Genomic DNA, 111070 nt, shown 5'->3' with positions numbered 1-111070 from the left:
TACTTCTTCATTATTGTTTGATATAGTTTCCAGTTGTAAGTTTTATGCAAGACTAGAATGATAGCTGCTCACTGCAAACTTACATCAAGACAAAGACACAGCTTCTCAGAAGATGGAAAGATGAATACTTCCAAACAGCAAGTTTCAGTTCAGTCATCTGAAAATCGATCTCTTGACTAGTAACACTTGGAAAGATTGCATAATTTTGGAATTATAAATTTGAAGTTATAAGTTGGAGACTTGGAGAAGGGGATTTTCTCCTATTCACAGGGGTCTAAAACAGCAAACTGAATAACCATGGACCTCTAAATTTCACTTTTGTGCGGCCCCAGAAAGTTATCTCCACTTAGAGAAGCAGTGCAAGATCTCCGGATAGGAGCTATAAGATGGTCATAGCATGGTTTTCCTAAGAAAAGATCATGTCAGACTAATATGGTTAGGTTAGTTACTATGAAGTTGTAAAATAATTAGATACACTGAATAATTTTAGCATTATTTACTTATCTTTCATTAAACTCTTGGTCTAGTCCCATGTGAACCACTTTTATATAAAAATTTTAAAATTGTGGCATTAGGGGCAAATTACCACTATGGATAAAGAAATTATTAAGTGGTATAAATGGTCTCTATACTTCTGAACTAAATATTAGAAACAGTATGGGGCCCAGCACTAAACCTTAATGGGATCCAAATGGGATTCCAAAAGGTTCAGTGCTTTCCATTTTTAATATTTATTAATGATATTGATGAGGCATTTCAAGTTTAATGCTTAGTTTTTTGATGATAGAAAGTATGGTTAATTGTAATATTAGGGTATTTTAAAACTTATAAAAAATAGGGGCTGATAAAATAATATAACAATCAGAAAATGCAAGGCCTTGCGTATGGGTAGCAGGGATCCTAGAGTACCATACTTGGGAATTATCAAGCTCAAGATAGCTGATAATGAAAAGGACTTGGAATTAACTGTGGAGTCAATATGAAGTTTTCTGAACAGTGTAGAGAGACTGTAGGACAGCTCATGGGAGTTCTTACAGTGATATCAGAATATTTGCCAGTAGAGACGGTGGTGATTATGCCTTATCACACCTGTCAGCTTTTAGAGATGGGAATAATTTTAATGCAGTTCAGCTTTCACAGCTAGAAGAGACCAAAAAAAAAAAAAAGTGCAAGTTTCTTTAAGCACATTTTAACAAGAATTGTAATATGTGTTCTGGAATAAGTTAGGCTTGTTATCAGATTAAGTTAATTATGTCAATAGAAAAATATAGATAAAAAAGTTGCCACTTGTTTATAATTTTAAGGTTTGATAAAATTAAACCCATGATCAATTTATGAAGAAATTGATTCAAATTATTATAGCTTATCCACACAATAATGGTGGGCACATGCACTGCTTAAAGCACATCTGAAATGTGACTCTTAATTGAAAAATTTTTGAATTTTAAAGAAACGACTTTGTGAGATTAACAATGGATTATATAATTCTCTCTCTTCAGGAAAGAATAAGTATGACATTTTGTATACAAATAGGGTGTCCATATTAGAAGAACACAAAACCAGGACAATTAACTTGTGGCATTTTTATCTTGAGGAAACTCTTGTAAGAGATAAAAGAGAAATCTCTTATCTCTTAGGGAAAAAATGTGCATAATTTTTTTTTTAATAAAAAAAAAATACTTTTTTTTTTTTTTTTTTTCAAAATGTAGAATTAACAAAAACAGAACACAATTCTTAAATTTGAACAACAAAATTTATGCAATAAATATGAAAACTACTTTTTATTAATATATTTAGCAGAACTCTTCATGGCCCTTAACAGATCTTTGTTATTTTTAATTTTATTCTTAAAATCTGTGCAGTTTAGGTCCCTCAAATTAAAAATAAGTATTAATTGCATTAACTGTACTTATCTGTAACCTGTTACACTCCTCAGTCCATTGTATTTCCATTAAAGAAAATTCGCTCGCAGCCGGCATTGTGGTCTGGAATTGCAAATAAATACGAACATAATCTATCAAACTTGCTGTTTTGTTCAAGGAATTTGATTTTTTTAAGTAATCTTGTCCATTTTTCAACACAACTCAGTGTATTCCATTCTTAATTATTTCAATTTAGTTTATGGCAGTTTTTTTTTTTAACTCTAAACTGATATAATAAATTTTCATCAAACTTAATTTAAATTTTTTTCAAATGATTCCAGAGAATTTGCTATATCCTTCCATTTTGGAATGTTTTTATTAGTATCCAGTTTAAGAACTGAAATTGTTCTAGGGGTTTTGTTTAGTTTTCTAAATTTTTAGCCGTTGAATAAAAATCTATAATTTCATTTTTAAACTTATGAACTTTTCAGTTTTCTATATCACACTGAATAATTTTTCTAGCCTCAAATGGCAAAAATTGATCAGTTATTCTATTGTCTTGATTCTTCCTTCAATTATTTTAACCTCTAAAATAGTTAATTGTTTTTTTCAATTTTTAGTATCTTCTTATTGAAGAAACTGAGGAAGCTGTGGGCAATCCACAAATATGCTTCTCCTAATGGATGATTAAAAAATTTCTCAATAAAAATGGAGGCTTTTCTTCGGATAAAAAAAAAAAAAAAATTTTTTTTAACTTTTAAAAATTTTTGAAATGTGTTCAAAGGCAGGAAATAATGACAGCCAGCAAGTTTTAGAGTGAGAGAATAATTTTTTTGACTCTATTATCAACAGTAGCACAAAATTTCTTTAAATGTTCTGTTTGAACAGTAACTACCAATTCCACATCAACTCTTGTCTTCCTGCTCCTATTTGAGCAGAATTTTGAGATATGTGCATTAGATATTGGAATTAACCAAATTCTAGAGTTTTAAAAAATATGTTGCATTGGTCTCTTCTGTTGATTCCTCCAAAATTAACATTTGCATTGTCGGCTCTGAACTTTTCTTTGGGGATATAATTTTTCTTCTGAGAAATAAGAATGTAGTTGCCAATAGTTTCTAATGTCTCATTGGGCATACAATTCATCCTAAGAAGTTTAATTTGCATACCATTTTTCTCGTTGAAATACTGCAATAACAATGGAAATACTTCCTCCGATTTATGGTTGTTTGCATTGGAGGAAATTCCAAAGAATTTAGTACTATTGACATCTTAAAACTTCATTAAGTGAATAAGGAGCCAGTACATGCTTCATTAGTGCAATTGTTTTTTTTTTTCATTTGTGAAATTGCGCAAAAAATTTCTATTGAAAATTTTTGTGCAATTTTTGAGTCATCAAAACATTGACCGAAAAGGCTTGAGGAGCAGTCAGCACTTCTAAACGACTGATGATGTTTAATTAAATGATAAAATGATACATACGCCATCGTAAGTTCAGCAATGGCTACCTTGTCATGTTCATTTGAATTTTCTTTGACAAAGAAGTGTTCCAATTTGGATGATGCAGTTGCATGAAACTTGATTGTGCGATTTTTAGAATTAACGTGATCTTTGATATCGCATCCCCCACTGTGACTTATGTTGATAAAACACAAGCACATTTAGCCTCATTTTTGTGTCTTCCCCTTTTTTTTTTTTTATAAAACTCCATTCTTTCTGGAAGTTCTCTTTGAAAACACACTTACATTTAGGCATCTTTTTTATCATGCAGCTTAAACTAGTTAAAAAACTGTTATAAAAACAGTTTTTTTAACTAGTTTCACTTATCTTTATCTGTAAACTGATCGAACCACATGCACTGAAAAGAAAGATTACAGAGAAGTATAGCAACATTAATATAGAGCAGAAAGGGATATTCTTATTGTGGGGGGATGCTTATTATGTTAGATATAGAGTTTGGAATAGGGGTCTTGACAGGGTGACCTGACCAGGCTGTTTAAAAAGAATGAGTAAACAATGAGAGCGTCTCTACATTTAGTCCCATGACATACACAAGGGAGCATAAATTTAAATTGAGAGGAATAGTTGTAGAAATTTTCCTTTAATCAGTGTGATTGACTTTAAATAAATTCTCACTTGCTCTTGTGGAAGTTGGAAGTTTAAATTTAAGGAGGGATTGGACAAATACTTAAATAAAATTAGGGAAGGGCTTATTGTTTCCCCCTCCCTCACACACATGCACAGGCATGCTAATATCAGCTTGCTTCTTTGCATCATTTTGCCAGTACTAATATCAATTTTGTTAACATTTATAAAATTTTGGTTATCACCTTCAAGTATTGCCATGTATTGTAGTTTTCGTTTAGATGTAGCACTATGGACTTTCAAGAGTTGATGGGAGGGAAGGGCTTATTGTTGCACAACAAATTTTTGAGAATTCCACACAGCCCTTAGGCTCCATGCTTGGTTGATACACCTGTTATAGAATGTTCAGTATTGTTTGAAATGCCAACTGGCTTGAGAAAGCATTTGACAGTCAGCTGAAGAATTTTCATGAGATTGTGAAAATTTACTAAACAATTTTACTAAAGTTTTACTTAGTAAAATTGCTTAGCAAAAGAATGCAGTTTTACTAAAGTTTTCTTAAATAGGTGAATGTTCAGATAAGTTATTAGCATCTGCCACATTTAAATTTAACAGGCCACTTAACAAAAACTCATGGGGAAAGAGTCCTTTGTCCTTATGAATTTTTGTCACACTGACTATTGAGACCATGTAGCGCACTAATTATTATGGCACTCTGGTTCACACAATTTTGTTGTGTATTGTTATACAAGTGTTTATTCATGGGCCAGTTTGTGTCCTTACAGCTAGCATAGTGATTATGATCTCTGTTTTACACTGTGGAAAAGATCAGAGTTCAAATCCTGTTAAGACGAGGAATTTTTATGAATTTTTTCACACTGGCAGAGTTACTTGTCCTTGGGAATGGGTGACACGTTTATCTCCTAGTAACTTGTGTTTTTCCATCTAGCACACAGGAAAATGAGTGAAGAATACATGTAATTACAGGTACATTATACTTATGCTGCATGGCACTTATGTGCATGCACACACAAAAGGGATGAAACTGAGAATCAGTAGCTTAAGAAACATTTTACATTCTGATAAGTATCATTAATAAAATTTAAAGGTATTTTCAAACTCAAGAGTATGATAACTAGGTAGTATGATAACTAAGCTTATCATAAAAGTTAACAACTTTCTATGTAACAGTGTAAAGGCAGAAATATTTCTGCATTTTTTAATGGAATTTGACAGAAGTCATTTTTTAAATGGTTGTGTTACTCTTTTAAATTTGTAAATGAAATTAAATCCTCCCATATACTTTTGTTCACCAGTATTCTCTGATTGGTTATGCAGTATTTTCTGCTTTCATTTTTATACTGTGAATTAAAGAGGCATTAAATTTTTGTTTGGCATTTAACAGACCCCCCCCCTCAAAGTGAGCAGAAGTCTGTCTTTCTTCTAACTCCCATTTACATACAGCATTTGTGAGATGCCAGCAACAGGTGTCCAATCTTTCCATAGAGTTCTTGTTTCATTGCCTAAACATGAACAGCTGACAAAAATACAGACTTTCTAGTTGCATCTGCCAGGTGCCACACAGGTGTTTGTGTTTCATTCTGGAGCATGAGCGACCTTGAATTTAAAAAAAAAAAAATTATAAAATATTTTTTTATTATTGGTTTCTCTTATTTATTTTCATTGTATTTTCCAATTGTGTTTAGCAGATCATAATTAATATTATGATCTGTTTTCAATTCAGTAAAAAGGGTGAATAAAAAATGACATTTTTATAGCTAAAATGAAAAGGGATGTCTCACAGACTCCACACGAGTGTCTTTCTTAAATTAAGGGCATGAGTGATGGAAGATTAAATAAATTCAAATTTTGACTATAAAACACTTTGGTGGCTAGATTAGCAAAACAGCTTGTGTGTGTCAGAGGGAAACTGTAGATATATGCTGCAATTTGTCTACAGATGCAATACTAGTACTGATATGTATACATGATTCTGTTTGAACATCACAAAATCATAATACTTAAACCAAGGTTTTTTAATAATAAATGTGAGTATACTGCATGTACATGGAAAATTTTATAATCACTTTTCTTCTATGGTACAGTAAAATCTCACTTTAATGGACTGTATGGGATAAGGCCTGCCTGTTAAATCTGATTATCCGTTAAACTCAAGAGAAGGAATACATGTACAGTAGACTCTCGATTTTCTGGGATAGATGGTAAAAAAACAAATACCGGATAATCTATTTCCCGGTTAATCCAAAAATACAGAAGTCCCAGACATACGTAGAGAGATATATGTTCCAGGACTTCTTACTTCGTTGAGTTTTATGTAACTTGGGAATGGCTAGTAGCATATTGCTACTGTATTGTTATTGACAAATCTGAATTCAGTGCGATACTTGTTAATGTTTGACTATTTTCATACATTCTTAATAGTTTAATTTTCTGATCCAAATCGATCACTTTCCTTTTCTTGGTAGATTTACTAGTACTGCTGTCACTTATTCTCTTAGTTGGCACCATGATAACGGTCAAAATGAAATTTTCTGTAAAGAACTTCATGGGGTTAAGGCAAAAACTCACTATTATCACTCCATGCGAGCTCATATTTTACTAAAGTACATTTCTGGAGGTCACCAAAAAACAATAAAAACAATTTGCACTTTCCGATTTATTGGGATTTTCTGTTAGTGCAACCTATTATAAACGGTAGTAAACTCAATCTTATTGCATTTGCAATGATACTGATAGCTGGAATTCTGTGTGTTTTTACATGAAATCACTGAAATCTTCAGTCACATAAAAAAAAAAGAAAACATAAATAATTGTAAGAATCTTCTCTTCTTTCCAATTTTTTGCTTGTTACTCCAATCTCACTTGTGCAATTTGTGCGTGCCATGATCATTGTTATTGATTGCTTATTATTTTTTACAATCCTAAAAAAATGAAAAAAATGGAGTGAAAACAAATTTATGTAAATCTGTAATTGTGTAAGTCGGGGACTTACTGTATCGAAAAATGTTCAGCAACCTACGTAAGAAATATGACAATGGATAAAAGACTTACCACGTACTACTCGTGTGTCCAATACGATGCTTCCCTTTATTTTTTACAATGTTGCGTATGGTTTGGTCACCAACATCATAATGGTTCTTTAGAGATTTAATGGATGCACCATTTTCAAACTTTTGAATAATTTCAAGTCTTTGTTTAACCGAAAGCTCAACTCTTTTGCGTTTACCCATCATTTTCGCGATTTCTAAACAAATTTCGACATCCCTGACATAAATAATGAAACAAAATTTGTATTTTTGCTGTGCGACAGAACACAACAATCGACGCAACACTAAAGCAACCTAAACATCTGGTCTCTTTTTTTTTTTTTTTTTTGAGCGGCGGCTGTGAAGACACCCAGGGATGGCGGGGGATGCAAGATAATAGGCACATTAATTTCCCAATGATGACTTATAATGCTGCTGCTTGTCGCTTATGACTTGCAAAATATCTTTTTATACCTATTCTAGTTATTACTTAAATTTTATGATTTCTTGGGGTTTTTTTTTTTTTCGTAATCTTGAAGTGTCCCGGTTAATCCAATCCCTGTAAATCGAGAGTCTGCTGTAGTTTGAATTTGCTAGTATGCAATGAAAAAGTGCAATGTTTTAATACTGTATTTTACAACACGTAGAAGATCTTGGAATTTTGCTACCATATAATGGCAGTAGAAACTCGTAATTAAGCTTATTCAGGGTGTGATTAATCCTTGAGTGTACTCACTGGTGGTTCAGATTACCTCTCTGCTGACATGCTTGACAAGATGATGGCACAGAAAATCCTGGCTCCCTGTTACTCTACTTTATTGTTAAAATGTTTTAACTGATGGTAAATACCATCAGACTGAGGCAGTTATGCTGCTCTGTTGCGTGCAGACAAAAAGCCTGTTTCATTAGATTATGTCCTTTATTTCCGAGGTTTATTAAAGCAAGGGTTTACTGTATCAGTTGATAGTTACACAATTTGAACATTGACTATGAAATCATGTGTTCTCATGATTGATTGATTTAACAATTCTTGGCGCAAGAGCTACTGCAGCTAAAATGTGCCTGGAAATGTTCTCGTGTTTTACTTTAGAAGCATAGTCCGCTTAAATTGCTAATGATTATATTTTAGATTAGTAAAGGTGGAAGGCCTTTGCTTAATGTCTCCAGTTATATTCCCTTTGACAATGGCTCTATAATATATAAGCCAACTCTATCATATCATAACCTTCTGTGATTACCCAATCCATGCTGATTATTGAATGTTATAGTTATACAAAGCAGCAAATCCAGATAATTGAATCAAGAGTCTAACTTTATCAATAATATAATCACAAACTGTTTTTTATATTATCAGAGTTGCAGTGCCTGATATGTAAATTGTAAAAATATTGTTTAATATGAAAATTTATGTTCTCCATTTGACACCTGTACAATAATGGGTATACTTCTTTTTTTAAAATATTTCATATGGTGTTCATTATTGGTGAATTTCATTCAAGTACTGGATGAGTTATTTCTTATCCTTTTACCTGATAACAGTATGTAAAACAGGTAGAAAATCAGTTTCCATTTTAATTAAAATATGGTAGCACTAGGTTTTCTTTTCAGAAACCCTTAAAAAGAGTAAGCATATCCCAAATTATTAGTCTGTTGAATTGCTAGCTCATAACAGATCTATGCGAATTAGGGAACTCTAAACTAGTTAAAACATAGTTTAAAGTATATAACTCTACAGTGCCGTTTTTTTTTTTTTTTTTTTTTTTCATGTTTAAATGTGTTTGTCTGTGACTTCAAGACTTGTGCTGTAGTGAGGATTTTTTTATTTTGTTATACAAATTTAAAATTTAAGCTATTTGTCCCAGTGTAAAAAAAAAGGAGGGAGGAAAAAGGTTTCCCCTTCAAAAAAAGCTTTTAAAATATGCCATTGTTTTGTTGCCTAGAGTAGTCTGTAAATGTTGGCAATTGGAGTAGGATATTTATATAGCCGATATTTTGTGTTTAATTTTTAATGTGCATATTGCATCTTCTAATGTTCTTCACAGTGTGAATGTTACAGATTATTCTGTAATATTTAGACTGTAAAATCAAGCTGTAGCTTGAAGACGACCATTCTAGTCTCTTGCTTTTGAGTTCAATAAAAACACTGTTTTACATCATGCTTTAATCTTAAGTTTACTGTAAACTGTTTAGTAGTATATTGCTCAAAAAAACTGATAAGTGAAGTAATCGCATCCTTGAAGTAAAAATTATGATATAAAAATGTATAGTGGCAAAGTAAACTATAATGTTAATTTGCTTAATTAAATTCATCTGTTTAATTAAATTGCTTAAATAACCATGAATAAATTAATGTATAACACAAATGGCTTTTGTCAGCGTTCATCTATATTAAAAATGTGAAAAAAACTCAGGAAATTACAGGGATGTACACTTTATTTGAAATTAAAAAAAAAACTTTTACAACTATCTTGAATTTTGTATGTCATTATTATTGATAGTATATATATTTTTATACATTTTTTGTTTTTGCAACTTCATTTATGGTTTTGATTATGAATTAAGAAGGAATACCTTTGTATATGGCATGCTAATTATACTTGTATACTACAAAAAAACCTGGTTATACATAACCAGATTTTTTAAAAACAGGTTTCAGATTCAGTCAACAGACATCATTCTAAGACCAATTTAACAAAAGGTTACATAGCATTTTTAAACAACCACATTCCTTAATACAGAGAGAGAGATATTAAAACACATCAAATTAGTATGGCTGTATATACTTTTATTGTCCACAATATATCATTGTGCAGAAACAGGCTATATAACCTGTTTCTGCACAACCAGAGATGGTAATACTTTTGATCTGGTTATCAGCGGTGATCATTCGTGTATTAAGAATTTGCAGATAAAGGAACCACTAGGTGGCAGCGATCACAGTGTACTGATGTGGGATTTACTTAAAGATATAATTACCATCAGGGATAAAGGAAAGGGTTTTTGCTTCCGTAAAGGTGACTATAGTGGATTCAGACAGTTTTTAAATTCTGTACAGTGGGACCAACTGATGATGTTACCAACAGCAAATTCAAAATGGGAAGTGTTCAAAGGAAGCTACTAGTCTTTTCATACCAACTAAGAAATATTGTTCAAGATTTAGGCCTAATGGATGTCAGATGAACTAATTAGCCATATGGCAGAGAAGAAAAATGCATGGGATACATATAAATTAACAGGTGACACAGAAGCCTATGATAGATATAAGCTGGTCTGTAACTAAGTCACAAAGGAGGTTAGGCAGGCAAAGGCAGATTACGAGAAATCTTTGGCAAAGGAATCAAAGAAAAACAGCAAAGAGTCCTTTACTTATGAAAACACTAGAAGGAAGGGGATGAATCAGATTGGTCCACTTGATATCGATGGTTCAACTGTTGATGATCCTGCTCAGGTAGCTAACAAACTAAATGAATATTTTGCATCTTCATTCACACATGAGGAGTTATTAAGGTTTGAAAATGCCAGAAGGTTATCAAATTGTAGCAGGGTGCTTAATGATTTTGTAATAATTGAGAGCAAAGTGGAGGAGAAATTGTTGAAGTTAAACATAAAGGCACCTGGGGTGGATGGGATCTATCCAGTTATATTAAAGGAGGTGGTAAAGGAACTAAGCAAACCCTTAGCCATAATTATGAGAACATCCTTGGACTCAGAGGAGGTCCCCACGGACTGGAGATGTGCAAATGTATCCCCAATTCATAAAGGGATGGGATCCCTTTATGAATTGGGGATACATTCATGAAGGGTGACAAGTAATTACAGACCAGTTAGTTTAACTTCTGTTCTTGGTAAAATAATGGAGTCACTGGTTAAAGATGCATTACAGGATCATCTAGACAAGACTATGGCAATAATTCAGACACATCATGGGTTTGTTAAGGGAAAGTCTTGTCTGACAAATTTGATTGGATATTATGATGTGGTTACAAAGGAAATGATACCAAAAATAATTTTGATATCATATACTTGGATTTCAGGAAAGCTTTTGACACTGTTGCACATGGAAGACTACTGTACGAAGTGGAGCAGAATGGTATTAAGGGTAAGTTGCTACAATGGATAAAAGTATGGTTGAGTGGGAGGAGACAGAGGGTGGTAATCAATGGACACTGCTCTTCGTGGACTAATGTTATTAATGGAGTTCCACAGGGTTCGGTGTTGGGTCCACTGTTGTTTTGTATATTTATCAATGATATTGATGAAGGTATATCAGGCTTAGTGTCGAAGTTTGCAGATGATACAAAGGTTGGCAGGGTTGTTAATGACAGTAATGGCAGTGTGCTTCTGCAACAGGATCTAGAAAATATGGGAAGATGGGCCGAGAAGTGGCAACTGAAATTTAACATTAACAAATGCAAAGTACTGCATATGGGTAGAAGTAACCTCAGAGAAACATACCAACTGTGTGGTACTACACTTAGGATGGTAGAAAATGAAAAAGACCTGGGAGTAATTGTGCAGTCAGATATGAAGTTTTCTGAACAATGCAGGCAGGCTGCAAGAGCAGGTCATGGGGTTTTGTCAATGATATACAGGAATTTTGCTATTGTTTGTTATTTGGTTTTTAGGAGCATTAGCAACTAAGGCCATATTGCTCCGGGATATGCGGTGGTCATTCCCTGACCTTTCCACATCCTCCGTATTTGGTGGTGACGGGCTTGAACCCCGGTCTAAACAAGAAGCGTGCGCTACGCACTGCTGCTCCTTCCCACCTGGCTACGGAGGCGCCTATGGAATTTTGCTAGTAGGGAAAAGGAAGTGATTGTCCCTCTGTATAAGGCAATGGTCAGGCCACGCCTTGAGTACTGCGTACAGGTCTGGAGGCCTCGTTTTAGGAAGGATGTAGATTTGCTTGAGTGTGTACAGAGAAGGGCAACAAGATTGGTGAGGGGAATGAAGGGATCCTCTTACCAAGAGAGGCTTAAGTTCTGCAAATTACAGCGGCTGGAGACTAGGCACCTGCGAGATGATCTGATTGAGGTGTATAAGGCCTTGAATGGGTTGAGCACGCTGAATTCCGATGAGATTCTTCCACTTGTTCAGATTACGAACCTAAGGGCATAAATTCAAATTGAGCAAAGATAGCTGTAGAATAGATGTGCGGAAATTTGCCTTTAGCCAGCCGGTGGTTAATTGCTGGAACCAATTTCCATCTGTCATTGTGGAAGTTGATAGCTTAAATAAATTTAAGGAGGAACTGGACAAACATTTAGAGGGAATGGTTGTGTGAATTTTTTTTTTTTTTTTTGGCTGATGCTACATAAGCTCATACGCTTGCTTTCTTGCATCACATGTCACTATTACTAGAACAAACTGTATGACCAAAAGTAGATGGACTGCCCTCTACAAATATTGTGTACTTTATTAGAAGCCCTCAAAGCTTGCATATCAGCTCACACATACTAGTATAAATGTCATGGGAGTTTCTGTGCAGCAGCAGGTGTAAAAAGGTACTCTTACCAAGAAGATTTGAATTGTAGCATCTATAAAATAGGAACCTGTGAGCTGACCTAATTGAAGTGTTTAAGGATTTAAATGGATTGAGTAAACTAAATGCTGTTGGCATTCTTTTTTCAGATGATGCACACAAAGGGAAATAAATTTAAATTGGAAAAGGATAGTTGCAGGATAAATAAGTTAAAATTTGCATTCAGCCAGAGTAATTAATTATTATTGGAACAAACTTCTATCTGATGTTGTGGAAGTGGGTAATTTGAATAAATCTAAGAAGAATTATGCAAATTATTAGATCAATGGACAAATAATCAGTTTTTTTTTTTTTTTTTTGGCTGATGCTCTGAGTTGGCATCATTTGCCACTAATAATGCCAAAAATAGACTTTCAACATGTGTTGATGGTTAGATACCACATCAGTAACCTTTCTGTGTGTGAAACTTCAACTTTTATGAACCTCCTGAAATCCACTGATGAATGTTGTTGAAAGATATAAGTTAAAACTTCCATGAAAAAGATGGAAGTTTTAACTTATATTTAACTTATATTTTAACTTAGATGGACTTTCAGAATGTATTCAGCAAACCATAAAGAGGGTGTTTGTGACTCATGAATGCTGTCTACAGAAAGCATTGCAAAGTAGTCCATTCAAGGAGCTACAGCAATATTCATCAATGTTTCAACCATCCATAGGAAACAGCACTGCCTTATTACATGGTAAGGCAACTTTGCATAAGCCTAATATCACTGTCATGAAAATGCATTTGGAGTGTTGTCATTTCTGATATTCATGGAATCTAGCATAGAGTAGCAGAAGGGTGTTGTGGAACTACAAATCTTGCTATGTGTTTAGCTTCATTGAATGTTCTTGAGTGTGGAAATTGCTCAGGGTGCATCCAGTCAGAATGCATTACCTTAACTGCGAAGTTTGGTGAAAGCAGTTCGATGGTATGAGGCTATTTCAAGGTCTGTTGATGGTAGTGTCTGAAACCATGAAGCCAATGATATAAAAAATTGCACATATGTGGATGCTTTAGACCACTGGTTCCCAAAGTGGCCAATACTGCCCCCCTGGGGACCAGTGGAACAATCAAGAGGGGGGGTGATAGTAGCCTTGGTTGCATTTGGGGGCATTTAATAAAAATAAGGGGGCGGTGAAAGCATAAAGAAGGAAGAGAAGATAAGAAAATTTAGAAAATCTATTCGTACATGTTTCACCTGTTGTGTAACATAGTGTAACATTATTTTTCAGGTAAACACACAAAATGCAAGTTATAACCGATCGGCGGTCAAGTCCGCCGACAGGTCTTAACAAGCAAGTACAGGTAGGCGAGCGTGTCGGGCATTGTCGGTGAGTCCAGCTTACATCAGCAAGAATATGTGTGTGTAATGACTTGTTGAGAATACGATACTATAAATAGGCGTCATGTATGAAATCTAGTTTAGATTGTTTTTGAATTGTGTGACAAGCAGTTAACAATAGTGCAAGTGTAATAGTATTCAATTCAAAAATTTTAATTCATATTTGATATTTACGGATTACGGATCACATACAAATCAAATTGTATTATTGTTGTTTCAATAAAACAGCAATTTACATGTGAGTATTTTTACACATTTTCTTACATATCTACTATACGTTTCTATGGCTTCTAGTGTTTACTAATAATAAAATATTTTTATTGCATTATTAATGAAATCAGAGGAGTGAAATCATAAAAAAAACTGTTAACCGTTAATATTTATTTCCATCTATTGAATCATTCGTGTTAATTGGTAAATAAGGCGCATGTTAATAAGGAACAATTATATAAATAATGGAAAATTGAATAAAAACTATTAACCAATTCTTAATTGCATATTAATGTATTTTTTTAAATTAATTATTTCTTGATAAATTTAGTTTGATATTTGACAATTTAATATCAAATAAATATATCTAATGCTGAGCAAAAAACAAAACCCGGTTTATTAGTTTCATTAGTATTTTAGTTTGTTTGTCTTTTGCCGTCTTACACAAAAACCACTGATGTCGTGGATGCTATTCTAATGAGTATAACACAACTATTGCAAAGAATTTTGGTTCCGACTAGAGAAATATTAATTATATAATTTTTTTCTACTGATAATATGGCCGAATCTAAGAAAAAATGTAGACAATATAGTATTGAATATTTGAACTATGGCTTTATTCAATCGCCTACAAACAATATATTACCAATGTGTTTGATTTGCAAAAGAGTTTTATCAAATGAAACTATGAAACCTTCAAGGCTATGAGAACATTTGACAAAAGTTCATGCTGATAAAAAAGATAAGGATTTATTTTATTTTCAAGCACTTAAAGAAAAACGTTTGAAACAACCGACATTGGTAAAACTCTTTTCAACAGCATCCAAACAAGATGACGATGAGTTGCGTGCTTCTTACAACATTTCGTTACTGATTGCTAAAATGGGAAAACTGCATACTATTGGTGAAGAACTAATTGTACCATCTTAAGTGAGGTAATACGCACTATGCTGCACATGTCAGCGTCTGATATTATCAATAAAATTTCTTTGAGCAATAATACAGTGCAAAGAAGAATTGGCTCAAGATGTTGAAGACTCATTACGTGAGTATTTAAAAACATCCCAGTTCTCTATACAGCTTGATGAGTCAACTTTGCCAGGAAATGAAGCCTTACTTTTAGCATATGTGCGATTCATAAAAGAACAAATTTGCGAAGAATTATTATTTGCTAAAAATTTGAAAACTGATACTAAAGGAGAATCGATATTTCACGCATTGGAAGAGTTTTTAAAGAAAAAGAAATACCCCTGGGTAATATCTTGTCAGTTGCTACTGATGGTGCTCCAGCGATGATAGGGCACTATAGGGGGTTTCTTGCATATTTAAAAAAGGTGGTGCCGAATGCATTCGCTGTACACTGTGTCATCCATCGTCAACATTTAGTTGCCAAAAATCTGAGTGAACGCCTACATAGGTCATTAGATTATGTCATTAAAGCAATCAACAAAATCAGAATCAATTCATTGAATGGTAGATTGTTTAGACAACTTTGTATTGAAAACGAAGAATTCAATCGCTTACTGCTTCATACAGAAGTTCGTTGGCTATCAAAAGGTACCTGTTTGAATCGGTTTTATAATCTCTTTAACTCCATGCTAGAGTTTCTAGAAAACAAAGATGACGCTTAACGAGCCAACTTGATTGATTCCAAAAATGACAAAGCTTATTTGACAGACTTGTTTAACAAATTTAATGAAACAAATCTACAACTTCAAGGCAATGAGCTGAATTTAATAATAACAAAAGCTGTTATTTCTGCGTTTGTGCCAAAACTTCTGTACAAACAAAATTTAGGATGAGGGGAATGCTAGAGTTTCTAGAAAACAAAGATGACGCTTAACGAGCCAACTTGATTGATTCCAAAAATGACAAAGCTTATTTGACAGACTTGTTTAACAAATTTAATGAAACAAATCTACAACTTCAAGGCAATGAGCTGAATTTAATAATAACAAAAGCTGTTATTTCTGCGTTTGTGCCAAAACTTCTGTACAAACAAAATTTAGGATGAGGGGAATTCAGCCAGTTTCCAAATTTATCAACAGTAGAAAAATATGATGAAGACTTATTTACCTATTGTCAGCACTTGGATGCTCTCCATTCTGACTTCAATCAACGATTTGAAGATATTTTAAAAATGAACATACTCGATTGGGTTCTGAATCCTTTTTCAAGTACAAACACAGAAGAATCTTCAAAATTACAAGAACTGATAGATGTAACAACAAATGAAAAATTGAAATTTAAATTCAAAGACGGCTACCAACAATTCTGGCTGAAAAGCAGATACCTACAGTTTATCCTGGAATATGTATGGGCTATAATACAAAAGTTTTTAATTGCATTTCCTTCATCATATTTAGTGGACTGTGGGTTTAGTGTGGTCACAAAAAAAAAAAAAAAAAGAAACCGACTGCAAATAGCGAATCACGGTGATTTAAGAATACTGCTGACAAAAATAGAGCCGAGAATTAATACATTGATAGCAGCGCACCAGGTTCATCCTTCTCATTAGTATCATTTTTTATGTTATTCGTAATTTTTATTTTCATATTATCCTTCGTTATCTTAATTTTCTGTGTGTAATGCAAATGTTACTATGGTTGAGTTTAATAAATAATTTCAAGCTTCAAGGTGTCTTATTTACAACATTTTTATTTACTATGTTTTAAGACGTAGGTAGATATATAGATACATAAAAAATGCAAATTTTTTACTATATCTTTCTGTTTGTTCGCTTAAAGAAAGTAGATTTCCAGGGGGACGCTGAGTAATTTTTTTTCTGAAAAGGGGGCGGTAGGACAAATAAGTTTGGGAACCTATGCTTTAGACTATTATGAATTACCTACATTGGAAATTCTACAGAAACTGGCACTATCAGTATGACAATGTTCTAAGTCACAGCAAAAGTCATACAGGACTTGAAAAGTTGGGCTGGCTCCTCAAAACATGAATCTCAATGAATATGTTGGATGAATGGGAGTACCAGATTACTCTGCAGCCAATAAATTACAGCACCACTTTATGATATGTTACAGATTAAATTTCACCAAAACGTTATGGTGACATGGCATAAATTTGGTCTGACAAATCTAGAAGACTAGAAAATTTTCAGATTTTTGTATTTTATATAAAATTATCAGTGCATATTACAGTAATTGTAATAAAATTACAGTAAAATTGTAATTTTATTACAATTTTATTTGTCCTCAAAGGGTAAATAGGATAACATAACAGGATTATTTAAAATGAGTAATGTTAAATCCAACAATGAATAAAGTTAAATACACTCAGTTTTAATAGAACTATGAGATTATTCAATCAGTTAGATCTGAATTTATTTGATAGACTTGCAACTGTCGGCACATTCTTGGACATACACTTTCTCTCTTCAATTTAAGGTAGAAACACACTATTATCATGTCACATGAATTTGCGTGATTTCACTGTTTGGTGAAAATTGTGAAATTGGTCATTTTCAAAATGAATTTTCACAGTTCATCCTCTTCTTCAGATTTTGAAGAAGATTTAGAAAGTGCATGTGTTTTTCTTATAGCCGAGAAAACAAAAATAAGCAATGGATACACAACAAACTTGAACAGAACAGAAAAGGGTGAATTCCATCATTTACTAAAGGACTTAGAAGACGATGAAAATCGTTTTCAGAATAAAGAAGAATTTAATTTCCTATATGATCTTACTTATTAAGGTGACATACAAAGGCAAAATAGTGCCAAGGAAAAATTAGTTGTATGTTTAAGGTAAGTTTTAATACTGTAAGTTTAATTTTGAATAAGGTTTTATTCTGTCAAAATATAAAACAGGTATTTTTAATTTAATAACAAAAAAATATATATATTCAATTTATTATGAAATTATTATGAGTTGTACAAATTGAAATGATCAACTTGTTCCATCCTCTAAATTTGTTAATTGTAATAATGTTGGTCTATTTCCCTCTTGGCGGATTTGCGGTGAGTAGCTGAGCAGCTGGTTGAAGTCGAGGGTTTTTCAGAATAGGCAGAGGAACATTCTTGATGCTGTTGACTGTACTGTTGGTTTTCGGATATTCTTATTTGGGCACTCAAAACAGCATTACTTAATTGTAGTTTAATTTTTGCTTGTTCAATAAATGGTAACTTTTTTGTCATTTTCGACATGCTCCAAAAAAACATGTCAGTTTCATCCATTTCTGTTGTGTTTATATGTTTCTCTTCAAATTTTCTTTTTCTTAGCATGGCACTTTTCTTTAGTGTATTTGCCATACCTTGAATAGAGTTATGACGTCCTTCCCATTTTCTTCTCTTGATAATTTGTACACGTGATGATGAAATTTCTTCATTATTATCTGATGTACTCTCGTTTTGTGTATTAGATATTTCAGAGTTTGCACTGATGCTTCTGTTGAGTTCTTGTTCCTCTGAATTATCCTCTTGTGAATTTTTATCTACTTGTAAATTTTTATCTGTTTCATCATCATTCTGAGTGTCTTGTATATCATCTTCATTGTCAGTTATGTTGATTTGAGTTTTCCTACTGTCTAAGAATGGTAAAAGAAATGACATTTGCGATTCGAATTTCCATAGAGGTATATTCTTAGCTGCATCTCCACTTTTCTTAGTACGACGCCTGTTGACTGCATTCCAGAAGCACCTTCGTAATTTATCCCACCTGCTTTTCACAGCTTCAGCTTTAACAGAAAAAAGAATATATTTCTACCAGGAAATAATATTGAAGTCTTTTTCTACACTTTGAGCTTATTTTGATAACGTGATAAAATTAATATTCAAATTCTTAAAGGTCTGCATAAAATAACAAAGAAAGAGGCCCCAAAAAACTATATGTATAATGATTATGAAATTAGTATTTTACAACAATAAAACAAAGTTTATTGAGATAGTGTTTTCTTTTCAGGTTTTTGGCAACCCGTAATTCTTTTCAAAGCTTAGGTTTTAGTTTCCGGTTAGATTTCAGTGCAGTTCAAAAAGTAGTGATCAATGTGGGTGACACCATTCTGCATAAGTTGGAACCCACTGCAGTACCAGAACCAAGTGAAGAGCTTTGGAAAAAGTCAGCAGCTAAATACAAGGCACTATGGAATTTCACAAACTGCATTGCAGCCATAGACAGAAAACAAATATTCAGTGCCCAATTAATGCAGGCTCAACCTTTTACAGTTATAGGGGGGGGGGCTCATTTTATTGTGCCGTTAGCACTTGTATTTTTTTTTGATTTGGTAGTTGTTGGCGCATCGGCTTCTGTGGCCATATTGCACCTCCGAAGGTTTTTGCAGTACTTTGATCCAAGCCAGAGGCGGGAATCGAACCCACGACCTTTGGGTTGCCGGGCAGGTACTTTACCCACTCGGCTAGCACTTGTAGATCCTGAATATAAGTTTATTGCAATTGATGTAGATTCATATGGAAGAAATAGTGATGGAACTGTTTTTTCAAAATCAAACTTTGGTAAAAAAAACTCAAGTCCAATTAACTCAGCGTTCCTGCTGTCACTCCCTTATTTGAAAATGGTGAGCCACAGCCACATGTTATTATGGGGGGGTGAAGCATTTCCATTAAAAACATACTTGCTTCGGCCCTATAGCCGACATCATTCAGGAGGAGATGAGGCTAAGAAAATTATCGATTGTCCAGAGCTAGACAAGTAATATAAAATGCTTTTGGCATTCTAACTGCTCGAAGGAGAGTCCTTTAGAGATACAGCCCCAAACAGTTCAAAAAGTGATGCATGCTACCTTCACAATATGTTATACAAGGAAAGTGAAATACCTGCCGAAATAGAACCTTTACCACCTAATGCTGCCTTACAGAATTTAGGTTTCCTTTGAAGAAATGCTATGTGTGAAACTTTCCATGTTCTAGAAGGGGATGAATCAGATTCGTCCACTGGATGTCAATGGTTAGACTGTTGATCCTGCTCAGATAGTTGGCAAACTGAATAAGTTTGCATTTACATTCACACGAGGAGCTATTTAGGGAGGGGTATTCCAGAAGGTTATCAAACTCTAACATGGAACTAAAGAATTTTGCAATAACTAAGAACAAAGTGGAGGAGAAATTGTTGAAGTTAAACATAAGAAAGGCATCTGGGGATGGAATGGAATCTATCCAGTTACATTAAAGGAGGCAGCAAAGGAAGTAAGCAAACCCTTAGCCATTATTATGAGAGCATCTCTGGATTTGGAGGCAGGGTTCCCATGGACTGGAGATGTGAAAATGTATCCTCCATTCACAAAGATTGACACAAGTAATTACAGAACTGTTAGTCTAACTTTTGTTCTGGGGAAAATAATGGAGTCACTAGTTAAAGAAGCAATGTAGGATCATCTAGACCAGACAGCAGTTACAGTTTAGATACAGCATGGGTTTCTTAAGGGGAAGTCTTGTCTGACAAATTTGACCGAATACTATGATGTGGTCACTTAGGAACTGGATGTAAAAATGAATTTTGATATCATATACTTGGATTTCAGGAAAGCTTTCATACTCTTGCACATAAAAGACTGCTGTACAAATTGGAGTATGGCATTAAGGGAAAGTTGCTGCTATGGATAAAGGGATGGCTGAGTAGGAGAAGACAGAGTGGTAATCAATGGATACTGCTCTTCATGGACTAATGTTATTAGTGGAGTTCCCCAGGGTTTGCCATTCGACCCATTGTTTTTTTTTTATTTTATTTATCAATGATATTGATGAAGGTATATCAGGCTTAATGTCCAAGTTTGTGGACAATATGGAAGTTGGCAGGGTTGTTAATGACAGTATGCTACTGCAACAGTATCTATAAAAGTTGAGCATATGGGCTGAGAGGTAGCAACTAAAGTTTAACGTTGATCCAAAGTACTGCATATGGGTAGCAGTAACCCCATGTACTAACTGTGCTGTACTACACTCGGGTAGTTCAGAATGAAAAAGACATGGGTATTATTGTGCAACTAGATATGAAGTTTTTTGAGCAGTGCAGGCAGGCTGCCAGAACAGCTAATGGGGTCTTGCTAATGATATACAGGAATTTTGCTAGCAGGGATAAGGAAATTTGGTTGTTTGGGTTTTAATGGTATATCATTATTTTCTGAACCGTCACTGCTCCAGGCAGGGATAAGGAGGTGATTATCCCTTTGTATAAGGTGATGGTTAAGCCACACCTTGAGTACTACATACAGGTATGGAGGCCTCATTTTAGGAAGGATGTAGAGCTGCTGGAATGAGTACAGGGATGGGCAGTGAGATTTGTGAGAGGAACAAAGGGTTGCTCTTATGAAGAAAGGCTTAAGTTTCGCAAATTGCGGCACCTGTGAGGAGATCTGATTGAGATGTATAATGCCTTGAATGGTTTGAGTAATCTCAATGCTGATGATATTCTTCCTCTTGATCAGAGTATACACCTGAGGGGGCATAAATTCAAACCGAGAAAGACAGTTGCAGAATAGATGTGCAGAAATATGCCTTTAGCCAGCGGGTAGTTGATTGCTGGAATAAACTTCTATCCATCTGTTGTTATGGAAGTTGATAGCTTAAATAAATTCAAGGAAGAAACTAGACAAACTTTTGGAGTGAATGTATGTACTATAATGGGTGGAATGGGAAGGTTTTTTTTTTTTTTTGGGCTATGGCTATATAAGCATGCTTTCTTGCATCATATGCCTCTACTAATGCTAATGAGACACATTTAAAATATCTCCTGCAGGTTCAGTACCATGACAGCAAGCAACAGTTTATCTTGGAAGAATACAAAATTAAAAACAAAAACTAGGTACCTAGATATTTTTTACATTTACCTTTTACATTTAAACAACAAAATTCACAATAATTTCCTATTATAGTACAAGAAAATATGCATATGTATGTCATTCACAGCAACTTGAAGTTTATTAATTATAATCATACAGATGTATATAGCTAATATAATAATAACCCCTTAAAATTTACCTGTCGTTTTGAAATCTCTTCCTATTTCTTGCCAAGCTTCTTGCCGCATATTTTTATCTCTGTAATTTGGTGATTTAACATCATATAGCACCTCGTGCAATCTCACTTTTTCTATTAGCATTTCTTCCATTTTTCTCTGCTCACGCTATTATTACACGTCATAAAATTTTTGTTGTAACAGAAAATGTGAATACTGAAAACATGAGTCTGCCTATATGTTACAGCGAAGGACAAGTGCCTCCTACCAATATAACTAAATGGGAAACATGGCTCTCGCAAATTTGACGTTTTCATGTGAGATGGATTATCACGTCACGTGGATTCACGTGACGTGATAATCACAGTGCCTTTCTACCAATAGACGCTCAAAACCGGCCAACGGAGGAAAATATACCAACATTACAAATAACAAATTTAGAGATGTAATAAGTCGATCATTTCAATTTGTACAACTCGTAACAATATTTCGTTAGCGTTTACAAGCGGGTACTACTGCCGTTGATTTTTCCGAATCCGTGGCGTGACGCAGTGTTCGACAAGCGTTGCTCCTATAAATGATCACGTGATATACGTACTGAGAGAACCGACGAAACTGCTCCTTGCATTCGTAAGCTGGTCACGTGACATCAATGGCGCTATGCCAGTGCTTCCCTCGGATCTCGGCAACCAGCAGTCTGAGAAAATACTTGTACAGCAATGGCGCTATGCCAGTGGCATTACGGTAATCCTGCACTTTAGTGTCGTGAGTCACGATCAGCCATCCAGTCACCACAGCTCGGAACTGTCGTGAATCGTATTATGACGGGCAGTTCTGACTTGACTGAGCGTGCGCAACACTCACTCTATCTGTCGATTGCTGCTGTGTCAGCCAATCTACGTGCTGGGAATTGTTTGTTTTATTTAGTTGTTGGCGAATCGGCTTCTGTGGCCATAATGCACCCCCCAAGGTTTTTGCAGTACTGTGATCCAAGCCCGAGGCGGAATTCGAACCCGCGACCTTTGGGTTGCCAGGCAGACACACCCGGCTAGCCCGGTCGGCTCTGGGAATTGTCATGCAGCATGCGCGACACTCCGTATCTGCCAGTCCATATATTCTGACGAAGTTCAGACTTCACTGAGCATGCGCGACACCAACTATATCTGCTGGTCTGTGCTGCGAATAGTCACGGAGCATGCGCACCACTCACTATACCCTGGCAATGTACTACGTACTCGCAGTATTTTCGTTTTTCAGAAAGAATAAAAAACAATTTTCTCCCTACATAAAAGAATTTGATTTTAAAAATGAAAGTAGAAAGCTATAAAACTATAAAGGAAATAAATAATTATTGTTAATTTTTAATTATTATTTTCAGAGCCCCCAGTAGAACAACATCTTGTCCGCCACGCCGCTGGGAGATGAGTCAAGCTGTCCACGGTACTCTGGCTGCTGTCCGTCAGGGATCGCCTGAGCTTCCTGATGGAGAACAAAACAAACAAACAAACAAAAAAAAAAAAACAGATAGCATTAGTGAGGGAGTTAGCTGAAAGATGGGGGTAGAAAGGAAGGAGGAGGAAGAGAAAAAAGGCGTCAAGTGCTAACACTGTATTTTCTTCGCTTTAAACGTTTGAATTACCGCAATGCTTATGTGGCACCAGCCAAAAGAAAATTTTCTGAATTACCCTGAGAGAGAGAAGAAAATCATCAATAAAGCAAAAAAAAGAAAAGAATGATGATATCCAGTTCAGGACCCTGGGTTTGCCAAGCCCATACTCACCAAATGTGAGCCCTGGGGTCTTCTTTGGCTTCCACTAAACTTGTGTGTCGTGTTTTGTAAAAGAAATGACGGCGAGACGAAAAGTGTTCCGTGACTAAAAAAGTTTGGGAAACGTCCTAATCAGTTCCATAAGCTCTGGATCAACAGAATTATTTTGAAGGATTTGGCATAGTTCCTCGTGGGGAGCCTTTTCTAAATTGGTTAAAGCAAAGAAGGTATCGTTATTCTTTGCTTTTCTTTTCTCCGCTAGCCTAGGGAAGAACAGCATTGAGTTAATTCAAACGTTTAAAGCGAAGAAAATACAGTGTTCGCAGTTGACGCCTTTTTACCCACATCTTTCAGCTTTCTCCCTAAATAAATAATGCTCTTTTTTTTTTTTTTTTTCGTTCTCCGTCAGGAAGCTCAAGCGATCCCTGACGGAGAGTAGCCAGAGTACCGTGGACAGCCTGGCTCAGCTCCCAGTGGTGGTGGTGGTGGCGGACAACGTGGAGTTCCACTAGGGGCTCTGCGGCCAAGAAGCCAGATCAGAACCCGACACATACAACACACAACACTTTTCTGGCTTTTACAGAAGTTCTGTATTCATCACAAGAGTACTGATGGCGCAGATGTGGGAGACCACAGATGGCGCCTGATCCAAACACTATGCCACAACACACAGAACTGACTATGCTGAATTGGCTCAGCATATCCCTTTGGACTTAAATTTAATCCGCCTGTATACCCATTAAATTTAAGTACAAAGTACAAATTTAAATATAAAGTTATTATAAGTGTTTTTTTTCCTCAGAAGGACCTTATGACAGAGAGGTAAGTGTCGCCCACGGGACCTTACGATTGAAAGGAAAGTGTCTTTTACGTTAATTGGTAACTCTGCAATGTGCGATGTGTACAAATTATTACAAATAATCACAAAATATACTCATATTATTATTTTCAGGCAAAACAAAACATATTACCTGAAAATAATAATATGAGTATATTTTGTGATTATTTGTAATAATTTGTACACATCGCACATTGCAGAGTTACCAATTAACGTAAAAGACACTTTCCTTTCAATCGTAAGGTCCCGTGGGCGACACTTACCTCTCTGTCATAAGGTCCTTCTGAGGAAAAAAAACACTTATAATAACTTTATATTTAAATTTGTACTTTGTACTTAAATTTAATGGGTATACAGGCGGATTAAATTTAAGTCCAAAGGGATATGCTGAGCCAATTCAGCATAGTCAGTTCTGTGTGTTGTGGCATAGTGTTTGGATCAGGCGCCATCTGTGGTCTCCCACATCTGCGCCATCAGTACTCTTGTGATGAATACAGAACTTCTGTAAAAGCCAGAAAAGTGTTGTGTGTTGTATGTGTCGGGTTCTGATCTGGCTTCTTGGCCGCAGAGCCCCTAGTGGAACTCCACGTTGTCCGCCACCACCACCACTGGGAGCTGAGCCAGGCTGTCCACGGTACTCTGGCTGCTCTCCGTCAGGGATCGCTTGAGCTTCCTGAGGGAGAACGCAAAAAAAAAAAAAAAAAAAGAGCATTATTTATTTAGGGAGAAAGCTGAAAGATGTGGGTAAAAAGGCGTCAACTGCGAACACTGTATTTTCTTCGCTTTAAACGTTTGAATTAACCCAATGCTGTTCTTCCCTAGGCTAGCGGAGAAAAGAAAAGCAAAGAATAACGATACCTTCTTTGCTTTAACCAATTTAGAAAAGGCTCCCCAGGAAAGGAACTATGCCAAGTCCTTCAAAATAATTCAGTTGATCCAGAGCTTATGGAACTGATTAGGACGTTTCCCAAACTTTTTTCGTCACGGAACACTTTTCGTCTCGCCGTCATTTCTTTTACAAAACACGACACACAAGTTTAGTGGAAGCCAAAGAAGACCCCAGGGCTCACATTTGGTGAGTATGGGCTTGGCAAACCCAGGGTCCTGAACTGGATATCATCATTCTTTTCTTTTTTTTGCTTTATTGGTGATTTTCTTCTCTCTCTCAGGGTAATTCAGAAAATTTTCTTTTGGCTGGTGCTACATACGCATTGCGGTAATTCAAACGTTGAAAGCGAAGAAAATACAGTGTTAGCACTTGACGCCTTTTTTCTCTTCCTCCTCCTTCCTTTCTACCCCCATCTTTCAGCTAACTCCCTCACTAATGCTATCTGTTTTTTTTTTTGTTTGTTTGTTTGTTTTGTTCTCCATCAGGAAGCTCAGGCGATCCCTGACGGACAGCAGCCAGAGTACCGTGGACAGCTTGGCTCATCTCCCAGCGGCGTGGCGGACAAGATGTTGTTCTACTGGGGGCTCTGAAAATAATAATTAAAAATTAACAATAATTATTTATTTCCTTTATAGATTTATAGCTGTCTACTTTTATTTTTAAAATCAAATTCTTTTATGTAGTCAGAAAATTGTTTTTAATTCTTTTTGAAAACGAAAAAAAATTAAATAATAAAATACTGCGCGTACGTAGTACATTGCCAGTGTATAGTGAGTGGTGCGCATGCTCCGTGACAATTCGCAGCAGATATAGAGTGTCGCGTATGCTCAGTGAAGTCGGAACTTCTCCGAAAGATACGGAGTGTCGCGCATGCTCCGTGACAATTCCCAGCACAGACTGGGAGATAGAGTGCTGCGCATGCTCCGTGACAATTCCCAGCACAGACTGGGAGATAGAGTGCTGCGCATGCTCCGTGACAATTCCCAGCACAGACTGGGAGATAGAGTGCTGCGCATGCTCCGTGACAATTCCCAGCACAGACTGGGAGATAGAGTGCTGCGCATGCTCCGTGACAATTCTCAGCACAGACTGGGAGATAGAGTGCTGCGCATGCTCCGTGACAATTCTCAGCTCAGACTGGGAGATAGAGTGCTGCGCATGCTCAGTCAAGTCGGAGCTGCCTGTCATAATACGATTCACGACAGTTCCGAACTGCAGTGACTGGATGGCTGACCGTGACTCACGACACTAAAGTGCAGGATTAACGGCATTACAATGAATGCCGTCTTTCCACCGGCCGCGTGCCACAGGTATGTCGAGAAAACTGACTAAAGTTTCGCAAGGTTGTCAGGTACACTTATGCCAAGAGAACTGCGCCTTGCGTAATTACCAGTCGTTTGTGTTAGAGTGAATGCTGTCTTTTTACCAGCAAGTTTTCCTTATATAGGGAAAAATTTCATTTCATATATCTATAAACAATTTTCATAGTCTTCTAACTCCTGTAGTAAATGAGAATTCGCCCTTTTCTGTTCTGTTCAAGTTTATGTTTTCTATCCATTGCTTACTGTCTTGTTTTCTTGGCTATAAGAAAAACACGTACACTTTCTAAACTTTTTTCAAACGTGACGTGATAGTAATGTATCTCCAATCTTACTACTCTGTCTCCTACGACTGATTTCAGTTTTCACTAAGCAATGAAATCACGTGACGTGATAATAGTGTGTTTATATTACTAACTGCCGATAAATTTGATAGCTAGTGCAGTAGCTGTGATTCGCGCAGAAAGATTACCCATTTGATAGTCTATGCGTACCCACAAAAAAAAAAAAAAAAAAAAAAAAAATTGAGTGAGAACTAACTGTAGAAGAAATACACTTGTAATGAACCTAACTTAAAAATATCTCATAGAACTACTTAAGCACCTGTTCAGTTGAATTTTCACGTTGCATAATAGTGTTATTTTAATTATATATATTTCTGGAAATTAGGAATCTGTATAAGAAGTTTCTAAATATTATTATTATTATTATTAGTCGTATGGTGCAAGGAAGCCCGAGGCTTATGCAGCACCAGCCAAAAAATTTTTCTGAGTTGTGTGTGTGAAAGAGAGAGAAGTAGAAGGAAATCACCAAGAAAGAGAAGAATGATGATATCCAGCTGAGGACCCTGGGTGTGCCAAGCCCATACACACCAGATGTGAGCCCCTGGGGTTGATATTTCTTAAATCTATTCAAGTAAATAATTATCACAAAAAAGTCCTTATAGTAATCTTTTCCTAATAAGTAAGGGTTAAATGAATTTTTTTTTTTCACTTTCAAAGTAATTGAAAACGTGTATATTAAAAAATAATAATAATAAGGATTCACTATATGTTCCCCCTACTCTGAATAATTTCCAGATTAGAGATTTTGAAGGGGTGGAAACCCTGTTGGCCACAAAGTTCCTTTGAATGGAATACTTTGTTCCCAAACAGCATTAAAAATAAGATATTTTATTAATAAGTGTTCTGTTTGATCATATTTTCTATTAGTGTTCAGCGTGGAGGTGCAGTGGCACATCCATTTGAGTTGACAGTGGTTCAACCTTGTGAGACTGCTAAATATGATCATTATATTTATGCCAAAATGATTAGTTATGAACCTCTATGGCTTGTATATTTGTGCAAAAATGATTAGTTATAAACTCCTCTGACTTCTGCATTCATGCTGAAATATAAACAGAACTTTTTTTTTCTTTTTTGCTGATAGGGGTTGAATATGGCAGACATGAGTGCTTATGATACTGACATGAAGGTTGTTGTGCAAAGTGTGTAGATGGTCATGAAGGTATAGTGAGTTTACCATACATCTAGGAATAAGGAGGTTATAGTTTGTTACACAAATCACTAGTGAAACTGCATATGCAATATTGTGTTGAGGTCTGAAAGCTTCATTGAAGGAAATGTATTGGGCCTCTTGAAAGAGTCCAAAGACAGGTGACTAGTGAGAATTGCAAAGTGACATCTGTATGAAGAGAGAGATTGAAAACATGGATTAGAGAGCTTGGAAACTTAGCATTTCTGAGGGGATCTGACTAAGGTATGTTAGGGATGAGGAGAAAAAATTGAATGAAAGTAGAATTTTCGCATTGAAATGGAACACAAAAATTGGAAAGCATATATCATAGGTGAAAACTGACCGGAAATGAAACTGTGAATTCTGTTCTCCCCTACAAGATTCTTGATTATGCATTAGCATTAGTAGAGACATATGATGCAAGAAAGCAAGCTTATACAGCATTAGCAAAAAAAAAAAAAAAAAAAAAAAAAAAACCCATTTCACACATCCATTCCCCCCAAAAGTTCTTCTAGTTCTGCCTCAAATTTAGCATTAGCATTAGTAGAGGCATTTGATGCAAGAAAGCAAGCTTATGCAGCATCAGCCAAAAAAAAAAAAAAAAAAACCCACTTCCACTTCACCCCTCTGTTCGTTCAAAATACCTGTCCAGCTGAGCCTTAAACTTATTTAGGCTATCAACCTCCACTCCACCACAAGGGATTGAAGTCTGTTCCACCAACCAACCACCCGCTGGCTAAAGGCAAATTTCCGCACGTCTATCCTACATCTGTCTTTCCTCAATTTGAATTTATGCCCTCTCAGGTGATTTTTCTGAGCTAGAGGAAGAATCCCATCAGCATTGAGCATGCTTAAACCATTCAAGGCTTTATACACCTCTATCAGATCACCTCGCTGGTGCCTAGTCTCCAGACACTGTAATTTGCAAAACTTAGCCTTTCTTTGTAAGAGCACCCCTTTGTTCCTTTCACTAATCTTGTTGCCCTTCTCTGTACTCGTTCCAGCAGCTCTACATCCTTCTTGAAATGAGGCCTCCAGACCTGTATACAGTACTCTAGGTGTGGCCTGACCATTGCCTTATACAATGGAATAATCACCTCCTTATCCCTGCTGGAAAAATTCCTGTATATCATTGACAATACTCCATGAGCTACTCTTGCAGCCCGTCTGCACTGCTCAGAGAACTTCATATCTGCCTGCACAACCACCCCCAAGTCCCTTTCATTTTCTACCACTGTCAGTGTAGTACCACAGAGTTGATACGTTGCTCTGGGGTTGCTGTTTCCCATGTGTAGTACTTTACATTTGTCAATGTTAAACTTCATTTGCCACCTCTCAGCCCATCTGCTCAACCTTTCCAGATCCTGTTGCAGCAGCATAGTGTCAGTAGTGTCCTTGACAACCCTGCCAACCTTTGTATCGTCTGCAAACTTGGACATTAAGCTTGATATACCATCATCAATATCATTTATAAATACAGAATTTATTTCAGCTGTCAACTTCCACTACGACAGATGGAACTTTGTTCCAGCAATCAACCACCTGCTGGCTAAAGGCAAATTTCCACATCAATTTTCTTTTCTCAGTTTGACTTTATGCCCCCTCAGGTTCGTAATCTGAGCAAAAAGAAGAATCTCATCAGGATTGAGCTTGCTCAAACCATTCAATGCCTTATACACCCCATTCAGATCACCTCACAGGTGTCTAGTCTTCAGATGCTGCAATTTGTAGAACTTAAGCCTTTCTTGGTAAGAGAACCCCTTCATTTCACTCACCAATCTTGTTGCCCTTCTCTGTACTTGTTCTAGCAGCTCTACATCCTTCCTAAAATGATGCCTCCAGACCTGTATGCAATATGAACAGTATGAACTAGCTATTGCCTGATACAATTGGATAATCCCCCCTTATCCCTGCTATCAAAATTCCTGTTTATCATTGACAAGACCCCATGAGCTGTTCTTGCAGCCTCTCTGCACTACTCAGAAAACTTTATATCTCACTGCACAATTACCCCCACGTCTTTTTCATTCTCCACTACCCTGAGTGTGCGCAGTGGTATGTTACTGTGGGGTTAAAAATGCAAAGTACTGCTACCCATGTGCAGTACTTTGCATTTGTCAATGTAACCTTTAGTTTCCCTCTTTGTGCTCTTTCCACACAGTATGGAGTAATAGTGATTATAACCATTGTGCTGCTTGTGAAAGGATGTACCATCTGCATGATGAAATGCATCAACTGCATTTCAGTATCATACTGTTTGATTGTGCTGTGCATTATTATTATGAATGTAGATTAGAAGTTGGTATACAACAGCTTTTCTTGATGTCTTTAGCATTTTATGCACTTTTTTTTTTTTAATTGTAATTTGGATATGAGATTCCATTATAACAAATTTTTTTTGATTTTTTTCACTTCTTATCATTGAACTTTCACCGTATTGAATATTCAATCATAATTAAAGTGACCAGATGTCCCGGATTTCAGTAGTTTGCCCCTCATTGCAAACTGTCCTGGATTGGACATGTAGTCTCCATACTTTGGCAAACATAATGCAAATTATTTGCATTATGTTTGCCAGGAACCAATGTTACAACAGAAAGAGTTTTTTTTTTCAATAGTAAATAAGCTGTGGGCGTCAACAAAAGCACAGCTGACCGTAGAAACACTGAAAGCAGTACTACAAGTTAAGTGCAATTTTGCTAATTCTTGTGAAGAATTTTATGAAGAAATAGCAAATAATGAAGAATTATTAAGACAAAATTACCCCAGGGGCTCACATCTGGTGAGTATGGGCTTGGTACACCCAGGGTCCTGAGCTGGATATCATTCTTCTAATTCTTAGTGATTCCCTTCTACTTTTGTCTCTCTCTCTCTCAGGGTAACTTGAGTTTTTTTTTTTTTCTTTTGGCTGGTGCAGCATAAGCCTCAGGCTTCCTTGCACCATATAGCTAATAATAATAAAAAAAAATTCACTCAGCAGAAAAATCTGTTTAATTTTTGTTGTTTTTATTGTTAAAAGAAGTATGTATGTATTATTATTATTGCTCTTTTATATTATTTCTCCCTGATTGGGGGTTCCACCTCATGACGGTTATTGCTACCAAGTACACAGGGTGGTTGTTGTTGTCTGGTGTTACTGTTAGTCCAGAAATTTTCTGACTATCCTACAGATGTTCAGAATTGCGACTTTCTGGAGCTCTTTGTAGGTGTTCGCTGGGAGATATACTGCTGCTAGGCTGTTATGTAGAGTCTTTGCCACCATACTGGTGGTCAACATGATGGTTGTTACTTGTTGCATATGCCACATTTCTTTGATCTCCTGTCTTTAGGTTCAGTGGCGGATTTAGCACTTGAGAGGCCCCAGGCACAATTTAATTTTGAGGCCCCCCTCTAAATATTTTCGGTACCACTACAGTGTGCATTCTACGTGCACGTTTTTACTATAGCATGCGCTCTAGATTTGGTGTTGCGGTTTTAATCATTTTGGTTGTGCAATTCTTTCATACATATTTTATTAATTGGGAATTAAAAAAATTAATTCCCAATTATCACTTGCTATATAAATGTCACGCCTCGTCAAACAATTCAGTTTTGATAAATACAAACAATACGTAAGATATTACAGATACTTACTTGATAACAAAACAAAAAAATACTCCTACACTAAAACACCAACCACACCAAACTCTAGTAATTTGTAACAGATTTGTGAGTGATATGTTAGTTCCGAAAGCTATTAAAAGAGACAATGCTCCGTTACATGTGAGCCAGTGCAGTAGTGATTTCAGAGGCTTTAAAAGACTACTGTGCTTGCTTATTGGTTCCCAATTAGTTGTGAACAGTTTCGAACTGCCTCCGTGAACAAATCTAATATCGTTTCTTGAGCAATATCGTCACTTGAGCAATAGGGTTCTTCACTCGTGGAATTACCTCCACTAGGAAAAAACTGAAAGTGTTTAATTTAAGCATTAATGATAATATGTATTCTACTTCAGATTCACTTAGTTCGCATAGATATTTCATATAATATGTAGGGATATTTGCATAAGAGTTTACTAACTTCTCATCTTAAATTATAGTTTTATTCAGTAACGGTAATAAAGATGAGTGTAAAAATTTAAAATGAAACAATTTTTTTTTTTTTTTTTTTGAGACCTGAAATTTGAAGCCCCCTCGATGTAAGAGGCCCCAGGTGCACACCTCGTGCACCTGTGCGGAAATCTGCCACTGCTTAGGTTTGTGTATTTCCTGATTTGTTTCCCGTGGGTTTTCTGCAGTTGCCAGTGTTGGGTACTGCTATGTCAATCAGATAGGTGGCCTTTTCCTTCTTGCCCGGTTTGCTGTGCGGAATTGTCCTATCCATTATTATGGTGTGGTCCCAGTACAGCTTGTGGGTTGGGGTTCGTACTTGTAGTACGCTACACTTTCTTTGATCAACTGGTAATTTCTTGCTAGCTTCTGATGTATTATCCTGGCTACCTGGTCGGGTCTACGAGTGTACTCGGTCTGGTGATCACCTTGCATCCCTTACATTGGATCATTTCTGAAGCCAGGTGGCATCGTCGACATGTGTCATCTGACACTCCAGGCTCCTTGGCAATGTATTTTCTATAGTTTCTGGTGTTGATTACCTGGTCTTGAATGGCCAGCATAAATCCTTCAGTCTCGGGAAATAACATCCCGCTCATGAGCCATACATTGGAAGCAATTTTATCAATGTGATCTTGATGGAGGTCATTATAGTGTCTGCTATGGAGTGTCTTCTCTGCCATCTTTCTAGCTTTGTTTGTGTTGTCTGGGTGGAAAGGGACTCCTCGCTTCGGTTGAGTGAGATATACCACTTGTCTATCTTCCTTATGACCTGGTGGAGTGCTGTTGTGTGTTTCTGGAAGTAATCCTTCAGGTTAGCAATCACTGTTTTCTGTTACTCGATGAGCTCTATCAGGCCCCTTCCTTCCAAGCAATTGTCGGTCTCTCCACAGCAGACTTCGGGTGGTGTTGGCGGCTATTGGTCATCATTTTCCTTGTCTTTCTCATGATATCCTCCAGCTCGGTGTTAGTCCAACCTATGACCCTGAAGGAGTATGTTAGCACTGGGACTGCATAGGTGGTTTTTATGGCTTTGACTGTCCCCTCTGTTCAGCCTTGCTTTCAACAGGCTTCTGAGTCTCAGATGGTATTTTTCCATCAGGCAGGCCTTAATTTCCTTATGCTGTAACTGCTGAGCCTACATCATCCCCAGGTATTTGTAGGCCTCTTCCTCTGTCACGGCTTCGATCTCTTTACCAGTCTGCAGCTGGTAGTTTCGGTTGACTAATTTTCCCTGGTGCAATCCTTGAGTCTTGCATTTGTCTAGACCAAATTCCATCCTAATGTCATTGCTGAATTCTTCGATGACCTGCAGTAGTTGCTGGAGTTGCTTCTCGGGTGGCGCATAGAGCTTGATGTCATCCATGTACATCAGGTGGGTGAGGGTGTACAGGTTCTTCCTTCCTTCTTTGAGGTTATTATGGCTGCCATTATTATTATTATAATTGCACAGAAAAATCCTAACTTGTTTTCACTAAACAAAAATGAAAATTGATTAAAAACATGATCCCTCTAATAAGTGTTTTTTTTTTTCCCTTCTAATTACAATTATTTTTCTCAGTTCACATCCTTCACACAACCCTCTGTTCATTACATAGCATAACACGAAGGGCACCATATACTGAATTTCAGCCTTTCTGTGAAAAAAAAAAAACACACACACACACACTGAGTATCACTGAATTATGACGACCCCTATGAAGACTAAAAGCGACCCATTGACCACGTGAGGTACGAGAGTGCGCAGTTAGTTGACCTATGTAGCCTAGATAAGGTGTCAGTGGTTCAGTAGGTAGTAAGATTCTGAGCGTGATGGGTAAAAGGAAGGATTTATCACACTTTGATAAAGGACAGATTGTGGGTGCTCGACAAGCTGGTGCCTCGATTTCCTAAATGCCTGAATTGGTAGGGTGTTCCAGAGCCGCCATAGTTAAAGTGTACCAGGACTGCCATCAAAATGGTCAAACAACAACCTGACAGCAAAACTGCAAAGATCAGTGAAAGGTTTATGTTAGAGGTAAGCACTGGGTCTGACGACTCCTACAGACGCAGCACTGTTGAAGGGTTGACTACTCAATACAACATGGGCCGACCCGGAACAGTATCTGGCATGACCATGCATTGCATGCTCACATGTATGGGCTATACCAGCAGACGACTCCTACAGCATCCTCTCCTAACCAAGGTTCATCGGCGTAAAAGACTCGCCTAGTGCAAAGAGCATGCAAGTTAGAAGACTGAAGAAGGTGTGCTGGTTAGATGAGTTACGTTATATACTCCACACCATGGATGGTCGTGTATGGATTTGGCATCAACAACATGAGGCTCTTGATCCCTCATGCATGGTATCAAAAGTGCAGGCCGGTGGAGGTGGTTGTATAGTGTGGGGCATGTTTCCCTGGCAGGAACTTGGACCCTCTGGTGCATGTGGAACAACATATCACTGGTCTCCACTATCGTCAACTGCTAACTGACTGTGTACACCCTGCTATGTTACACTTTTTCCTGAATTGTGATGGTGTTTTCCAAGATGACAATGCGCCGAGCCATCGGGCACTTGTTGTGCAGGAATGGTTTGAGGAACACGGTTCTGACTTCCAGCATATCGATTGGCCTCCAAACTCCGCCAGTATCAATCCCATAGAGCACTTGTTGAACACTATGGAAAGGTGTATCATGCATCTCAATACACTAATCACCTCCATACCTTAATTTCTTGCCGCATTACACACAGCTTGGTTAGGCATACCTCCCAAATGCTTCTGACATCTTGTTGAATCAGTGCCACGTTGGATAGTTGCTGTACTGAGGGTAAAAGTAGTACTTACGAAGTATTAGGTAGGTGGTCATAATTTAGTGATCACTCGGTGTATATACACGCTATATTTGTTTTGTTTTGTTATTTTAAGAGGTTTGATATTTTATTTTATAAGTTTAGTTCAAAGAAGTCAATGTATTTAATTTATATTTTGTATGTGAATATTTTTATACATATAAAAAAAAATGTGAATATTGTTATTGTTTCTGAGGTGGGGGGTTAAAAAATCCCTCCTAGATGTCCCACATTGAAATGCTGAGGATCTGGTCACTTTAGGATTCATAATAGAAATTTTGCTTGTTTAATTGTAATAAGCATATTATTTTAATATATATTACTGTATTACCGTACATACACGTGTGTGTATTTATTTATTTATTTATTTATGTATTTATTTTAGTTTATTTTATTTTTTCCAAAAATAACAGTCATGGAAGTTTGTGTGGATTCCATAGCATCAGCCATCAATGCAGAAAAGGGTGGTAGGTTTGTTTTGTATGGTAGATAATATGGAATTTTATTTTTTAAAGACAATTGAATTATATATTTAAAAATGAATTTGTAAATGATAAACAGGAAAGAGTTTACTCAATTTCTTTCTTGAATGTAAAATTATGAGTCATAAACTATTGGGAAAATTGAATGGACTGGATCAGAGACAAATCTATAAATGCCAGTAGTCTGTTATTTGGGAAATACAAAAAACATTATATATATATTTTAGAATATACAAAGAAGCTTCAGAAACTGAGATTGTTTTTGATTCTTTGTGAAGAATGTTTTGATGTTTTCTTCCATATAATAACGTTCCAACAAAGATGAGCTTCCTAAAATATTTCAATAAACATATATCCTGCTTTTATACCACTACTTGTTTTCCGGGGCTTGTGCCGCTACAGAGCCTTTAGTCTTTTTATCTTATTGGAAATAGAACAGGCATTCACACAACCAGTGATGAAAGTATTGAGATGAAAAGAACATCCTAAGCAATAGGTAGCATGCTATTTTAGAATTAAGGTATATTTATAGATTATTTTTGTTTCTAGGTAAGGAGTAGACTGCTGGAAATGGTTCAGAGAATAGCGACAAGATTAGTTTCCTTATCGAGGAAGGCTGTAAATCACAACATCTGGAAACTATGCAATATGTGGTGATCTGGCCTTGGGGCATGTGGATGGAAATTTGTGTGTTACTAGATTGCATCCTGTACACAGCCACAAAACGTTCATGATCTCTTGTTAGTTGTTGTACTGCCAGCCGTCAACTGCCCAGAGTGTAAACAGAAATTTATTTTATTTAATTGCCAATGGCACCTTTACTCTTTCTGAGCTGATACACACAAGGAAAGATAAATTGAAAGAGAATAGTTGCAGCTGAGGTAAAAATTTGCCTTCAGCCAAATTGTAATGAACAGGCACCTCAAGGTTATTCACTTGACCTTTTCTTCCGTAGTATTAGTATGAAGCTGAAAGCCTGGATTCTTCCGCATACTCAAGATTCCACACCCGAGGGGGCTCAAATTCAAATTGAGAAAGACAGTTGTAAAATTGATGTACAGAAATTTGTCTTTATCCAGCGGGTGGGTGATTGCTAAAACAAACTTCCATCTGACGTTTGTTCAAGGCTGAACTAGACAAACTTTTGGAGTGAATGGTTGGATGAAACAGGAAGGGTTTTTTTTGGCTGATGCTATAAAAAGCTTGCTTTCTTTGCATCATATGCCTCTACTAATGCTAATGCCTTTCCCCCAACACTTTCCTGCTTTAGTGTTGGGCAGGTGGTTAGATTGAATAATTTTTTTCTATTTTATAAAAACGCCAAACAAAAGGTGGAAGCCATAGTACTTCGTATCTTGCATGGGCTGAGAAGACAAAAGATACTTGTTGACAATAGACTTGAATTTCTGCAGATTGTATTTTTTTTGGAAAATACATGTGAAGGAAGGTTGTTCTGGAGCAGAACTAGAAGAGATAAATGAGGAAGAGGAGAAGTTCATCTGTGAGTTTGGAGTTGAACAGTGAATGGATGATGAATTGTTGTGGTATGTGTTTGGAATGGTTTGGAAGAGAGTAGGAGAATTACAGATGCCATCCTACTTGACACTGAGTGGAAAGACTGTGAATGAAGTGTTATTAATGGAGTCAAGGAGCTTGAACAAGCTTTTGTGGACACCATCCCAGAGGTGGCTGCAGTATTCCATGGTAGGATAGATTGATAGCTATTTAGCAGAAAGCTGTTGTGAGAGAAAAAAAGAAAATACATTTTTTTTTTATACAAAGGAGGCAGTATATGTTATGTGCTTATGCCAAGAGAGATTAGAAGTCAGGATAATCTCTAATAGAAACATGTGATCTTAAACTCTGGGAGCAGATAGATGAAAAAAGACAGAACTCAGTGTTAGAAGATGCTAATGCTAAAAGGCAGCATATTGTTTGTTTAAAAGTGAAAATATAAAAATTATTTTTGCTTTTATTGCATACATTACTACACAGGGGAACTTCATTTTTAAATTAAACTATTTACATTTTAAATACAGAGGAGAACGATACCGCAACAATTTTAATTGTTATTAAATTAACCTATATATATTTTTTAAATCTCCGAACGGTACCACAAATTTTTTGTGATCGCTATATAGTTTCTAAATGAAGAACACTTGGCGGATGGATACAACGCCATAACTTTCGGTTAAGGTTACAAGTTAGACGAGATGGACTCATTTTGCTTGCGAGGGCCACCAGAATGGAGTTCTGATTTGTCACATTTATCGATAATATCCAGGGGCGATCCCAGTTAGGGGCTAAAACCCTCTTATAATCAAAATAATGAGGAATTTTTTTTTTTTACTACATGATGATTAAAGCTTAATGGTTCCTTGGAACATTACTTTAACCCCCCCTTGAAAATCTTAAGACCGCCCCTGGTAAATATCATGTACATACTTGATTATTAAAAATAAAATATTTTACTGACGAGCATTAGCATACGGCACACCCGGGGTCCTGAGCTGGATATCATCATTCTGCTTTTCTCTCTCTCTCTCTCGGGGTAATTCGGAATTTTTTTTTTTTTTGGCCGGTGCAGCATAAGCCTCAGGCTTCCTTGTACCATATGGCTAATGATAATAATAATAATAATAAAGATTTGAAATTAAGTTATACATTAACACACAAAGGGGGGGGAGAGAGAGAGAGAGACTATTTAGAGTGGTAATACATACTTCTATGTCAGCTTTATTATTGAAATTAACTGCTCTTGTGATAAAAGTGATGTTTCAGCATGCTCTACATAAAATAAATGCAGTAGAACAAACTCTCATTATATCAATACAACTGTTTATTTGCGAATGTTCAAGAAATTATATTAAGCAATACTGTAAAAAAATAACAAAAAAAAAAAAAAAAAAATTTGGGCCTAGATCACTAAGAAAATGGTTTCTAAAGATGCATTTCAAATTTCTAATCTTGAATTTGAAAAACCCAAAAAATATATATAGTACTCCATGTTTGTAAAATTATACTCGAAGTTTACCTCAATATAGTATGTAGAACACTTCCGTATGATACTCTCCAGAAATTAAAACGAAAAATTCGAAAAACTTACATTAGAGTAACAAATAATTAAAAAATAATTAAAAATCGATTTAACCCAATAAAACTCAATTTAACACAATTAACACTGAAGCTGACAATATGGTCGAAAAGCATTGCCGGCTTCAGGAAGGAAAACGTTTTGCAGTTTTTTCATTAAAATTCTTTTAATTAATTTTCTTATTTTTAATTGTGTTAAATTGAGTTTTTATATCTAGAAAATAAACTCATACACTGTTAGTAGGGGATGTATTCGGTGGCTACCGGGACGAACGACTCCCTACGCTCAGACACCCCTCTACTATATCTATCCAGGATCCTCTGGGGGTATCTGCACTTTCTAAGTTCTGCCGTGACACGATTAATTTCTTTCTCTTTATCCTCAGAAGTGGTACAGTGTGATCTTACTCTGTCAAAACTTACTCTGATCTTACTATCCGGGCCTTACTGAGCATCTGGTAAGAATTTTACGGGGTTATAAGACACGCTGTGTACAGCTTCCTGGGCAGAGGCTGTGCACAGCTGTGTCTCAGGTCAAAGACCGTATACCAAAAGATCTCAGTAGCGGAGTTATTTATAGAATAGAATGCCCGGATTGTGGGGGAAACAAAACGACGGCTTAGGGATCGTCTGGGGGGAACATTTAAATGCCATAAGAACCGCTGATTACAGTAAGTCTGCCGTGGCTGAACATTTTTGGGAGAAGCAGCATCAAATCTCCCCGGAGGACGCTATTATTTTGGATCGTGCACACGGATGCTGGGAGCGTAAATGGCTTGAGGGTTTACGGATTGGTTCATCCAGTAAGAATACCATGAATAGAGATAGAGGCATGCGTATTCATCCTATTTTTGAAACAATTGTATTAAGTTTGGATGAACGATTTTATTTGCCATGTACCCGAGACATTTCTGCTTCCGGTTCTGACCATGTGCCGGTTGAACCACGTGGAGAAATACCACGTGTGGAAGTACTGTGAACCTGCTATTTAAGGAGATGTTGCAGAAAGTCATATTACTGTTGAAGAAGAGAGCTGACGCTCTCGAAAGCTCGAGGATTTTAGCGCTCTTAATTTTATATTTTAGCTTATTTTATGGTAAACGATCTTTTATTACAGTTTTTAGTATTCCGCAATATACAATTATTAGTTTATTGTAAATAATTTGTTTTTATACTATTTGTAAAAATTTTAGTTACAGTAAATTTTGTTCAATGGTCGGTGTATGAGTTTATTTTCTAGATATGAGTTTTCCCGACCTCAGAGGCCTCTTTCAGGATAAATTGAGTTTTATTGGGTTAAATTGATTTTTAATTATTTTTTAATTATTTGTTACTCTAATGTAAGTTTTTCGAATTTTTCGTTTTAATTTCTGGAGAGTATCGTATGGAAGTGTTCTACGTACTATATTGATGTAAACTTCTCTTATTATTTTACAAATATTGATATCAACGTAGAACATATTGAGCATTACAGCTCTGGTTCATACTATCTAGTACTCCATGTTATAATATATTAGTTTATACTCTGGAAACTTTATGAATAAATATCCTTTCTTAATTAAATTTGAAGCTTCTTTACAGGAAACTTATTAATTTCTTCATGTAACTTTGTCTTAAATTGAGCTCCAAGTTTGCCTGTTATAGGTGCAGCCAGGCTAGAACTCTGCACAGGTCTACAGGAAGGAGGATTGACCCCAAGTTTAGGTAAAATTTAAATCTATTTATACACTTATATTAACCATCACTGCAGCTACTGCTTTTTATAAATTTTAATAAAAGTACATTACTTTTATTGCAATAACATTGTAATAAGGTGTAAATCTCATCATCAGCCATTATCAGTCCACTACAGGATGAAGGCCTCTCCAGCAACTTTCGAGTTCCTTCTGTGTTGTGCAATGGCCATCCATTTACTACCCACAAACTCATGAATTTCATCTGTCCATCTCCGTCATTGTCTTCCAGGTTTTCTTCTAGCTCCTCTTGGGTGCCATTCTATTATTCTCTTAGTCCATCTGTCATCATGTCTTTGAGCTATGTGCCCTGCCCAAGACCATTTTAGTTCTTTAGTTTTGATAAGAATGTCCTTTACTTGAGTTTGCTGCCTAATCCATGAGTTTCCCTTCTTATCTAACAGTCTGATTCCCAATATAATTTGTTCATTCTTTGCTGTGTCGTCTCAGCTTCTTTTCCATTCTTTTGGTGAGTGCCCAAGTTTTACTTCCATAAGTCATGGTGGGAAGTATACATTGGTTCATTTTTTTGTGTTTCAAACATATTGGGATATTGGTCCTCAGTATGTGGCTATATTTACTGAATGCTATCCATCCAAAATTTATTCTTCTCTTGACTTCCATCCATTTATTATTATTACAGCTAATAACTTGTCCCAGATAAGTTATATGACTCCACCTTTTTAATTACTGCTACTTTAATCATTATATCCCTCTCTGTGGCATACTTGTTCATCATTACTTTTGTTTTAGCCATATTCATTTTTAGTCCAAAATCCTTACTAACTCTGCATAACTGATTAAGATTTTTCTCTAATTCTTTGGGATCATGACTTATGACCACAATGTCATCTGCAAATCGTAAATGGTTAGGTACTGTCCATTCACATTGACTCCTTTCTGCGACCAGTCTAATGTTCTGCAAGCTTCCTCAAGGGCAGCAGTAAACAACTTCGGAGATATTGTCTCCTTGTCAAACTCCTTTCTCAATTTTAAATTTGCTACTGTCTTTGTCTAGTCCAATAAAGGAGGTAGCGTTCTCATATATTTTCTTCAAAATCATAACATATGGGGTATCTATGCCTTGTCTTTCCAGTGCCCGAAACATTGCCTTATGCTGTATGGAGTCAAATGCCTTTTCATAATCCACAAATGCCAGGCTTAATGGTGTTTTTGCTTTCTCCATTAGCTGTGATATTATGTGAAGGTTATCCATAGTTGAGAATCCTGTCCTAAAGCCAGCTTGCTCTTTCGGTTGATTCTCATCAAGTATTCTTTCTAATCTGTTAGTAATGACCTTTGTGAACAACTTGTAGATGTGGGATAACAAGCTAATTGGTCTATAATTTCCAATTTCTGATTTATCTCCTTTCTTATGCAGCAAAGCTATGATTGCATTATTCCATTCCTTAGGCATCACACCTTTTCTAATGAATTTTGTGAAGAGTCTTGCCAGTTTTTGTGCCATGTCTCTTCCTCCCAATTTTAACAGCTCTACAGTAACTTCATCTTTCCCCAGGGCTTTCTGATTCTTCGTTTTCTTCAACGCATGTTCTACCTCATCAGGAAGGATATCAGGTATGTCGTATGTGTTACTAATTTGCGATCCATCTTCCCCACTGCTCGCATCATTCCCTCACTCCTTGTATAATTCTCTATATTAGTCTTCTGCTATTTATAAGTACACCATCGCTATTCTTCAGTTTCAGTATCATTTGTCTTTCTGTATTGCTGCTCGTGGCTGCTGATTTAAGTCCTTTGATCCCCCTTAATGCTTGTTCTACTTTCCTCATGTTAAATCTTATGTCCTCTCTGAGTCTCTTTCTAATGGCTTTGCATAACTCAGTATACTCAATTTTCTCCTTGTCAGTGTTTATCTTGCTCTTCATTTGTCATCTTCAGTTCATCATGATAAGTGTTTCTTGACTGATTTTTTTTTTCTTCTTTGGATTTCTTTTTACTTATAGGTTTCTTGGGCTTTATCACTTTCAGAAAGTTGTAATATTCCTCGTTGATATCTTTGTCCTGAGCCGTCTGCAGAAGCTCAAACTTGTTCTTAAGTTTCAGTACATACTGCCTTTTCTCCTCTTCTGTTATCTCAAAGACCTTAGTATTATTTACTTGAGTTAGTTTTTTCCTTTCTTTTCTTACATCTATATCAAGTGTGCATCTTACCATTCTGTGATCACTTCCAACATTTACCTTGTTTAGGACGGTAACATCATTCACAATATCTAGGTTTAAATCTACTTCTTTGTAACTTTTATTAATGATGTTAGCTGCTATTGTGATAAAAGTAACTTTTAAGCACATCCTACATGAAATAAATACAAGTGAACAAACTCTTAGTTAGTATATCAGTCCAACAGTTTATTTTTGAATGTTCAAGAAACTTATGTAACAGGCTTGAATTCTTTTCATTGAATTCATTTCAGATGGTAAACAGTCAAAACTTCCTATCAAGAACTAACAATAGCCAAACTGCCATCACCATAAGCATCTCATAAAGGATGTTGGCAGAATGGCCACCCCAAATGCATTGGGTCCAATGCATTTCTATATTGTTATTTGACATGGACAAGGAGTTTTTTCTATCAGTGGATAGATATGTCCTTTAACCAGCAGGACAAGCTGCATATGATAGTTCTCTCTAATTCTTCCCTAAGAAATAATTCAAAGAAGAATGATTTCATGATCAAAAAGAGCAGGTTATAAAGGTCATAAATAGTCTTCTTAACAAAACTGTAGTAGGATCTGATGGCTTCCCACCATTTACAGTGAAAATCTGTTCTATAGATATATATATATATATCAAACATTTGAAAAGATGATTTGCTGAGCAATAGTTGAACCTTTAAAAAGTTGATTCGTCAGCAGTAGTTGAACATTTTAAAAGTTGATTCACCCAGCAATAGCTAATCATCCACCACCCTCACTACCTACGTGCAGTTCTATCTACAGCTGAGAGCCCTCGTGGGTAGCAGTTGGTAGGATTGCTGTCCTCCCTACCCCAAGTGGAAAAGACCTGAGTTCGAATCACGTTGATGATGGAAGGAATTTTTTGGGCCTTTTTCACAATGTGGCTGAGTTAGTCAGTCTCAAATGAGGATAGCATTGTTTTTTTCTCCCGGGAACTTGGGTTTTTCATCCAGCAAACAGAAAATCAACCTCAGAACACACGCAGTTTACAGACAGTATACATGGTGCAACATGGTCTTAGTTGCTGGTGCTCCTAAAACCCAACAACCACCCAGTCTATAACTGAGATCCATGACTTCGTGAAATGTCAAATCAACATACGACAGTGTGTCAATTCTGGCTCTTATCCCCATCTTAAAATAATATTTCAGAGTACACTGTTCCTTAATCCACATACTGGAAATTGTATTTCATTCAGGACATCTAATAAACTCACACAAACCCTGCAAGACAGGGTCTGTGCAAGTATTCTAATATGCAAGTATATCTAACATTCCAATGAATATTAAAAATTAAAACATTGTTTATTATAGTATGAAATCAAACAGTAATTCCCAATATCCAATATATTTTACTGAAAAGATAATTATTCACCAGCACACCCCAGTGATTAAAAGTAAACTCAATAAAGAATATCAGTATATAACTAACACTTTGGAATGTTATGTCATTTAAATTGAACATTTAAATGTTAAATTCATTCAACATATTCTTTGTTAAAGCTTAGTTCATTTTTTAACACAATAGCTTCCATATTCAAAGAAGTTATTGGGGATAGAAAAACAGAGTACATTCAAAGATCTGACTCAACAAGCATATGTAGGATTATACTAGTTCTTTCATTAGTTGATAAACACCTTGGAAGTGAGAGATTTAACTAAAATTAGCCAATTGCTTTCCCAGAACTATCTGAAGAAGTTTTAGTTGATATAATTTGTGAACTGCATACAAAACATTAATTTTTTTTTTTTTTCCAGGATTATTAAGAAGAGCGAAGGAAATTGTATCAATACCAGTGATGGTGCTTATTCGGCCTAGAGGTGGTGATTTTTGTTATACCAAAGAGGAATTAAAAGTAATGAAAGAGGATGTCAGATTATCCTTAGAAAATGGTGCTAATGGTGTAGTTGTGGGTGCTCTTACAAGGTACTGCCTTATTGTGCATCTATTTGTGGTAATCTTGTGTACATTTGATGATTTGAATACATTGTTTTGCCACACTGCAAACCATTTAATTCAAAATGATATGCAGTATTACAGAAAAATAATTACTACTTTCATGAATTAAGTTTCTCTAAAATATTTATTTGATTTTCTTGTAAACAGTTTTTTTAAATTTATAATTTATCAAATATCAATTTCAAGCAAGTTGACTAAATATGTCATTAAATAAGAATTGCATATGGATTTTTTAAAAAAGAATAACTAAACTTATAACTGTAGTACTAATTCCTAACGTTTACTGCACACATTCTCAAATATCTTTCAGTAAAGCCAACTTTTCAAAAATATTTTATTACCAAATTGAAGATACGAATTATTGTTAGTCAATAAAAGAAAACAATTATTTAAAAATAAGAATTAGCAATAGCATTATGTGCAGTGCTTCAGTTTTAGTTTAGTGGCATTTTTCACTAGAATGCATTACTTATAAAATTTCTCTTGATAAGCAATATTTTTGGTGTAGACTTTCCAGCTAAGATAAAGAAAGCCAACACGAGAACTACCACAAACTTCGGGATACTCATCCGGAGAAACTGCTTTACCACTAAATTAAGAAAAGACATGTAGAATAGATGTGCGGAAATTTGCTTTTAGCCAGCAGGTGGTTAATTGCGGGAACAAACTTCCATCTGTCATTGTGGAAGTTGATAGGTTAAATAAATTTAAGGAGGAACTGGACAGGCAATTTGGAGGGAATGGTGTGATATTTTTTTTTTGGCTGATGCTGCATAAGCTTGCTTTCTTGCATCACATGCCACTACTGCTGCAGTTTCTCCCTGCAGTCTCAATAAACAGATGTGTGTTATCGGTGGTGGCAGTAGAAGTCGATAACAATGTATTGATTAGTTTTTTTTCTCATTATTAAAAGCAGATTATTGGAGTTCATGAGTGTTTTTGCGGCTGAAATTTACTTATGGGTACACTCTCCAGACTGCCCCAATATTTGGGTGTTTATCCTCCCACCTTCCCACTATTTTAAAATAGAAAAAATTGCACCTTTACTGTCACTACTGATAACATGGACTGTCTGTTTACTGAGAATGCAGGGAGAAACTGCAGTAGCAACAAACCAGTTTTTCCTTGTAAGTTTCCTGAAGTTTGCAGTAGTTCTCATGTTGGCTTTCTTTACCTTTGCTGACTTTCCTTGATGGAGGTTTGAGGGTGCCTTGTAATCAAGGCACCTTTAATGTTGTAAATTAACTGTTAGTATTCTTTAATTGAGCAATAATATTTACATCTTTAATGTGGTAATAAAGGCCTCCTAAGGTAAGGATTTTAGGCCTTGTAGTGAATAAGGCATAGAATTTCTATTTATTATCAATAAATGTTTTTGAAAAGTTGACTGTATAGTTCAATATGGAAGGTCATCCTAGGGCAGCTTGGCTCAAAGGGAAAGATGTGAGTAAATTTTATATAATTTATTTGGAATAATTATATAGATAACTTATTTTATAAATATTCATGGTTTTTTTAGAGCATTACTTGAAGGGTTTTTTAATCCCATAGGAGCGGAGAAGTCGATATCCCTGTTTGCTCTGAAGTTTTAAGTAAGTATTAGGTTCTCTCCTCATTTTATCTTTCGTAACTAAAAGAATATTATTTGAGGATAGACCTGTCAAATTTGAACCCAGCAGTGGCTTACCCCCATTTATTAAAAAAATGGTGGCAAGGCACCTGACAGGTGCCCATTTTCTTTTTAATATTTGGAAAAATTTTTTTTTTTTTTTTTTTGTAATTTGGTTTGAACAATGCCAATATTTCATCTGTTCTTAATGGACTGCAGTGCTTATTGCACATGTAACTTCGTTTAAAAAATATATATATATATTGAAATTTTTAAAACGAGTTGTGTAAACATATTATACCCTTTTTTTTAAATATTAATTTTTTTAAAAATTACATATAAACGTATTAAATGTAAAATAGAAGTATTAGTACCTCTTAATCTCCTCCATTTTCGTATTTAAAAGAGGGTTAAGCACATGAAATTCCAAACTTCATATATTTTTGCTTGTTATGAATATATATTACAAGGTGGCCATAGTCTGGAAATATAGATAATATTATTTTATTTTTAATTAATTTTCAATTAAATAACTTAACCTAATTTAATTTCAGAAAAGGAAATTACGATGCCTTAAGGTACTACATGGCCTCTATTAACTGGGTAGATTTCGCACAGAGAATGAATACAATTGAACTGTGTTATGCTTTTAAAACATTAATCACAGATGCCTTGAATGCACATTTACCATTAAAAAAATACTCTACGAGGAGAGTTCCAAGTTGGATGAATAGTGAAGTTGCCACATTACTTGAGCAGAAAAAGGTGGCATGGAAAGGTTACAGAGCAATAAAAAGTAATGAAGCCTATAACAGCTACAAGATGATCTGTAATAGAGCCACAGAAAAGGTTCGACAGGCAAAGGCAGTTTATGAGAAAGCACTAGCAAACAGAGCAAAGAGGGGGGGGGGATAAGGAATTCTTCACATATATAAATGCCAAGAAGAGCAGGACAAACCAGATCGGACCTTTATGTAAGGGAAAGGGGATAGTATTAAATACACCAGCTGCCGTTGCAGATGACCTCAACAGTTATTTTGCATCGATATTTACAAATGAAAAACCTTTTATGGCAATGGGAAATTGTGGGAGCGAAGTTGAAAAATATGTAATTAATGATATTGAAATTTCGCATGATTATTTAATGAAAAAACTTTCGAGCCTACAGGCCAGTAAGACTCCTGGAGTTGATGGAATATACCCTATAATCTTAAGGGAGGCGGCAAGTGAGTGCATTGAACCATTGAGGCTAATTATGCGAGCATCACTAGACTCCGGGGAGATTCCGTTGGATTGAAAAAGTGCCAATGTATCTCCCATACATAAGGGTGGCTCTAAGAGTGAAGTGGGAAATTATCGACCTGACAGTCTGACTTCAGTGGTAGGGAAAATCATGGAGTCAATGATCAAGGGTGGAATTCAGGATCATTTGGATAGAATTGAAATTCTCAAGGATATTCAGCATGGTTTTGTAAAGGGAAAATCATGTTTAACAAATCTGGTTCGCTATTTTGAAAGGGTCACTCACGAGCTGGATTTAGGGAATAATTTCGACATTGCTTATTTAGATTTCAGCAAAGCTTTTGACTCAGTCCCACATGAGCGGTTGCTTTATAAGCTGGAACAGGTTAGAATCACTGGGAAAATCCTTAGATGGATAGCAGGATGGCTTCAGGGCAGGAGGCAAAGGATTTTGATAAATGGCTATTCCCCAGATTGGGTTGATGTAAGAAGTGCGTTCCCCGAGGATCGCTGTTGTTTTTAATTTTCATAAATGACATCGATGAAAGGATAGAGGGTGTGATATCTAAATTTGCAGATGTTAAAATCGGTAGAGTAGTTAATGATCACTGTCAAGCTGAGCTTCTTCAGAGAGACTTAGGTAGACTTCAGGAATGGTCAGAGAAATGGTAGCTATGCTTTAATCCAACAAAGTGTAAGGTATTACAACTCGGAAACAGTAATCCCAAAATAACTTATTCACTTGGTGGAGTTCAACTAAACCCAGTACTGGAGGAAAGGGACTTGGTTTTTATGATACGGTCAGACATGAAATTCTCTGAGCATTGTAAACAGGTTGCAAGGAAGGCCCATGGTGTCCTGTCGATGATCTATCAAACTTTTGCAAGTAGAGATAAGGACGTGATTATCCCATTATATAAGGCTTTTGTTAGACCACACTTGTAATACTGTGTTCAAGTATGGAGACCGCACCTAAAGAAAGACATCGAGCTTCTTGAAAGGGTGCAAAGATGGGTAACTCGCCTGGTGAGATTGGCAAAGGGGCGTCCTTATGAAGAAAGACTTCGAATATGTGGGGTGCAGACTTTGGAGACTAGACACCTTAAAGGAGATTTGATTGAGGTGTTTAAGGCTCTGAGAGGCATCAGTAAAATGATTGAGGATGAAATTTTGAAGATTATAAATGATGCTAGAACTAGGGGACATAAATTCAAGTTAAGGGGGAAATGTTTAGATTGGACTGCAGGAAGTTTTATTTTAGCCAGCGAGTTATAAATTACTGGAATAAGTTGCCTACATTGGTGGTAGAGGCTGACAGTTTGGGGAAATTCAAAGGTCATCTGGACAGTACCTTCGGGTGAGGGAAGCACATAGGATGATAGGTTTAATTTCCTTTTCTTTTATTAATTATTATTATTTTAAATTATTTTATCATTGTTTTATTCAGTTTTTTTATTTTATTTTTTTTTATTTTTTGGCTGGTTGGCTTATGTTGCCAAGAAAGCCTATGGCAACATAAGCCATAGGCTTTCTTGCACCATGCGGCCATTACTAATACTAATTTTTAATGCATAATTAATTATACATTCCTAATGAGGGTTAACACATTGAACATATCATGTATTGTAATGTAATATCAATAACTCATTTATTACATATATTTGCCTATGTTTCCAGACTTTATGACCACCATGTATTACAAAATTTAAAAAAACCATTATATATCATTCACTGGCTGCAATAGTGGCATAACTCAAAAATCGCAATTCTGAGATAATCAATGAGAAAAATTTGGCTTTTAAATTTCATTTCTTTAGAAACGAAGAAATTATGTGATTGTTGAAATATATTGTGATTCATCTCATTATACCAAAATTACTCTGGCTTGATCAACCCATTCCCTTATGGGTAACCAGAATTTCAAAAATTTATCCCCCCTTTTGAGTTGTGCCACTATTGCACCAACAAGCACTCAAAATTTGTGACATGAGTCTCCTAAAGATCGAAGGTAATTAGGATGAAGACAAAAAAAAAAAAAACATTAAACAAGAACTTTGTTTATATTCATAAACTCAGGAACATGTATGAACTATATTTTAATCTCTGAGAACATGATTGTGGTAAAGCATAAATAAAAATAAGAAGAAGGTACGAAATTATTGGTGTACAATGGAAGGATTTAGTCATCATGGCTCAACTAAAATAATGTCAACTGATATTATAAGCAAGACAGTTCTATTACACTGCAATACTGGCTCAACTCAAAAAGGGTCACTGTTGCACACAGACCATGCTCCGTTCAGTCCCAAGGTCGGGGGCACACTGAAAAAGTGCCACTGTTGACGCTTCTCGATGCAGTAAAAACTAAAATGGCATAATGACACTTGTGCCAATTAGCAAGGAAATATTGAACTCACTTTGTACTGTTATTGCATAAATGTAGAGTCCACTATCCCAACTTTGTTAGTTGTATTAACTCAAAAATTAAGAATTTTTAGTTGTGCCACTATTGCTGTATTAACTCAAAAATTAAGTATTTTTAGTTGTGCCACTATTGCAGTGAGCAATATATTGAATACTATTTGTTACATTCATTTTCAGGCTTATTTCAATATTTATTTCAAATTTGGTGCCCTCATAGTGCACAAAATTTGAAACTGCTTCCTTCAGAGTACTAGTCATTTTGAGAAAATACCAGTTTTATGTTATTGTCTTTGTGCTGTGAAAATAATAAATCTTTCAAAAACTACTAGGGTAAGATAGTAGATGTTTATTGACCTAGTGGGAAAGGATAAACAAGTAATCTGAAACTTTAAACAAACACAGCATCATCACTTGTCTAATACGATGCCATCCTTCAAGCAAAACCCTGATTGTTGTAAAAATGATGGCAGAGCACCTGACAAGTTCTCTTGCCATTTCTGTATGAAAACTAAGAAAATTACTTCAGAAATTATTCATTAAAAATTTGACTGTATTTAGGAAAGCAGAAAAAATTTCAGATGTTTAATCATTGATTAACAGTGAGCACAGGAATGTTATTTTCAAGGGGCACTTGTCAAGTGTGTCTCACCACTACTGCTGGGTTAAATATATTCTGCACAAGGAGTTTTAAATCAGAATACTTAATTTTAAGTACAAGATCAGCTAATTAATAAAACAGCCAATCAAAATACTTGAAATAAAATAACTTCACCCGTATAAAGTTAAGAATCTAATTATTGCTAATAGAGTTGAGCAGTCAGTCCTTTCACAAATGTTTTCTTCTCTGCTTCTTCAGTGTTTATTATCTTGTTGTTGCATCCTCACAAAAATACCAAAGCTATGTAGTAATTTTAACCTGGGTAAGAGATAAAATGCTGACTGCAAGGTAAATTATGAATATGTTAAAAGAATATATAAAATTAAGCTGTGAATCTAAAGTGAATCAAAAAATATTTAAATGTAAATAAAGATCACTGGTTAATAGCTATTTTTTGCCATTTCATTAAAAAATTGTTTAAATTCATTCTGCTCTCATACATGTTTCAAAAGAGTATCAACAATTGAATGAAATGCTGAAAAATGTTGTATGTGATTATTTTACCATATATATTTTTTTTTTTTTTTTTATTTAAATAAAATAAATGTAATTGCATTTTTGAAATTCAGTTATCTAAGCCACTGTAAATATCAGAAGTGTAATTGTTTAATGCAACTTTTTTTTTTTTTTTTTTCCCATTAGGTATATGTCATCCTCAGAAAGTAACTTTCCATCGGGGTAAGTAGTTTAGTTTCCATCGCATTCCAAAATTCATTATTTTTAACCCCTCATATTATTTAGGCAAAATCCATCACACTGTTTACAACCAGACAAAATGATACAGGAATAAAGATTTATAACGGAAGCATAACTGTACATTTTTTTTTTTTTTTTTTTTATCTTGTCATTTGTGATCAATTCAAATGAATTATACCTTCTACTTTTGTTCTGTTTTGTATTCTCGTAATCTGCCTTTGCTTGCCTAACATCCTTTGTGACTTGATTACAGACTGGCTTATATATACCATGGGCTTCTGTGTCCATTGATAATTTATATGCATCCCATACACCATCAGGGGTAAAAAGAAGGGCTTTACCTTTTGTAAAGGTAACTATGGTGGTCCCACTGTATAGAATTTAAAATCTGTCTGAGACCACCATAGTTACCCTTGCAAAAGCCCTTCCCTATACCCCCAATGGCTGTTACAGCTTTAAGGAAATCCCACATCAGTACATTGTGATCACTGCCACCTAGTGGTTCCTTTATCTGCAGATTCTTAATGCATGAATAATCACTGCTGATAATCAGATCAAGAGTATTACTCCTTCTGGTTGCCTCTTGAACATGCTGCTTTAGAAAACAGTCATCCAATAAATCCACAAAAGTCTTGCTAGTGTGAGAGTGACCAATCCACAAGTTCCAGTCAGTATCTGGAAAGTTAAAATCCCCCATTATAAGACATTCTGACTTAATGGTCTGATCTATTTTCCTGTACAGTTATTCATCGTACAGGAACTCCCCGACTTACGTAAGGGTTGTGTTCCGCAGAACATTTTGTAAGTCAGATTTTACATATCGGAATTTCCCCCATGCTTGTGCAACACTTGCAATCGTGCTTGCTGAATTGATTGAATAAAAAAAGAAATGTTCAGCGAACATGTAAATAGAATTGTTTATTGTATTCAATTTTTTATCTCGTGTGCAGGAAAAATTACAAAAGTGTGCAATTTAAAAAATTTCAAAATTATAAAATTACAAAAAAAAGAGGAAACAGGCATAACATAAAGACGCACTGCAGGATCATTTAGACAAGACTTCAGTTATAGCTCAGACACAGCATGGTTTTGTTAAGGGGAAGTCTTGCCTGACCAACTTGATTGGATACTATGATGCAGTCACAAAAGAACTGGATGCAGGGAATAACTTTGATATTATATACTTGGATCTTAGAAAGGCTTTTGATACTGTTGCACATGGAAGACTGCTACACAAATTGGAGCAGTGTGACATTGGAGGCAAATTGCTGCTATGGATAAAGGGGTGGTTGAGGGGGAGAAGACAGAGAGTGGTAATCAATGGACACTGCTCATCGTGGACTGATGTTATTAGTGGAGTCCCTCAGGGCTCAGTGTTGGGTCCATTATTGTTTTCTGTATTTATAAATGATATTGATGATGGTATATCGGGATTAATGTCCAAGTTTGCAGACGATACAAAGGTTGGCAGGGTTGTCAAGGACACTACTGACACTATGCTTCTGCAACAGGATCTGGAAAGGTTGAGCAGATGGGCTGAGAGGTGGCAAATGAAGTTTAACATTGACAAATGTAAAGTACTACACATGGGAAACAGCAACCCCAGAGCAACGTATCAACTCTATGGTACAACACTGACAGTGGTAGAGAATGAAAGGGACTTGGGGGTGGTTGTGCAGGCAGATATGAAGTTCCCTGAGCAGTGCAGACGGGCTGCAAGAGTAGCTCATGGAGTATTGTCAATGATATACAGGAATTTTTCCAGCAGGGATAAGGAGGTGATTATTCCATTGTATAAGGCGATGGTCAGGCCACACCTAGAGTACTGTATACAGGTCTGGAGGCCTCATTTCAAGAAGGATGTAGAGCTGCTGGAACGAGTACAGAGAAGGGCAACAAGATTAGTGAATGGAACAAAGGGGTGCTCTTACGAAGAAAGGCTTAAGTTTTGCAAATTACAGTGTCTGGAGACTAGGCACCAGCGAGGTGATCTGATAGAGGTGTATAAAGCCTTGAATGGTTTAAGCATGCTCAATGCTGATGGGATTCTTCCTGTAGCTCAGAATAATCACCTGAGAGGGCATAAATTCAAATTGAGGAAAGACAGATGTAGGATAGACGTGCGGAAATTTGCCTTTAGCCAGCGAGTGGTTGGTTGGTGGAACAGACTTCCATCCCTTGTGGTGGAGGTTGATAGCCTAAATAAGTTTAAGGCTCAGCTGGACAGGTATTTTGAACGAACAGAGGGGTGAAGTGGAAGTGGTTTTTTTTTTTTTTTTTTGGCTGATGCTGCATAAGCTTGCTTTCTTGCATCAAATGCCTCTACTAATGCTAATGCTAATGCTAATGCTAACATCAGTTAGTTTTACCTCTCAAACATCGTTGCCAGAATCGACGTCTTCAGCTGATAAATACACCGCTGCGGAGGTTGACGGCTATGGAGATTTAGAAGGGGTCAGTTGCTCAACCTTACGTAAAAACATGTTAATGGATGACTGGACGGTGGCTTTTTTCTTTTCATTGTAGATTTCTTTGTAGCAAGCAAGCATAATTCACCCTCTGTTAACTTTTAAGAATCATTCGCTGTCAGGATCCATCTCAAACCTCGCCATTGCCAAAGCAATTTCATGAAATGCCATTGCCATTTCTCTGGTGATGAAGTGTTTTGGCGCCTCATTTGGTTCATCTCGAGATTTGTCAGCATTTTCTTCTTTCAGTGTTGCTGCTTACAAGTAAATAAATTCTTCGTTAGATAATTCCTTCTCTTCTTCCTCTATTAACTCCTCCACGTCTTTGGCATCAACCTCCAACTGAAGTAGTTCTGCAACCTTTATGATCTTATATGATTCGTCTTTTTCAAATCCTTTGAAGCTTTTTACATGCCGTGTGCATATTTTCTTCCATGTACCAATTAAACAACTTTTAGTAATTTCTGGCCAGGCCTTATTAATGTTTAAGATGGCGTGGTAACTATTGTAAGACTTCCAAAAGTCTCTTACCGTAAAATTTTTCTCGTCTACTGCAGACAATGCTGAGCAAATGTTGTGCATAAATAGTATGCTTTTAAATTTCAAAATAACACCTTGATTCATAGGTTGAAGGAGTGAAGTGGTGTTTGGCAGAAGAAATATGACTCTCGTGTGGTGTGGACGAGTACCCAGAATCATCTCTCCAGGTGACTGATGGTTCTGGATAGCCAAGTGGCCAGAACATAACAGAACACACTCATAATACACACATGCCTACACCAACACATTTCTGGCCCTTTTACAGTTGATTATGCTCTTAACAGTGACACGAGGCGGAGTTCAACAGACGTTCTAGGTGCCGCCCTTTACAAAAACATGTTCAGATGTCTCACGTTCGAATTGAAATCATCTAGATGTGTAGGATATCCAGGAGCATTATCTAATAGAAGCAAAATCTTGAAAGGAACATCGTCTTTACAATATTTTTCAACCTCTGGAATGAAGCAACATTTAAACCAATCCTCAGAGATATTGTTATCCATGCTGTCTGGTTCGATCAGAAATGCATTGGTGGGGTGGCCTTATTGTTGCCCTTAAATGCATGAGCATTTCCAGAATTGTACACACGCAGTGGTTTTAATCTGTAATCTGCCACTGCATTAGCTCCAAGCAAGAGCATTGCCCTATCTTTTGACGCCTTGAAATGGCATTGTATTTTCTTCTTTGGCAATGTATGTTCAATCCGGCATTTTTTTCCACTACAGAGCAATCTCGTCAATGTTAAAAATTTGCTGTGTTGAATAGCTGCTTTCATCAATTTTTTCCAACACATCACAAAATTTCTCTGCAGCTGCAGAATCGGCACTGACAACTTCACTGCATACTTTAATGTTGTGGAAACCAGTGCAATGCTTGAACCTATTAAACCACCCGTTGCTTGCCACAAACTTGGGTTGGGTTTTGCCGTACTTAGCCTTAATTAAAATAGTATTCACTGTTGATGCAGTGAGACCTAATTCCCTTGCAATAGATGACAAACTTTGTCCTGCTTCGTACTTCTTAATCATTTTCGTCTTCATTTCTAAATCACTACTAAATTTACTATCCCGTTTATAATTAGATACACTAAAAGAAAAGCCCAATAAACCAGAAAGTGCAAATTGCTTTTTGTTGTTTTATGGTTGTGACCTTCAGAAATGTACTTTAGGAAAATATCACAAAGGCATTCAAAATTGATTCTTATAATGGGAACATATGATAACAACGAAAGGGTAGTGCAATTTCCGTTATAAATATGACCTTTTAGAGAGATAAATAGCTTAATAATATAGTGAAATTTTCAACTTCCAAGGACTTGGAACGAATTACAAAAAAAAATAATGTGTTATTGGGTTCACATTACAATATTTTCACGATACTTCCATTTTTTCTTATTGGAGGCAAAATACGTTTCCATGATTTTTTTTAAGTTTGCACTGGCAGGCAAAAACTTATGTAAAGTTGAATTTCCGTAAGTCGAGTATTATGCAAGTCGGGCAGTTCCTGTACTCATCAGAGTCATTAGACCTATAACACTCCTACTCTCATATTTGCTTTCTTGGTGCTTGTGTCACAAGTGCATCATGCAGTTCAATCATTGCTAATTGTGCTCGGTGGCAAAGTTTTCCAAAACTGCTTATGGAGACCTATTCTACAAAAAAGCTAAGTGCAACCATGGAGTTCTTCGATACTGTGGTACCTGTTACCTTGGATTTGTGAAGCCCTGAAAATATTGGTGATCTGTTAATTACAAATCCTTCTGTACAAGTTTCTTAACCTACCAAATGTTTTAAACCAACTTTTATACTGTTCAGAAGATAGCAGAAGAGCAATTATTGAAATAGTTGCTAGGATTTTTAAGGTTTTCACTGTGAGAATAAAAATAGACTATTTTATTTTTGTCTAGAATAAAATAAGACTAATTAGTTACTTTAATAACTAATTAGTGTGTTTTTATTCTATTTATATATAAACTATCTATGCTTGTCTAGAAAACAGGTAAGCCTAGATAGTTTTAATAATCCTTAATTTAAAAAGTAACCAACTTTTGTTTATTAATATGAAATCTCTGAAGTATCTAAATTATTATTTTATTTATTTTTTTTTTTTTTAGCTAATATGAAATCTCTGAAGTATCTAAATTATTATTTTATTTTTTTTTTTTTTTTTTAGCTTTTGACTTCACTAATAATCCAGAAGCTGCTATGGATACTCTTATAGAGTTGAAATTTCAACGCATATTAACTAGTGGCCAAGCAGAGAATGCTTTTCAAGGATTACATTTAATTCAAAAATTAGTACAAAAGGTGAAGTAATAAAATTATCTTTTCCTTTTTTTAAATTTTCATCTGAAATAGACTACTCTGTTTTGTTATCCTGTAATTTCGTTAATAATTTATTTTTTTTCCCTTCTGCAGCCCTTTTTTATCTGTGTATTTTTTGTGTAGTTATGTTTTGATACAGAAAACAGCCATTTTTAAAATAAAGTAGAAATCCAAAGTATAGACTTACCTGTGTGGACTTGATGATGGCTTCACTCAGCCCTACCTCAGTTTACTGATTTTAAGTATATACACTGGTGTTCAAAGAAAGTGCATCACCCTTTAAAATTGTAATTGTCGTCCAAATAACGTAAGTATATGGCAATATTTCTTACAGATTGCATCAGATAAGATTGACACTTGTAGGTGATGGTGTAATATTGCATCAGCTGTTACTTTTAGCTATATAAGCACGCTCTGCAAGAGTTGCAATCATTCCTTGCTTTTGTCAGGATGGCAAGTTACGTACAGTTGACGCCACAAAGAAAGAGTGCTATTGTTGCTTTACATGAAGAAGGATGTTCTTCCCGTTATATTGTTTATAGAGTGTCTTGTAATCAGTTGACAGTGAGTAGATTTCTTTCCAAACTCAAGAATACTGGTTCTGCTGATAGGAAAAAAGGAACCGGATGCAGACAAGTCTCTATGCCAAAACAGGACCGCGTTTTGAATCGCTTATGCCTTAAAAACTGTAAAGCTTCTTCGTCTGAGCTGAAAAGAGAATGGGAAGAACATAGAGGAGTGGTAGTAAGTGCAGTAACAGTCAGAAGACACCTCTTCAAAAATGGACTTGTAGCCTGTAGTCCTAAGAAGAAGCCCCTCCTCACACAAAAAATGAAAAATGCCCAATTAATTTGGTGTAAGGAGCATGTCAAATGAACTCCCAAACAGTGGAAGTCAGTTATTTTCTCGGATGAGAAGAAATTCAACCTGCATGGCTCTGATGGGAGACAAACAATTCGCTGTAGACGTGGTGAAGAATACCATCCAGACTGTATGGTGTCTACAGTGAAATTCCCTATCAGCTAAATCATGGGGGTGCATTTCGTATCATGGAGTAGGTCACTTGCAGTTTATAAAAGGTTCCGTAAATGCCAATGGATACCTGGCTATATTGGAAGGCAAATTGCTGCCAACCATTAGAGACCATTTCAACCTGCCAAGTAACTGCATCTTTCAGGACAACTCTGCTCCTTGTCATCGGCGAAAAGTGTAAGTAGGCACTTTTGTAGTTACTTTAACTTCATTTCTTAATTAGTTGTTCGACAATAATGTGTTTACATTTGTTACAGGTGAAAAAATGGTTGGAAGAACGGTTCATTACAACTGTTAGTTGGCCAGGAAACAGCCCAGACCTGAATCCTATAGAGAACTGTTGGCATCGCGTGGAATCTGCAGTTGCGAGAAAGAAACCAAAGATCCTTCGTGAACTTCAGGAAGCCATAATTTGTGTTTGAAACCACGAACTATCAGTCGATTATCTTCAGAAATTGATCTTATCAATGCCTCGATGGTGTGCTGCTGTCATCAGGGCCAGAGGCAGTTCAACTAAATATTAGTTTGCAACTGGTGAACTTTTCATTTTGTTTTCCATTTAAAATGATAAACTGAAGGAAATTTGAGGGCTTCTGATAACATTTCATCCATAATTATTGTGTTTACCAAAACTGTTGTATAAAGGTTGCAAATACTCATTTTGGAATATTTTGAAAGCACCTGTCAAATATTACTTAGCTTTGCCTTAACTATTAATAAATAACTTTTGTTTAGATTTCTGTTTGTGATGCTAGTCATTCATGTGACATACCATTGTAAAAAAGGGTTAGAAATGTGAAATTCTTAGGTGATGCACTTTCTTTGAACACCAGTGTATATGAAGGAATAGCACACAGTGCTTCCACTTCAGCCTGTTTTTTCCATGTTTTTTTTTTCTTATCCCTTAATGAAATTAGAGGAAACATCTTTACTGTTTCACATCATTTTTTACCAAATACAGTTAGTTCTGCTGTAACGTGGTATATGTTCATAAAAAATCTCCATGTTATGGCATTTTGTGCACTAAAAACAACAGGGCTTACAGGAGAAATAGGGATGGGGAAAATTGCTAACATAAGTTTAAACATCTTAAGTTTCTAATAAATAAATAAATTTATTTATTTATTAATATATTTATTTCGCATTGCAATAAAAGATTCTTCTTCTAAATATTACAGTAAGTATAGCACTGTAATATATACATACTAATTGGATAGTATGAGTCAGAGCTTTACTGCTCAATATGTTCTACGTTGATAATAATATTAGTATAATAATAAGAGGAGTTTACCTCAATATAGTGCGTAGAACACTTCCGTATGATACCCTCCAGAAATAAAAACGAAAAAATCGACAACTTACCAGTACATTGGAGTAAAATATAAATAATTAAATAATCAATTTAACACAATTAAAATCAATTTAAAACAATTAAAAATCAAATTAACACAATTAAAAGAATCTAACAAAAATATTCAAAATGATTTTCCTTCCTGAAGCTGACAACGCTTTTCGACCGTATGTCGTGATCACAGGAATGAAAATTACCGAATCGGGTTAAACCTGACACTTAAATAGAGATTATTTGTCTTCGTGCATGCGCGTAAGGTCCACGCATCGGAGATCAAATATGGCCGCTGAACATTAACAGAATTTTCGTGTAATTTAATTTCAATGGTTTCTGCAATTAATAGTCGTGTATAATTACGTTGAACATTAAGCATTTTGGCCTCTTTAAATAAAAAAGTATGTTTTTCGTTAATGTCATGAAAGGCTAATTCTGATGCTGCTGAACGAGAAGCACGAACTGAGGCTTCATGTTGATTTACACGAATATTAAGAGAAAATCGGGCCGAACCTTGATAAGACGAGTCGCAATCACCGCAAATGTATACCAGATCATTAATTTGTGTTGTGAACGCTGGAAGAACCGAGCGATTGTTTAGTATAGTGTGTAACTTCCGTATTGGTCTAGCTACAATTTTAAATTCGATATCTTTAAAGAATCTGTTAAGCTGTTTGTGCCACTGTTCAACATATGGGACAGAAATAAAGTATTTTTTGATATTACTATTGTTGAATGGTGTAGTATTTTGTATCCTATCCTTAGCTTGTACCCTAATTCGGTTTATTGTGGTAATGGAATAACCCTGTTTAAGAATCTGCTAGTTAATATTTGTATTTCTGAGTCCAAAGCAGAATCCGTCATTGAATATTTATAGGCATTAAGAAATTGATTAAAGATAATCGATCTTTTGTAGGTGAACGGGTGATAGCTATTATAATGTAGAAGCATACCGGTGTTTGTAGGTTTTCGATAGATGCTAAATTGTATTTTATTCGAGTCCTGGGTAAGCGTGAAATTTAGAAAGTTTAATCACTTTGTATCCGTATCCTCCCTTTCCAATGTAAATTTGAGTCTAGAATGAATATTATTAAACGAATGTAAAATGTCTTGGATAGTATTACTATCGGTAATAACTAGAACATCGTCTAAATACCTCCCATAGTATGTGATACGGGTTCGAAAAGGTGTCAAATGTTCTGCTCAATCGTTGAGAGATAGATCTCTGACATTAAGCCACTCAGGCTCAAACCCATTGGTAATCCAAAAATTTGTTTGTACACCTTGTCTCGAAAGGTGATGTAGTTAGCCTCAACTAACAGTTTAATTAAGTGAAAAATTTCCGTAATAGGTAGCTTCGTATAATTAATCGGTGTCGAGTTTTTATTTAATATATCCCAAATAATATCTAATGTATATTCAACATTTACATTCGTATATAATGAGGTAACATCTAGTGAGAATCAATTGTCATTGTCGCCGAGTCTACAGTCTTTAAGCTTATTAAATAATGTATCTTAGTTCTTAATCTCAAATTGTATTACCTGTCTAAAGGGTTTTATAATGTTATATACATGTGTGGCTAAGGATGAAAATGCCGAGTTCCTGTAGGAAACAATAGGTCGAATAGGAAACCCAGTGACCAAAAAGTGCAGGAATATTGTATGTTCTGGACTTCAATTCCTTTAACTGAACCATAGTAATGTAGTCGTTTATCCGATACGTGGTTAATGTTTTATTGTATTGATTGACCAAATTGGTAAACAGTGCCGGATCTACTTCACGATAAGTGGAGGTATCAATATAATCATGTTTATCTAGTATTACCACTGTATCTCCTTTATCTGCCCTCTGTATAATAATGTCCTTATTTCCCCGAAGTTCTTGTAAAGCTGAACTGTCATGTGTGTTCAATTTAGGAAGTTGCGTTTCTTTTATGTTATTCACTACTTGGTTAACTTGTCGAATAAATACATCTTTTTGTGGAACATTACGAAGTTCAAATTCAATATCAATTACGCATTGTTTTATAGGCAGGTTTCGAGGTGGTAAATTATAATTTAGTCCTTTGGATAAAAGCGAAATCTGGTCCTGCGATAGTGTACACGAGGAAAGATTTGTAACCTGTTGATATGTCGGTTCGTCGGATATTGGGTGAGGGGGTGTTCGTGAACTAGCTGACCTATTCTGTGGTAGCATGTTGTGTCTGTGGGGGGGGATGTCACCCAACTCGTATGAACTTGGTCGCAAGCCCGCGACAATGTGTTAGAATTCTCATGAACGTGTCTTGACCTATCCGATAATGTTTGCAACTTATTAACGTGTCTGTTTTTTATTTCTGAGGCCTGTGCTTCCCATCGCAAATCTATGGAGGTCTTCAATACAGACCAATCGTTCAGATGTAGATAATTTTTTAATTTATTGCGAAGCTTCCTAACCTGAGAAAGGTATTTCTGTTTATTCGAATATCGAGATTTTAAGGCAAGCTTAACAATATTACGCGATGTCGCCAGTGTTAGTTGTTTTATGCCTGAAATTTTAAAAACTCGTATGAACTTGGTCGCAAGCCAGCGACAATGTGTTAGAATTCGCATGAACGTGTCTTGACCTATCCGATAATGTTTGCAACTTATTATTTCTGAGGCCTGTGCTTCCTGTCGCAAATCTATGGAGGTCTTCAATACAGACCAATCGTTCGGATGTAGATAATTTTTTAATTTATTGCGAAGCTTCCTAACCTGAGAAAGGTATTTCTGTTTATTCGAATATCGAGATTTTAAGGCAAGCTTAACAATATTACACGATGTCGCCAGTGTTAGTTGTTTTATGCCTGAAATTTTTTGATTTAAATTCACCCTAGCAAACTTCGGAACGATGTTGTTTTGACGGCAATATTTTAGAAAAGAAATATGGTAACTTTGGGCCGAGTACCTTAGTGTAGATTTAATGTAATTTTGTACCAAGCCATTCAAAAAATCTTCCATTGTTGTGTGTATTATTTATATTTTACTCCAATGTACCGGTAAGTTGTCGATTTTTCGTTTTTTCTGTTTTAATTTCTGGAGGGTATCATACGGAAGTGTTCCATGCACTATATTGGGGTAAACTCCTCTTATTATTATACTAACATACTAATTGATATTTCTGTTCACTGACTGTTTTTTTTTTCTTTTTTTTTTGGATTGTCAAATGTAAAACAGTAAAAAAGATAAGCAATCAATAACAATGAACACGGCATACACAAATCGCACAAGTGAGATATGGAGTAAAAAGTATGAAGCTTAAAAAGGAATAAAGAGAAGATTCTGAAAATTTATTTATATTTTTTATATGATTGGAGATTTCATCGAAGCGAAAACGCATTTCGCCATAATAACGTAAAAACCCACAGAATTCCAGCTATCGGTATTATTGAAAATGCAGTAAGATAGAGTTTATAATTATATTGCATTAACAGAAAAGCCCAATAAACCAGGAACTGCAAATTTCTTTTATTGAATTATGGCAGTATTGACCTCCAGAAATGTACTCTGCTCATGCTATCATGCTTCAGAAAATTTCTGTTCAAACTGAAAACTGTGAGCTATTGAATTCATGAGTTGGCCTATGATATCTTGTGAATACAGTGAATGACAGCAGCATGTCTCTGACCAATACAACTACAGTAAATTGGAAATATAGCTCTAGCACATTTGAAGTTTGGCATTTTTATGCTTCATAAAATTGTATGTATTACTGCACAGGTCGCTACATTCAGCTTGGTGCCGTGTTTTGTGTTCACCTGGTGTTACTCGCAGACAAAATCACGCACGAGCCAATGTGAAAATCGCATTATACTCGCATTGTTCCCTAATATATTTTTTTTTGCATTTTAATGAAATTTGTAAAAAGAAGAATAAAAAGATGGGAACGAATAAGGATTTACGCCACTCTTTAGTCTACTGTTATAACATTTTTAGGCATATTAGCATGTATGTGTAAATCACTTATTTGACTTCACCATGTCTGCCCATACATCAAGCTTTAGTGTGTAGTTCAGCAAGCTTAAGTTAGGGAGGGCTTCTAGAAAGCCATTCTTAAGAAGTGACGAAACTTAAGACATAGCTTGAAAACCATCTGATAACTGGAGTGCCAGTGGATGAAATTTTATATCTGGCTCTTTTAGAAAAATTTTTCACATCCCAAATTTCATTAAAATTAGACCAGTATGAATCCAGCAGTTAATTCTTTCTGTCCATCCACATATAATAACTCAACTCTCAGTGGATGTTTCCAAGAATTATTTGACTCCTTTAGAAATATTGTCCACCCTTTGCTAATGAAATATTAATTGCTTGCTTGCTTGCTTGAAGCAATTAATATTTCTTGTAATGAAGCAATCTGTTGATTGCTTCATACTCCAGGATATCCTTTGGGCCATGTCAAGCTCCAGCTGTGACTGTAGTGTGTAGTTCAACAGGCTTAAGTTAAGGCTTCCAGAAAGCTATTCTTAAGAAGTGATGAAACTTTAGACAGAGATTGAAAACCATGCTGGTGATGTCTTAGCTTTACGAGAAAGAACTGAGTCTGTGGAGGCCACTGAATCGGTTCAGAGGCATTCCATAGAATGTGGTTTGAATATTGCTGCATCTCATACCGTAACATATTATAACTGATGCAGGATGATGATCTCTCTCTCTCTCTCTCTCTCTCTCTGTCTCGTGCATAATTCCGTACCCTCCCTGCAGTTTGTGGGCATCAATGAATTTAATCTTATTGTTTTTGTTTCTAATTTATGGCTGCAGTAAAAGTATTGGCCTCAATCTCCTGATTTATTATGAACGATACGAAGGTTGGCAGGGTTGTCAAGGACACTACTGACACTATGCTACTGCAACAGGATCTGGAAAGGTTGAGCAGATGGGCTGAGAGGTGGCAAATGAAATTTAACATTGACAAATGTAAAGTACTACATATGGGAAACAGCAACCCCAGAGCAACATATCAACTCTGTGGTACTACACTGACAGTGGTAGAGAATGAAAAAGACCTGGGGGTATTGTGCAGGCAGATATTAAGTTCTCTGAGCAGTGCAGATGGGCTGCAAGAGTAGCTCATGGTGTCTTGTTAATGATATACAGGAATTTTTCTAGCAGCGATAAGGAGGTGATTATTCCCTTGTATAAGGCAATGGTCAGGCCACATCTTGAGTACTGTATACAGGTCTGGAGGCCTCATTTCAAGAGGGATGTAGAGATGCTGGAACGAGTACAGAGAAGGGCAACAAGGTTAGTGAACGGAACGATGTGTTGCGCTTACGAAGAAAGGCTTAAGTTTTGCAATTTACAGTGTCTGGAGACTAGGCACCGGTGAGGTGATCTGATAGAGATGTACAAAGCCTTGAATGGTTTGAGCATGCTCAATGCTGATGGGATACTGCCTCTTGCTCAGAATAATCACCTGAGAGGGCATAAATTCAAATTGAGAAAAGACAGATGTAGGATAGACGTGAGGAAATTTGCCTTTAGCCAGCGGGTGGTTGGTTGGTGGAATAGACTTCCATCCCTTGTCATGAAAGTTGATAGCCTAAATAAGTTTAAGGCTCAGCTGGACAGGTATTTCGAACGAACAGAGGGGTGAAGTGGAAGTGGTTATTTTTTATTTATTTATTTATTATTATTATTATTTGTTTTTTTTTTTTTTTTTGGCTGATGCTGCATAAGCTTGCTTTCTTGCATCAAGTGCCTCTACTAATGCTAATTTCTTTCGTAGCAGGAGTAAAAATATCTGAAATTCATTTTCATGGTCATCACTTTGTTTGTGACAATGAGTTTGGTTACTTCTGGAGTAGTTGTGTTGGTACATCTGGAGTTCTAGCTGCATGACCTTGCATGTCATGTTATCTTTTAATGGTATGGTGGACAAATTTTTTGCTAGTTTTTAATAGTTGACAGTATAAAAATGTTTGGTAGAAATCGACATAGCCAAGTGCAGTAGCACGTGCTCTTTGAGTGGACCGAGGTTCAAGCCTCTGACTACTAAATACGATTAACATTTGTATTGATGATTTATTGTAAACTCCACTGACCTGGTGGTTGTGCCGGAGTATTAACAAGAAAATTACTGTTTGTACAGCTCTACCATGTCCAACAACAGAGGCATTTTAGTAAATGAACCTTTTATCGGTAATTATAGTATTGTACTATGTGTACAAATTAATACTGGGGAGTTAGAAAGAAGTTATTTAAATGTTGTAAAATAATAGAAATTGTTCATAATTGACAACTATACATTTGACATGTGTTATTAATGGTATTTTTTATTTTAGGCTGGTAGAAGTATTATCATTATGCCAGGTAAGAAATCTTGCTAATTCTGTAAATTACATAAATATAAAAGTAAAGTGTAGTGGATGCTGAATTTTAATAGTGTTGGGAGCGGTATACCCTCCCAACACTGTATTAAAAATACAGTGTTGGGAGGGTATACCGCTCATTAGTATCCTGTTTTGCACAGGTGTAAATATAAATTTTTGAGTTTATATTTAATTTATTTTATACTTAAACCAAACTTCCATCAGGATTATCTGATGGTAGCTTGAATTATTGTTCTCTGATGCATGATTTTTTAAAATCACAAAAATTAATTTTGATGTGCGATTTCTGTCAATTATAGATAATATCTAATTTTTTAAATGTTTTCTGTAATGATTTGAAATACTAAATCATGCATCATTTGTCCATCTCCATTGTTGTCTTCCAGGTTTTCTTTTAGCTCCTCTTGTGTACCATTCTGTTATTTTCTTAGTATTATGACAGTCCACCTGTCATCATGTCTTCGAGCTGTGTCATTTTTCAGTTGGTTATGTAATATTAGCATTGATGGCACATTTGCATTTATTTTGTTATTTTTGCTAATCCAATAAGTTTCCTTTGATTTTGAAATTTCATTGGATTTAGTATAATAATAATGAGCTTTATTATGTCTGAAAATGTGATACATCCATGCACATTTAAAGAACTCTACCAATTATGGCAATGTTGTAGGAGTATTATATATTATAAATATATATCTGAAATTATATATTCATCAGCCATTTTCAATCCACTGCAGGATGAAGGCCTCTTCAGCAACTTTCCATTTCCTTTTGTTTTGTGCAATGGCCATCCATTTACTACCCACGAACTGTTGAATTTCATCTGTCCAACTCCGTTGTTGTCTTCCAGGTTTTCTTTTAGCTCTTGGGCACCATTCTATTATTTTCTTAGTCCATCTGTCATCATGTCTTCGAGCTGTGTGTTCTGCCCAAGTTCATTTCAGTTCTTTAGTTTTGATAAGAATGTCCTTTATTTCTGTTTTCTGCCTAATCCATTTGTTTCTCTTCTTATCCAACAGCCTGAAATTATATTATTTATAAAACATCAAAAATCCAATTCATTACAAATTCATAAAAAAATACATGTGAAACTATGAACATTTTAGAAGCACTTAAATCTTTAAAGGTGGGAGAGGAAGAGTTATAAATATGAGATATTAGCAGAGATTGCTTCAGTGTTGCTGAGTTGGCTCAAACCTTCAAAACTAGCTTTTGGTACTGATGAAACCTTGCAACACCACTACTCTGTTGCTTTTTCATTGTGAGATAGGGCTCATGTTTTAGCTTATTCTGTATGTAAGATATTATAATACTTTGAATTTCCTAATTTTAAGCATATGATTTTTAACATACATTTTTTTGAGTTATTTGGAAATACCTGACTTGAAAAGTTACATAAAACATTGATGAATTGCATTAATCACCATTTTTTGTAACTGAATGTTTTACATATAATAGATAATTTATGCTGGTTCTAACAATATTGTTTATATAGGTGGTGGCATTAATGAAGATAACTTAGAAGAAATTCTAAAAGTGTCTGAAGCCAGAGAATTCCATACCTCTGCCAGTATATATATTAACTCAAGAATGGAATTTCGAAGGGAAGTTAAGATAGGAGCTCAGTCTTCAGAATTCTGCTGGAAAGAAGCTGATGCTGACAAAGTCATCAAGCTACAGCACATTGCAGAATCAGTTTGGAATAAAAAATGAAATGTTATTTTTTGTTTACTGAACTGAAATGTTAAAATTGTATAATTAATTTTTTTATGACAGATTTTGTTAATAATAAAAGATTTATTATAAAATATACGAAACTAATTTAATTTTTTGCATTTTTATGAACTGAATAAGGCATTTCATATAATGTTTAGTTTTCATAATTTCTTAATGCAGTGAAATAAGATAAGGTATTATTTTTAAACAACAACTTTAGATATGATTGGGTTTTTCCAAACATGGTTTCTTATTTTTGTAATTTAAGATTTGAAAACAATGGTAGCCAGAGACAAAACTCTGTATTCTATCCCCCCCCCCAAAAAAAGATTTCCAGAGGGCTTCACATGATCTTTAACCCTGCAGTGGGCACATGTTTACCTTGCACTAGGGAAAACATCCTCCAAGTGTTGTTTTTAACCTTTTATTGGCAAAAAATATTTCAAAATTGTTTTTTTGACACCATCCTCCATTTTGTTTGTTATGAACACAGCTGATTTTTTTTATATTGAAAACATATGGTGGCAGACAAAAAAAAACTGCTTCACCTTCAAAAAAATTAACATTGTAATGAAACGTATAAGATATTGTTTGATTATAGTAATTTTGTTTTTCGCAAAGCAAAGGTATTGCATCAGATAATGCTTCTATTGCGAGGTATAGCAGCCATTTCTAAAAATACAGTGTTGGGAGGGTATACTGCTCATTAGTATCCTGTTTTGCAGAGGTGTAAGCATGGCTACATATGTTCAGTTGACACCAAGAAAAAAAGTGTAGCTGTTGCTCTGTCCCAGGAAGGGCTGTCGCTGATAAAATAGGCTGCCACTGGTCAACAGTATCCCGGATGCTGAAATTAGTGATGTGAACAGAAGACCTGGGTCACGCTGTAAGAGAGTGACTACGCCTTCCCAAGATCGATATTTGAAACAGCTATGCCTTTGTAATCGTCATGCTAATGCTCCTGATCTAAAACTGGACTTTGAGATGGCTCCTAGTGTTGAAACAAGTGCATGAACTATCCAAAGATGGCTTTCGGAATGTGGTCTGCATGCCTATCGGCCCAAGAAGAAGCCTTTATTGACCCAACAAATTAAGAAGCGACTTGCTTGGGGTAAAACACATTTCATAGACAAAAGAGCAATGGGATATTGTCATCTTTTCTGATGAATCGAAATTCAACTTGGATGGGAAGCAATATGTCAGAAGACAAAAATCTGAGGCATACCATCCTGACTGCATAGTGCCGACTGTAAAGTTCCCTGCCAGTCAGGTGGTTTGGGGATGCATAACAAGCAAAGGGGTGGGGGAATTAAGTTTATTAACAACAGTGAATGCAGAAACCTACATTGCTACCTTGGAGGAGTTCCTGAAACCCATTAAGAATCACCATGTCTAAAACTGCATTTTTCAACAGGACTCAGCAACTTGCCAAACAGCAAAATTGGTAAGTTTTATGCTATTTAGATTTAATGATGAGTTTACCTTGTCTCACAAGGCTTAAAACATTCACCAATGTTTTCTCTCGTTTTTCTCTCTTAAGGTGCACTCACTTCAGAAATGGTGGGATTACAGTGTTGGACTGGCCCAGCAACAGTCTACATTTGAACCCTATTGAAAATTGCTCAGAAGAAGCCAACAAGTAAGATTCAGCTGCAGGATAGCATTGTAAGGGTGTGGTACAATGAAATTGAGTAACCATATATCCAGAAGTTGATTAACTCTATGCCAGATCTTTGCAAAGCTGTAATTGCAGCTCGAGGAGAAACGACAAAATATTGACGACTTATTTTGCTGATTTACAGTACATAATATTATTACGTTAACTTGTCATTTCACTTTGTACACATAAATGCAAAAAAATGTATGTATGGTTGTCGTGATTGCCATTTGCATGATTTCTCCTATTTCCGTTAATTAAGCATTTTACCCTTTGGGAAGATATTTGTGGCAATTAGGTATATCAGGTGAAGTATTTTTATCGAATTACATTCACAGAGATATATATCCCATCTAACAAATGCATTGTGAACATTTCTGCAACCCACAGTACAGTGCAAAACATTGCAAAATTCACAAGTGATGCAGTTTTTTGTCTGCCACTGTATATAAAACAACTACTGTAAACGATAAGGCTTTTGCTTTCATAAGGGTGATTACAGCGTTCTCAAATAGTTTTTAAATTCTGTGCAGTGGGACCAAATGATACCAACAGCAAATTCTAAATGGGAAGTACTCAGAAAAGTCATCAAAGGCTTTTCATACCAATGAAGAAATACTGTTCAAGGCTCACACTTAAATTGTCAGATGAACTATTGAGATGGGATAGAAAAGAAATGCATCGGATACATATATTTTATAAGGTGATACAGAAACCGATGAAAAAAAAAAAATTACCCCATATATAATGGGAAAAAGTGAAGACAAAAAAAAAAAAAAAAAGATACACCCATGAGCCAAAACACGACCAGGTTGTTATGCAAATAGAACCAGCTACAGTGCGTGTGGGTTGGGATAAGGTATAAAAAACACCTGATACTGAGCTTTAATTAGCATTACTCTTGTTCTTTAGATGGGAAAGGCAGCAGACTTAAGTGAGTTAGACAAAGGCCAAATTGTAATGGCCAGATGACTGGGTCAAAGCATATCTGAAACAGCACACCTGGTGGGGTGCTCATGGTCATCCGTGGTTAATTCCTAACAAAAGTGGTCCAAGGTGGGGAAACTCACGAACCACTGGCGAGGTGTTGAAAACCATGGCTCATCCATGCTCTATGTATCTCTCCCAGATGATACATGGAAACAGAAGGGCGAGTGTACTCGCTGGTAATTGGAATGCTGGTGACAGGAGTAATGTGTCACAACACAGTACATCGAACCCTGCTGAAAATGGGGCTGCAGGCTGCCCAGAGTGCTTACATTGGGCACACAAGCATCAAAACTGGACTTTGAGTGTTTGGGAGGTCATCTGGTCTGATGAATTGAGTTTAATGTTGCAGCATGTGTATGGCAGGGTATGTGTGCATCATTTACCTGGAGGCACCATGGGACGAACCCAAGCCGGTGGCAGCAGTGTCTTCTTTTGGGCGATGTTCTGCAAGGGATACCCTGGATCCTGGCATCTGTGTGCTGGACACTGATGTCTACTACCTACCCAAACATTGCTGATAAGGTACACCCTTTTGTGGCAACAGGCTTCCCCTCTGACAGTGCCGTTTTTCAGCAGGATAATGCACCATGCCAAACTGCCTGGATTGTTCGAGACTCGCAGAACATGAAGACTTCCAGGTATTGCACTAGCCACCAAATTCCCCAGAAATCAAACCCATCGAGCATGTGTAGTTTGTGTTGGAACAGCAACTCCGATATGTGGCATCTCAATCACAGACCTTAGAGGAGTTAAACATGCTGGTTACGTGTTGGTACCAGGTACCACAAGACATTTAAAAATCTTGTAGCATCTATGCCTTGCCAGGTACAAGCTGTTTTGGGTGCACATGGAGGACCGAACAGGGTTCGGTGTTGGGTCCACTGTTGTTTTGTATATTTTTCAATGATATTGATGAAGATATGTCAGGCTTAGTGTCAAAGTTTGCGGACAATACAAAGGTTTGCAGGGTTGTTAATGACTTGGCAATGTGCTACTGCAACAGGATCTAGAAAATTTGGGCAGATGGCCTGAGAAGTGGCAACTGAAGTTTAACATTGACAATTGCAAAGTACCACATATGGGTATAAGTAACCCCCAGAGAAACGTACCAACTATGGGGTACTACACTTAAGGTGTAGAAAAGAAACACCTGGGAGTAATTGTGCAGTCAGATATGAAGTTTTCTGAGCAATGCAGACAGGGTGCCAGGGCTGGTCATGGGGTTTTGTCAATGATATACAGGAATTTTGCTAGCAGGGAAAAGGAGATGATTGTCCCCAGAATAATGGAGTCACTGGGTAAAAATGTATTGCAGGATCATCTAGACAAGACTGCAGCGATAATTCAGACACACAAATGGGTTTATTAAGGGAAAGTCTTGTCTGACAAATTTGATAGGATATTATGATGTGGTTACAAAGGAACGGGATGCAAAAAATAATTTTGATATCATATTTGAATTTCAGGAAAGCTTTAGACACGTGCGCATGGAAGACTATTGTTCAAATCGGAGCAGAATGGTATTAAGGGTAAGTTGCTACAATGGATAAAAGAATGGTTGAGTGGGAGAAGACAGAAGGTGGTAATTAATGGGTACTTCTCTTTGTGGACTAATGTTATTAGTGGAGTCCCACAGGGTTCGGTGATGGGTCCTCTGTTGTTTTGTATATTTATCAATGATATTGATGAAATTATGTCAGGCTTAGTGTCAAAGTTTGTGGAAGATACAAAGTTGGCAGGGTTGTTAATGACATGGCAGTGTGCTACTGCAACAGGATCTAGAAAATTTGGGCAGATGGCCTGAGAAGTGGCAACTGAAGTTTAACATTGACAAATGCAAAGTACTGCATATGGATAGAAGTAACTCCCAGAGAAACGTACCAACTATGTGGCACTACACTTAAGGTGTAGAAAATGAAAGACCTGGGAGTAATTGTGCAGTCAGATATGAAGTTTTCTGAGCAAGGCAGACAGGCTGCCAGGGCTGGTCATGGGGTTTTGTCAATGATATACAGGAATTTTGCTAGCAGGGAAAAGGAGATGATTGTCCCTCTGTATAATGCAATGGTCAGGCAATGCCTTGAGTACTGTGTACAGGTCTGGAGACCTCATTTTAGGAAGAATGCCGATTTGCTTGAGCGTGTACAGAGAAGGGCAACAAGATTGGTGAGGTGAACAAAGAGATCCTCTTAACAAGAAAGGCTTAAGCAGCGGCTAGAGACTAGGCACCTGCGAGGTGATCTGATTGAGGTGCATAAGGCCTTGAACGGATTGAGCATGTTGAATTCTGATGGGATTCTTCCACTTGTTCAGATTATGAACCTAAGAGGGCATAAATTCAAATTGAGGAAAGATGTATAATAGATGTGCAGAAATTTGCCTTTAGCAAGTGGGTGGGTAATTGCTGGAACAAACTTCCATCTGTTGTTGGAAGTTTGTTCCAATTTAAGGAGGAAATGGACAAACATTTAGAGGGAACTGTTTTGTAATTTTTTTTTTCTTTTGGCTGGTGCATAAGCTCATACACTTGCTTTCTTACATCACATGCAACTACTACTACTACTATATGCTGGTTACGTGTTGGTATCAAATACCACAAGGCACATTTAAAAATCTTGCAGCAGCTATGCCTTACTGGGTACGAGCTGTTTTGGGTACATATGGAGGACCGTCATATTAGGTAGGTAGGTATTCATGATGTTTTTGCTCATCAGCCAGTTTCAATCCACTGCAGGATGAAGGCCTCTCCAGCAACTTTTTAATTCCTTCTGTTTTGCGCAATGGCCATTCATTTACTACCCACAAACTCGTGAATTTCATCTGTCCATCTCAGGCTTGTCTTCAAGGTTTTCTTCTTGCTCCTCTTGGGTACTATTCTGTTATTTTCTTAGTCCATCTGTCATCATGTCTTCGAGTTATGTGTCCTGCCCAAGACCATTTTAGTTTTGATAAGAATGTCCCTTACTTGAGTTTGCTGCCTAATCCATATGTTTCTCTTCTTATCTAGCAGTCTGATTCCCAATATAATTGGTTCCATTCTTTGCTGTGTTGTTCTCAGCTTCTATTCCATTCTTTTGATGAGTGTGTAAGTTTCACTTTAATAAGTCATGGTGGGGAGTATACATTGGTTCATTGTTTTACCTTTCAGACAAATTGGGATATTGCTCCTCAGTATGTGACTATATTTTCTGAATGCTATCCATCCAAAATTTAAATTTCCTTGACTTCCAGCTATTTATCACTATTACAGCTGATTACTTGTCCCAGGTAATTATGTATATGACTCCACTTTTTCAATTACTGCTCCTTCAATCATTATATCGCTTTCTGTGGCATACTTGATCATCATTACTTTTGTTTTAGCCATATTTATCTTTAGTCCAAAATTCTTACTAATTCTAAACAACTGACTAAGATTCTCCTCTAATTCTTTGGGAAAGCTTCCTCAAGGTTAGCTGTAAAGAACTTCGGTGATATTGTGACTCCTTGTTGAACTCCTTTCTCAATTTTAAATTTCCTACTTTCTTTGTCTAATCTAATAAAGCAGGTAGCGTTCTCATATATTTTCTTCAAAATCATAATATATGGGGTGTCCATGTCTTGTCTTTCCAGTGCCCGAAACATTGCCTTATGCTGTATGGAATCAAATGCCTTTTCATAATCCGCAAATGCCAGGCTTAATGGTGTTTTTGCTTTCTCCATTAGCTGTGATATTATGTGAAGGTTATCCATAGTTGCGAATCCTATCCTAAAGCCAGTTTGCTCTTTCGGTTGATTCTCATCAAGTATTCTTTCTAATCTGTTAGTAATGACCTTTGTGAACAACTTGTATTATATGTGAAAAACAAGATGCATGGTATTTCAGAGACTGCTGGGAGCCATTGCGGTACAAGTAAACACATGGGTTGTGTTAGGGTAGCTAAGAATAGAAACAGGTGCAGGTATACTTGCGTGTACACCAATGCTAGGAGTTTAGTAAATAAATTTGATGAATTTGAGGTATTGCTCAAAACATGGAAGGCAGGTATTATTGGGATATCAGAGACTTGGTGTCACACAGATATAAGGGATGCAGAACTGCAATTTGGGGAGTACAACGTCTACAGAAAGGATAGACAGGATAAGAAGGGAGGAGGGGTTATGCTATTAGTTAAGAAACACATAAAAACCAAGGAAGTGAAGCCAGTCGACATCTCTGGACAGTGCAGTGTGGAGTCAGTTTGGTGTGACATAAACATTGGGAGATCAAAATTGAGAGTAGGAATGTGCTATAGGCCTAATGACTCTGATGAGTATAATAAGGAACTGTACAGGGAAATAGAGTGGGCCAGTAAATCAGAGTGTCTTATAATGGGAGATTTTAATTTCCCAGATATTGACTGGAATTTGGGGGCTGGTTACTCACACACTAGCAGGACTTTTGTGGATTTATTGGATGATTGTTTTCTACATCAGCATGTTCGGGAGGCAACTAGAGGGAGTAATACTCTTGATTTGATTATCAGCAGTGATTCTTCATGCATTAAGAATCTGCAGATAAATGAACCACTAGGTGGCAGTGACCACAGTGTGCTGAAGTGGGATTTACTCAAAGAGGTAACTACCATTAGGGGTAAAGGGAAGGGTTATTGCTTCCGTAAAGGCGACTACGATGGACTGAGACAGTATTTAAATTCTATACAGTGGGACCAACTGATGATGTTACCAACAGCAAATTCAAAATGGGAAGCATTCAAAGAACTTATCTTGGAAGCTACTAGGCTTTACATACCAACTAAGAAATATTGTTCAAGGTTTAGGCCAAAATGGATGTCAGATGAACTAATGAGGCATATGGCAGAGAAGAAAAATGCATGGGATACATACAAATTAACACATGACACAGAAGCCTATGATAGATACAAGTTGATATGCAACCAAGTTACAAAGGAGGTTAGGCAGGCGAAGGCAGATTACGAGAAATCCTTGGCAAGGGATGCAAAGAAAAACAGCAAAGAGTTCTTTACTTATGTAAACTCTAGAAGGAAGGGGATGAATCAGATTGGTCCACTTGATATTGATGGGTCAACTGTTGATGATCCTGCTCAGGTAGCTAACAAACTAAATGAATATTTTGCATCGACATTCACACATGAGGAGTTATTCAGCGAGGGGAATGCCAGAGGTGTATTCAACTCTAGCAGTAAGCTACAGAATCTTGAAATAACTGGGAGTAAAGTGGAGGAGAAACTGTTGAAGATAAACACAAGAAAGGCACCCGGGGTGGATGGGATCTATCCAGTTATATTAAAGGAGGCAGCGAAGGAAGTAAGCAAACCCTTAGCCATAATTATGAGAGCTTCCTTGGACTCAGGGGAGGTACCCATAGACTGGAAATGTGCAAATGGACCCCAATTCACAAAGGAGGATCAAAGGCTGACACAAGTAATTATAGACCGGTGAGCTTAACTTCTGTTCCAGGAAAATTAATGGAGGCACTGGTTAAAGAAGCACTGAAGGATCATTTAGACAAGACTTCAGTTATAGCTCAGACACAGCATGGTTTTGTTAAGGGGAGGTCTTGCCTGACCAACTTGATTGGATACTATGATGCAGTCACAAAAGAACTGGATGCAGGGAATAACTTTGATATTATATACTTGGATCTTAGAAAGGCTTTTGATACTGTTGCACATGGAAGACTGCTACACAAATTGGAGCAGTGTGACATTGGAGGCAAATTGCTGCTATGGATAAAGGGGTGGTTGAGGGGGAGAAGACAGAGAGTGGTAATCAATGGACACTGCTCATCGTGGACTGATGTTATTAGTGGAGTCCCTCAGGGCTCAGTGTTGGGTCCATTATTGTTTTCTGTATTTATAAATGATATTGATGATGGTATATCGGGCTTAATGTCCAAGTTTGCAGACGATACAAAGGTTGGCAGGGTTGTCAAGGACACTACTGACACTATGCTGCTGCAACAGGATCTGGAAAGGTTGAGCAGATGGGCTGAGAGGTGGCAAATGAAGTTTAACATTGAGAAATGTAAAGTACTACACATGGGAAGCAGCAACCCCAGAGCAACGTATCAACTCTGTGGTACTACACTAACAGTGGTAGAGAATGAAAGGGACTTGGGGGTGGTTGTGCAGGCAGATATGAAGTTCTCTGAGCAGTGCAGATGGGCTGCAAGTGTAGCTCATGGAGTATTGTCAATGATATACAGGAATTTTTCCAGCAGGGATAAGGAGGTGATTATTCCATTGTATAAGGCGATGGTCAGGCCACACCTAGAGTACTGTATACATGTCTGGAGGCCTCATTTCAAGAAGGATGTAGAGCTGCTGGAACGAGTACAGAGAAGGGCAACAAGATTAGTGAATGGAACAAAGGGGTGCTCTTACGAAGAAAGGCTTAAGTTTTGCAAATTACAGTGTCTGGAGACTAGGCACCAGCGAGGTGATCTGATAGATGTGTATAAAGTCTTGAATGGTTTAAGCATGCTCAATGCTGATGGGATTCTTCCTCTAGCTCAGAAAAATCACCTGAGAGGGCATAAATTCAAATTGAGGAAAGGAAAGGAAGTGAAAGCGAAAGGAAAGTGGAAGTGAAAGGAAGTAGGATAGACGTACGGAAATTTGCCTTTAGCCAGCGGGTCGTTGGTTGGTGGAACAGACTTCCATCCCTTGTGGTGGAGGTTGATAGCCTAAATAAGTTTAAGGCTCAGCTGGACAGGTATTTTGAACGAACAGAGGGGTGAAGTGGATGTGGGTTTTTTTTTTTTTTTTTTTTTTGGCTGATGCTGCATAAGCTTGCTTTCTTGCATCAAATGCCTCTACTAATGCTAACTTATAGATGTGGGATAACAAGCTAATTGGTCTATGATTTCCAATTTCTGATTTATCTCCTTTCTTATGCAGCAAAGCTATGATTGCATTATTCCATTCCTTAGGCATCACACCTTTTCTAATGAATTTTGTGAAGTGTCTTGCCAGTTTTTGTGCCATGTCTCTTCCTCCCAATTTTAACAACTCTACAGTAACTTCATCTTTCTCCAGGGCTTTCTGATTCTTCGTTTTCTTCAACGCATGTTCTACCTCATCAGGAAAGATATCAGGTATGTCGCATGTGTTACTAATTTGCGATCCATCATCCCCACTGCTTGCATCATTCCCTCGCTCCTTGTATAATTCTCTATATTAGTCTTCTGCTATTTGAATTATGCCTTCTCTGCTATTTATAAGTACGTCATCGCTATTCTTCAGTTTGAGTATCATTTGTCTTTCTGTATTGCTGCTCGTGGCTGCTGATTTAAGTCCTTTGTTTCCCCTTAATGCTTGTTCTACTTTCCTTGTGTTAAATCTTCTTATGTCCTCTCTGAGTCTCTTTCTAATGACTTTGCATAACTCAGTATATTCAATTTTCTCCTTGTCAATGTTTATCTTGCTCTTCATTTCTCATCTTCGGTTCATCATGACAAGCGTTTCTTGACTAATTTTTTCTTCTTTTCATTTCTTTTTACTTATAGGTTTCTTGTGCTTTATCACTTGCAGAAAGTTGTAGTATTCCTCGTCGATATCTTGGTCCTGAGCAGTCTGCAGCAACTCACACTTGTACTTAAGTTCCAGTACATACTGCCTGTTCTCCTCTTGTGTTATCTCAAAGACCTTCGTATTATTTACACGAGTTTTTTTTTCCCCCTTTCTTTTCTTACATCTGTATCAAGTGTGCACCTTACTATTTTGTGATCACTTCCAACATTTACCTTGTTGAGAACGTTAACATCATTCACGATATATCTTCTATTAGTGAGGATGAAGTCGATTTCATTAGTTGTTAATCCATTTGGGCTCTTCCATGTCCACTTTTTGTTCATCTTTTTCTTGAAAAAAGTGTTCATTACTGACAATCCTCGAGATTCTGCATATTCCACACGTCTTTTACCTTTTTCATTTCTTTCACCAATTCCAAAATTTCCTATAATTCCTCTTTCTGCAGTGTTTTGTCTCTTTACAACCTTAGCATTGAAGTTCCCCATAGTTTTCTGCTCGTCTAGAAGACTCTCAATTTCTGTGTACATTTCTTCAACTTCTTCATCATCATGGCTTGATGTTGCTGCATAAATCATTATAACCTTTAGTTTGTATCTCCTAGAAATCCTGAGTAGTAATCTTAACACCCTTGGTGATGTACTTTTGAATTCCAACATGTTGCTTTTTATATCTTTATGGACCAAAAAGCTAACTCCACCTTCGCTCCTTTCACTCTTTCCATTGGTGCACAGCAGATTTCCACTTGATAAACTTTTAAATGATTCATTTCTTCTTGTTTCAGCCAGACCGATGATATTCCAATTCAAATTTTCTAATTCCTTTTTCAGCTCTAATATCCTGTCTTCACCGATGAGCGATCGTACTTTGTAACAGGCCAAGTTAAGTTTCCATGCATGGCAGCAGAGGGTGCTAAGAATTTCTGGTCGTACCCAGAGATTCTTAACACCCTCTGCTTCCACTCTGATCCTCTCGCTGCCGTAAGACATGTAGACATGTATAGTATATTCTGTACAGTGGCTCCAGGAACATATGTTCATCTCTGCCATGTTACTCTGTGATGATACAAAACTCTGTAGAGGGGCCAGAAACGTGTAGTGCTATGTTTGTGTATATTATGTGTTGTTTAGTTGTTTCTGGCCTCTTTGCCACCGGGTAGGCGATTTCGTGGAAAGCGTGCCCGGTGCCCGTCAACACCACCAGGAGGTGGGCCACAACTAGATATGTCCTTAGCCAAGTGGAGATAGACCATTACAACCTTTGTCTTCCCTGAAAAGGGCGAAGTCCTGCCCCCACTAGAGATAGTGCTGCACCCACTGGTATAGCACTAGAGATAGTGCTATACCAGTGGGTACCAGCAAATCCCATACCCACAGCTACCCAAACTTAGGGTACCAGCATAGAGAAAAAAAAATAATAATAAAATCATAATTTAAAAAAAAAATAAATAATTAAAAATAAAGAAATAAATAAGTTAGTTAAAAAAAACTAAAATAAAATAAACTAAGATAAAAATTCATAGATAAGAGTAGAAAAAAAATAAATAAAATAAAACAGCATTAAAAAAAAGAACTATCGCAAGAGGGGGAGTAAAAGCTGCTGGGAACTGAGGGCCATTTGTTTCATCATGCTGTCACCATTTTCTGGAGGGCTTGGTCTTTTTCTCTTCGTGCTGACCAGGCGTCTTGAAGAGAACCACTCTACACATTCGTTGCCACCTGAGTGATGTAACAAGGCTTACCATCGAGAAGGTATGCATGAGTAGATTTTGGGAAGGCAGGCCAACCGGACTTCTCCTAAATCTTCTGAAATAAAAAGATATTGGATCCATCAGTGTTTTAAACTGAGTATCTGATAACACACAGAATGCCTCTTTCCCCTCTGTTTTCATTCATCTGTGTATAAATTAGTGTTTTTGCATCCTTTTCCAGAGGAAAAGAATACAAAGAACACAAAGGCTTCTGTGGTTATAGAAGGAAGGGGGCGGCTATTGGCTGGCTCTTGTTCGATTTTTTAGAAGCATTGGCAACTAAGGTCATGTTGCTCCTTTGTATATTGTCTGTAAATTGCATGTGTTCTGTGGTCGATTTTCGGATTGCTGGATGAAAAACACAACATTTTTTAGGGAAAACTATTCGACCCCAGTCTGAGCTCGACTAAATCAGCCATATTGTGAAAAACACATTAAATTACTCCTGTCATTGATCGGATTTGAACTCAGGTCTTTTCCACCCGGTGTGGAGAGGACGGCGATCTTATCAACTGTGCTACTCACAAGGGGTGAAAGAGGATGCTTGCCACTTTATGCCTATGGGTTAACTGTTGATGATCCTTCTCAGGTTCCGGACAAATTGAATTGTTATTTTGCATCTACATTCACACATGAGGATTTCTTTAGCAAAGGGGATGTCTGCAGTTTTTCAAACTAATGAGCTAAATGACTGTAATAGCCAAAAGGACAGGGGAGAAGAAATTGTTGAGGATGGATATAAAAAACATCTGGGGTGGATGGAATCTATCCAGTTATGTTAAGGGAGGTAACAAGAAGGGATAAGCAAACCCTTCGCCTTAATAAATAGTAAAAAATTACTATTTTTGACGTGGGTGGAGTGTGCAGTGATGAATCAGTTAGGTGTGACAAAAGCACTGAGAAAGCAAAATTGAGAGTAGGAGTGTGTTATAGGCCTGATGGCTGATGAGTACAACGAACAATTGTACAGAGAAAATGTGTAGACGTGTAGCAGATTGTCGTATAATGGGGAATTTTAACTTTCCAGATGTAGACGCAGTCAGATATGACGTATTCTGAGTAGTACAGACAGGCTGCAAGTGTAGCTCATGGGACCTTGTCAATGATACATAGTAATTTTGCTAGTAGGGATAAGGAGATGATTATTCTCTTGTATAAGGCAATGGTCAGGCCACACCTTGAATACTGCATACACATCTGGAGGCTTTATTTTAGGAAAAACGTAGAGCTGCTGTAACAATTACAGAAAAGGGCAACGAGATCAGCGAATGGAACAAAGGGTTGCTGTTACCAAGAAAGGCTTAAGTTGTAGTGTTTGGAGACTAGTTGCCTGAGTGGTGATTGATTGAGGTGTGTAAGGCTTGAGTAAGCCTTAATGTAATGGTTTGAGTAAGCTTAGTACTGATGGGATTCTTTGTCTTGCTCAGATTCCATACCTGATGAGCCATGAATTCAAACTGAGGTAAGACAGTTGTAGAGTAGATTTTCGGAAATTTGCCTTTAGCTACTGGGTGGTTGATTGCTTGAACAAACTTCATCTGTGGTGGAAGTTAACAGCTTAAATAAATTCAAGGCTAGACAAGCTTTCGGAGTGAATGGCTGGGTGAAATGGGAAGGGTGTGTAGCACAATGGTATCGTCGCTGTCCTCCCCACACCGGGTGAAATAGGCTCAGATTCGAATCCTGTCGATGACTAGAGGAATTTTAATGGCTTTTTTTTATTCCGTGGTTGAGTTAGCCAGTCTCAGGAGTAGATGGCATGGTTTATCCCCCAAAAAACGTAGGTTTTTTCGTCCATCAACACAGGCAAATCGACCATAGAACAGAAGCAATTAACAGACATGACACAGCACGGCAGATAAATTTAATTATTCTGGTGGCTTAAAAAATGATAGTTTCGTATGGAAACAGTTTCATTAGACAATAACCATTATAATAAGAGCTGGACATGGTCGCCCGACGGCTACGTCAATAAGAACAGACCGCTATCTGACTCTAACAACAAGACGGAACCCTACGATGTCTTGTCATCAACACTATGCTGAGGTTGCTGGGGTCACCAGTGAAAACATTTCCAACCGGACTGTGTTAAGATGGCTCAATTCAAGTGGACTCCACGCAGGGAACTTAGTAGTTTGTATCCCATTAACCACAAAGCAGAGCTCATTGGAACTGATGCCACTAAGAAGACTTTGATTTCAGCAGTAGAAAAAATCTTGGGGGAAATTATTATTATTATTATTATTATTATTATTATTATTATTATTATTAGCTACATGGTGCAAAGAAGCCTGAAGTTTATGCTACACCAGCCAAAAAAAAAAAAAAAAAAATTCCCTAGTTACCCTGCGAGAGAGAGAGAGAGAGAGAGAGAGAGAGAGAGAGAGAGAGAGTCAAAAGTTGAAGGCATGGTTTTGTTAAGGGAAAATCATGTTTAACTAATTGGTAAGCTGTTTTTTATTATTATTTATTATTATTATTATTAGCTATATGGTGCAAGAAAGCCTGAGGCTTATGCTGCACCAGCCAAAAAAAAATTCCCGAGTTACCCTAAGAGAGAGAGAGAGAGAGAGAGAGAGAGAGAGAAGTAGAAGGGAATCACCAAGAAAGAGAAGAATGATGATATCCAGCTCAGGACCCTGGGTATGCCAAGCCCATACTCACCAGATGTGAGCTCCTGTGGTTGAATGACTAAGAGTTCAATCATTTACTTCAAGAATGAGACATTTAGATAGAAATGACATTCTGAAGGACACAGCATGGTTTTGTTAAGGGAAAATCATGTTTAACTAATTGGTAAGCTGTTTTTTATTATTATTTATTATTATTATTATTAGCTATATGGTGCAAGAAAGCCTGAGGTTTATGCTGCACCAGCCAAAAAAAAATTCCCGAGTTACCCTAAGAGAGAGAGAGAGAGAGAGAGAGAGAGAGAGAGAGAGAGAGAGAGAGAGAGAGAGAGAGAGAGAGAGAGAGAGAGAGAGAAAAGTAGAAGGGAATCACCAAGAAAGAGAAGAATGATGATATCCAGCTCAGGACCCTGGGTGTGCCAAGCCCATACTCACCAGATGTAAGCCCTGGGGTTAATTTTGACACAGTTAGTCAAGAACTGGATGTAGGGAAAAATTTCGACATACTTTATTTGGATTTTAGCAAGGCATTTTACTCAATCCGTCAAGAGAGGTTACTGTATAAGCTGGAATACGTTGAGGATTACCCGAAAGATTCTAAGATGGATCACAGGATGGCTGTAGGGCAAAGGGACAGGATTGTGTTTAATGGATATTCTTCGGATTCGTGTTACGTCAGAAGCGGGGTCCCTCAAGAATCGGTTCTTGGACCACTGTCGTTTCTAATTTTCACAAACGACGTCGACAAAGGGATAGCAGGCGTTATGTCAAAATTTGCAGATGATATAAAGATTAGGAAAGTCGTTGATGATCAGTTCTAAGCAGCGCTTCTTCAGGATGACTTGAACAGGCTTCAAGAATGGTACGAAAACTGGCAGTTATGTTTTAGTGAAGCAAACTGCAAGGTATTACTCTTGAAAAATAACAACCTCCCAACTAGTTAGCAATGGGACTCTAATGGGTCTGCAGCTCTCATAAGTTATTGCGGCTAATGATCGCCTGATGGTCTTCTTGGTGGAGACATTTCTGCCACCTTCCTCGTTGAAGTCGGCGGTGATTTGTGCCACTGTCGCTCTCCGGTTGGCCGAAACAATGCGAGACACGTGTCGACGGCCACGTTCATCTACCACCTTTCTCCGCCCACAGGGCTATTCACGATGAGATGTTATTCCGTAAATGGCGTACTCCCGATACACTCTTGATACTGTCGATCGGGGATAGTGCAATTTCTGTACCACCTCAGCGATAGAGTGACCCATGCGTCGGGCATCCATTATCATCCCTCTTTAAAAGTCGGTTAACTCACGACGTTTATCCAAACTGAAATAGAATTACCGTCTACGTGATTGCAATGATGTAGTGTACCTATATACCTGCCAAGTGGTGGGTTCGTCCACTAGCGAGAGTTTGTGGACGAACTAAAACATAACCGCCAGTTTTCGTACCATTCTTGAAGCCTGTTCAAGTCATCCTGAAGAAGCGCTGCTTAGAACTGATCATCAACGACTTTCCTAATCTTTATATCATCTGCAAATTTTGACATAACGCCTGTTATCCCTTTGTCGACGTCGTTTGTGAAAATTAGAAACGACAGTGGTCCAAGAATCGATTCTTGAGGGACCCCGCTTCTGACGTAACACGAATCCGAAGAATATCCATTAAACACAATCCTGTCCCTTTGCCCTACAGCCATCCTGTGATCCATCTTAGAATCTTTCCGGTAATCCTCAACGTATTCCAGCTTATACAGTAACCTCTCTTGACGGATTGAGTAAAATGCCTTGCTAAAATCCAAATAAAGTATGTCGAAATTTTTCCCTACATCCAGTTCTTGACTAACTGTGTCAAAATTAACCCCAGGGCTTACATCTGGTGAGTATGGGCTTGGCACACCCAGGGTCCTGAGCTGGATATCATCATTCTTCTCTTTCTTGGTGATTCCCTTCTACTTCTCTCTCTCTCTCTCTCTCTCTCTCTCTCTCTCTCTCTCTCTCTCTCTCTCTCTCTCTCTCTCTCTCTTAGGGTAACTCGGGAATTTTTTTTTGGCTGGTGCAGCATAAACCTCAGGCTTTCTTGCACCATATAGCTAATAATAATAATAATAAATAATAATAAAAAACAGCTTACCAATTAGTTAAACATGATTTTCCCTTAACAAAACCATGCTGTGTCCTTCAGAATGTCATTTCTATCTAAATGTCTCATTCTTGAAGTAAATGATTGAACTCTTAGTCATTCAACCACAGGAGCTCACATCTGGTGAGTATGGGCTTGGCACACCCAGGGTCCTGAACTGGATATCATCATTCTTCTCTTTCTTGGTGATTTTCTTCAACTTCTCGCGTTTACCAGGAACCAGTTATACCATGAATTCTGTCCTTTCAGTGTACTAATACTCATACTAAGCAGAATTATTCCATATAATGACATCTTAAGGGTGTTCTCACTTAAAATTTTAATGATGGAGAAACAACTCCTTATTTCAGTGCGCCCTGATTCCAGAACCTAATCATGCCTCCTTACACATCATTCGTGGGTTGACGCGATAAATGGTGTTAACCCTGTAGTATCAGATTATTCAGTCCACAGATTACTACATATTAATCTGTCATTCAGATTAATAATACTATTTATTTTAGTATTATTAATCATTTTAAGCAACCAGCTGGAGCTTGATCTGTGTGGGATATTTATTCTTTTTTTTTTTTTTCATTTTATTTATTGAATAATCTCTCACCTACCCTCACGTCGTCATCCTCGCAAAATTGTAAAAATGGAATTATTGTGGTTTCCTATAAAAAAAAAAAAAAAAAAAAAAAAAAAGTGTGCCAGCTGGAATAGAGGACTCTGTATTCAGCGCGAAATAAATCGTGCACTGTTGCATCAGAGAATTTATGAACAGCAAGCATGGCTGGTATGTTTAGGCAGGTTTTAAAGGTATGATTGGTTTTTTGAAGTTCAGGATATTTGTTTGCTAAATAAAGCATGTAATAATTGAAAATAGAACTTTGAAAAAAGTTTCATAAAACATTGAAAAAAAGAAACAGTCGAATGGGATGGATAGAACGATATATGTGGTTGAACGTCGCCACAACCATTGCGGAGAGTTATTTCAACTGCCAGAAAACTAATTATTATTATTAGCTGTATGGCGCAAGGAAGCCTATGCTGCACCAGCCAAAAAAAAAAAAAAAAAAAAAAAATCCCGAGTTATCCAGAGAGAGAGAGAGGGAGAGACAGACAGACAAACAAACAAACAAAAGTAGAAGGAATCACCAAGAAAGAGAAGAATGATGATATCCAACTCAGGACCCTGGGTGTGCCAAGCCCATACTCACCAGATGTGAGCTCCTGGGTACAGTATTAAACTTCGAAAAACGTATTATGATCATAATGACTTCCTTTTACAAAATGATATAAAATATTATTTATCTGTCTGCAGGTTATCCATAATACTTTTTCATTTTTAAAATTTTCATTACTTGATGAATTTATTAGATTTGGATTCTGCAAATTCTTGGGCCAAAGAATTTGTACTTTTGCTCTCCCCCACGTCCTCCATGAGGTCCATGAATGACTTCCTGTGCTCTTGCACAACCATATCAGTCAATCAATGGACGCTGCTCTTTGTGGACTAATGTTATTAGTGGAGTAACCCAGAGTTTGGTGTTGGGCCCATAGTTGTTTTGTATATTTACCAATGATATTGATGATGGTATATCAGGCTTAATGTACCATGGCCAACCTCAACAGTTATGCATTGAATGTCCAAAGTGAGTTTGGAATCATTCAAAAGAACCTCCGTGCCAGTTTGCAGATGATACAAAAGTTGGCAGGGTTGTTAATGACAGTAATGACGACATGCTACTGCAACAGGATCTAGAAAAGTTGAGCAGATGGGCTGAGAGGTGGCAGCTGAAGATTAACATTAATATTGACAAATGTAAAGTACTGCATATGGGTAGCAGAAACCCCAGAGAAATGTAGCAACTGTGTGGTACTACACTCAGGGTGGTAGAGAATGAAAAAGGCCTGAGGGTAATTGTGCAGTCAGATATGAGGTTTTCAGAGCAGTGCATGGGATCTTGTCAATGGTATACAGGAATTTTGTTATTAGGGAAAGGGAGGTGATTATCCCTTTCTATAAGGCAATGGTCAGGCCATGCCTTGAGTACTGCATACAGGTTTGGAGGCTTCATTTTAGGAAGGATAGAGAGTTGCTAGAATGAGTACAGGGATGGGCAACAAGATTGGTGAGGGGAATGAAGGGGTCCTCTTACCAAGAAAGGCTTAAGTTCTGCAAATTGCAGCATCTGAAGGCTAGGCACCTGCGAGGTGATCTGATTTGGGGTGTATAATGCCTCGATTGGTTTGAGTGCTGATAAGATTCTTCCCCTTGCTCAGAATACAAACCTGAGGGGTCATAAATTCAAATTGAGGAAAGATGGTTGTAGAATAGATGTGCAGAAATTTGCCCTTAGCCAACAGGTAGTTGATTGTTGGAACAAACTTCCATCTGTCATTGTGGAAATTGATAGCTTAAATAATTTCAAGGTGGAACTGAACAGGCTTTTGTAGTGAATGGACGGGTGAAATGAGATTTTTTTTTTTTTTTTTTGTCTGATGCTGTATAAGCTTGCTTTCTTGCGTCATATGCCTCTACTAATGCTGTTCACTGCCTCCCCATTTAATGTACAAAAAACTTGACCCCACACTCATAGAATTAACTAATCACTAGGTTGAACTTTACAGTTGAGTTGAAAATTTGCAGTGCATCTGGACAGAATAAAAACATCAGCACCAGATGAATACATCTCTTATGTGAGAAGGAAAAATACATACACAAAACAAGGTGTAAGGAATATGATGATGGGAATATAGACGTTATGAATAAGTTACATTCAGCAAAGAACAGTTTAGCTTGTTATTGAATTCTGTGGTGATATAATCAACCAATCGATTCTTATAACTTGATTGGCCTAGACTCTAATTTGTCAGAATTCTTTTACATGGAAATTGCTTGTGAGAAGAGTTTTCTACTGTAAAGTTTAAGAACTGCCTGAGGAGCTCTATATTTCAGGATTGTTTGATTCTTGTATGTTACCAGTTCCATAAGGTATTACCTAAGGTTGTCACATGTTCTGTATATACAGTAGTGTGCTGTATTTCGCCTTTTTCTTTAAGTTCTATGAAAGGATGCCTAATTGTTCTGTATTTAGGAGAGACAGTTCAGAAGCATAAAAATTTGTTATAACAGATTAACAGCATACAATTTTAACAGTACTTCCTAATGGTAAATAGTATATGTAAAGCAATACATATACTATTTAGCATTATGAAGGACTGCTAAATAGTATATGTAAAGCAATTATTACATTGATAATTAATATCTATTCTAGTTCATCACTCAGAATTATTCTTTGCAGGTAAACTGAGGATCATATATTTGCTGCTATGACACAGAATAAAATTACTTCAGTTCTTTGTTTTTTCATTTAGATGAGTCTTTTAGTGGAGTGAGAGGGGGGGAACTAGAACCTTTTAGATTTCCCTTGAGTGCTGCCCCCACCTCATCCAATCTTTTGCGCTGTGAAAACTAAATATGTTCCATGTGACTCATGGAACATATTTAGTTTTCAAATATGTTCCATGAAAAATTTAATCTTGTAAATTTATTCTTTTTTCTAATAAAATTATAATAAAAGTGTTTTTTTTTTTTTGTTTTTTTTGAGCAGGGATAAGGAGGTCAAGGTGATTATACTCTTGTATGAGACAATAGTTAGGCCACATTTTTTGTGCCGCGTACAGGTCTGGAAGCCTCATTTTAGGAAGTACATTGATCTCGTCGAATGGGTGCAGAGGAAAATGAGATTAGTGACTGGAACAAATTTTTTTCAAATTGCAGTGTCTATAAACCTGTAAATTTGAATGTAATGAGTATGTTAACTGCTGATGGTATCCTTCCACTTACTCAGACAGCATGTATGAGAAGACAAATTTAAAATGAGAAATAATAAGTTGAAACCAAAACAATTTTTACATGACAAATGTTGGGGAATCCTACTAAAATCAGTAAATATTCTTTATTGATATTATAAAAAAGCAAATACTGGAAATTCTATAACAAAATACTGCATAATTTTTCAAACAGGTATAATATGCTTTTCACCAGTAGCTGTGTCAGATTTTCCTTGGTGATTTTAATGTTCACAACTCCAGCTGGCTTCCGTTTTCTAGTCACACCGACCCAGCTGGTCGAGATGCTGAGGCCTTTGCAATTACTAATGACCTTGCGCAAATTGTTCATTTACCTACAAGAATTCCGGACAATCCTAATCATACAGCCAATGTGCTTGATCTTTTTCTCACAAACAACCCTTCTAAGTACACGGTCAATGTGAGAGGTCCTTTAGGCACTTCAGATCACAACTTGGTGATTGTCTCTTCTCCAATGGAACCTTTATCTCATGGCTATTCCCAACCTTGTGTTGTTTGGCATTACAAGAATGCAAAATGGGATGACCTGCAAGACTTCTTTTCTTCTTTCCTTGGTCGGATTACTGTTTCAAAACTTTTGATGTCAGTGTTTGCTCAGATCGTATCAGTGAAATTATTCTTGCAGGAATGGAATCCTTTATCCCACACTCCACTTTAAAATCTCTTCCTTTAAATAAACCTTGGTTTTCCAATAAATGTGTTAAGGCTGTTCAAGAGAAGAATGTTGCATATCGTAATTGGCTTGTTTCTAATTCTTCAGTTTCATTTTCTGCCTACACCAAAGCTTGCAACAATTGTAAAGCAGTTATTAATCAGTCCAAACTAGAGTTTGAACAGGCTAAGTGTAGAAAACTTGCTTCTTGCCCTAATGGTAGCCGAGCATTCTGGTCTCTTGCCAAAGCTATTGGCCGCAACTTTTGCCCATCTCTGCTCCCACCTCTGTCCAAACCAGATGGTTCTGTTGTCACTTCAGCCAAGGATAAAGCTGACCTGCTAGCATCCCATTTTTCTTCCAACTCATGTATTAATGATCTTGGTAAAACACCTCCCACCATTCCCAACACACTCCATTCAATGCCTCCTGTGGTCTTCTGACAAAAGGATGTCAGAAGAATTTTGATGAATCTTGATGCTAAGAAAGCTCCAGGTCCCGATGGTATTTCTCCACTTGTTTCAAAACTGTGTTCCTGAACTTACTCCTATTCTTTGCCACCTTTTTTCACTTTCTTATTCCAAAGGTGTTTTTCCTTCTGCTTGGAAATTTGCTCATATCCAGCCAGTTCCTAAAAAGAGTGACAAATCCCTCCCATCCAATTATCGTCCCATTGCAATTACTTCTACTCTTTCTAAAGTAATGGAGAAAGCAATTAACTGCAAACTCTTAAACTACCTAGAAACCTTCCGTCTGATCAATGATCGCCTGTATGGATTCCGTCAGTGTTGATCCACTGGTGATATTCTGGCTTATGTTACCCATTTATGGACTAATTCAATGGAAAGGTTTGGTGAAACTGAAGTTGCTCTCGATATCTCAAAGGCTTTCGATCGTGTTTGGCATAAAGGTCTTCTAAACAAGCTTCCATCTTATGGTTTGCCAACTGTTTTTAGTAATTGGTTATCCAGTTTTCTCTCTGATTGCTCACTGAGGGTGATGGTAGATGGCTCTCTGTCTTCTAACTTCTCCACTAATGCCGGTGTCCCTCAAGGTTCAGTTCTTTCCCCCACTCTTTTCCTCTTGTATATTAATGACCTTCTTCCATTGACTGGAAATCCTAACCATAGTTTTGCCGATGATAGCACATTGCATTCCACTTTCCATTTTGAGAAACCTTGTCCTGCTCAATCAGCTTCATCTTCTCGAAAATCTGCTACCAATTCCTTAAATGCCGATCTTCAGGTAATTCTACAATGGGGCAAAGACAACTTAGTTGATTTCAACCCTTCTAAAACTCAATCTTGTCTTATATCTCGCAAAAAGAATTCTTCTGCTCCTATGCATATCTTTAGTGACACTTTGATTTCTAGTCAAAATGATATATCTCTTTTGGGGATTCCCCTGACTTCTAATCTCTCTTGGCAGAAGCACATTACAAATATTGCTTCCTCTGCATCTAAAAAACTTGGTTTTCTCTTTTATGCTCAGCATTACTTTTCTTCCAAACAGCTGCTCACTCTGTATAAATTGCAAATCTGCCCAGTCATGGAATATTGTTCCCACATCTGGGGTGGTGCCCCCAAAACCTCTCTCAGGCTTCTTGATTCCATTCAGAAGAGGGCAGTTAGGTTAATTAATGATTCATCTCTAACAGAGTCTCTCCACTCACTGTCTCATAGACGTACTGTTTCTGCCTCTTCTACAGATACTTCCATGGGCACTGTTCTTCTGAATTGGCTTCTATAATTCCCGCTCTCTCTTTCAAAACAGTCCGAACATGTGCCGCCACCAGCCAACATCCATTTACTGTCCAACTTCAAACTCACAGAACCAACTTTTCATCTTCCTCGTTTATTCATTCAACTGCTGTTTTCTGGAACAACCTTCCTTCATACGTATTTCTTGAAAATTACAGTCTACAGAAGTTCAAGTCCAATATCAACAAATGTCTTCTTTCGTCTTCTCAACCTCCAACCCAAGCACGGTAGTAAGTACTATAGGTTCTAATATCTCTCGTGTTTGGAGTTTATATAAAAAAAAAAAAAAGTAAAGTGCAGCCATTATCAACCCACTGCAACTGTGTCAGACAGACCAATATAAATTCATAAAAGGGTTATCTCAAAAGTAATGGACACTGTGTATATGCTCCTCATTCAATGTGCCTGACATTTATCAGGAAAATAATTTGAAGTTTAACCTCAACATTAGTGTCTTTAAAACATAGTTTCTGCATTGAATAAATGTATAGAGGCTTTTAAAAATGGATGCTGATATTCAGGTCAGCTTATAGTTTCAGGTCAAAGATCTTTTATTAGAACTGAAACTTTGTGGCATGAATGCTGACACAAATTTATGAATTGTTACAGGAAGTGTGGTGAGTCAGCAGGAGACCAATGCATGATTTTATGTTGGTCTCAAAAGTTTCATCAAGGTCAGACTACCATTGAAGAAGCAGACTGAGAAGCTCTACAACAAATTGGCAATGAATCTGAAATACCGAAATCCAAAAATGCTGAACTTCAAATTTTAACTGAGATGTTACAAAAATGAAAGGTTGCCTAATGGGTCCCTCATTTGCTGTCAAATGAACAATGAGCAAAGTGTAAAGAAATTGCATTTCTGTTATTAACGTATTACCAATAAGAAGGCAAAGAGATTTCTAAGACACATTATTGCTATTATTGAGATATGAACATGCAACTTTGAACTTGAACTGAAGTCAGTCAGTTCAGTGGAAGCATTGTCATCATAGTCAATGATTTTGAGGGCATTATTACTACTAATCATGTGCTACTTGGGAAATCAGTAATGGAAGACTACTATGCAACATTTCTTCATCTGAAATTACACCGGAAAATTTTCAAAAGTGGCCACAGATGTTGGCAGCTGTTGTACTCCATGACAGTGCAGAGCCTCATGTCACACAGTCTGTTTTCATTGATTACAAGTGTGTGGACCAGGGGTGGCTCATTGGTAAGCACTGTGGAACTGCAGCACCCCCAGCTTTTTAAATCTAAATATACAGTCAAAAAGGAGTTATATGAAGTTTTGTGAAGAACAATGCAACACTGAATATTTTTATTAACAGGTCCCACATATAGTATACTTGTCCTCAATTTCCAATAATCAAAATATATATATAAAAATAAATAAATAATAATAAATAAATAAATAAATAAATAATTGCTTTATTTAATACATTAAACAGAGCCTGGGCCATCCAGGCCCAATCATAGCCTTTGGTTCATGGGAAAACAACTATTTCCGATAATCATTTCAATGATAAATGAATAAAAACATGAAATAGTTTTCAACTTGAAGTTCAACTGTAGACAGAACTGTGCGCTAGACAGTTCCACATTTTGCTCTCAGCAGTTGAGTCAATGCCTAGTTGGCAGGTTGCCAATACTCATTTTTTAGACGTAACTTAAAGAATCAAGGAACTGCGGAGCAAGCAGTGTCGATTTGAACAGTGCGCTAAACTTGAATGAAAAAGTTAATCTATTTTCAACAAATAAAAACCGAAGAATGGATTTTATTTTTAAATAAAATTTCAAGCTTACCCAAGTCTGTTAATGGTAAGTGTCCGGTTAACGTTTTGTAGCATTTTTAACTTGCTTATTATTTTTATCTATATCTACATGTCTTATAACCAAGGCAATTTAACTTTAAGAAGCAGCACCACCATACATCGGAGTTATAAGCCACCACTGGTGTGGACATATATTTCTGTCTTTAGAAATGTTTAGCTAAGCCTTGACCCAATTCATCAGATAGCTTAACTTCAGCGTGGTTAAACAGCATTCAAAACTTACTCAAATGTTGGGAAGCAATGATAAGATATGAATAGGTAAGGTATATCAATAAATAATGTTCACAGGCTGTGAACAGTGTCTCATTTATATGGTAGCTGTATAATTTGCAAAATGGGTTAAAACCCTTATAGAGATCTGTTTTCATGCCATAAATAATCAAGCAGACAAACCTGAAACTTCTTTTAAGTCAGCCAAAAACAATTATGAGGGGAGAGGGATTATGCTCTTAGTTAAGAAGCATATAAAATCTAAGGCAGTGCATCAATTAACATAAGCGGCCAGTGCAATATTCAGTCAGTTTGGTATGACATAAGCACTGGGAAAGCAAAAATGAGAGTAGAAGTGTGTTATAGGCCTAATGACTCTGAGTGCAATGATTAACTGTGCAGAGAAGTAGAGACAGGCACCTCCATAGCCAGGTGGGCGGCAGCAGCAGCAATGCGTAGCACGCACTTCTTGATTAGACCAGAGTTCGAGCCCGTGACCACCAAATAAGGAGGATGCAGAAAGGTCAGGGAATGACCACCGCATATCCCCGGAGCAATATGGCCTTAGTTGCTAATGCTCCTAAAAACAAATAACAAGCAGAGAAGTAGAGTGGGTCAGTAAAGAATGTCTTATAATGGGGATTTTAACTTTCCAAATATTGACTGGAACTTGTGGTTTGGTTACTCACACACTAGCAAGGCTTGTGGATTTATTGGATGACTGTTTTCTACAGCAGCATGTTAGAGAGGCAACAAGAAAGAGAGTAATACTCTTGATCTGATTATCAGCAATAATTATTCATGCATTGAGAATCTGTAGGTAAAAAAACCACTAGGTAGCAGTGATCACAGTGTATTGGTTTGGGATTTACATAAAGTTGTAACTACCATCAAGCTTTCATAAAGGTGACTACAGTGGGCTCAGACAGTTTTTAAATTCTATGCAGTGGGATCCACTGATGATATTACCATCAGCAAACTCTATATGGGAAGCATTCAAGGAAATAATCAAAGAAGCTATTGGGCTTTTTTATTATTATTACTAGCCACATAGTACAAGGAAGCCTGAGGTTTATGCTGCATCAGCCAAAAAAAATTCTGAGTTACCCTGAGAGAGAGTGAGTGAGTTTTTTATACCAACTAAGAAGTACCTTTCAAGGCTTAGACCGAAATGGATGTCAGATGAACTATTAAGACATTGCAGAGAAGAAAAATGCATGGTATGCATATAAATTATCAGGCATATAAATTAGTCTACAATCAAGTTAATCAGGATGTCAGGCAGTATAGGTGGTAGATGATTTTCATCAACCGGTGAAATACCACCACTTTGCTTATTGGAGGCTTGAAGTGGTGAAACCCATGTTTAGTCTCTAGAGCAAAGTTTCCGGCATCCCCTTCCCCCCATACTTCTCCTTCAACCCATGCATGGTACTAAGTACTATAGGTTTTGATACCTTTCATGTTTGGGGTTTTCATAAAAAAAAAAAAAAAAAAAAAAAAAGACTACGGAAGAGTATGAGAAATCTTTGGCACAGGATGCAAAAAAAAATAGCAAAGATTTTTCTTATGTAAAGACTAGAAGGAAGGAGATGAATCACATAGGTTCACGTGATATTGATGGATCAATTGTGGATGATCCTGCTCGAGTTGTGGACAAGCTGAATAAGTAATTTGCATCTACATTCACACATGAGATATTCTTTAGAGGAATGACCGTCAGAAGTTTATCAAATTCTATCATGGAGCTAAATGGTTTTCTAATAACTGAGAGGAAAGTTTAAGACAAATTGCTGAAGATAAATATAAGAAAGGCACCTGTGGTGGATAGGATCTATCCAATTATATTAAGGGAGGCAGCAAAGGAAGTAAGCAAACCCTTTGCCATAATTATGAGAGCATTCTTAGATTTAGGGTAAGTCCCCATGGACTGGAGATGTATGAATGCATACATAATTCATAAAGGGGGGGGGGGAAGAGATCAAGGAGTGACATGATTAATTACAGAATTGTTTGCTTAACTTCTGTCCCAGGGAAAATAATGGAGTCATTGATTAAAGAAGTAATTCAGGACTATCTGGACAGGAGTGCAATTATCCTTCAGTTTCAGTATAGTTGTCAAGGGGCAGTCTTGTATAACCAATTTGATTGGATACTATGATGCAGCGACAAAGAAACTGGATGCAAAAAATAATTTTGGTATCTGTATTGGATTTCAGGAAAGCTTTTGATACTGTTCCACATTAGTATTAGTAGAGGCATATGATGCAAGAAAGCAAGTTTATGCAGCATTCCCCCCAGGGGCTAACGTCTGGTGAGTATGGGCTTGGCACACCCAGGGTCTTGAGCTGGATATCATCATTCTTCTCTTTCTTGGTGATTCCTTTCTACTTCTCTCTCTCTCAGGGTAATAGGGAAATTTTTTTTTTTTTGGCCGGTGCAGCATAAGCCTCAGGCTTCCTTGCACCATATGGCTATTAATAATAATAATCAACCAAAAAAAAAAAACACACTCCCATTTCATCCCTCTGTTCATTCCAAGTACCTGTCCAGCTCAGCCTTAAATTTATTTAGGCTATCAACTTCCACAACAAAGGATGGAAGTCTGTTCCACCAGTATGGCATTAAGGGCAAGTTACTGCTATGGATAAAGGGATAGTTCAGTGGGAGAAGACAGAGCTATCAATTGACACTGCTCTTTATAGAGTCCCCCAGGGTTTAGTGCTGAGCCAATTGTTGTGTTTTGTATTTATTAATGATATTGATGAAAGTATATCAGGCATTATGTCTGAGATGATACAAACACTGGCAGGATGGTTAATGACAGTATGCTTTTGAAACAAGATCTAGAAAAATTAGGCTGTTGAGCTGAGAAATAGCAGTTGAGGTTTAACATTGACAAATGCAAAGTATTGCATATGGGTAATCATAATCCTAGATTAATGTTCTAACTGTGTGGCACTACACTCAAGGTAGTGGAAAATTAAAAAAAAACTTGGGTAATTGTGCAGTCAGATATGAAGTTCTCTGAGCAGTGCAGACAGTTTGCCAGGACCAGATATGGGGTTTTGTCAGTGATATACAGGAATTTTACTAGCAAGTATAAGGAAGTGATCGTTTCATTGTACAAGGCTGCATGGGTAGCACAGTGGTATCATCACTGTCCCGCCCACACTGGGTGGAAAAGGCCAGGGTTTGAATCCCATCAGTGATGCAAGGAACTTTAATGGGCTTTTTTCACTCTGTAACTGAGTTAGTCAGTCTCAGGTGTAGATAGCAAGGTTTTTTTCTCATTGAAACTGGGGTTTTTTCATCCAGCAAAACAGGCAAATCAACCAGAGAACATGTGTAATTTACAGACACAAATACGGTATATGTAAGAAATAACCAGGTGACCCTAATATAATAGCTTGGTTTTTGAACAAGGCAGTAGCTAGGCCACATCTTGAGTACTGTATATAGGGTTGGAGGCTTCATCTTAGGAAGGATATAGTGCTGCTGGAGTGAGTACAGGGATTGGTGAAGGGTACAAATGGGCACCTTTCCAAGAAAGACTTCAGTTCTGCAAATTGCAACATCTGGAGACTAGGCACCTGCAAGGCAGTCTGACTGTGATGTTCGAGACTTTGAATGGATTGAGCAAGCTCTATGCTGATGGGATTCTTCCTTTTGCTCCGACTACACACGAGGGAGCATAAATTCAAATTGAGGAAGGATTGTAGCAGATTAGATGTGGGGAAGTTTGCCTTAAGCCAACGGGTGGTTGATTGCTGGAACAACCTTCCATCTGATGTTGTGGAAGTGGATTGCTTGAATAAATTTAGGGAAGAACTAGACAAATTGTAGGAGGTGGAAAGGCGAAATGGGTAGATTTGTTTTTTTTTTTGAACAATGCGGTATGTTTGCTTTCTTGCATCATTTGCCACTACTAATATTATTCAGAAGAATTATCTTTTACTAAAACTGTAAACAGTGAGCTATGTGAAATAGGATTGGAATTTGTTTCAGTATCTAAGTTGATATTTCTATGTATTTTTAAGAAAAATATAATCATTGCATTTGCTGAATTGGATGTCCACTTATACAAACATGAAAAATGGCATGCATCTTTTACCATTACAGCTCTCACAGTAATTAGAAGGAAAGCCTAATTTTTTTTAACAAGTTTTATAAAATCATTATCGTATCTTAATTTAAACAAAAATCATTGCAGGTGCATTATTTTATTTTATTTGTTTTTTTTTCTGTGTAGGTGTGTCCAAATCTGAAGTCATGGAATCAAAGTGGTTTGAGGACATTTTCTCAGAGTATGAATCAATGATTATTTTTGTTAATTCATATGGTGTTTAGTAAAATAACAAATTTTTCTTTATAAATAACTATAAAATATCAGTGTAAATACACCATAGTTAGCTCATAAAAGTAAACTGAAATCGTAGTGTAAAGGCATCGATTTAATCGTTTCTCATTTTGTGACTACCTTCACAATGAGTTACCATATATTGCACTACTTCGAATAAGTAATGCTTCACTAATAGAGAAGACTATTGTTACTTTTTCTCAGTGGGCACTACCACCCAGACGGCACTGTTTCAAGGCTTTTGGCCTATTGTCAGTGGGTGGACAGGTACCCTGGTGTTGCAATCATGCCAACCCAGTTGTGAAGTTAATTCCACAATATGAGAGATGCCAAAAGATGTACAAAATAATACTATAATAATATATAAATGCACAAGGCATAGTAAAATATTGAATATATTTGAATTAAATTGAAGTAAACATATATATTTTAACTCAGAATTTTAGTCATAAGAATTACAGAAAAATGAACACCATTTATTGTTATGAAAGTTCTAAAATATATAAATGTTTGAGTGTAGTCACTTGTCTACTTTGTTCTTTTTAAGCTACATCCACTGTTCACAAACAGTATTTTTCATCAGAATAATAGTTCATCAATAATTTCTTTGTAGTTGCTCCCTCAGTGAAAACCAGTGAATTATTTTATATCTGTACACATTATTTCTCATACTGCTTGCAAATAAAATTAGAATTCTTTGTGGAATGCTAGTGAAAATGAACTATATACTGTTTGTGTATAGATCACTTTCAGTTTGGATGTGGCTTTATAAAAGCCTTACAGGATGTAATGCTGATTTTTAAAATTATACTTTTGTTTAATAAAACATAATCCTTACCAACTTGCACTGAATTCTGCACTCTTTTGTAATCTATTGTAATGTAAACTGCACTTTCATTTAGAGTTATTCCTAACTTTTCTGAACTATTATAATACAGACTGTACACTGAGCAGCCAGATTTTAGTTTATCGAGTAAACCAGCATCTTCCAGAGTCATCTGTTCAATCAGAGACTATCAAAATGTTCAAACCAGGCTATATAAAGTAGGTAATCAGATATAAAGTAAGTTATCAGTAATGAAAACTTGTCTCACTGCAAATCGAATGAGAATATTGGAACAGAACATGACTTTTCAGACAACTAGAGAAGGGTTCAAGATCAACTGTTATGCCTTTGTTTTACAGGTGGCACTTGATGTGTAGTAGCTGCATGTGCAGTCATTATTTAGTAGCCACACCTTGTTATATTGAAATGTATGGTGTGTTAGAACCTGTCACAGATGGGGTATAGCAGCAAATAACTTTAAGTTTTATGTTAGTCACCTAAAATCTGTGGGTACAGCAGGCACTGGACTCTGATACTGGACATTTGAAGACCCAAAAAAGGTCATCTGATATGACAAACCGTTTCCAATTGCTCCATGCTGGCAGCAGGACCACGGTATGGCAAAGCAGTATGATTGGCCCGTTGATTTAAACAATTTGATTAAACAGTTTACCCGTAGATAGATAGCCAACATTCCACCAAATTGAAGTTTGTAAATTAAGCACTTATTTTTATTTTAATTTTAGGTTCCTGTCTTTTATCAGCTCATGTTCAGAAGCCTGCACCAAATTTTGAAGGAACAGCTGTTATTGATGGCCAGTTTAAGAAGATCAAGCTATCAGATTATAAAGGAAAATATTTAGTTCTCTTCTTCTACCCTCTTGACTTGTAAGTTTCACATTAAACTTTTCATTTTAAAGGTATATTACATGTATCTCTATAAAATTTAATTTTGTCTGTAAACATAGAAATTTCTTATTTATCTACTACATTATACAGAATTTAGTTAATATAAAATATTTGCATATTAAATTTCTACTCTGTATTACTGTTTTTCAGCACATTTGTGTGTCCAACAGAAATAATAGCTTTTAGTGAACGTGCTGGCGATTTTCGTGCCGTTAACACAGAATTAATTGCTGTTTCCACTGATTCTCATTTCAGTCATTTAGCTTGGATTAACACCTCTAGAAAGGTAAAAAAATAAAAAAAACCTTTATTTTATGTTCTCTTATGTGCAGTTTAAACATTTATATAACATGAAAGTCAAAAATTCTCAAACTCATTATAAAAAAACAATGTATACATTTGCACTCATGGTGCTAATACAGTATGTTTTAATTAAAAGGCACCAGTATCTATTCTGTTTATTTTTAGATTTAGGCTATTGTCATCTGGACCTTTGTCATATTTCAGCTGAAATTTTTGAATTTGATGTTAACCTTAAACTAAATATTACCATTCAGATTTTACAATTTCCAAATTAAAATTTTGTTTCATCAGTTGCTTCTTTCTCACTAGGAAAGTTGTTCCCTGCCTTCAGTTTAGCCTAAAAACATCATCAGCATCCTTCTGAAATGAACGTAAACCAGTTTTAGTTGAAACAAAAAATAATAACACTAGCATTATAGGGTGCAACACAAACTACCCTTGATTTACCAGCTAAACAGTTGTATGCGATGTTCTTCAGCAATCATACTGAAGAACATCACATACAACTGTTTTTGTTTTCTTTTATTTAAAAAAAAAAAAAAAAAAGATGAGAACAGAACAACTTTCACTTTGAGAAAAAATACTGTTGCATAGGCAAAATTTTAATTTAGAAATCACAAAATCTAAATGGTAATACTTAGTCCAATTTTAACAATCATATTCAAAAATTTCAGCCCAAGTATGGCAAGAAAGGTTGAAATAGTCTAAACTTAAAAATAAACACATTTTCATTATTTCATTATTGTTCATATTTTATTTTATTCATTTTAATTCTTACTGTATGCATTTCAGTATACAAATGCAGATAAAAATTCACTCCTGCTTCTATGCTCCCCTTCATCAACCCTCAGATTTACAGAATCAGATTGAGGATAACCCTAACTTTTACCATACATTATGACCCATCCCTCAGAGAGTGAAACTTTATCCCATGGAGACAAAGTTTTTAATTTAATAGAGTCAGTTTAAATTTATTTGAATTAAATTAGTTTTACAAAATATTTACTTTGTCAAGCGTTTTATATTCATAACAGGTCTTAAGAAAAAGAGATGGTTTAAAAATGATGTACATTTTTTTTCTCTAATGATGTGCAGTCTGGAAATGAAAAGAGATGTCAGTTAGGCAGCAACATTCATGTCTTTAACCCTTTTGATATTCTCAGGGCTGCTAATGATAAATTTGAGGAGAATTTAAAAGATTTGGCAAATTAAATATTTTGTTTACTTGAATCCAAATTAATGCAAATGTTGGCTCTGCTAAATTAAACTTTGACTCCATATAGTGAAGTATTTAATTTCAAGATTATTATATCTGTGTAGAAAGCTTTCTTCTCCTAATTTCTACTACAATGACTTTTGATAATCTCTTTGGTCTGAACAGGAAATTGAATTAATTTTTAAAATAAATACTCTGTATTATACAATGAGAGAAGTTCAACAGCACAATTGTATAGGCCCTTTGTGACCAGAAGGAGACCAAGGGTTCATGTCAATTATAAGGAATGAAGAAGTGCATCACATTTTGATATTTAGTAAAAGACAGTCATGTAAGTGTTCAGTGACTTTTAAAGTACATTTTTCAGCTGTGCTTACCAACTTACTAAGGCAGGGGTCAGCAAATTTTTTTAAGTGAAGAGCCATTTTTGATCATTAAAAAAAAAAAAGAATCCAAAGAGCTGCACCTCAGCTCAAGCTGGGATGAGGGGGGGAGAGGGAGAGAAGTGAGTTTTTAAGAAATGGAATAGAGTGGGAAGATGTTTTTTTAAAAAATATATATTTTTTGAAATATTTATTAAATTAGGTACAAATTAATGTGACTTTTGCTGCTGAACTTCTTCGGCGAGTCTCAACATCAGGCGAGTATGCTGTAATTTTCATCTCTAAGTATGCTGTGGGACTTGCATTGTTCAGACAGTTTCTTTATTTATTTTTAATATAGTTCGTGTTTGAAAATATTTGCTCACAGAAATACATCGTACCAAAAACTGAGAGAAGTCCAAATGCAAATATTTTCAAATTTATATACGTGTCTGGTAAGCTACTCCACGCATTGCACACAATTTGGTCTTGCTTTTTAAACTCATCTATCACTGTCCATTTGTGTAGAATTGCAAGGGCAGCCTTTTGCCTCTCCAAAGTCCTGTAGAATTTGGCAAAAATGCATACAACTCAGTCCATTCCTTCTGCTCAACCTTTCTCTTTTAAGTTGACATTTTAAAAATGATAGTAATTTTAATGTCCTGTTATTTCACTTGTTTAATAATACCATGTCACTTATTTAAAAAGTCAAGTGATTTATAATAAGAATTCATGTACCTATCACAAACACTACGTACGCACTTGTGTTCCTGTTTTAACTATTTTATACTTGCCACCACCGCAACGATTAACCTTTGACACCTTGCAGTATGTGTGTGTGCTCTGCTTGCAATGCACAAGCAAACTAAACTGAGAAATGTTTGCAGCTTGCACTGTGAATATAACTAATGTTATATTCAATGTGAATATAACTAATGTTATATGCAGGTGGCAATGTGAATATAACTAATGTTATATGCAGGTGGCAATGTGAATATAACTAATGTTATATGCAGGTGGCAATGTGAATATAACTAATGTTATATTCACATTGCCACCTGCACCTGCTGCATGCCTCGCTTGTGATACATGTGGGTTAAAAATTAAAGAGCCACATGTTGTCAACCCCTGTACTAAGGAAATGAAACTAAATTCAGATTATTTCCTCTTTAGGAAGGTGGATTGGGAAAGATGAATATACCACTTCTCTCAGATTTCACCAAGGCTATATCTCAGAATTATGGTGTTTTAATAGAAGATGCTGGAATTGCACTCAGGTTGGATATTTTTCAGTCTCTATACCACCATGAGAAATATTACTAAAGTTATTACTTATTTATTTAATAAGTAAATCTTATTTTACCATAAATTAATCTAGCAACTATGGCAAAGTAGCTGATATAGATTTATAAATCAACTTAAATTATATAAAACATTTTAAAATTAAATTGAAATAATTCTGATAAAATTTCTTTTATATAAATTATATATCAAAATTTGGATAAAAATATTTATAGTATTGCCAAACATGAATTTTGCAACATTCCTAACATACCATGTAGTTTTCTTTGAACATCAACAACAGAAAATCTTTGAACATCAACAGCCGAAAAAATTTTATTTGTTGCACAGAGCATTAAACTACAATACATAAATAAGCTTTCGGCTGGGTGGCAGCCTTCATCGGATTAAAATACTTGAATGGCAGTTAGAATAGAGATGCACTGCCAGGATGGTGCGTGAGGTGCGTGGTTAATTGTTTGTTGATGTTTGTGGCTGTGACGTATTGTGACTTGGCCAGCGTTTGTCTATGGATAGAATTACTGACTCTGTGATGGGATTAACTTGACAACCACTGTTCCTGTTCAAAGAGGTGTACGAGCATTTTATATTTAACGATTCCAACCAGGTACGCCTTAGGTAATGGTCGGACCTGTCCACAATCACGACATCGCGGTGTGGGTCGATGTCGTGGTGGGTTGTCCAGACATGCTCGGCGATAGCTGAGTGTTCCACATCTGCCAAACGGATCGCCCTTTTATGTTCTGAGAGGCGTTTCTCGAGTCGACGTCCAGTCTCTCCAAAGTAGCAGCTCGTGCAGTCACGGCAAGAGATGCGATAGACCAAACCGCTCTGTAGAAGGATGGGGACAGGTGCTTTTATGTTGGAAATGAGAGAACGCAGTTTCTTGCCTGGGAGTTGGATGCACTTTATCCCATGTGATTTTAGGATTCTACCGATCTGTTGTGACAAGTTGGGGTAGTATGGGATGAATGCCCTCGTGGATGACTCGTCACTGTTGGCGTTGCTGTTGGTCGTCACGTTGTCGCGTGCTTGTAGATCACACCTGTCAAGGACGTCGATAGGATAGCCACACCTCGTAAGGTCCACTTTGACTCTGGTGACCTCTTTGCGTCTTTCATCTGCGGAGCTGGAGTGTGTCCAGGCGCGAGTTAGCAAGGTTCGGGCAGTGGAGAGGAGGTGGCCCCGTGCGTGTGCTGACCGGAAGTTGGTAAATTGGCCAGCACACATAGGCTTACGATAAACTGTCGTCTTCAAGCATGTGTCTTTGCGCCGGACAAGTGTATCTAGGTATGGTATAGAGTTGTTCGACTCCAGCTCAATCGTGAATTTTATGAAGGGCGATAGTGAGTTGAGGTGGGTTAGGAGTCGCTGACCTGAGTCTCTAGGGATGACTACGAACACATCGTCTACATAGCGACACCAAAAGGCGATGTGATCTGGTGCGTGTGTAAACGCACGTCCCTCTAACTCCTCCATTACGATGTTTGCTGTGACCGAGCTGTGACAGGGGAACCCATGGCTGTGCCATGTATCTGCTGGTAGATTGAGTCATTAAACATGATTGCACCCCCTGTTAAGCACAGTCTGAGGGCGGCGGAAATGTCATCAGGCGTCAGTCTAGTTCTGTCGCTAAGGGTTCCATCATTGTCCAAGAGTTGTTTTGCACAAGAGATGGCAAGTTCCACTGGGATGGAGGTAAAGAGTGATATGACATCGAACGATGCCATGACTTGATCTTGCGAGATGGATATAGTGCGGATCCTTTCTATGAACTCAACACTGTTGGAGACGGTGTAGGTGGTCTTGCCAACTAGAGGAGAAAGAAGTCTCCTCTAGGTCTATTTACACCAAGGTAATCAATACTTTATGTTACCAGGCCGTCAGAGAATCAGATCGTTATTGTGCCCGACAGAAACGTAAGTTCAATACTTTAATTAATGAATCCCATCAATTTCGTCGCCAGCGTAATGCCCCTATCACAAATTGCACGGATTTCGTATTGAATCTAAGCAGCAAGCAGTTATCTGCAGAACAAATAAACTTATTGACCCTTGGCATGACATTTGCCGTTCTTCCAAAGCACCCACTGATCACCGACATCGCCTTGGGTGTGGAAGCAAGCTTATCACGCCTCCCAGAAGATGTAGCCAACACAATCCGCTTAAAGACTGCAGCAGTTCTACACCATGCTCGCCCCGTCTCTTCAAACCTCAGCCGTATACAGATTTCTACCCTCAAGGCACTGAAACAGGATACGTCCATCATCATTCTACCGCCGGACAAAGGCTGTCGTACGGTTGTAACGATCCGCACTGATTACATGGCGAAAGCCTTACTGCTCTTACGAGACACTACCGTCTACAAACCCTTAACCGTCAACCCCAACAGGGCTTTGGAACGATGGGAGTCAGAGGTGAATATCCTCATCAACACTTGGCTGAAACAAGAGAAAATCACACAGTCAACCCGTAATCACCTCCGTGCCTCCGGGTGTCAGGTCCCACGGTTTTACGGCCTGCCGAAGGTGCATAAAGAAGGCACACCTCTAAGACCTATTGTATCCTGCTGTGGATCACCGACTTACGAGCTGTCTAAATTTGTCTCGAGACTTCTTTCTCCTCTGGTTGGCAAGACCACCTACACCGTCTCCAACAGTGTTGAGTTCATAGAAAGGATCCGCACTATATCCATCTCGCAAGATCAAGTCATGGCATCGTTCGATGTCATATCTCTCTTTACCTCCATCCCAGTGGAACTTGCCATCTCTTGTGCAAAACAACTCTTGGACAATGATGGAACCCTTAGCGACAGAACTAGACTGACGCCTGATGACATTTCCGCCGCCCTCAGACTGTGCTTAACAGGGGGTGCAATCATGTTTAATGACTCAATCTACCAGCAGATACATGGCACAGCCATGGGTTCTCCTGTCAGCTCGGTCACAGCAAACATCGTAATGGAGGAGTTAGAGGGACGTGCGTTTACACACGCACCAGATCACATCGCCTTTTGGTGTCACTATGTAGACGATGTGTTCGTAGTCATCCCTAGAGACTCAGGTCAGCGACTCCTAACCCACCTCAACTCACTATCACCCTTCATAAAATTCACGATTGAGCTGGAGTCGAACAACTCTATACCATACCTAGATACACTTGTCCGGCGCGAAGACACATGCTTGAAGACTACAGTTTATCGTAAGCCTATGTGTGCTGGCCAATTTACCAACTTCCGGTCAGCACACGCACGGGGCCACCTCCTCTCCACTGCCCGAACCTTGCTAACTTGCGCCTGGACACACTCCAGCTCCGCAGATGAAAGACGCAAAGAGGTCACCAGAGTCAAAGTGGACCTTACGAGGTGTGGCTATCCTATCGACGTCCTTGACAGGTGTGATCTACAAGCACGCGACAACATGACGACCAACAGCAACGCCAACAGTGACGAGTCATCCACGAGGGCATTCATCCCATACTACCCCAACTTGTCACAACAGATCGGTAGAATCCTAAAATCACATGGGATAAAGTGCATCCAACTCCCAGGCAAGAAACTGCGTTCTCTCATTTCCAACATAAAAGCACCTGTCCCCACCCTTCTACAGAGCGGTTTGGTCTATCGCATCTCTTGCCGTGACTGCACGACTTGCTACTTTGGAGAGACTGGACGTCGACTCGAGAAACGCCTCTCAGAACATAAAAGGGCGATCCGTTTGGCAGATGTGGAACACTCAGCTATCGCCGAGCATGTCTGGACAACCCACCACGACATCGACCCACACCGCGATGTCGTGGTTGTGGACAGGTCCCACCATTATCTAAGGCGTACCTGGTTGGAATCGTTAAATATAAAATGCTTGGACACCTCTTTGAACAGGAACAGTGGTTGTCAAGTTAATCCCATCACAGAGTCAGTAATTCTATCCATAGACAAACGCTGGCCACGTCACCACAATACGTCACAGCCACAAACATCAACAAACAATTAACCACGCGCCTCACGTACCATCCTGGCAGTGCATCTCTATTCTAACTGCCATTCAAGTATTTTAATCCGATGAAGGCTGCCACCCAGCCGAAAGCTTATTTATGTATTGTAGTTTAATGCTCTGTGCAACAAATAAAATTTTTTCGCATTATGAATCTGGAGCACGTAGGCCTCTTTTATTAAAAAAAGTATTGTTAAAACTTTTTTCTTGCCAATTCATTGATTTTTAATAACTCTTACTGTTTCAAATAGTGTTTCAGTTTCATGTTTAGTTACCTTGAGTAAATGTGCAATATTTGTATTTCAGAGGTCTTTTTATTATCGATCCTAATGGTGTTGTGAAACAAATAACCATAAATGACCTCCCAGTTGGCCGATCTGCTGACGAAACTCTCAGACTGGTGAAGGCCTTCCAATTTGTAGAAAAACATGGAGAAGGTAATCAGTTTTAACTTACTAAAAGTCTCTCTTTTTTTTTTTTTTTATCTTTAAATGTAGTTTAAAGTGTTGTGCATATCCATGAAATGGCATTGAAGGGTGGTTGGGTGGGGGATTAGCTGCCCTGAGTATAGTCTCATATAGGGGAACCTGATCGTAGCTATTTAAAAGTTATAAAAAAAAAAAAGTGGATCCTAGCATTTCCTCCATGGCCCATGATGATTTAGTTCTTCATTGTGCACATTGGTAAACTAGTGCAGAATGGCAAACAGATAGCATGCAATGCAAACTTGGCACATGGTAAACTTTGCAACAATGGCTTGCATTGTACAACATTTTAATATTGCTGATGTACAGGTATCTATGTGCAGTAGTGTCAAAGCAGGGGAAGTCAGCTTTGAAATTATAATTGTGTTTAAGGTTATTGATGTTGTTTGAATTTAGTTATTAAATTAAAATATCACCTGTTTCACATGTGCCATGCATTTACATGCAAGGATTCTTAAAATCCATGTGGTGGATGTTAATATTTACTTATATGCTGCAAGGGTTCTTTTGTGAAGAGGCTCTGTAGGCCATTTACCATGGCTACTTTACTAGATGGACATGACTCTCATAGAGCATGTACCATATAGTGATGAAAGACAGTTACTCTTTCTTTGCCATGAAGTCATAATTAAAGAATTGGATAACTTTCTTCAGGAAATGCAAAGTATAGCTTCATGATTCTATCATGCAGTGTATCTTCAGATTCATGGTATCTCTGAGATATCATGAATCTGAAGTTACTCTGTAATGTCTGATCCAAATTTAGAATACCAAATATTCTGTGTATAAATGAAATCATGAAGTTTGTTTGATGTAGAAAATAAACCCTTGTAATTTTCAGAAGAGTATTGCTTTGCCCTTAAACATATTTCCCTATAGCTCTGTGCATTTAAAAATATTTTATGATGTAAAACTTATTCAAAGTTTATCATGTATCTCTTATATGAGCATGCTCACTAGTCTTCTGATACATCAACAGAAAATAGACTTATGTTTATAGTATTTTGGATATAACAAATAAATAACAGATACAGACATGATCCAAACAAGATGTAAATATTTTTACAAGGAACCTAGAACTTAAAAAATATCATAATGGATAAATAAATATCATTTATTGATTACCAACTCAACATTAATATATGTACAAAAGCTGAAGGTTAATATACATAAAAAAAACAGAAATCTCTCTCTGCCCTGAACAGCTCATGACCACAGGCTTATGAAAAAACTTGGAAAGTTCTGTCATCTTTTGTGATAAAAAGGAAAATTTTTAATATTGCCACATCAAAATATAAATGGACTTTGATGATGGTCAGGTTGATAATCTTCTTTGATCATAATTATTTAATATGAGAAAGAGTTGTTTTATTAAAAACACGTACTATTTGTGTTTCCAAAAACATGCAGGCCATTTGTTGTAAGCCCTTTATATATGCAAACCCAATTTGTGTTGGCTTATTAACAAAAATAAAAATACCAGCAAGCAGAGATCTTTGTGTTTGCCAGTATGACAACTGTTCTGCAGTATATAGTGTATCGCTTATGTTTGTTTTGGTCCATTTTTGCCCCCTATGAAAATTATGTTGTACATTATTTTAATTTTAATTGTTTAAAAGTCACCTCAATGCTCAAATGTAGTTTCCTCTTCACCAGTGAAAAGCAAGAAGTGTTACTTTATTATTATTAGTAGTAGTAGTAGCAGAAAGTGATGCAAGAAAGCAAATTTATACAGCATAAGTAAAAAAAAAAAAAAAAGCCAGTACTTCTCATTTCACTTTTCCATCCCTTCTAACAGTTTATCAGTTAACAGTCCTATCTATATTTAACCAACTCTTGATGATATCTAGATGGGACTGACTAACAACAATCAACTACCCTCAAACTTCCACACATCTGACCTGCAACTATCTTTCCTCAATTTGAATTTTTGCTCCCTTGTGTGTACCTGTAAAGACGGTGTTCCAGCTGCATTGAGCTTATTAAATCCATTTAAGGCCTTAAACACCTCAATCAAGTCTTCTTGCAGGTGCCTAGTCACCAGACACTGCAGTTTGCAAAACTGAAACCTTTCCTGATAAGATACCCTTTTGCTTCCCCTCAACAATCTCGTCACCATTCTCTGCACCTGTTCCAACAAATCTTCCTAACATGAGGCATCAAGACATGTATGTAGTACTCAGATCCAGCCTGACCATTGCATTATGCAATGGAATAAACACCTCCTTATACCTGCTAGCAAAATTCCTGCATATCATTGACAAAACACCATGAGCTGTCCTGGCACCCTGTCTGCACTTCTCAGAGAACTTCATTGCAAAATTACCTCCATCTCTTTTTCATTCTCCACTGCCCTGAGTGTGGTACCACACGGTACATTATTCTGGGATTATTGTTCCACATATGAAGTACCTTGCATTTGTCAATATTAAAATTCAATTGCCCCTTCTTAGCCCATCTACTTAATTTGTCTAGATCTCGTTGCAGTAGAATATCTTGGTTACTGTGATTAACTCTCCTTCCAACCTTTGTATCATCTTCAAATTTAGATGTTAAGTCTGATATACCTTCATAAATATCATTAATAAATATTGAAAACAGCAATGGGCCCAGCACTGAACCTTGAGGGACTCCTCTAATAACATTAGTCTAAGAAGAGCTGTGTCCTTGATTAACCACTCTCTATCTCCTCTCACTCAACCATCCCTTTATTTACATCAGCAGTATGCCCTTCAGGCCACACTGCTCCAGTGTTTATGGTAGTCTTTTACGTTCAACAGTATCAAAAGCTTTTCTGAAATCTAAGTATATATGATGTTAAAATTATTTTTCTGCATACAGTTCTGTTGTTACTGTGTCATAGTATCTAGTCAGATTGGTCAGACAAGATTGCCCCTTAACAGGTCCTTGCTCTCACTACAATATGTCCACATTCCTGTCTAGATGGTTTTCCATTACTTCTTTAATCAGTGGCTACATTATTTTCCCATGAAGTGAAGCCAAGCTGACAGGCCTGTGATTACTCATGTCTCCCTTTGATCTCCTTTGTGAATTGAGATACATTTGCACATCTGTAGTCCATATTGACCTCTTAATCCAGTCATGGCTCTAGTCATGGCTAAATATGTTCTTACCTCTTTTGCTGCATCCTTTCATCTAACCAGATAAATCCCATCCAAATGTGTTAAAGTATGGATGTGCTGCCATGGGCTTGTTTGGCTTTAGATTGTTGGTAGATTGTTGTTCATTGCACATAATTTATTAAGACAGTTATGTGCAATGAACAGTGTCTCTCAGTTAGTGAGCTTTATATAGCAAGTCCACGGTTGGCTCTGAATTTAGCACAATGTTGCAAGCCCCTTTCTTAAATTTAAATATTGAAATATTTATTGGAGTTATGTCAATGAGAATTTTATTATTATATCTACTAATCTTTTCAGTTTTGATCAGTATCATTAGTTATTTTTTAATTGAAAAAGTATAGTCATAAGAAATTTGTGTTGGTGTACAAAATGCACCACATGTCCACCCGTATCTAATTTTCCTGTAGTTTTGATTTCAGCTTTAGTTTTATTTGCTCTCTGATGCTGCTCACAAGAAGTGAGGGAGTCAGGAAAAATATATTTTTTTCGATAACAAGACTACTGTTAATAAAGCTATTCTTCGTTTTCATTATCCAGTATAGTGTAAGAATAAAGAATGTTATTTTAGAGTGTATCATTTTAAACTATTTGTCAACTTTTTTTTTTTTTTTTTGTACAGATATTGAGTGTTACTTGCAATGCAATGGTGCACCTGCTCAGCAACTTTTTTCCGTACCCAATGCAGAGTTAACTGTTTTGGAGTCATTTTGTTAAGGTACTATGATGATGTAAGCTTGGCCTAACCTGTACAAAGAAAACATCATTTTTAATAATGTGCTGACAGTGGACCCACTAAGCTTCTACTCTTTTATTACCTCTCTCTGGTGCATGTTGTCTACATCAACATGTGTAAATTATTTGAGCCAAAGGCTAATGTACAGCAGGCTACAATAACATTACTCATGAACAATTACGTAATGCCATTATACCCAGGGCTGGATTTTGGTGTTCCTAGGCACTTTTATTCCGAAATGAGCTAAAAAAAAAAAAAAAGACGGTAAAATATTTTTTTATATTTTAACACTTTGACCGTGAGTCATGTCAATTAATGTGACTAATGTTCCAACTATAATAAATGATAAACCACCTCAATTTATGGAGCGACCATCAATTCGAATCTTCTAGTTTTGAGAACAGTTGCTAGATAGCATATGCATATTGAATTGAATCTCCTAGAGCCGGTTGCGCACATTTTCTCAACTTGTTTTTCATTAGTTACAGTAAAAAGAGTGAACTGTTCTTTTTTTTTTTTTTTTTTTTTTTTTTAAATTTTTGCCTTCCTTCTTAGTCCCTAGGCACTGTGCCTATGGTGCCTAATGGGAAAACCGTCCCTGGATTATACCTGCAATATAATAAGTGCATTGATGGTGGAAGATAGTTTGAATATTTACAGTTAGTTGTATGGAATTGGACTTTTTCTTTTATACTTGTGTATGTGTATAAATGTAAATTTGTTTTTTAATTATTATTTTTTAATATTTCAGTATGCCCAGCTGGTTGGCAACCAGATTCACCTACCATCAAACCTGATCCTGAAAAATCTAAAGAATACTTTGGGAAAGTAAATAAATGAAATACAAAAGGAACTCACTTTTAGTGCTATACTTGTAACTGATATTTAGTCCCCTTTGGAGGAGTTAATCAGTTTTACATCAAAGTGTATTCTTTATAGATATGTCACCTCTGGCTTGTTCAGATATCTGCAAAATTAATGTATGTATTAATGAATTCTCTGTTTTTCTTAAAAAAAAAGGGGGGAAAGGATATAGACATAACTGAAGACTATATTTGATATGTAATTTATAGCAATAGTTGTCTAGTTTATATTGTAAATGCTAAGAATGCTAGTGCACAGCTTCATAAGAAAAGCTAAAGTTATAGATAACTGTTTTAAGGTTCTATGCTTATTTTTAGTATGGTTTCATGGCTTCTCCCCCCCCTTTTTTTAATAATTAGAAGATAAGAGTTTAAGAAGTTTCATTCCTATTTCAGATAATCTATGAAATAGATGCAAGCAAATAATATTACCTT

General features: G+C 36.7%; 3 protein-coding genes across 3 annotated transcripts; 2 read left to right on the top strand and 1 right to left on the bottom strand.

Moving 5' to 3' along the window:
• Nucleotides 1-17971: 17971 nt before the first annotated feature.
• LOC150077935 (uncharacterized) lies at nucleotides 17972-22785 on the bottom strand. Its single transcript, XM_090384644.1, has 2 exons — nucleotides 22027-22785; nucleotides 17972-18770 (listed from the first exon to the last, which is right to left on the bottom strand). The coding sequence occupies exons 1-2, from the start codon at nucleotides 22154-22156 to the stop codon at nucleotides 18010-18012; spliced, it is 891 nt and encodes a 296-aa protein (XP_090240770.1). The 5' UTR covers nucleotides 22157-22785; the 3' UTR covers nucleotides 17972-18009.
• A 3927-nt stretch (nucleotides 22786-26712) lies between these two features.
• LOC150077934 (copper homeostasis protein cutC homolog) lies at nucleotides 26713-67126 on the top strand. Its single transcript, XM_090384409.1, has 9 exons — nucleotides 26713-26808; nucleotides 35668-35721; nucleotides 40474-40533; nucleotides 44519-44687; nucleotides 46272-46312; nucleotides 51296-51331; nucleotides 56530-56663; nucleotides 65366-65393; nucleotides 66909-67126. The coding sequence occupies exons 1-9, from the start codon at nucleotides 26778-26780 to the stop codon at nucleotides 67124-67126; spliced, it is 771 nt and encodes a 256-aa protein (XP_090240535.1). The 5' UTR covers nucleotides 26713-26777.
• A 17424-nt stretch (nucleotides 67127-84550) lies between these two features.
• Nucleotides 84551-110741, top strand: LOC150077933 (peroxiredoxin-2-like). The gene is made up of 7 exons (XM_090385012.1): nucleotides 84551-84625; nucleotides 96395-96449; nucleotides 98075-98216; nucleotides 98388-98523; nucleotides 101292-101395; nucleotides 105718-105848; nucleotides 110524-110741. Exons 1-7 carry the CDS (start codon nucleotides 84596-84598, stop codon nucleotides 110610-110612), a joined length of 687 nt encoding a protein of 228 aa, XP_090241138.1. The 5' UTR covers nucleotides 84551-84595; the 3' UTR covers nucleotides 110613-110741.
• Nucleotides 110742-111070: the final 329 nt, after the last annotated feature.

The sequence above is a fragment of the Mastigoproctus giganteus genome, chromosome 11 (assembly GCF_048544385.1).
Source record: "Mastigoproctus giganteus isolate SK-2022 chromosome 11, ASM4854438v1, whole genome shotgun sequence".
Classification (NCBI taxonomy): domain Eukaryota; kingdom Metazoa; phylum Arthropoda; class Arachnida; order Uropygi; family Thelyphonidae; genus Mastigoproctus; species Mastigoproctus giganteus.
Note: the sequence above shows the minus strand (reverse complement) of the source record. Positions and strands in the feature narration are given on the sequence as shown.

Excerpts from the sequence above, each read along its gene's own strand:
- LOC150077933 (XM_090385012.1), top strand. The coding sequence starts at position 84,596 with ATGGCTGGTATGTTTAGGCAGGTTTTAAAG. Across the intron at positions 96,450-98,074 it reads TTTGAGGACATTTTCTCAGA|GTTCCTGTCTTTTATCAGCT; the intron begins GTATGAATCAAT and ends TTTTAATTTTAG. Across the intron at positions 101,396-105,717 it reads GATGCTGGAATTGCACTCAG|AGGTCTTTTTATTATCGATC; the intron begins GTTGGATATTTT and ends TTTGTATTTCAG.
- LOC150077935 (XM_090384644.1), bottom strand. The coding sequence starts at position 22,156 with ATGGAAGAAATGCTAATAGAAAAAGTGAGATTGCACGAGGTGCTATAT. Across the intron at positions 18,771-22,026 it reads AAGAGATTTCAAAACGACAG|CTGAAGCTGTGAAAAGCAGG; the intron begins GTAAATTTTAAG and ends TTTCTGTTAAAG.
- LOC150077934 (XM_090384409.1), top strand. The coding sequence starts at position 26,778 with ATGCCGTCTTTCCACCGGCCGCGTGCCACAG. Across the intron at positions 35,722-40,473 it reads CATCAATGCAGAAAAGGGTG|GTGCAGCCAGGCTAGAACTC; the intron begins GTAGGTTTGTTT and ends TGCCTGTTATAG. Across the intron at positions 44,688-46,271 it reads GTTGTGGGTGCTCTTACAAG|GAGCGGAGAAGTCGATATCC; the intron begins GTACTGCCTTAT and ends TTAATCCCATAG.